This window comes from Psittacula echo (assembly GCF_963264785.1).
Source record: "Psittacula echo genome assembly, chromosome: Z".
Lineage (NCBI taxonomy): Eukaryota > Metazoa > Chordata > Aves > Psittaciformes > Psittacidae > Psittacula > Psittacula echo.
The window spans coordinates 78,665,550-78,809,728 of NC_137742.1; the positions used below are offsets into that span (position 1 = coordinate 78,665,550).

General features: G+C 37.2%; 1 protein-coding gene across 2 annotated transcripts; it reads right to left on the reverse strand.

Moving 5' to 3' along the window:
- Positions 1–13,528: 13,528 nt before the first annotated feature.
- MEF2C (myocyte enhancer factor 2C) lies at positions 13,529–88,281 on the reverse strand. Of its 2 annotated transcripts, XM_080637378.1 has the most exons (10): positions 88,154–88,281; positions 75,896–76,099; positions 46,135–46,194; positions 45,852–45,989; positions 39,113–39,299; positions 37,888–37,935; positions 24,354–24,526; positions 22,072–22,201; positions 21,060–21,195; positions 13,529–14,406 (listed from the first exon to the last, which is right to left on the reverse strand). In XM_080637378.1, the coding sequence occupies exons 1-10, from the start codon at positions 88,205–88,207 to the stop codon at positions 14,085–14,087; spliced, it is 1,452 nt and encodes a 483-aa protein (XP_080493504.1). In that variant the 5' UTR covers positions 88,208–88,281; the 3' UTR covers positions 13,529–14,084. The 2 variants fall into 2 exon arrangements, with proteins under 2 accessions (XP_080493504.1, XP_080493503.1); XM_080637377.1 differs by lacking the exon at positions 45,852–45,989 and having other exon boundaries at positions 46,051–46,194.
- Positions 88,282–144,179: the final 55,898 nt, after the last annotated feature.

Consider the following 144,179-nt stretch of genomic DNA (forward strand, 5'->3'; position numbering starts at 1 on the left):
CAGAATAAGCTTGCTGGTTTTTTATTTATTTTTTTTTTTTTAAGGAATGGGGGTAACTGCCTGGGGCCACTGGCTGCCAAAGAGCAAGATCAGAGGAAATCCAAATGCCTGAGAGATGGAAAGGAAGGGTCTTCCTTAGCATCTCTAAGTCTAATATTCTGTGGCTCCAAAAATAAAAAACACAAAAACTGTATGGGAGAGACTGGTACTTCTCTCTACAGGCAAAATTAGCTTCCTTATAATCTAGTAGGCTAGAGAAATCTGTTACCATTCAGAAGGTGGGAAGAGCAAAGGTCTGGCTAATGCTGCCTCTTTGGCAGCTATTCATAGACCGTTTGAAGGAGACTAATATTAACATTTGCAGAAAAGCTACCCAGGCTTAGCTATGTGGCCTGACTGCAGCTGGCAGCATAACTACAGAAGTGTCTCAGAAACAGCAGTCAGTCTGTTTAGCTTTGTCAGAGGAAATCAGTGTGAGTGGGCACCTCACACTCTCACAGCTATAAAAACTTTCATGATAAGAGACTATACTGGATAAAAAAGATCTAGAGGTCTATGCTGTCTACTGAAAAATCAGCCCTAGCTGATTTTTAGGAAGTTTTACAGTCTTTTATATAGCATTATCTTGGCAAACAGGCAAGAATTATGATGCAAACTGTCTCTCCATAGGATAAATATATCATTGTGATCTTTCTTCCAGCTACTGACTAAGAAAAAGTAATTTTTCAGTTTTACAGCCTAACAGAGAACAAACCTTTTGCCATAGCCTAATGGATGGTTGTTTGTGAAGCCACAGTAACCTAGAAGCTGAGTCCTGAAACCCTCAAAGAAGTGTGAGCTGAGCCTGTTATTGAGGATGTGAGCATCCTCACTAGTGTTACATCTCAAGCAATGTTTTCTTAAAATATTAATTCTTAAACATAAGAAAACTCAAAATAGCGGAATATCAGGTCTGAAAGAGGAGACACAAAATAAGAGCAGGGGAATTAGCTCCCTTCTCTCTTTGTACGTTGTAGTCATTGTAGTCTTCATTACTGGTCTTGTGCTTCATTCCATTAGCCTTTGATGGCCTCTTGCACTGTATAATCTTCAGACAATTCCCCTCAGCCTCCTAGTAAATACTTTTTCTCTCTCTTTCCAGTATTTTCTGCAGGTGTAAATGTCTTGCCATGATCAGAACGCTGCTCAGCCTGGGGTTATTCATCACTCTGGAAACTTCCTTCTCAGGTTCTCCTAGGTAAGGCTCTGTTTCTCTGTTTTCCCAGAGGGCTTTGCCTGCCCAAAATAGTAAGCGCCACGAAAAAACAAACTGGTTGGCATTCCAGACACAGCCTTCCAAACGAAACATTCTGCATGTGTACAGTAAACTGCACACAAGTAAAACACCCCCTTCACAAGGTGTTGCCACCTGTTGGGTGTAAAACGCAGCAGCAGAAGAGAGAGCTCAGTCAAAGAAATCATCTTATTAAATAAAAGTACTTCATTATATTAAAACCTTCAAAGTCTCAGTTGATATGACCTGCTTGAGTGAGTCCAGAGGAGGCCATGGAGATGCTGCGAAGGCTGGAGCAGCTCTGCTCTGGAGACAGGCTGAGAGAGCTGGGCTTGTTCAGCCTGGAGAAGAGAAGGCTCCAAGAGACCTTAGAGCAGCTGCCAGTGTCTGAAGGGGCTACAAGAAACCTGGACAGGGGCTTTGGACAAGGGCCTGTGGGGAGAGGCCAAGGGAATGGCTTTAACCTGACAGAGGGGAGAGATGAACTCTTAGGCAGAAGTTCTTCCCTGTGAGGGTGGTGAGGCCCTGGCACAGGACGCCCAGAGAAGCTGTGGCTGCCCCATCCCTGGCAGTGTTCACAGGAAGGTTGGACGGGGCTTGGAGCAACCTGGTCTAGTGGAAGGTGTCCCTGCCCATGGCAGAGGGTTGTAACTGGATGAGCGTTAAGGTCCCTTCCAACCCAAACCAGTCTGGGATTCTGGGATTCTATGATATTTACATATGCAAGCACTTTTTTTCATGGTAGGAGCAGTCCCAGTGTGTTAACTGGGACTTTGCAGACAACTACATGAGCAAAATTCTGGTGCATTGTTGAGCAGCAGGTTTGTGAAATTACAGGTGCAGATCTGTATTTGTGTCACCTCTCTGTTTCCATGTTTCTTCCTTCAAGACCCTATTCAGCTGTTATTCAGCCTTTGGTTTCCAACTAGGGTCTTAAACAGAGTGTAACTAAAGTCAGACACATCATTAGCACTCGAGGTGAATACCTCATTACCTTGGCTCAAAGTGGGAGCCTTGTTCTGATTCATGGAGGGGAGACTACACTGGCCTGACTGTTATTACCCAGCTTGAACAAACGGATGGGAAAGGGATGGAGGGGATTAGTGATTCTAACTATTATTAATCATTCAAGAATGGACAAGCCAAAAGTGCTGAACCCAAAGCAAAAGGTGTGATTCAAGTGCTGCTGAACAGCTACATAGAAGCTCATAGAAACTCACTTATGCAAAGATGTCCTCAAACTAGTGTGTATTTTCACACACCATTTCTTCATGAAGTCTTCTTGCATGTCTGGACACATATTTGAACAGCCACGTGTAGACTAACCACTTCTTGTCAGCTTCAGTTTTCTGATTAAAATGGTTTATCTCACTAGAAACCTATCACTGACTCTTTCTGATGTGATAGCATTCTGCCTTAAATTCTAAGTTACATAGAAATATCTCCAGAAATATTAAAAAGGAACAAATTAGCACCTTGTATACATGGCATATTAAAATAAATAAAAAAAAAGAGATATCATAAAAAATCAGGAAAAGTTTGGAAAAACACTTTGCATAAGGAAATCTGCTGAAAAATAAATCCATACAGATATGCTATTACATTAAACCATCTCTCTCTTCTGTTCCCTTTCTTAAAATGTGTCAGAAGGAGATAAGCAACCTCTAAGGTCCAGAGTAAAAGAAATGTGCTTCAGAGTCTTCCTTCCAGTCACAAAACATCTAAGGCAGTACAGCAGAAGTGGGCTGGGGGAAGAAAAGAGGTTTTTCTCCTTTTCCTGTTGTCCATCATCAAGGGGAGAGAGGGACAGCTGCATATTTGTTATGGCGTTGCCTTCACCGACTATGCAAGTTGTTGGATCAGCCATTTTCCTGTGGTTTTCCTGTGATTGCCTTCCCATAAAACAACAGTTCAGATGGCACTGTGTCTCAAAGCTGCTGTTTGTCCCACACTTTTCAGAAGCAGAACAAATTTAGCTTTCTCTGAGCCACGCCAACGCAATGATGGGGTTTTGTGTGTGTCTTCACAGCATCCTGAAAGCAACTTGGAGTAATAAGAAAATAAGAACTAAAGAGAGGAAATAATAGATATTTAATATGTTAACTCTGGAATTTAATTGCAATATGTAGGTGAGAGGCTCAAAAAGGCCAGCAGTGGAAGGAAATTTCAATGAAAAACTCAGGACATGATTGCTAGGTACCTGTTGCATGCTGGAAGAAGAAAAGATCCCAGATTTTACCAAACCATAATGGACTTCATGTATATCCACATTTCATCCTGAAGAAATAGAGTGACTCAGCCACAAACACTTGGTTGGAAAAGCCTCTCCAATGCTTTCAGGAGGCAGGGTGTGCGCTGCTTCTGCTAAATTCGAAAGGTAAGAAAACAGGCTATTGCCTCAGAATTTCCTGCATGTATCACAGTCCTGTGTTTGTTGACATATCTGTCCGTCTGGAAACCTGGACTAAAGCCATGCTGTTCGTCCTCTTTTCAAAGTCCTTTACCTTTAAAAGGGGATTAGAAGTCACTGCACTGGTGACTTCCACTGCTTGACCTGCAGGTTGATTCTAGTTCTGCAAGTCCCAAGAAATTCGTATTTACACCTGTGAGCGACGCTGACACAGCTATATGAAAAACTAAATCAGGATTAGCTTTACAGTTATTTAAATGTAATTTCTTTTTTTTAGCCATTCCAATTTAGAACAGCTGAGATGTCAGATGGATTTCAGAAAGATGGCACTGAGATGATATTTGCAGAGTGTTTAATCTTGTGAGCTTTTAAATTTGTCCAGTTGTTGTCTTCTATCTGTCTTCTTTTCTGGGACAAAGTTGTCTGTTTTTCTTCAGGAATCAAGTGACTTGATACACTGAATTGTTCAGCTAATACTCAAAGGGTATAAATAGAGGAAAAGGCATGGCAAGGGACTGTGTTTGACAAAGCAGCAGCCTCTGCCTCTACATGCTAAGGTAATTCAAGATAGAGTTTTTAAAATGATTGTTATATTTCTGCTGCACCTGTCATGAGCATTTCTCATGAGTTGCTAAATTACTAAATGATTTCACTGTTAGGTTATTAATAAACTTGACTAGTTCATAGACTCAGGGATACAAAAACATTTTTGGAAACTCCTACAGCACCTCAGTCTACACTCAAAGATATTAGAAGCATCTAATAGAAAGCATCATCTGACAGCTCCCGAGTTTGATCTGTGTAACATACCTGTGGAATTTTGCTCAGTAGTTTCTGCACTTGCCCTGTAGTTTTGATTAAACTACAGCCTTTGTTATTCTTTGTTAAGTCAGTCAGTATAGACATGGAAAACAAGTTCTGTGCCTGGGTGGCTGATCCAATATATCTATTTGTGTGCTGGAATGATTGGCTGCAGGCAAAAACAATCTTCACCCCTGCCATGAGCATGTGGCATGTATTTCCCTATAATGCTGTTCAATGGAATATCCTGTGTAGCTGGGTATGGCATGAGATTTCATTATTTATTCTGTGTTGCATACGTGTTCTATTAATTAAAGTTTGATGCGTAATACTGGCGCATTTGTGAGGCATTGTGTAGGCATATCACCTACAAGAAACCTCGAGAGGGGCTTTGGACAAGGGCCTGTGGGGACAGGACAAGGGGGAATAGCTTTAACCTGACAGAGGGGAGACTGAGATGAGATCTTAGGCAGAAGTTCTTCCCTGTGAGGGTGGTGAGGCCCTGGCACAGGACGCCCAGAGAAGCTGTGGCTGCCCCATCCCTGGCAGTGTTCAAGGCCAGGTTGAACAGGGCTTGGAGCAACCTGGTCTAGTGGGAGGTGTCCCTGCCCATGGCAGAGGGTTGTAACTGGATGAGCGTTAAGGTCCCTTCCAACCCAAACCAGTCTGGGATTCTGGGATTCTATGATATTTACATATGCAAGCACTTTTTTTCATGGTGGGAGCAATCCCAGTGTGTTAACTGGGACTTTGCAGACAACTACATGAGCAAAATTCTGGTGCATTGTTGAGCAGCAGGTTTGTGAAATTACAGGTGCAGATCTGTATTTGTGTCACCTCTGCTTTCATCTCCCACCCCCATACTTACACATCAACATCCTCACTCGTGTATGTCTGCATTATTTCTATCCATTGCATCATTAACTGTCCTGTGTATCTGTAATTTATGCAGTTATTAATTTTTCTTGGCTGTTGTGAAGCAAATAAGCAGGTGCATGTTTACACTTAAGTCAACTGGCTGTTCCTTACAATATTAAGAAATCAGTGTCACACTAAATGGGAAAGCCTGACAGTTTTAGCTCTCGGCTTTTATTCAGGCTGACTGCTTCATTTGTACTGTGTTAATTTCTAACACTGTAAAATCAATATGAATAGTCTGAAAAAAGGGGCTAGCAGGTAAAAGAAGGGTGGTTATATTAAGTGGTAACACTAGTCACAAGATCTGCCATGTGAGGTTAGATCAAAACTCTGTTTAAATCTTCTCCCTGACAGTGGTCTGTCAGGGACTGACATTAAAAAAATAATAGCATATATGAATTCTCCCCTAGAATGCCTCTCATTTTCCAGAATAAGCTGTGGAAAATCTTCTTTTACTGTAGGTGGGAACTCTGTATCATCATGCTCAACAGGACAAACAGAGCTATGCCCTGTTAACTTACCTAACCCTTATGAACTGACTCAGGCTTTTGGCTTCCATGATATTTTATGGCTCCAAGTCCCACTACTTAATTACATGTAATGTGGTCATCATATATTCTTGTGAACCTGCTGTCTGATTATTTCTTTGGATATCCCTTGATTCCACTGCTTTTGACAAAGAACACGTAGTTTTCCTGCAGATATGCTGTCTCCATACCATTCACATGAGGATACACATTCACATTTATTTATTTATTTATTTATTTACCAGTTTGAAAACTCATATTTAATGTAATTTTTCCTTCAAGCAGATTTCCTCCCAGTTCATCTTATTCTGTATTCTTTTTGAGGTTGAGTAATGTGTATTAGATCAGGTTTTCCTGCTGTAAGAACAGATCTGCAAAGGATGTCATAATGATATTTTCTAGTTCCCAGTTACTTAAAAGAAAATAGTTCTAACATGGTGCAAAAAAGTTGTAAAAAAAGTGACTTGGGCCTCTGCCAAGGAGAAATAAATTTACTTCAGATGACTAAGTGCTGCATGTATTATTTTTTCACAAGCTTAACTTTGACAGTGCAGAGTGTTGGTGTAAGGCAATGTAATCGCCTCCAAGTTTATGTCTTAGACTTTGCTGAGTGCAAGTTCTGTGTTCATAGTCTGAGAGCACCACTGTAGATCAGGCTACTTCTCCATGGCTATGACTATCAACTAAACACACTCAGACCAGAAGACTTCTTTCCACTTTTCCAAGTTAACTAATGTGTAATACAGCAAACTATAATTAAAGCAGGTGATGTATTCCCTGATAAATGTCAGAAGGAAACAAAACGGTTGCATTTCAAGCACCATTCTTTGACATATATTCAGATGTTTAGGCACAGAACGGCAGAAATGTATGTGCTTTTTTAATGTTTCTTTTTAATATATTTCTTTGTATTTCTTCCTTTGGGATGATTTTTTCAGTGGTTCAGAATGCAACCTAGTAAATGCAACCAATTACATTTCTACTGGCCATTTTGTGTTGTCTGAGCATTGCACCTTGGCTTGTCAACGTTCCGTAGTCAGATTCCAGATGCTTTTTCCTTGTCTCCTTTTGAGTTTTGGTGATACAGCACACTTTTGTTGCATACTTGTCATAGGATGCTGTGTTTTCACTGAGAGACTGCACTACCTATTCTGAACAACTCTCCTGAGTACAGAAAATAATTAGCTGTGCAATGCAGTGTCACAACAAAATTGTGGTTTACACCAGTTATATTTATGATGCAAATACACTGCATTTAAGTTTTGTTACCTTTAAGTGTTTCCCCACACACTGACATGTTCTGTTATACCACTTCTTGTCTCCAGTCAAAGAAGTGAAATCTTCATTGGTAACAGCGATCAACCTCTGCCCCTCAGAATGAGGCAATAAGTTTTGTAGCCCAAAAGAGCTTACAGGCCATTGTCCAGACAAACACAAACGGATACTTGAAAGAGACAGCTCTGGATGGGTTATGAATGAATCACATTCAGAAGCACAAAGACAGAAGACGGTAGAAAGGACAGTTAGAACAGTGTGTTTTGCAGCTTTTTGAACCAATATACTAATTTCAAATTCATTTCTGCAAGCATCCTTGTGTTAGCTTTGAATAACCTCTAGCAATTAAGGCGACGCAGAAGGGAACCAAAGCATATGCTGAAATCTGCTGGAAGAGGAGGAAGAAATGGCTTAATCAGTAGAAATACTACTGTTGGTCATGATAGTTGCTAACAACAGTTAAGGTTATCTCAGATGTGTTAATGTGAACTGCAGTGTATGCAGTATATATCTGCCTTCTGTAGATGCTCTGCATATTCTGTGTAAATTGTCAAGTGCAGCACACAAATACAGAATAAATGTAGCCTGTGTTTGCGATGGCTAAGCAGTCTGTGTTCCCCAAATCAGATCTGGAGTTCCAGTTCCATATGCGTGAGGGACCATTCATGGAGCAGGTAAAGCCTTGCTGCATTGCTCTGCATCAGTGAATTTCCATTGAATTAATAAGGAATAGGCTATGTATGTCAATAGAGGCGTGAACCAAGTATTTTCTTTCTGTTTTCAGACTAAATGATCTGATTGTTTTAAAATAATTTCTCCTTGCTGCTCCTTGGCCCCTCTAAGCCCCAGTGTTTTACCTGTGGAAATGTAGACATTGCATCTGAGTAAGGGTTAGGTATGAGTGTGTCACACTGACAATAAGCAAAGGTATAAACACAATTTACACTCTGTGTTCTTTTTCATGGGACACATGCTGCTCTCAGCATAAGTCTTCTAGTTCTAAAAAGATACTACGTTGATTTTTGCTAAAGAAAAGGAGAAAAATCTTTGAGGGAAAGCAAACACTTTGTATGGAGAAGGTGTGCGGCTTAGTTATCTCAGACCATGCTCTTTACAATTGCTATTTAGAACGACATTTATAAGCCTAAAGTGAGAAAGCTTATTTAAAGAACTGGTGACCTCCCCGCTTCTATTGCAACATACAATTTTTAAAGCAGAAATATAGTTCACAGAATATAAAACAAAGTAATCAGTATGGGTATGGTTATTTTTCCAGAGTAATAAATAACAAGACAGGGTTTATAACAGACTCTATTTGCTACGTAATTCCTTTTTCAATGTGGGCATACCATTATCAGTATTAATCACACAGATGACTGATTGCAGGCGCAAGGACTCCCAGATACGAATTTTCTAAGATTTCAGACAGTATTATACATCGACTGCATTTCCAGAAGTATTTTGCTTATTCCTGCCAACAATGACAAAATGTGATTTATTTGAGAAAAATACATTATGCAGTAAACCCAATGACATTTAATCTTAATTTTAGCATCTAATTATTATGCTGTGTCCAACATTGCAATACCAGAAACTTATTTCTTTAAAGAAAAAAAATTGTCATTAAAAGCAACAGGTAAATAACAGTGGAGCTGATTTCTTTTATGAACACATTTAGAAACTAAGCCCTGTACTTTTATTTTTGAAATTGCCATGCTCACCAAACACCTTAAGTTATTAACAGCTTGAAAAAACACCTCATTGAAGTAAAGGGATCCTTGTAGTCTTAGGCTCCAGAACTATAAATGCTAGCAAGGGAAAAAAAATTAAACAACAACAAAAGTACACAGAAGGGAATAGATTAATCTGATGCAGTCCCTATGAAGCTGTCATGTCAGAAAAAATATATAAAGCATAGATCCAAGGGATACAAGGTTTTGTCACAGAATATGTTTTTTTTTTTTTTTTTTTTTTTTTTTTTTTTTTTTTTTTTTTTTTTTTTTTGGGTAGGGTTTTTAAACAGTTCTCCCCATGGGTAGAATTTACAGCACATGCACCTATGGGGGTCTGATTAAGTACCCAAATGCCAGGCATTATCTCACCTAGCTCCTCTGCTATCTCAGACATCAGGGCCAGATTCAGACAGCCTTGTTCAAAACTGCACTAACTTCCAGAGCAGTAATGGAGCTTCTCTAACCTGGTGGGATGATGTGTGGTGGGGCATTAACATTTGTGAAGACCCACAATGCTCAGGGTGCCACAAAAAGGTGCTTAACTTTTTAAGCAAGCACAAGTGACAGGCAGAGGGACCTTGAGGCAACTGCCAGTTGTTAAAGTGCTGATTCTTTCACGTGTTACTGTGCAAAACAGTGAAAATGGAACATCAAATTAATAAAAAAAGGCACCACACACACCGTATCACTAAGAAAGCCAGTAACTTTACTGATTTGTCTGCAAAATACAAATTATACCTTATTTCCAGCAGGAGAATTTTTTGAAATTTTCCCATTTTTGTTCACTACAGACAGCTGAATTAAGTCCCTTGAGATACACAGATGTGGTTTAACTTAGTTATAACATCTTGTCATCTAGTGGCGACAAAGTCCAGCTTATGCCGCTGTGAGCCTCTACTTTTATATTTGTTGCAAATGCTTGTATGCTCCCATTTACAAGCTATTTTGTTATCACCATTGTTTTATGGAAGCAAATCCCCATGAAAGAGAAGAAAAAAAGAAAAAAAAGGATACAACAAACCATCTGAAGCAATCCAAGTGTAATGCCTGTGGTAACCCAGGTCTGATATTAGTCACTCCATGAAAGACTCTGATACTGCATATTTCTTTCCACTTTTTTAATTTTAAATGAGTTTCTTAACTGACCTTTTTTTGAATCAAACTGAGGTAAGGATCAGTCTGAGGTATGAGAAGGGAAGATAGAAATGCAACACCTGATTATGAAAATAATTAAACGGATACTTTTGATACAGAAGGTCTGTGGCTCAAAGCTTGGATTGCTCCACATCTTTGGTTAAAATATATTAACAAATCTACAGTCTGAAGCATTCTAACAGACACCAATGTTCCATCAGTCCTTCAAGAGACCTGTAGTGGCAGGAAATTAATGCCATATAACTGACGACATCACAGCAGATGGCACAAACAGGAACAGATGAAGTATGCCATGTTTAGGCAACAGCCTTTATTGAGGTTTCAAGTGGCTTTTAAAAAATTACAAAGCATTTACCTTCAAGGCGAAGGAAGAAGGAAAACAAAACAGCTGTTAGGACTATAGATAAAAGAGGGTATATAGGATAACACATACAATACAAAAGGGTTGACATCCTTGAAAACAGTCTATAGGTTCTTTTATTCTTACGCTAGTTTTACCTGAAAAAGATCTGAGGACAACAGATATTTTTATATTATTCATTAAAAACTGCTAAATTCCTCTTCTGGGAAAAATATAAGCCATTTTGTTATAAAACACAACTTTTGAAAAACACTGAAATGACAAAAGCTTTACTGCGAATGGCTCAATGCATACAATATACAGGTTGTGCAGATAGGGTATATCATATAATTGTCACCAGCAATTAAACACTAACTGACAACACCTTGTAATAGAGGTTAGCTTAGCTATAACAATACTTGCAGATGTCTAGAATGCCACTTCAGGTGTTTGAACTTACAATTAAGAATGTTGCCTAAAACATTATATAGCATGGGTTAAGGTAAAGTAAATGTTAATACTCTTTCAGGGCTCTGCCCCAAACTCCTTAAATACAAAGGAATCACACAATAAACCCAAATTAGCTTCCCAAATACAATAAATGGTAAGGTACAGATAAAGGAACAAGAAAGGTAGACAGTTATAGTTTACAGAAAGTGACTTCACAATCAAAGTTGTGCTTCTTATCATTAGATCAGTTTGCAAATATGCATTATCCCCCAAAATTTTGCCAGTATAAGTTAGTTGCCCTCCAAAGCAGGAACAAGAGGGATGACTGGCATTTATTTTCACGTGATTCTGTTTACTTGTGTTTGTACAAAAATCATTGTCAGAGTTAATATAAATTGCCCAGGCAATACTTTTCAGGCTACTTTCTGCTTAGTTACTTGCAGTAATATATTACACTGCATCTTTTTTAAATATGGTATCTTTCCTTTTTTCATGCGTTGCTGAGGCAAATCGCAAGGTAAACTATTAATATGGCTATTCTTCATATATCAATAGACCAAATCCCCTTCCCCACTGACAAGTTTTTACTACAATACTGATAAAGTTGTTTTTCTTTGTTCTTGAAATTACAAGGTACATTTGTGATATATTTGCATATTTTTGACACACCAAAGTTCAAAATTCTCAGAAGGGAATATGAATGTAAGTTAATCAGAAGGTGAAGAAAGTGGTTTCAAAAACAGTTTTTTTGTGTTTTAAAATTAATTGTGGGCCCCATTTTACCCTCTTTTGTTTTGTTTTGTTTTGCTTTTGTTACTTTTTGTGATTTTTTTTTTTTTGGTGTTTTTATTTTTTTTTTCAAACATGCGTATCTTTATGTTTACCCTGCGGATTGCTACACGAGCTAAGATGGATGCAGTAGTAGCACAGTATTCTGCTTAAAGAGTTTCCAGATCATGCACTAGCCCCTGCACGGCTGAGAGTGCCTGTAAGGCAGGCGTTTTTAAAGTCATGATAAGTGAAAAGCGTATGTCCTGATGCAAACTGTAGTCTGTTCATCATTCTCTACTACAGAGAGGTACACTCTTATCATAGAGCAGTGCACAGCAACTGCATGTATAGGTGGGAAACAGAGTGTGAATTTCCCTTAACAAAGTATTTGGTGTTTATATTTAGCTGTCGCAGCTATATTCTTCACCATAGTGTCAATGTAGATATGTGACAGTTGGAAGGACTCTTGGAAAAAAGAGAAATATTACAGTTTACTATGGCACTAACATTTGCTTAAACACCTCTTCCTCCAACAGCAAGATTAGATTGAAACATTTGAAAATACCATTTTCTTCTGATAAACAAGAGGAACAAAGAGGGACTTAACAGAAATTATACACTCCCTCTGGTCAAGCTGTTTTAGTCAAAGAAACCACATGAGGCAGAAGTTGTGGATGCCATATGCTGAAGCAAAGCTTGCTTGGTTGCAGATAAACAGGGAGCATTGCTCAACAATGTCCTCACTGTGAGACGACGTGACCACAAAGGTCCATGAGAACCAGGAACCTGATGGCCAGTGTTGGCTGTGAGATCAATCGACGTTTGAATGGTCCTTTAATTCATGATCTCTCTAAGAGTTTTAAATCTGTGAGAGAGGGGAGTAATCCTTACAATAGCCATGTTCATGGCAACCACTCCCTTTAACTCTCTCTACTGCTTCTGCTAAATATTCACCTGCACTCATGCAACTGACAGCCGTTAGAGCTGTACACCCAATTCTGACAGGCAGAATACCAGCTTTATTAATGAGAAATGGCCAAGTTATGCCACTTTGTCATTTAACCCATGGAAAACTACAAGATACGCAGGACGTTAAGTAATAGAAGGGCCCTTGTTACAATGCACAAAACAGCATGAAAGAACTAATCAGTATATACAATGGATCGCAGTTCACCCAACTGATTGTAAAATGCTGTATTAAAATGACTTAAGTTGTTACACCATGGGTAAATTCTAACTTTTTACAGATCAGTCTTTCAACAGCTGACTTTGATCTGTAAAATGTATACCCAGCCAAAGAAAACTGAAAGAAAATATTTAAATGTGCAACTGCACAAATATAATTCCCCACTATTAAGATAACAAAAACTTTTGCTATTACCATAATTATTATATATATTAGAAAGCTATACACAAGCATGTTAATTTCACAGATTTTTTTAAAAGATTCTTAATATTTTATATAATTAGAAATACACATTTCAAAAACAAACTTCTGCAAAGAGAAAACAGTCATCTTGGTTAGCAAAGCATGGAGTTCTTGATGGCTTAGGGTAGTGCTTTCTATACAAAAAGTCCTTTTTGTTTGTTTCTTCAGGACTGTTTAAAAGATCAGCGAAGCTATCACGGGAAAAAGAACACATTTTGGCTTGAGGAAACTACAAAAGCCACAAATGCTTTGCAAACTCTGTCTTACTTTTTAATATGAAAATAAGCAAAATGTAATGTACATATTTTTTATATTTTTTTTCATTTAATAAGTGATGCAGACCCAGATTTTTTAAAATTAAATATGTTAGCCCTCGAACTCAACTTTTTTACAAGTATGGTCCTCTTTAAACGTTTGATCCTTTCTAACTGAGTGCCATACTCTAACCATATGCCTGCATGTTTGTGAACGTTTTCGGTATGTCAGGTGACCCACTCTTTTTCTAGCATCAATTCATGGCCACCCAACTGCTGGGTCTGTCAAAACGTCTGTACACTTTTCTATATGTCTCATAACAGCTGCTTTCTCTCTCAGTAAAGATCTGCCATTTCTGGCAAATGTTTTCCTTTTGTCTATTTACATGTAAATAACGTTGAACCTGCAACATGACACTATCTATTGTAACATACATTTTGCAAGGGAGCACAACAGTGAAAAGAAGTTAGCCTTAAATCTATTTTGTACAAGTGTTCTGTTGTACAACTCAAGTGCTAAGCTTATCTCAGCATTTCTGTTTATCCTTATACTGTATCACTGAGGCAATTTAAAAGTACTTTTACAAAACAGAGTACCTGACTTTTTTTTTGGGTTTTTTTTTTTTGTTTGTTTGTTTTCCACACACGGCACATATAATGCATATCGACCCCCCCCTCCCCCATTAAGGTATAGCACACACACACTGCAAGGAAAAGAAAAAAAACAACCTAATAGGTAATAATGTTATCATGTCGCCCATCCTTCAGAGAGCCGCATGCGCTTGACAGAGGGGCTTTCCCTTTCGTCCGGCGAAGGTCTGGTGAGTCCAATGGGGGAGTGGAATTCATTCCGGTGATCTTCTCGGTCACTTCCATCATAGGAACTGCTACAGCTGCTCAAACTGTCAACGGGAGATCTCCCCGCCTCATGGCGCGTATGCTGTGGGTATCTCGAGGGTGTGGTGGTACGGTCTCTAGGAGGAGAAACAGGTTCTGACTTGATGTTGAGGCTTTGAGTAGAAGGCAGGGAGAGATTTGTACTCTGAGATAAATGAGTGCTAGTGCAAGCTCTGTAGGAGGAAAGGAAACCCAGTTACAGACGGAGGAGGCATGGAGCCCCCAGATATGCACAAACACTCACACAAAACACCAGTGTAAAGGCTCGTGAGGGGTCAGCACCTGCAGAAAGCACGGGGACTGTGTTCTGGGCAGAATTCACCAATTCAAAGCGATGAAAAGCATCACAACAGATGCGGATGTGCCCTTGGTTTGAAAGGAGATCTCAGTTTCAATCTCTCCTTTTTTTGCCTCAAGTGTCTCAACAAATTTTGGAAGGCGAGCCTTTGCACTGTTGGAACCACCTTTAAAACTAATGCTTGTGTGTGTGTATGCACCAGCTGAGACAGGGGAGGCATGGTCTTTCTGCTGGGATTAATCCAATTAGTTTGAGTGTGCTCAACTATTTTGATTGCTGATTATTTTGACACACGACTTCAGATGCAAAGCAGAAATGAAAATTTGGGCCAGGTACAATTTATACCATTCAGAATAGAGTTGAAATTACTGGTCCTAGTAATTTCTGGTCTTAGACATGAATAAAATACCACAGGGAGGCAAGATATGATTTTATGGTTCAATTCTATGAATTCATAACTCAATCCAGAATGCTTTTCAATAAACAATCAAAGAGAAGCTGAAGAGTACTGGAAGATGTCAGAGGATTGTGCTATTTGCCTGTAGATGAGCTCAGCTCAGAGGATGCTCCTAGCATCAAGAGAAACTGTTACACTAAAACTTCTTCAAAGTCAAGCTGTATAACTATTCTAAGTTAATTTTCTTTCTATGCATTTTTGTGGGCAGAGGGAAGCTGAAACAGGCAGGGAGGAGAGTGAATACTGAGAATGTGCTTTATCTCTGCAGGAGAAACCCGCAGCAGCAGGATGTTTTGTGCAAAAGCACCACCTCCTGGTAAAACCTGACTTTTCGTTATTAACACAGAGTTTTCAACATGTGGTTCCCATTATGTTCTACTTCAGGGACCATTTGCTAGGCTGAAGTTGGTGTCTAACCCCTGAGACACAGTTTCAAGTTTTCTATTGAGTATTTATACAGGGGGAGACTGAAGGCAGCAGGGGCAATAGGCCACTTGGCCTCGTAAGGTTTTAAATGCAAAGGGATGTGCAAGCATTTTACTGGAAGTAGAAGAAATACTGGGATTTGGAAATATTTTTTAATCACTTAGAAGACACAAGTAAGTTTATATGTCATCTTTTAATTTATTGAAATATCTCACTTTTCTTGATATCAACTGGGAGTTGAGCTTTACTGAAGCAACATTTACTATAACCTTCATGAAAGACAAAACGTTTTCTTCTGACAGATCTAAAATGGAACTATATGGATTCAATATTGAATGATATCAGCTGCTTTTATCAGGAATTATTGCATCTCTAATAATGGATGGATCTTGTTAGAAAACAGAAAAACCAGCATATTCTGCCTCCAATTGCTTTTATCTATCCTTCACTCCTATACGGATGAATGTGCCAAATTTGCAGTCAACTCTTTCATAAATCACAGAGTTTGTGAGTACTAGCCATTACAGTAGCAAATGTAGCCTTTTTTTTTTTTTTTTTTCCCCAGAAGGGCATTTTCTTTGCGTTTGTTAAATTAACACATTTAAGAAACTGTAAAGCTAAGATTGTGTCATTCCAATTCAGTGAAATACTCTACTCTTTTCTGAAATATTGTTGAAAGGAATCCTACAAGAATAAAAATTACATTCCTAGAGTTTTATTTGTTTGTTTGTTTTGCTTTTCATTTCCAGTGACTTTATTTTTCAGGTGTTTAGGAAATGCTAGTACTTCACCCGGTAAAACAGGCTAACAGTTTAGTCTATATGATAAGATTACATATGTTTTTTGATGCCAAGCTTATAGGTAAACCTGAAAGTCCCATAATAAAGGATGCTGGAGCCTGGGGGTTTGATTTAGAAGCGTTTGATAAGAGCAGATGACATGTCACATTGAAAAGCTGGGGACAGGTGAAAAACTGGTGCAAGTAAAAAACAACCAGATTCAGCCAAATTTGTTCACACTGAACATACTTGCATTCTATTGTGTGACAACTCCCAAAGGACCAAATCTAAAGGGATAAACTGCATTTCTAATTAAACAGAGCTAGTATTGCTATACTGCTATATTGCTTTTTAAATAGCTTTTTAAAACTGAGTGTGAGAATGCATATCTGCACTTTTCTTTAGATTCCTGTGACTTATCAGCAGGCTTATGTAAATACCTGGCATACTAACATGTGGCAGTTTAAAAAATGCTACAGGTTGATCTGCATTTTGAACAGTTTTTTGAAATTGCAAAAGATTAAGAAGTTATTTTGGCATATCAGGAGTAAATTTTTTAGGTTTAACTCAATATGAATAAAGCAATTATTTTGAGTCAGCATTCAACTTAAAAGAAATAAATATGGTCTTTTTCTGCTATTGTGAATTTTAATACATGTTTTCTGGTGCTTACAATTTACATGATTTCATTAAAATTTTCTGAAACATTTTTATGATAATGCCATGTTAGCTAAAATGGTCAGTTACAAGGAAAACCTACTGTAACACATTGATGAAAATAGTGAAATAGCACATAGGTGCAGTCTTCAGACATGTATCCTAAAGAGCTCTAGAATAGAAGCTGTATTATAAAACCAGGAATTCTGCCTGCTACAAAACGATTTCTTTTCATCTATGTGTATTTGTGACTGAAGAAACTGCTGTTTCTATCTACAGAAAGGGACACCTTCTACTCGACCGGGTTGTTCAAAAGCTCCATGCAACCTGGCCTTGAATGCTGGCTTCTATGCTTCTATTTGGGTTCAACACTGAATAACTACACAGGTCTGCTGTGTAAGAGGTAGGAAGCAAGTCAGGGTGAAATGAGCTTGTAGGCGGGTTTGGTGCTTGTGATGCCAGTGAGACCAGTTCTGTGTGTGTCTCCATCTGTTCAAGTCCCCAGCTGGTATGGAAGCTTAGCATGCACGGAGAGATGTGCAGGTCTGAGTAGGTGATGAGTGAGGACACGAAATGCACCAGTTAGGTTTTCACAGAGGGAGGAAGCAGTCCATAGAAGGAAGAAAGAGCCTCACACCTTTCCTTTTGTGGTCATACTTGCTTCTCTGAATTAGTTTGCTTCCTCACTTCATGTAAGTTTTCCCCATAAATGTACTTAAGGAACCACTGAAAATTCATGGAAAAATTTTGTTATGTAACTTTAGCTATGTGTTAGTTGGTAACTAGGAGAATAGAAGATATTTTTTGACTTGCTAGCAATGCAACCTCCCTCCCCTCTGTTTTTCTTTTAGGTAAGTAGGTTTTTTTTCATATGCTTTGATCAATGCAAAAGCAGAAAAAGAATTTCTGTGTCAGGATATTCTGACTAGCTCTCACATATTCAGGTCTACACTTTAAAAAGAAAATTCTAAAAGAAGAATAATATTAACCTAAATCACTGGAACATTTACAATGGTGGCAGGAGAAAAAAGGCTCAATCCTAAATATACAAGGGTTTTATTCAAAGCAGGAACTTATATAAAATTCACAAAATATGATTTCTAAAACTTTCAGTAAAAATGTTTCGGTAGAGAATATTTGCTGATATCTAGCTATTCTTATTACCTAACCAAAATTAATCGTTGCCAAGTAATAAGCTTGCTATGTAAGAGTCACAGAACAAGTCAACTGTATGTTTGAATGTGAACAATCTCTTATTCTGGTGTGTAGAAGTACGGAGAAACTTCTATAGATAATCTATACATATACAATTATCTATACTGAAGATTTTTCAGATGAAATGCTGTTTCTGTGTTTGCACTTATATTTCAGGAAAGCCAAAATTTCACCTGTGGATGATACTTAAGGAAGAAAAGATTATCTCTTCAACTGGGAATTATGGATGTAAGAGAACATTCTCCATATAATGGCCTGATGCCTACAAAAATTAGGTCATTTATTTCAAAACTTGGCATGGACTTCCCTCTTGGTTAGGAGCAATTAAATTCAGGTAGACTCTTTGGTTGATGCTAAATAAGCAGTAACCTTCTCTATAAGAGACATTGAACCAATATTGACCCAAAATCCCAAAATTTTGGGAAAGACTGATTTTCAATAGAATTTGTGTGTATTTTTTTCCAGGTGTAGACCTAGTTAAAAGACTGTGAAAGTACTATTTCACTTTTTAACCTGAAAAGTTAAGACTAGTTTTGATGTCCCAATCATATCAAAACAGACGCTACATTATTTTCCTGTTCACAGGGCTCATCAAAAACCTGAAGGCTGCCCAGGCAGAGAAAATGAACTACTTCCAAGTCCTCAGGTATTTGCCCTCAGGCCTACTGGCACCAGTACAGTTGTTAATTGGAGAGTCAACATGAAGACTTAAGAATTAGGTTGTAGACATTTTCTCCAATTATCTTAAAGATGGTTCTGACAGTGCTGCTGAAATTGTTGGGGACTTATCTGGAGAAAACTAATATATCTAACCACATCCTATTCTATTACTAACCATGTTCTGCACTGCATTGAGGAAGCAGGGCTGGTTTTCACTTCCAGGTTTTGGCGAAAAACAAAACCTGATGAGGACTTAGGGTCTCTTCCAGTAACTGTTTTCTCATGGGTCTTCACAGCCTATTGTTACCAAAAAAGATCTTTCAGTTACCAAATCTTTCCAGTATATGACCTCACTCAGCACAGGGATTTGGGTTGTCAAAACCCTTGTAGATATATTTTCTCAAATACCTGGGGATGTCTATAATTTTGTGTGATTTAATCTTCCTGAAAATTCTAGCTCAGGTTGACATGGACTGAATAAGTTCTGTATAGTTTCAAGTTTTTCAGACCATACAAGAGTTAATGGAGGTACTTTTGCATGTAGAACTCAGTGACTAAAATAAAATAAAAAAAAGCTTATGATTTTCTGCAGAGATAGAAGACTTCTCCGGAACTGTCAATGAAGCAGCTTTCATAGCTGAATTCATTTACAAATAACTGAAGTAATAATAATAATAATAATAATAAAATAATAAGTAGCAACTCAGAATGTATTCCACCAGCCATAGGTATTACACTTCAACATTCTGTGATATGAATTAGAAAAAGATGATGATGTGTGACATATCTGAAAAGGCATGTAGTTAGTTTACGTTTTAATTTATACATTTTTGGTTAACCAAATAGCCTTATTACATTCCTTGGTACACCACTGAAAACAATCAGCTTATTGTACGGGCATACATTGATATCTAACATGTGAGTTTTCAATGTATTTGAGTCTTTATGCCTTTAGTTGTAAAGTTAGCCTGAATTTTGCTCCAGAAACTGTGCAAACTCAAAAAGAAAATAAAAGAAGCATAAGAGAAGAGTTTTAAGAGTATTTTTTCTTCTAGCACAGCAACTGTCAGTTGTATATTTTTATGTAGTTAGTGTCTATATATGATTATTTATATAGAAATGAGGTTTAAACCACTTGTTTCCTCTGAAATACTTGCATAGCTGTCCTTTAAAAACCCAGACCGTTTGTACATGGTAAAGAAATTACAGTAAGCTACAAAAAGTGGTCAGATAGATAAATCAGAAGAAAAGTTTTGAAGTTTAAACCACATTTATACTATTAAATAGTTTCACATTATGGCAAACATCTTGCAAAAAAAATAAGTGCATATCTGCAACACCTCTTTCCGGGGGAAAAAAAATGTTTGCTTTTCAAATGCATGTGAATTAAATTTCTTTTCATAAATACACTTCAGCTGTTTTAAGCTTCTATTTTTATAACGAAAACTTTTGCAATTCAAACGTGGCTAGCCTTACCTTAGGCTATGTGTGATGTGCTGGTGAATGCCTATAGCCTTAGTCAGTAGAAACTGCAGATAACAGGATTTTCGAAGATCACACTCTTAGAGCTCACCTCAATGAGCCAATAGGCTTTGCTTTTTCAAGAATGCTTTAGGTGAGCTCTCTGTGTGAATTTTCACACTTTTAAAAATCCTGAAATGATTCAGCTTTGAGCTTCACCAACCTTGAGTGAATGTCTTGAAATTAGCCACTAGAGGGCACGAATACCTATCGCCTTCACACAGGCAAATAAATCACAATGAGCTTTGTGGGCTTACAGTTCTTAGGCCTAGCTATGCTATTTGCTTGTAGAAAACACTTCCAAAGAAATTAAACTTGAATGTCAGAGTTAAGAAGAAGAGAGCATGTGTTTATTCTATAAAGTTAAGGCTTAATATCAGGTCAAATCATTACACTGCTCTTACTTGATTAAAAATATTTAGAAAATTTTCAAGTTTACCGTAAATGTTTGTGCTATAGTAACTGGAAATAAAAAGCTTAAATGGCAAAAATGGCAAAATACAGCAATAGCATAGTGTAAGGGTTTAGTCTGGTCTTCAGTAGTGACATAAAATGCTATTTAAAGAAATAAAGAGTAAACCACAAATAGTAGTCTTTACTACACTACTGAGAAAGCTTCATGATCACAGAATATTTAATTGTAGCTACCTGGCAAATTCTTAATGAAACAAATAGTTCCAGTTTTGTGAACTGGAGCTCTTACATATAGTAAGTGTGTGCTGATAAAAAGTCATCTTAATGTATTTCAGATTTGGGATTACTGGGAAGACTGGAGTCATTGTAGAAAATTAAAATAAAGAAAACAGTGCTTACCCCAATTGACTGAGGGCAGATGGTGGCATGTTATGTAGGTGTTGTTGTTGCCAGCCAGTCACAGAGCCAAGATGAAGAGCACTGGCTGTATTAAACCCAGAGAGAGATGATATATCTGCACTGCTCAGAGAATATTCTAGATTTGAAAACAGAAAAGACAATAATTAGAGAATTAAAGAGGAAGCAATTAAATAATAACTAGCATCGTAATTTTCATATGTCACTTTATAAGCCTTTTAATTTTAATTATACCAATCACATTAAGTTGCAGCAGAAAAGTAGACCTTCCTCTTCCCTCAACTCATTAACTTGGGAACAAATAATGCACTAATAATTACTCTGTAATTTAGCAGGGCTTTTCTGGATCTGGAATATCCAAAGCATTCTCAGCTTGTATATCCACTGTAAGTAAATATGTGTTCTCGGAGAGTCAAAGACTTGAAAAACAATAATGTTTTGGTTACAGTCTTCCTTGCAGAAACCAGCATGCAGCCTGTGTCTGAACAACGCACATCTTCTCTAAGAGCATCATCTCTGTGCGCCAGCTTGCTTTATTCAGCAGCAATGTGCAATGGGAACTGGAAAAGATCTCGAGGCTTCATTTCTAGTCTCTTTCAGATAGCTATGGGATAGCCCACAAAGTTACTGAACTCTGTTTGGAAGCCAGTGAAGCTGCTTGCTCTTGCTACCCTTCTGACTTTAAGGAGATACACTCAAGTACATGAAATTACCCATGGTATTAAGAAATGTCTTTTAAGTTGCATTTTTTATTAAAGCCAAAGAAATAAAGCTATCAAAGAAGTTTTCCATTCAAACAAAATAGCTAACTTTAAAATAGATATGTCTCAAGTTAATGACAGATACAGGGTAAGTGAATGCTGTATGGAAGCATATCAACTATGATTTTTTCAGTTTCTCCCAACGAATGTTAGGTAGTTCATTAGTCCTGAGATAGATATTTCTCATCACCTTTCTTCCTCCCCCAGCCCTTACATCTTGCTCCCATACTTACCAGTACCATATGTTGTTGAGATGGCTGATGGGTATCCTCCCATCCCTTGCCCTGGTAGAGTAGGAGTTGCTACGGAAACCACTGGAGTAGCCAACGACTGAGCAGACTGGGAGTTATTTATCCTCTGATTCTTTTAAAGTAAGTAAAATAAACATATTATTGACTAGTTTTAAGTCAGTTAGTATATTAGCTGTCTGGGTATGTTTTGTGTTTTGAGACATACAGTCTGATAGGAATTTCTAGAAATTAATCATTTAACATGTGGCTTTTATGAACTCTGCCAAACCTATCATTTACAAGCCTTCAAAAGACCAGTTGTCACCATAGTAACCCATTACATCAGTATCTCCTAGGTAACTGAACTAGTAACAAGTAAGATTGCTTTTATTGTTGGTAGGAGATCATGTGAAAAATTAACGGAATATGTAAACTCTATTCCAATTGTTTTCCTTCTCACTCAAATGAAGGGGAAAAATAATAAAAAATAGAGAAATGATAGAAAAAACCCTAACCAGCCCTACTGGATTATATGCTTTGAAAGTGAGGGCACCCCGGGATTGCTGAACACAGATGTCTTTCCAGCAGATGGTGCTCTGACTACTTAGTTTTTGTGCAATAAAACAAACTTCAAGCATGTTAAGACAACTCAGCACTTACACACTTATCTTTTGCACCAGGGCACTAGATGTTCCACTGTAAAAATTGTGCTAGAGAACTTTAATCTTGGGACTGGCAGGATAAAATGACCAGAGAGGCACCAAAAAATATGTCATGAGGCTGCACCATCTTCAGCAGCACAAGTTTACACACTCTCAAGGCACCACCAACAAGCAAGCTTTATCCTAGCATATATTTAGCTTGAGTATGTGCAAGAGCTGCACCTGGCCTTCCATACTGCTGCATTTCAAAAACTATGATGGCCTTGTTGTTCAGAGTAGTTACGGTAAAGTTTCCCAACACTTCACCTACACAAGTATCAATCATACAAAAAAACGGATTTTCTTTTCCTTGTTATTAAGATGAACATCGCTACCACTTACCAGGAGCAGATCAACATCCTCAGACTGAGTGCATAGGAAAGGAGCATTAAAAATTAGTGAATATAAATATTTACCAGGATGCAGATTTCTAGCTTAGGGAATAGCTTCATATGATGATAGGGCAGCAAATTAAACACTTTCTGAGTATAGTCTGGAAAAATAACACCTCACAGATCTCTTTGTTGTCCTTCTGATGGGGTGTTTGTCTCAACTGCAAGGACAATCCACTCAGTTTGCAGCACAAGACTTTCTCCAAGACTGTGTTGCTATACCTGGTTTCAGGAGACCTGACTATTGACCTGACCCTTGGAAAATATCAGTTTCAAGGACCTTGGAATAAATCATTTGATGCAGACAGCTTGTCACCGCTTTGCTTGACTTTGAACATTTTCCTGTAGGAGACCATTTGTTACCTCTCCTCTCAGAAGGCAGCACCATATTTAAGGGGAGGGGGTTAGTTTGATATTCAAAGTTAATTTATTACGTGTCAAGCTGAAGCAGCCAACTTGGAAGTTGTTTTAATAGTCTGTTGCATGACGGAAAAAACATACTTATCGTGTCACTTAAATTTACCATCAAGATCCTTTTTAAATTAAACTCACTTTTAATGTTAAATCACTCACAAAATATTTGCTTGCAACCACTAACTGACTTTGGGAAGAGAACTACAAGACATGCACATGACACCTTCATGAGTCAGTCTTCTAGCCTGCCTAAATTTCATTAATTCTGGCAGGAGATGCAGCAGCTTCATGCTCCTTTTTATTCTACTCCATCTCTTTACTATGTCTTATCTTTACAAAATGGAGATCAGAGTGATAGAGTTCAGGTTAATTTATGTGTAGTTAAACTGCCATCTGATGAGAGTCTGTGTGGTTAAACATTTAAGAAAAACACAGGAGTTTAGGAATAGTCAGGGTTAAGTCCAGCCTTTATAACAAACCCAGGAAAGGCTCTTCCAGCTACTAGGAAAGAGGGTGCAGAAGTTTAGATTGTACAGGACACAGTTCCTATTTTGCAACTCGGTAGAAAAAAGGGAGGAAGTAAATACGACTTCATAAAAGCAATCAAACAGGCTCTGCCTACATCCTCAGCTCAATGTTGAGCCTTAAGGTTAGAGAGAAAGACCAAAAAAGAAAGAATGTGGAATGTTGTTCTGATTGTAGTTGCTTGAGCAGGCCTTGAAATTCCTGAGTATCTCTTATGAGAGGGAGAGAAAAAAAACCTTTGAAAATGCATTACCACTGATGGCATTGTATTCTTGCTGCCAGGTGGAATGAGCACACGGAGATCTGGTTTACGGTTGTTCATTCCCAAATTCATTGGAGGCGGAGATTTTGCTTGCATATTCTTATTCAAGTTGCCAGGTGAGACCAGCAGACCTGGTGAGTTGCGGGGGTTGCCATATCCATTCCCTGTTTAGGTAAAATAAAAATAAAAAAGAGAAGAAGAAAAGAGAGAGAAGGTTTATAAACTCCAAGATATTTCTTAAGACTGAACACTAAATATGTCTAAAAATAAAAAAGATAATCAAGGTAAATACCTCTGTCATGCAATGTATCTTTATGGGAAAATACAACACGTCATATTTTCCTATCCTATTCCATGTATAGGGCATATAGTGATAGGACAAGGGGGGATGGCTTTAACCTGATAAAGGGGAGATTGAGGTGAGATCTTAGGCAGAAGTTCTTCCCAGTGAGGGTGGTGAGGCCCTGGCACAGAGTGCCCAGAGAAGCTGAGGCTGCCCCATCCCTGGCAGTGTTCAAGGCCAGGTTGGACGGGGCTTGGATCAATCTGCTGTAGTGGAAGGTGTCCCTGCCCCTGGCAGGGGTTTGGAACTGGATGAGCTTTAAGGTCCCTTCCAACCCAAACCAGCCTGGGATTCTGTGATCATTAGCACAACCGGTGTTAAAATGTTTTCACTCAGGGCAGCTGACATCTCAGCAATGTGCTGAAAATAACTTCATTATGTGACTCTTGTTTACTGCACTATGGTACGTAGCACAATACACTGCACTCAAAGTAGCCAAGACCTGTTTTCCTTACAAGACAATCAGGATAATCAGACATTCTTATAGCTTTAAAGAATGTCAAAGCTATGTTGTGTTTTCTTGACAGCTACAGAGGATTCTGCCTTGCCTGACTCAGCCCTTTCCAGGTCATGATTTTGTTTTATTTTTAAACAAAGGATTTGTGTAGCAAGGATATAATTTCCAGAAGAGGCACAGAGAGGACTAGGAAGATTCTTGAGTGTTTCTGGCTCTCTTTCACCACACTTTTTGGACCTGATTCTGTCAACACTAAAGTCAGTGGTAGCAAGAGCATAACCTTATTTGGAAAATACCACCCTATCTTTCATCCTCATCTCCCTGCTGCTTTCTGCATGGCCCAGGAACAATTCTGACAGGCAAACGCTTCATTGGCCTTTTTCAGAAAAGGGTTCTCTTCTCTCACCATGCAGTACTGACAACTGCGTATCTGTAAGGTTACTGACCTACCATTCTACTGAAAATGAGACCTTCATATTTCATGTGCCTAATTTCACCTCCTAGTCACACAAAGTGTGAGGAAAGAGATGACTTCCTAGTGTAGCCTTGGACTTCTGTCTGCACAGGCTCAAGAGAGAAACACAAACTGCTTGGTCATAGAGAGGGAATAGCATAAAAACTAGTACAGAAAGAGGGAACTTTCACAGATAAATACCAAGAAAGCAAATGCTAGGGGAGGCTTTCTGTTCTGTGCTCGTCTTCTGTTCACAGCTCGCAAGCTGAGACACACAACCTAGAAACAATGTGGGAAGAAGAGCTAGTGAGTGTGGCTGAGTTCTGTGAGTCAGAAGCCCTGGACCTTCAAACTCCCTCTGTAGCCCCAAAGTCAGTGAAAAACTCAGTATCTCACTGGTTTTCATACACGAAATCGGGTATACAGCCCTAGAAGACATAAATGGATCATGAAACTAAATTTCATCAAGTCTATGACATGGACATAAAAATGACAGTACACGAGAGTGAATCTGTCTCAAATTCATTAGGATAACTAAGTGTGCCCAAGCATGACTAACATTAAATCATGTTACTAATCTGCAAGCACATCAGCTAATTGTATTTATCAAATCAGCAAAATCCATGAAAAGTAACTGTCAAAGGCTCTTAAATACAAAAATAACACTTCAGGGTCTGAAAGACCCTGAACTGTGAACAGTAGACTTAGGACAAAGGAAAGATATCACGAAATGCCTGACTTCTATATTTGTGAGTTACCTGCAGCCACAGGTCTGACCTGGCTTGTTTATTTTCATGCTTTTTAGCATCATGTTGTCCTCAGCCTTTGTAAATAGGAATTAACATGAAAATTTAGAAGTACTCAGATATTTCAGAGATTCTGTGTTAAAATATTTTTCATAGTCAATCTTGTTATTTCCTCAATAACAGTTAGTGAGATGAAATGAGTTAATGAAACAAAGGGTATTTTACACTTATCAAGCTAAAATAGCAGAACACTGCCAAGAATTTTCCATTTTGTGTCAGTAGGCTGGGTTTTTAAATGAATATTTGCTCTCAACCTGGATTTGCTACATATTGTGCTGGAATTGATGCTATGTGTTACCAGAGGTGGCAAAATTATAAGGGGCATTTTGAATACGCAACAATATTTTCTCCTAGAAAATTCAGTGCCTTTTTAAAGGTGATCTGTTAGAAATGGAATACCGAAAAACTAATGACGTGGGGAAGTGATCAACAGAAGAAACTGAAGCAAAGTAGAGTTTCTCTAGTGCTGGTTTCTTACAGGATCTGTTTTACCAACAGGAAGTAAAATTGTCTTGTGAAATCTGTTGTATGACAAGCATTTGCTCAGAGAGCGAAAATGAAGCTTTTTGAAGAAGCAATGTATTTTTTTTTAGTTCTACAATATACAACCTAAGATGTTTAACTTAACAGCATGCACTATAATCTGTATGTTTCTATGTGATTTGCAGAGAATAGAAACCCTTACAGGAAAAAACTCCCATTTTCTATATAAAATTTACTTAACATAATTCACTTTAAAGTATTACGAGAAAAAATGCATCCACATATAACTCTACTCTTCAGAAACTTTCGCCTGATGTTTATATTACTTACCTACTGATGTACAATATTTTGGACTGTGAAAACGCTTCTTACATTTATATTTTTAGAACACCAAATTATTTTTAAGAACTACTGCAATCTTCTCTTTACCAGTAGATTTCTGCTGTTCATGGCACATTATGCCAGCTAGCATTTTGGAGCCATATAATAACCATTCCTCTTTCCAGACACCAAATTGTTATTCTTTTGGTATAATGTGGACTCAGGAATGTAAGACTGTGGACCTTAAACCAATGATACAGAAACCCATCATTTGAAAATCAATGATGAATGCATGCATGTGGTTTACAGTTAAGAAGAGTCTGCATTTAAACCAGCTTTTTAAACTGTATCCTCTTTACTCAGAAAGCTGTGGCCTGCTCTGAGGCAGCTGTCCCACCTTCAGATAAATCCACTGAAGAGAATGGCCTCATTTACATTCAGAGGCAAAAAAACTGTATAAGACTTCAAATATACAAATTAAATCTTCCTTCATCCTATACTTTAAAATTACACTCTGCCTGGACAATTATCAATTTAGATGTGACTGTATGCAGAACACTGCATTTCACTATCCACTTGAAAGCGCAAAAATTATAGGTCATGTATGAATGGATTTCCTGATTATAGATTATAAGAAAATGAAAAACAGATGGATTTTAGAGCAAGTTGGCTTTATATTTTTATTTGGTTAAAAGCCATATTTTTGCTGGAATAGAACAGTTTTAAACATTACTGATATAACTTGCAATGCATAATGAAAATAAAAACAGTAGATACACAAGTTTTAAAGGGCATATGTCAGAATTTGCAAATTTACAGTTTTCAATTCAAGAAGTTTTCAGAGAAAATTATTTTTTGTCGTGTTGCTTGTTATACTGACTTGAAAGAGTAAAAATATTTTACACAGAAAAGAGCTTGTTTCTAGACAGAACTAGTGGAGCAGCACGTGTCATGAAATGCAGTGCCAGACTTTGTATTTGGACTAATGGCACAATATAAAGACAAATGCTTTCTGAGTATAGAATGCTCTTCTTGGGTGTGTTCCCACATTCTGCATTTAGGCACAAGTGCCATTGACTTTAGAAGGAATTATGTCCAACTACAGACTGCATGATTAATCCCTGCAATGCCACTTTATGAAAACATCCAGAAAAGTTATTTTTGTGCACAAGTAGGTAGTCAGTCAAGAAGAATTATTAAAAAAAAAAAATAAATCATTTACTCATGGAAAACCATGATTTTAACAAACATTACAAATTCATTTACTACTCTCTTAAATGGTCACTTTCATGTTTTAATAATGTAAAGATATGAGTAGGGCACAAGTTTATTCAGAACAGGACAGAGAGCAAAGTTTACTTCTCCTTTTTTATCCTCTGTTGGTAACATCTGTACCTTATATGTAGTTTTGGTCATTGCTGTTATAATGGTTGCAATTATTGACATTTTGAGTTAGGGCAATAATTCCATGCTGAGCATTTAAACCAGGAAACTTCTCACGTGTTAAGATAACACGAGTGAGGGAAGAATAATTTATTTCCATGTCTCTCAACATTCTTGAACAGCACTGTCATGATTCTTTAAGTCAAGAAAATTTAGAAATTTTTTTTATATTTTTGCTTTCTTGAAATTTTGGACCTGTCATGTCCCTACTTGTTTCTTTTTGATTCATGATTTCAAAGATAAAATAAACTGAATGAATAAAACCCTATGGTAGTCCTAGAAAAATAAAGAACAAGACATACAATTTACATTCCAAGGGAGTTTCAAAACAAAAAAAAACCAAGTTTTTTACAACAAGGGAGTTTCAAAAAATATTAATGGTCATTTCAAGTTTCCAGCAAGTATATGCTCTTGCTTGTGGAAATTATAATAATTCTTCCAAGAAGAGTAAGTGCATACTATTTCATGGAGGATTCCTGCTTCTTACAGGGTTATATTAAATGCACATGCCATATATATGTCATTATGACTGACTGCTAAGCCTATCAAAAAGAATGTTAAATTTAAAATGAATCTATATAAACATGAGAGCCAACTATACAACAATTTACCTCCACTTCAAAATACATGTATATATAAAAGAATCAATGCAGGAATAGAAATTTAGCTAAATTCACACCCAGTTTTGTTCCAGATTTTTTATTTTTTTTTTTAATAATGGGAAGAGAATGAAAAGTATCTCAACAACTTTTTTTACAGTTTTAGACACCATATAGAAATCATATTAATAAAAAAGTAAAGATTCCTATAACAGTATAAGACTAAGCTGGTATGCAGGTCTTCCTGTAACTCACCCATTCCTTCTATGCAGGTTATAAAACTGTCAGTGGGAATTTCTTGCTCTTTAAGTCTAAAGCTATGTAAAGGTCTCTAATGGCAATACATTTGTCAAAATTATTTCTAACCCTTGGGCTAGTGCCCTAAAAAATCTGGAACATCCTTACAATCTACTTTATGTGGGTCATTTGCAGGTGCACACTACTGTTGCTGCTAAAAGGTACATGTATCCCATACTGCAGTAACTGGGGTCAGATTTCATAGAATCACAGAATCAGATTGGTTTGGGTTGGAAGATACCTTAAAGCTCATCCAGTTTCAAACCCCTGCCGTGGGCAGGGACACCTTCCACTAGACCAAGTTGATCCAAGCCCCGTTCAGCCTGGCCTTGAGCACTGTCGGGGATGGGACAGCCACAGCTTCTCTGGGCAACCTGAGCCAGGGCCTCACCACCCTCATAGGGAAGAACTTCTGCCTAAGATCTAATCTAAAACTGTATTATCTGTTTCTTTTAGGACAGAGATGATGCTTCTTAAGCAGAAGCTGAAAGCAAAGAAGTGGCTCTTTGGCCACTTAACGCAGAGCACTCTGCAAAACACACTTCTATAAATCTAAGGACATGCTGTGAGCCTAAGAGGGTAGAAATATGAGATACTTTTTCAGTCAAATGGAGAAATAGGTGAGTTCACATAGATGTAGTATGAAAGACCATGAGAACAGAAACCTGACCTGTTTATCACAGGCCATTAAACTTCATGCAAATACTTTACTGCTGAGTCAAGTGCATAACTAAGTACATGGCACTCACCAATACTGTGGTTATGTTTTGTGGCTATAATAAGATCTGTATTTAAATGTTTCTGAAGTAGTTCGTGCACCAAGTATACTTCCACTTTAGCATAGCAGTTCACAGTTTAGTAAAATAAATGTAAATGTGGCACCTGACTGCCTACAGAATTTGCCTGTGGCTACCCACATAAGGAACTGCGAGCAACCTTTCAAAACATTTCTTATTGCAGTTAGGTTTCCCAAACTGCAGGTAGGTATTTCAGCACATCTCTTGACTCCCTCCTTGCAACCTTTGGAAGAGGGCTACGTCTCATAGGGTCTGTTGCAAGTCTTACACTGAGTGAAGGGAGAGTGCTCCTCCTTGTTCAAGGATGATCATCCTTAATCCTCCCTAAATTGCAATTTTTGTGAAAAATCACTTAAGAAAATTACACAGTGGTTCTCAGTTTTGTACTTTATAAATATGACATGTCTGTAGTTCAAACACATGGGCACTGCACGGTGAGCATCAGAATTATATTCCTATATGTTACAAGTTCTTAAGGTTCAAACAAAATGTCAGAGATCACAGAACCATTTAAAAGGGCTGTTTACCATGGCAAAACCCCTACCCTGCCCCTGTCCCATGCGTGGTAGCTAGTACCATGAGGATCAGGGACGGGGTGATGTCCCTGACCTTGTGTAGTGCTCCCCACTCACTGTTCATGTCTGCAAATGTTAGTCCATGCTCTACACTAAGGTTTAGTCTAGTAGGAGAGGTCAACACCAAAACCCATGCCCATCTGAAATATAGCTTGTGCAACAGCTTTCCCAAAAATCTTGCAGTAACTGACATGGGCCTATCTGTTAATATGTGCAGCATGCACAAATCCTATCTGGTCGTCACCCATCTGAGATAAGCCTCTCTCAAACACATGTTTTCAGGACTTAGCTGGCCTCTTACAATTGTAAATTAATTCTTATTCCAGTAAACCAATTAATTAATGCGTATCTTCCTCCATTTTGTATGCTAGCTGAAATTATGCTCCATTCTAGTCCTATCTATGCAAAAAACAAGCTGTACATTTCTTTTTTTTTTTTTTTTTTTATTTAATATGAGCTGTTCTAGAGTCAGAAGAAAGGAAAAAAACCCACCTGCCAAGTCATAAAAAACCCTATATTACTGAAAAGGATAACCTTTTCTAAAGATATACAAGGGAAAGACTTCCTAGAACAAGTAGAAGACTTATCTATCTCGCCTCCTGACTGCCTGAGTGAGAGTCTTTGACAAATCATCTGCTTTTAACAAATTGTTTGCTGACGACAAATAATTTCCCTATTTTTTTTTTTTTGGGTGCTTGAAATCAACTATTGTTTTGGGGAAATTGCTTTTTAATGGAAAATATTTCAAGACAAGAAGCAATTCCAAGTATAAACTGAACACATTATTTGAAAATAATGAACTTTCTTGCTTCCACAAAGAAACTGTAGAAATAAGGTTTTGTTTTTGATTTTGGTTTTTTTAAACGTATAGCTAAACTGTTGGTTTTTGTTAAATGCACAATTACTGAAAATTAAAGAGTGGACAATATAAGCCTGTGTCACGAAAAAGTTTCAGGACTAACTATACTAAAGGCAAATGATATATACTTATATTTTAAACTTACCAATGTCATTAGAACAGATATGCACATAAAAGGGAAGTGTTTTGCACATAGATAATACTACTTAGATTTGTTTTGAAAAGAAAAAATCAGTAACTAACCTATCCTTATCTCCTCTGGCTTTTGTTTCTGGGAGACTGCTCCAACTGCTACCAGAGGAAAAATCACCTTGCAAGAGGTTTGGAAAACAAATAGAATTTATGGACTTAATATCTTACTCGGGGAATCATGTTAAAAGTTAAAGAGCAGGGGTCATGTTAACTTAAGCCAGGAGCTTCCACGTGTGGCTGCAGTCCCAGCTTCCAGAGGTTAAAAGCATTTCTTGCTTTCATTCTCAGAGCAAAGTCATTGGTGCATTCCAGATCCAGGAGCCATCAGCTGTCTCCTTCAGCACAGGCAGGAAATGCAGATGTTTGCTAGTTTGCAGTGCCGTTTTCTATATTCTGAATTTGAACAAGAATATAGATTCCAGTGTGCAAAACAAGACAGTGTGGTGTCTTAATGAGCAAGAATGCACAGACAAAAATCTCGGTGAAATCTCTGTCTCACTGAAGTGAAGCATAAAATTTCCCCAGACTTCATGAGAGAAAGGATTTTATCTAAAGAATCCAAATTATTCTTGAGAAACATTTGAAACTGCTTGTCATAAAGGAAAAGAAGTCAATCATGCCTGCCTTACAATCCCACTTACAAAGAACCACATCTTATATGACTCACTTAATTGTTCATTACATGTGAACTTGGGGCTTTTTTTTTTTCAAGCTGTCTCTTTATAAATACAAATATTGAGACTGTTGATTAAAGAGATGATGAGACAGAGAATAACTAAATAAATTACTAAGTCAATACTTACACAGCTGATGGAAACCTAATAAAGGCCAAATTTTCACAGATTTTCACTGAGGTCTACTGAGTTTATGTGGATGTCTGCCTTGGTAAGAGGCAGACATATGAGTTGGGCAAAAATACGTGCATTCAGCCTTTGTATATGACACCCATTGCCGAGATATTTTTAACTTTTACATGGACAGCAGCATCCATCCTTTCAAACTTAACCTCAAAGTTTGACTGATGTGGTTTTTACCTGTCTGAAAAGAGTCTGAATAAAGTGTGTAAAACCGATCAGTTGCTTAGGGCAGAAATAGGACTTAATTTTGGAAAGGCCTGTGTTGCTGCCTACACAGATATGAAATTGAGGTACTGTTACATAGACAATTTCCTTCATACTGTGTATTAGAGCTGTTAGACAAGTTCTAGTGTTCTTTCCACTTTATCACAAATCTCCTGTCTATAGGTACTTCCCTTAAAACACTGAGGAAAAAAAAAGGTATATATTTTCCTTATATGGAGGAAAGCTTGGAAAATAAACACTTAATGGCATAATGTGAGTGGCAAAAGAGAAAAGGAGAGCTGTTATGTTTTCCATTTCTTATCCTCCTTTATGGTTTTAAGCCAACCTGCCAATTTATGAATTCTTATTGTTTGGATTTGGCACTATTGCATCACAAGCTCTGTTATGAATGACTGTGTGTTCTTTCTTTTGGACTGTAAATTTCCTTGGACAGGAACTATTGTTTACTATACTTTTGTACTGCATCTTGCCCAATCTTTGGATCAGAGGTCTGTGGGTGACTGCACTCATCAAATAATAAGGGAAGGGCAATGACTTATCATGCTTTAGCTGGCAAACCCAGTCCTAACAGGTTGCCCATAAACTGTGGTTTGGGAATCATTGTTCCAAGCTCACTTGTTTATTTAACATATTCCACACTTGTAGAGTAAGAATTATTTTCTCTTGACTATGCCAAGCATTTCAGGGCACAGTGGAGAATATTTATATAATCTTTTAATTCTTTTTCTTTTTTTAATTTTTTATTTTTAGCATTAGTTCGCTTATTTACAGTTTCAAAAGACTAATGCAACTAGGTGCCTTCAAAATCCTTGCTTATTTTTGGTACTGCTTGTAGGCTTATTTGGGTAGATGGCTTCTCTTTTAGTCAATCACTCTTTTTGAGAAGATACAATCCAGATTGTATCTACCCGATACAGTAGCCTCTACCTGACAGCTTTTAAATTAAAAGACCCTACTATTACATATATTCCCATGTGGCTTGAAATATTAGTAGAATATATAACATATTCATCCACTGTCACTACAACACCAAGAAAGGAAAAATGAGCAGGGAAGCGCTAGCAAATTATGATATTGGCTGGCAGATCCAGGACCTCAACCCTCAGAAGATAATAATGCAACTGTTAGCTTGTGGTTAATTTCCAGAGGAAAAGACTAGCTGCTGATTTATATATAAATACGGGATGTTATTAAAAAGACATGGGATGAATTAAAAAGACATGGGATGCACTACTGATCTTTTCAGTTTCTAATGATTTTAAAGAACAGGTTTGAGGATGCTTGATTTAAAAAGAAAAAGCACTTAGTCCCACAGACAGCAGTTGCAGAAACAGTCTGCACTTTGCTCCTTTAGTTTAATTTAATGTCAAGATGGAGACAGTACATAAATCAAATAGTGAAACAAACAAGTTACAGAAAGTAAATAAACAATGAAAGCAAGGATTTTTTTTTTTTTTTTCCCATTATACCCATCCTGGCTTTAAAACTGGAGATTTAATTTTTCCTTTTTACTATTTATAGCAGTTTCAAAACTAAAGAAATTCTTTTGATTTAGGTGGGCTTTTTCCATTCAAAAGAAAACTTAATTATATAATACAAAATATCATCATTCAAAAACCATAAAAAATGAAAAATGTGACTCAATCTAAAAATATAGTTCAGTTTGAAAACCAAAAGTTTAAAGTCAGGTGCTAAGATGTCCCCAAATACTGTTGTATTTTGGTTTTAAAACTCTTGAAATATTTTTGATATTTTAATCTTTTATCAGGCTTTTAACATAAATATTGAGCAACTGCATAAAACTTGAGTTCAAATAATTTACAGTAGTAAAACTTCGTAGGCATCAATTTATTTCTGGTTAAGTTACTGTTATGTGGTTTTGTTAAAGACTACACTTCCTATAAAGGAGCTTCACATAGTACCCAAGGTACATGTCACTTTGTCTTCATATTAGCTATGATATAATCTAGATTGGGTTTGGAGCATACAGATTTGGGATCAGAAAGTTCTTGTTCTCTCTCTCTCAGTCAAAAGCCTCTGGTTTGAGACAATAGTGCCAAAGACATTGCTGTATTTATAATTTAGCAACTATCCTAAATGTGAAGTTCACCCCAACTTTGCTGGCAGTTGCTACTGTGACACAATAGAAACTATTTGGTGTTTGGCTAGGAACAAATTTACTTTAACAAACCTGAGATAACCTTGGTTTAGCTTCAAAATATCACTTATGGTAGTTAGTTATGTAGTATAATAAAGAAGTAGACAGCTTTTATAAGTTCTATTTATGTCTTGGGTTAAACCCCAAGGTAGAGTGTAGATGATTCCAGGATTATTGCATGAAATAGTCCAAGCTAACAAAATAATATACTTCTAAAACACAGGCTTAACTAATCTTCTTCCATTTTGATATTGCAGCTATAATGCAATTTGTTATAATGTAATTTGTTAAAGCAATGCAGAAACCGAGGCCTGGTGTTAGTAATCAAAAGTAGTTTAATTTTGTAATGGCAGAAATGAAATTCTTCAGACTTTTCTTCTTGGAGCATGTTATTTTGAATATATGCTATTTTTGGACACTGCAGAAAATGCGAATTCATAATGTTCTAATTTGGCTAGAAATATGAACCCCAACAGATTAAACCACACGATCATGCTACCAGCTTCTAAGATGCCAAACAGAAGAAAACACAGAGGTCTCTGTTTTTTGTGAAGAATGATGAACAAAGAGAACTTTTGATGTTTATTCTTCTGCCCCCTAAAGAAAAAGAACTGCCCAAAATAGTGCCATTGTGAAATGGTGCAACTCAGACAGAGGATTTAACCTTACAGGGACCTTTTCATTTTCCTTCAGCCCTTTTATCAAATTCTCCTACTGCTCTGCATTGAAGAGATTTAGAAAACACTTCTTTAATGGTGTTTAAAGCTCTTATTGCCAGATAAAGAACAAGGACTATTCATACGATTAAATATTTATGATGCATTCCTAGCAATGCCCCTCATATACATGCCCCACAAATCAATTACCTGCTCCAAAGTTATATTGCTTGAGAGCTTAATGCACAACACTGAGCGCAGGAAACACAAAATTTTAATTTGTGAGTAAATAATCAAGCTATCGCTCTTCCTATGCTTATATATATTTTTAATATATTTCCAAAAAAGAAAAAATATACTTAGAAAAAACATAAATTTTTGACTGGCCTATTGATATACAGATTTTATTAAGCACCAGGATTATTAAGCCAAACACACGTGTTGACGAACTTTAATCATTTGCCCCGTTTAAAAGACAACACTGTGTTCTTTACTAATCGCTTTCCAAAGTCTTTTTAAAGGAACAGGGAAATCAGCAGCAAGGAGATGATATTTCTTAGTAAGTCAGTAGAGGGAGCCACTCAATAGCGCAATCAATTTCCTATCCTAGCCCCTCTGTTGCTCCTTCCTGAAGTTACACACGAGGTTAAAATGAGATGAAACGCGAACATCGCCAGAATTAATCCTTCTTTAGCGGTGTTTTGGAGGCTAACAAAAGATAATTAACAAAATTATAATTTTCTATAGTGCTTTATTTTTTTTGAGAACAAAGGAGACAATAGATAAGTTCCCGTGGCCTGCCTTCCCTACTCCTAAATTAATACAGAATGACCCCTCAAAGCTTCCGCATGAGTTTAAAGTGCCTTTCTGATACAATGCAGTGCCGCTTCAATTTTACTACAAACGCATCACACAAATATCTGTGACTTATCTATGTGTGAAGATAAAATGTGTGGGGTTTCCTAATGTGGGATAAGAAGAGCCAAGAAAGAAAAGCATTTCTTTATAAGTAATTATATAAGACAACGTCAGAATCGGCATATATATCAGCTCTGGTTTATAGTGCACAAAATGGATCTTCCAGCTATTTTTCCATACAGTTCTTTCTGAGAGCAATTAACACAGTAAAATTGGATGTGCTCCATGTTTTACCACTCAGTTTATTTTCTTCTAACATATGTGTTTACTTCTCAAACTGAAAAAAGTAATCTTGCCATTGTCTTTTGTAATCCATATTTGGAATAATGCAAGATTGCTGACATTGCTAACAAACCACTGAGTTTACTGAGCAAAGGGGACTACTCTGACAACATTGCGTTGATAACACAGACCTTAGCAAGTACAGTTCTCATTAGTTCCATGGGAGCAGGACTAAAGGGGATAATCTTTTTCTCTGCATGGGTATTTTGAAAATCCTTTCCCTGTTGTGTACCAAAGCACTTAAGCAAATACGTAAAACTAAGCTTAAGTTAATTACTGATTATTTAAGTAAATGCTAACAGATTTTGCTGACTAGCAATGGTCTTAGAGAAGGGGCTTGAAATCAGATCTGTGCTCAGTAGATTGAAGTCTAATGAGCGACTCAATGTTGAAAACTTTACTCAAGCATAAATTAATAAAACAAAACCCCAATTCCACTATCAATGGAATAACTCCTTCTGACTTAAAAAAAGTCAGGGTTTCTGACACTGGCTTCAGCAGGAGTTTTGCCTGAACAGGGCAAGGGACCCAGAAGTTTTTACAGAAGGGCTAATGTAAAAGAAAGCAGACATTTGTGTCTGTGGAATTTGTTGAGGTGCAAGATTTCTGACATTATTGAAAACAAGCCTTTTCCAACTAATAAGGGAAGCACAAATATCAACTCACACCCATCTGGGGGAAATAAACCAATGCTGACAACTTTCTAATATTCCACCTCCAATACAGAGCTATTTTAGGACTCAGCCTTTGAAGGAAGTCCTTTGTTCACTCAGAAAAATAAATATAAATGATTTTCTCTTTACCTGCACTGGTGCCTGCACCGGTTGTGAGGTCCCCACCCATCAGGCCACCTAGGGGGTTGAAATGACATACTACAAATGAGCATGATAAATTATGAAAGGCAAATATTCAAAACATTTTCTCTAACTTCAAACAGCCAGCTCCACTACTCACTACTGTTTTCCTCTTACTTCAGCAGGCATCAGATCAGACCCATAATCATAAAATTGTAATGCTTTAAAGTTACTCATACGAGAGGTTTGCCTTTCAAGGACAAACAAAATATGTAGCACACAACATTTCATTATTTTATTTTCATATTTCTACAGCATGAGAAAAAAATCAATTAGTATTTGAAAGGCATGTATAGTAGTCCTTCATTTGAAAACTCTTTAGCTCAGCATTACTCAGAAAAGCAAAGGTTTCCGCATAGAATTGGAAGGAAGAGACTTGAAGGTTTCTGGAAGGGAACATAACTGAGAATCTGTAATATGTGTTTACATAGCTTTTAATTTTAATTTCCTCAGCCTTTCATAGACATTCACTCTAAGGATTTTTAAAACTTCTCTTTGCACTTGGGGACCTCAAATGATTTTTTGAACCCAGTATACTTAAGGATCTTGATGTTGCTTCAGCCAGACAGACTGAATGAACTTAATCCCCATCTATCCTATTCAGAGATGAGCTCTCATCATCACCAGAGAAAAGCACAGCCTTTTGCTATACAAGGCACTTCAGTACAGAGCTCAACTAACATTAACCCATCAAGGAACCTGTGAATGCTCGAATAGTAATAAATTCTGCTTTTAGCCTCTAGACTGCCGATTTAAGGAACAAGTGTCCCATTTTACTTGCTTCAACTTGTTTGCATTGGCTACACTTTCTCCCTGTTAAGTTTTATGGTATAGTGAGTTAGTGCATGAATTAAGTAGACACACTGCCATTTTATAAAACAGCAAATTGTCTGCCCTTTTATCCTTTATTGATTTCCTTTAATCTTAGTCAATATTCAGCTTTCTCTAGATTTTTTATTATTTTTTTATTTTTTTTTTAATTTTCTAAATTGGGAATAGAAACCCCTTGAGCTCTTTTGATTTTTTTCAACACAGCAATTTTGGACAAACTGTTATGACTGGTAAAAACAGAGTTCTTGTTTCTCAGGGCACAGTTGTACAGTTTAAAATGACCTAAAGCAGACAAGCAGCTGATTAAAGCTCATTTAAAGGGATGGGATTAAACACAGCCTACCTGTGTTACCTGCACTCGGAGGCCGATGTGTCACACCTGGAGACATGCTATTTCTTTGCAAAGAAGGATGAGCCAGTGGCAAGAGGTTGGGGTTTCCCAGGGAGCTGACTGGGTTACTGTATACCAGACTGTTGTGGTTGGACACTGGGATAGAAACTGGCATCTCAAAGTTTGGTGGTGGAACAGCCTGTATGAGCAAAAAAGGAAACAAAGACGAGAATAGTACAGAAGCACAACAGCATTCAAGTACAGTTTCTCTATATTTAGTGCAAATATTTTGTAGTTGGTGGTTAAAATACTTACGCTTGCCCACCCACCCCCCTGCCCTGAAAAGTCAAGAGAAGATTTTCAGAAGAGTTACCAAAGCTTTTAAATATGATTCTTTCAAATCATGATTCCATCTTTGCTTGATGCAGCTTCCACATTCACTTTGTAAGAACTGGAAATTTTTATTCTTTTTTTTTTTTTTTCCTTTAGTTTAAAACAAAATCTTGTTTTATGAAGCTTAATTTTCTTTTTCTTTAATTCTGTAAAGTTGTAATTGTTCACTTGTGATATCTTAATCTAGCGTAACACATGACTGCAAGATCAAAGGTACATGACTATGCTGACTTCATCGCATGGAGAAAAATTAGAAGGGGTGGAATGCAAAAAGGAAAGCTTTAATTTCAGCTTATGTTGCTTTAGCAACCAGAATGATCCCAGATCACATTAAAGGCACGAACATGGTAAATTACTTTTTTTAAAAGTTTCTTTCTTAGCTTGGATGGGCTTAAAAGAAAGAAAGTTCTACTCAGGAACATGTAGCAAATGCAAGAATTTTAGATAGACAACAGTCTTGGGTTCTTTGTTGGGTCTTTTTGGTGTTTTGTTTTGTTTATAATTTAATCTATTTTTTGTTTGCTTAGATTTTTTTTGTTTGGTTGGTTGTTTTTTTGAGGGCGGTGGTGGTGTTCAGTTACACCTATCCAACATACTGCTTTCATACTTTAAGGCAGGATCCTTTCCTGAGCCACTTTCCTTTGCAAGAATCTCTTTCAAAAAAGAACCATTCTGACAGAGGGTGTGAGAAGATGCAGTACCTGATTCTCATTACAGTCTTAGAAATCCCAACTCAGGTTTTCTTGGTCGCTTGGAGTTTTCTTGGGCAGCAGTTGTCTGAATTTCTTTAAAATATATGACTCTGGTGGCATTGAAATAAATTAGACTCCATATTTAATCTCTTGTTATAAAAATATTTTTTAAATTAAATTTTTTAAATTTATTTTTTTTTAAATAATTGATTTATTGTTTTTGTGAATGGAAAGAAAATTTTTTCAGAATTACCTGACAGCATTTTGTGGTTGGACTAGACCTCTGACGGCTCCTTCTAACCCAAACTATTCTATGATATGGTTCCATGATTTCAGATATCCAAATGCCTCACTGCAAAGTACCCCTTAATTTGACCTTAAAAAATCTTGAACCCATCAGAAAACTCTTGAAACCAGCCATGTAACATCTTCAGAGGGGGGAAATCACAGGTTTTAATTTTGCTGTTGGCAGCGATAGCACTGGTGAGTCTTCCAGGACCTAGAGGGAGGATGTTGAGAGCCGGATACATAATTTGCTGTGTCAGGCATCAGAGTCACCCTGATCTTGTGCCACACACGTCTATTCTCTGGCTGGCTAGAGCTGTTGGCTGTGCCCTGTGTATTTCAGCTCTGACCATTCAAACACAGTTATCCTTTAAGGTTATTTTTCCCTGTCCTCTCCCCTTTCTAGGGGCAGACATAATTTTGCTTTAAATATAGAGGAATCATTTTGCTTAACCACTGAAACATACAGTAAGACTTTGGTTCAGGGCATGATATGAAGGATATATTACACAAATGCCTTGGGACTTATTTGGAGGTGTTAATTTAGCTCTGAAAACTTTCACGTAGCCTGTGGCCTGGTTTTGTGAGAGGCGGCCATAGCATAATGGATGAGATCAGGCATGGCACTGGAGATGATAGACCTGCTGGGTTTTCTATGGATCTGAAACATACTAATGTTTGTGCCTCAGAAATAGAAAAAAAGAGAATAAATTATTTTGTGATGAAAAATATAATTGCTGAAGTGTGTTATTTATTTCTCTCAGGAGCAACCATGTTTTTTTCTTGTAGCTGTTCTTACAGTTCAAGTCCAGCTTGGTAGCTGCATGCGTGACTTCTCTTTATGGGAAAATTTACAAAGTGCATAGCACAAGGAGTAATAGTGTATGTCAAAACTGAGGTCTAAACTCCTTGGAAATAGGTTCACATATGAAACATTTGATCAGTCTGAAGGTATCTTTTAAGCAAGACATTCTGTTCATTGTCCACAGAAGGACTCAAAAGGTTCCCAAATCCCTGGTAAGTCGGAGGTTCATGGCTGGTCCTGGAGCCCAAAGTCAGCAACCGCCTTTTCAAAAGGTTTTAGCCAGTGAATTCTCATGAGGATAGATGTCTTAGCTCCACCTCCAGCCTGGTGTGAGATATGCATAAGCCAACATGGAGCCTCTTGTTGCAGTGTTCACGGCTGTGGTGGAGATCTCTGTGCCTGGTGGATTTCAGCACATGATTCTGCCTGCTTGAGTGACAGCCCATGTCAGATTGAGTGTCACCCACTGGGGAGCATGTTGCACAATATCTTCTTCACCTCTGTCATGCGATCTGTCAAATTAGTCCTCTGAGCTTGGGTAGACACCAATACTGCCTGAATTTTCTTAATTTACTTTCCTAATCCCAATCTCTGTGGAGTTACCTAAACTAAAACACAAATGCCAACCCTCACAGGCTTGTCTGCTTTCATCATTATGCTCTTTCTTACACGTACAAACCAAACCCTTGAAGGGCTGGAAACTTCTTTTTCTATGTTAGTACAGTACGAAAGAGCTCCAGCCTCAGTTGCTGTTGCTGCTCCCAGTCTCTCTGGTCATCACTGAAACATACAAACATTGCTGAAACAGTTTCTCAGCTTTCATTTTAGAGGTTTAAAAATATATTTTTTAAAGGAGTTAAATTATTTTCTTAATTTCTGTAGTAATTGTTTCATTTTCACAATTTTCCCTACTGTTCAGATATACTTACATCTACTTACAGGGTACTTCATAGGCAATTTTATGAGGGTAAAGTCAGTTTATTCTCTGGCTTTGCAGCACAATGCATGCTTATCTGGAATATAGTAGTTTTTATTTTTTCTCTTCAGTAGTGGAAGGTCAGAGATAGAAGTAAGTGTCTAGCTACAGTGCTGCTCTGCCCAAATTTTGTGACAGACTTGCATGACCTTCACCAAGAACTGCAACCTCCTGCAGATTCCCTAGTCATTCCTGGTGGAAAGTCACAGGGCATATCTATTCCAGCTAGGCCTGACGGACATTAAAGCTTATGATGCACTTGCGTAATATCTGTATTAGCAAATTAAACTTGCCTAGGAACTGAGGCCATCTGAGGCAACAAAGCAGTCCACATCCATACTATTAAGCTTTCTCAAACTCAAAACCATCATGGCTACATATAATCTGACAATTGGGAATTGTTCCTGGTCTGGGCTAACAACCAAACAGAGCTAAGACTGTTTGGGTTGTTTGGGAAAGCGTTACTTGGCCAGTGCCAAAAGCGTACCAGGGACTGTTCAAACAATTCAGGGCAGGGATAAGTACCTCCCGCTGCCTTGGTACATTCTTTGCCATTTGCTAATTTACTAACACAGATGAAGCCTTATCTTAACATGCATGCAGTTTGCCACATTTTACTTCTTTTTCTCTCTTTTCTCATTTGGACACAATTGCCAAAGAGGGCAGATGGCTCACCTGAGAGGATACTGTCAGTGTACAACACACACTGTGTTAGATGTGTGCTCCACAAGCTGTGGTATGTTGTGCAAAGCAAAGTGCTGGGGGCTCGAACCCCTTGGAAATCAATTGACCAAACATTCTGTGTTAAATATTGTTTTTATCCCTCCCATGTTCAACCAGGCCTTCATTTATTTAGAGACAGAGATACTTATAGATCCCTTCTAGTCGACTATTTCTGTCTCCTCTGCTTTCATCACTCTTATAAAATTACAAATGAATGTCTAATTATTATCAGATGTTTTAGAACAATATAAATACTTATCCCTAGAAAATTATCTGAGGAAACATTATTGGCCTTAGCTGTTAGGAGCAAAAGCCAATTTTGTTTTTATTTGGCAGCAGCTTTATTATGTTACAAGACCAGGCACAGGCATTGCATTGTTTTATATATTTTGTAAGTAGTGATTTAATGACTTGACTTGGTGACTTTTTGTTCAGTTTTGCTCCCCTTTCCCCCCACAACTTTCTTGGGAGCCTTTGATGATCACAAGTAAATGAATACAACTTCTCTGACTTCCCTGGAGTTATACTGATTTGTACAGTTATGGATGTTATGGTACGCAATATAATATATAATATATAATATATAATATATAATATGTAATATATAATATGTAATATATATGTAAAATTTCCATTATATTCTAGCTTTGAGCTCCATATCGGCCATTACATCTTGGCTTATGCCAAGGAAAGCAGCCTCTGTTGCATTAGAGGAGAACATCTACTGATTCCTCCTTTTGTGGGAAGCTGCTTAATGGAGCATATGGACCTTGAGCTCTGTGTGAAGTATTCAGAGAAGGGATATCCTATCTTACATGAAATAACGTTTTGCAGTTCTGCATCTCTGAAGCGTCTCTGAAGTAATTTCACAAAAAGATAATACACTGTACCTCGTAACATCCCTGCAAGGTTGGAAGTCACTTTATACCCTAAATACAGCTCAGAAAACCAAGTTCATCACTATGTTAATAGCAGAAGTAGGACTACCTTTGAGGTCAAAAGATTAAATTTAATAAAAGCTATCAGAGGGAAACTCCATTAATTTTTGGGAGGACAAAAGTGATGTCCCATGTTTATATTAACTGTGTTGTTTCTAATTCATAGAACTTTCCTAGTTTTATAGAAAAGATGATTTTCCCAAATTCTCATGGAGGTAAAGAAAGTGATAGAATTCACTATCACAGGAATGAGTTGTATTACAAGGTGGTTTTTTTTTTCCTTTTTTCATGTCTTAAGATTTCAAATGGTTATGACATCCACTGCTTTGTTGGATCAAGAACAGGTAGCATGAGAAAAAACAGAGGATCTGAAGGACCACCTCAAACACAGTTTTTAAGATGAAAAAATGGCTTTGGTTAAATACTATCTGATTGAAACAGTCTCTTTTCAATCAGACGAGACTATTTCAATCAAAAGAGATTAAATCCATCTCTTTTGAACAAGCCAAAGGTTATCCTTGAAAAAAAAAGGAATAGTAATTGGTAAGATTTTGATGTGACAACGGGTTAAGCATTCCATCTTATAAGAGTCACCCTAAATGTTGCAGTCATCATTTGTCAAACTGAATTCCATTCTGAGAAAAACAGCTATGCAAAATAAGCAGATAAAAAAGGAGGCAAGAAAGATGGAATATATATGTGCTCCTCCCTGATATTTGGTCATTTTTAACCAGTCATTCCAAATACTGATTTATCAAGTTTGGTACCATTCTGGTCTCACATAAAATCTTTATTATTATAGTAATTTTTTCAAAAGTACATTTGCCATGATGTGAGAACTTCTTCAAGTTTTAATTAACTTGAGTGAAAATCTTTCTGCTCAGAATGAATGGAAAGAACATTTACAGTGCATGAGACAGAATCTGAACATCCTTAAAAGGCATCCTCAACTTAGGTATCAGATTTTGTATGCACAATTGACTAGAACTATAGAAGAAATTTTGCTCATTCTGGGTATACAGAATCATTTTTGGCAGCTAGCAATACAACCAACAGGTGGGAACAAGGAATGAACACAGATCTCTTAGAAGCAAGCAGTTACCTCTGCAAATTATATAACCTCCAAATCTCCACACTTTTTTTGTTGGCTTTATAAATGTAGCATTCAACATAACGACAAAGTATTCTTCCCTTATATGTCTTGTGCAAACAGAATAGCACATGCAGAGTTATTTCTCTCAGATATCTGGCAAGGCATATGACTGATGGTTAGAAAATTTGAATTGGTTAAAACAAAATTTAGCTCATGTTAAAGCATTAAAGAAATGCTGATGAGGTCAAAGCAAATTCTCTGATAAAGCTGTAAAATCACCCCAACACACAAACATGTCTGAATCCTACCACTAGGCTCTCATGCAGTGTTTCTCTGCAGCGAGCAAGTAGTTGTAACCCTTCAGTGCTGCAACTGAGTTTAGCAAGGACACTTGAGAACTGAAGTGACACGCACAGAACTCACTAATTACTGTTTATAAAGGAATTTCAGTTTTACATTGTTTTTTCTATATTACCACAGAAAGTATTCTGTGGGTTTGTGTGTTAGCCTGTCCACAAGGGAAGATTTCCATTGTTATTTTTTAAGTATAATTTGGGCGAGCGGTGTGGTAAAACAGTTCTGTAAATCAAGTGAATATAATGTATATATGTATATTTCACTTCCTACCACAGATTTCACCTATAATTTCTCTGTGTGTCAGAGGTAGATACTTGGAAGTAAAATAATGTTGTGTGAAATTTTCTGACCACATTGTTTAATTATATATTGGGCTATTAAAGCCTGTTTCCAGCTGAAATGTTTTCCTTAAGAAGCCAGAACTGAAAGGGTTATGGTTTGTTACTGCAGCAGTTATCAGCAGACAGCCATCTAACCTTTGGTACTTACAGGTATTTTATGGCTCTTGATCATATTATCAAATTCTTCATTAATTTTTTTGTATTTTTCTTCAGTGCGTGGGGTGAGAGCGTAAGAGGAGTCAGGATCGGGGCTTTCACAACCTTTGTTTTCTTTCTTGTTCAATGCCTGCCAGGTTCAGAGAAATATCAGAAAGTAAAAAAAATGAAAGGGAGCTTAGAGTACTTACACATAATCTCTGTCTGCTGATCATTAGATCAATATCTTCATTAATTTTTCTGTACTTGTCTTCAGACTCAGGGCTGTGACCTACTGAATCATCTGCATCAGGGTCTGGGCTGTCACAGCCATTAAGTCCTTTCTTTCTCAAGGTCTGAAATACATAATTTGGAGAGTTCAATCCTTGACACAGGCTGCAAGAAAGACTCAGCAGTGTTAATACAAACTCCCCAGCACTGGAAGGTTTTACATTACGCTTTAAGGAAAGGAAAGTGATTAGAGATCCACCATGCTGACGCTGTAGGTCTCCAGTGCTGGTGGCAAGAGGAGACCATACAGACTTCCTTCTGAAATGAATCAGTCAATAAAGAATGAAGCTGGCAATCTGGCAAAGCACCTGTGCTAATAGCCTCCCTGCTTCCCCACTTCTTATAGCATTAAAAGGTTAACATACCCACCCTAAATGCAATTTATTTTAACACATTTATAGATTTGAAATGAATGAACATTAAAAGCAAAGGATGCATACTGTTCAAAGTGTAATATCCCGGTGTTTTACTTTAAGGAAAGATGCAGGAGGAAAAAATGAAAAAAAAAAAAACCACCTTCAACAACTTTAGGAATTCATGTTCTTCACAGAAGAAGGAGGAGTACCTAAACTGAATTAAAGGAATGACATTAGCAATGCCCTGCCATTCCTAAGTGTATACTTTTAATAGGACAAGGGGGAGGACAGAGCTGCTAATGTGGCTGTGAAATAGCGATTAAGAGCTTCTAGATATGGTGTTTACTTTTTATTGCCTCCAGTTACAGTGCTACAAATACACAGTGCTGAAGCTTAATGTACACAAAAGAGCACTGCTAAAACAGATGCTCAGTGAAAAGTCAAACCAGATGAATGTCAGGTTCAGCAGCTCAAATCAACCCTCAGATCCATGATCATCATCACCAAGATAAGTAACGGAGATAAAAAAGCTTAAAATGAGAATGAAATCAGTAGCTAACAATTGAGAATAGCTGCCTGGCCTCAAATAGGTTTTAACTGATCTATTTTGACAGATGACTGAAGAACAGTCATGGTCTGCATTAAGAAGAAGAATATGAGAAGCAAGTCTTTCTGGACTCCCCAAGCACAAGCAAGAGCTCACAAAGTCAGTAAAGAGATTTCTCAAATCTAGCTCCAAGAATGTCTCAGTCAAACCTCTTCAAAGAGTTCACTGGTCTGTCTACAACCTTCCTTAGACAACTTGCAGTTAATTCCAAGTTAAAACCTGGCCAAGCAACCTCAGTTACAACATTCAGATCACATAGCACTCTTGTGTTAGTAAGATGCAATGCTTGTGCTGTGTAGTAATGTGGGATGCTTCAACTGGTTTCTTTCTGCGTCTCATCTGGGCTCTTTGTTCCTTTTTGAAAACTGTGTTTCCTAATTAGTTCCTTTCTGGCAATGCCCAATTTACCACCATTAAAGCCAGCAGGTATTATAATGTCATACCTCCTTTCTGTACTATTGTTTGTTAAAAATTATACTTCGTCTTCTGTATTTTACCTGCGAATTAAAAGCAGAGCCCTCTTATTCCTGTAAAAGCTGTAAGCCTGCTCTCCCTGCAGAGACATCCCCCTGAACCTCGCATTTTCACCAAGTCAGCAAAGTGATGGTGAGCTGTCCTGTGAGATCCGAGCCTTCCAAACTCATGCTGTGGACCTCTGAAGCAGATTTAGGCAACTGTGGAAGGCTGACTCAACATAGTCTTGTCAGATTTCATATCTATACAGACTTCATGAGCTACTACTGACACCATGACAAAATCGCAAATCCACCATAAGCAAACTTTAAGAAGCTAAAAACCTGAATGACTCTCTACTGTTCTTCTCCACTCTCCCTTACCCCCCTTTTATCTTTCAAATGTTAACTAGCAGAACAGACATAGTCATGTATGATTTCTGCTACTAGCTTGAAACAAACCAGTTACAGAGGACTTTTGCAGCCTGTTGTTGCTTGATACATATAATAGATATAATATATTAAAAGTGAAATTTTTCTTTTATATCTGAATAACTAGTCTAAGCTAATATCCTTCCCTTCATGTAAGTACAGAACAGTTGTCCTCTGAATACGTAAAATACTCTATTTAAAGATACATTGGATCAAACTGTCCAGACTGAAACCCAGATCAGCACTCCTGAGACCTTTTCTTGAGCTCATCTGAGTCACTGATGGAGTCCTGTTGAGTCACGTAGAGTGTGGAATGATGCTGATGTGAGCAGGATTGGATGGCATCCTCAACTCCAAGCTTGGAGATGACAGCCCAGCCTCTCTATTTACAAATGGCAACAACCTGTTTTTCTTCCCAGAGGTCAACACAGCTGCATAGGTGTATGAGCATAGGTGAGGGAAGGGAGCTGCACAATTATAATGCTACCAGACAAAAAGCAATATGAAAAGGTAAGAAGGGGGATGTTTTGCAGCCTCTTTGAATCTTTTCTTCTACCATCATCACCAAATCCTTGTTTGCTGCATCTACAGGGCCATGCTTGGGTGAAAGAAGATGCACCTTATCCTTAGCACTCTCACTGTGCCTAAAGCCCTGCAACTCTCTATTTAGCACTCATGTGAAAGAGTCGCTTTTGTGGTTTGCAGAGCTTAAGAAATGCACTGCCTTCTTTCAGATATCCAGAGGAGGAAAGGCAATGTAATCCGCTGAATGTCTTACAGCAGTGTCCAAAATGAGACCAGATTCCCTCCCAACGTAACAATGTTTTTACTTTCATACATATGTATTTTCATGTCCTTAGAAAGCAGGTTGCTGCCACACCAGGCAGAGTAGAAGCAATCTCTATTTTCTCCAGAAAATCCAAAGACCATATTTAGTGAAATCATGTTAGAGTTCTATCAAGAATTAACTGTAGGCCTGAAAAGTAGGGGCAAACCTTTCCCTTGCAAAACCCATCAGTCCAGTGTGTTTGGCTAGTGCCTTGGCTGACATGGCTAATCAAGCTTACTAATGCAGTGCTCCCCCCCTTCCTCCAAACTAACCAATCAACGAACCAACCAAAAGAATGTGCTTCAGGGGGTTGTGGTAAGGTTAAGCAACAGAAATTTCCCCACATGTGCTGCAGTCAGAGGCTCAGCTCTTAGCTTTGTGAGTGCTGCAACTAATGCCTGGTTCCCCGTGAATTACATTTTGGGTTAAAGTGCAATATTCAGAGAAGCTTTCCTGAGGATGGGTCTCTCGGGGTTTCTCTTGCCCCCTCACCCATCCTTCTGCTGATTCTTTGTTGCTTCTGTGTGTTAAGGGCTCATGTTGCTACACTGCCTTCATCTGGGAGTCTTCCTTGGAGTAATTTCTGCTTCTATTTTTCTGCATGAGGACATGTAACTTTCATGAAACTTGTCCTTTATTGTTGTGCTGCAACACAACACAAGTTGAGACAGCACAACTGAGAGTGGTACTGACCAACATCCAATTGATCCATTCTTATTCAAAACCTCCCTGGACTCCATGTCTGTTTTTCCTCTTCTCCTTTACACTGTGTCACCACTTGAAAGCAGAAGCTAGTTCTGCAAACTGGAGAAGACTGGAATCATTAAGAAGACCAACTGGGTTTCTGCAGCCCGGAGTCTTTGACCCGGTCTTGCAGTGGTTTAGAAATAATTTTCCTTACCATGTTAAGCTGTCATAGCCTCTTGCAAAGCCTGGAAATTAGCCAGGCTTATCCCATCTTCCTGGAGATTAGTTAGTTTCCAAAGATTTAACGACTATTCAGGGAATTTTTGAAAGAATAAAAATACACATTTGTATAGTGCACTGCATTCTAGAGAACTCCAAGCCAGATTTCAGTTATTTTAAAAGAAAATAAGCCATTTTTGAACTACGGAAGCTTCACTTCTTCCGAGCAATTAAACAAGTAATTATATTGGACTCTAGTAACCTAAAATCAGCCAAGGCATTTGAAAAACAAAATGGTTAAATGAAAACAATCTTTGGCTGAAATCTCATATGCCAGCAATTTAGTCTAAATCTTGCTCTATAAATCTCAGAGGAGAAATGCTGACTTAGTGACATACTGGCTTGCAGTAAAATGAAGTATAAACAACTATTTACTTTCATTTCATGCAAAATTTTTCATCACTACAAAAGCACAAGAGAAAATATGATAAAATCAGCTAGGTCTGATTTTATCAAGACAGTGGAATCATTGCAATTTGAAGGATTTGGAGGAGGAAAGCCTTTCATTTTCCTGAATGAAAGTCTCTGTCTCTGTCTCTGCAGTGTTATCCTCTTCTTTTATCATTTCTTTAACAGGAAGTGTGGCGACATTTAGAAATTATTACTATTTTTTCCATCCTGTCATTTTAGTTTGCTCATCTTTGTAGAGAGGTATGTCCTTTTCTCCTTCCATCTTCTGTGGAACTGCTCCCCACAACACTCCAGGGCTTGAGAAGCCACACATATTTGGGCTTGAAAATATTCACAGTATGGCCACCAAATAAAAAAGACCAGGTTGGTCAATAAGGTCTCCTAAAGGTTCATACCAGTCCACTCTGCTCCATCTTGATATCCTCTGCAACAAGGACCTAACTATTTCAATCATTTGCATTCATCAAATGTTCATTTGTGCAATGAAAAGTATGATCTCACTGGCTCCTCATTTGTAATCAAAATTTACAGTATGGAAACATTCAGAATTACAGGTCTACTTCTACAGATTCCCGTATCTGTTATGTTGTCTAGAAGCCACTGCAATTATCTCTAACTGATAACCCCACTAGTGACCATGACAATCCACAGAGTTGTAATTTGGTAAATTATATTCCACTGTCAGAAGAGAGAAACCACAAGTGCCCTCCATTTTCCACTATCACTTTCTTTCCTGTATCTGGATGGGATAAATCTTTCAGCCACAAATGAAAAATGCTTTGGTCTCTTCTTTGCTCACTGGAGCCACATATCTACGTGGCAAGGCAGACAACAGCCAATTACGAAGGAATGATACGCTGTTGTGTTCGACTGCTTTGTTATTTATAGCCATTCCAAAGAACCCAGCTAAATTTATGGAGGCACTCCCCCAAAAAGCAGAAAATATTTAGATAATGGGCCTGATACATTTAAGCATCAGTTATACTCTTTGTGCAACAGGGACATTAGAGTTAGGAGATGTTGAGTGAAGACAACCTTCTCTCTCTTCTTCTCTTGCACAGTTATATAATGATGAAATTTTATGATGAAATTGCACTATACAATGTATAGTGCAATCAAGTAATGAAAGGCTGTAGCGAAATGAAAAACACAAAGAGGAAGAGATAGGTTGCTATGGGAACCATCCATCTGAATTCCCCTACCTCTGTGTAACTAAAATCTCAAATTTTATGTTCCATTAATGCAGAGTTCTCAGATTTTTACATTTAATAATGAATATAAACTAGTATGCTGGTACTAATGTACTTTAATTGCATGTTTAGGAGAATCAGATAAAACATTATTATACTTACTGTTATTTAACAAGCTCCATACAAAAAAAAAGTGTATACCAGTAACACAGAAAATGGAACATTTCTTACCTCTTTTGTATAAATCTTAAAATGCTTTTGTGGTTTATTCTCCTTTTGAAATCAGCTACAAGGCTTATATAGTGGCTGAACTTCTATAACCACGTTAACCTTTCTGTTACTATTTTATTTTCACCGAAGTTTCAAAGAAAAGAAAAAAAAAAAGTTCCATTCTCTGGTCCTGTGCGTCTGTCTTCTTCAAATGAATGCACATCAACAGTGCTTTTCACAATACACCAAATCCTCCGCTTGGATTTGCCTCTCATTTTTGCATGCCAAGTGATTATTCTCTCCTTCTTCAAGTACCTTCTCTAATCACACTCGTGTGAAACCAAACAATGCTGACACCCTTTGCCAGTAACATCTGCTTCTCTTTGCTTAGGAGTGATTGACCAGTGTGTTATGAATGTTTACACATGTGTGCTGCAAGCTCATCAGGACATGAAGTTTCTACCGGTTTACAGAGTCTGGTCTATTCTCTCTCTCATGCTCCTGCCATGTGCCAAGGCTTATCAGCAAAATTTCGTAATGCCTGTGTAACACCAAATGAATCTGTGTTTTTTTCTAAAGGGCAACGGGACATTGGGTTTTTGTTTCTTTGTTCCCCATAGCTGTGGTGTAAGACTAGGGCATGGGGGAGCTTTGCAAGGCTTCTCAGCCTGTTTGCTCTGATCATGCATCTGTGGCAGCCTGCCAGCTTCACCACATCCTCTGCTGCCTTTCTGCTGCACATTCATGACAGGCAGCACACCTTGCCATCTGGGTTACAATTCTGGAGAGATGGGGAGGCTGGAGATGGCAGAGGTTTGCTCCCTAAAAGGGACCAAGCGCAACCCCTTCCTTTAATGTTCAATCTTACCCACTTGCCAGTGTTTTCCTGTTTAGCTTGACTTGAATTACACAGGGAAACTTTGGCTTTATAAATATAAATAGAAGGATATGTCAGATTCTCACAGCAGCTAATCTAAACCATGTATCTTTCTGGACTATCTCAGAAAGAAACAGAAGCAAATCACATTAAAATTTTGTATTAAAGTTCCTGGTAATGCACGCAACTAAGCTTACACCCTCCTATGTTCACAGTTATTGTGTGGGTCATGCAAAGGACTTCTGTCAGGCATTGCACTTGTAAACTGTTTTTTCTAAAAGAATTTAGAATCATGGAATCCCAGAGTAGTTTGGGTTGGAAGGGACCTTAAAGCTCATCCAGTTCCAAACCCCTGCCACAGGCAGGGACACCTTCCACCGGCAGGGACACCTTTCACTAGACCAGGTTGCTCCAAGCCCCATGCACCCTGGCCTTGAACACTGCCAGGGATGGGGCAGCTGCAGCTTCTCTGGACAACCTGCGCCAGAGCCTCAGCACCTTCACAGGGAAGAACTTCTGCTTAAGATCTCATCTCAATCTCTCTTTTGATTAGGACCATTTTAAGTTTTTAAATATGAGTATTTCCCAAATTTCTAAATAATAATTCCCAATGTTTTAAAATAATTATATAATGGTTTAAAACTGTTCTAAGTCTTCAGATCTGAACAACTCCCAGCGTTCTAAGTAAGGCTATTTCCTTACCCTTCAGTCTTACTCCCATCCATCATCGTGGTGCAGAAGGTCTGTAAAACCTCCACAAATGCCCCCCTTGGGGGGCAGCTGACGTAGCATTCCTACGCCAGCCCTCACTGGAAGGGATCACATTTCTCTGGCCTTGAAAGAGGAGACGGGAATCTGTGGGGGGGAGCAGAGCGGGTGTCGGTGCAATGCCATGCATCCCGGCCATCTGCAGCTGTCAGTGCCGGCGCCTGCTGCCCTATGGCCATAGATGGCTGTCCCTGCGGCCGTGGCACTGACTGGGGACATGCCGCTCCCAGCCTTGCCGCGCGACACCTCTGGGGTTGGGGTTTGGTTTCTTTGGGTTTTCTTCACCTCTGCTGCTGTTTGCACTTCTCAGCTCTGATGTGGCTGCAGCAGACAGGAACACTGCATTTGCGCTTTGCAGATATATATGCACACATAAATGCATGTGTGTATATATATCTATACATATATTTTTATGTACGCATACATGCCCTCCAATAGACACTTGTCAGCGCCTTTTTGTGCAAATCTAGATGGTTTTTTTTAGAAGTCTTCACAGCGTGAACCTGTTACAGTGAGTTCAGAAGAGGCCATGGAGATGCTGCGAGAGCTGGACAGCTTTGCTCTTGAGACAGGCTGAGAGAGCTGAGCTTGTTCAGCCTGGAGAAGAGAAGGCTCAGGGAGACTTAGAGCAGCTCCAGTGCCTAAAAGAGCTACAAGAAAGCTGGAGAGGGGCTTTGGACAAGGGCCTGCAGGGACAGGACAAGGAGGAATGGCTTTAACCTGACAGAGGGGAGATTGAGATGAGCTCTTAGGCAGAAGTTCTTCCCTGTGAGGGTGGTGAGGCTCTGGAACAGGTTGCCCAGAGAAGCTGTGGCTGCCCCATCCCTGGCAGTGCTCAAGGCCAGGTTGGACGGGGCTTGGAGCAACCTGGCCTAGGAGAAGGTGTCCCTGCCCATGGCAGCGGATTGGAACTGGATGAACTTTAATGTCCCTTCCAATCCAAACCAGTCTGGGATTCTATGATTCTATGATAAGCATGACCAGCCTTCGTTTGCTATGATGCAGTATAATACCAGCTTAATATTGCTGTTGTGGTGGATAAGCACATACAGAAAAGAGTATGTGTTTTTCCAAACAATACTGGCAGTTTCTAAATAATGAATTTCCATGCAAGATTAATTGGGGGTGTTAATATTACTGACATAAATGAAATGCTGACCTAACTGTGATTACACATTGATAAAATCACTGCCACAGATACATAAGATTTAAAAAGGAAAAAAAAAAAAAAAAAACAACCAGCATTGGACAAAATTCCTTTTAAACATTAGCCAAAATTTACTGCCATATGCACCCTTTATACCCAAAGACTCTGTTGAAAAGAAACTTCTGTGCAGCTGGTTTTCAAACCTGTACTTTGAAAAGACAGTCAAATTCTGCTCTGTTGTGTTAAAAACCTGAGAGTGTACCAAAGACTGGTTGTCAGTGCTTCATGCACAGCATTAGCAGATTTTTTACTTCAGTCACAGGTATTCTCAGGACACTTGAGGATGGAATAGTTATCATCACTCCTTTGAGCACCCCAGTAATTATAACCCCTTACTGAGGGTTCAAAGGTCTGTAACAGGCACTGTTTTTGAGTAATGAGAATACCGAAGATGTAGGTAAGGGCAGAAAACTTCATCTTGTTCTCCTGTTTTTGCTGACACTCTTTATACATGCTGCCCCGCCCATAAATGAGTGCCTTCTCCTGCAGAACAACGGCTAGCTACCACAGCCTAGATAGAGGCAAACACCTTGTTTTCCATTCTTTGTCTTGGAAAATAGATTTACGGAAAATAGACTTCCACTATTTTTCAAGGCCCAGTGCTTGTGGAAAGACTCCATGAAGACAAAAATTCTACGCTCCGGCTACTTTCACTACCTCGCTGGCAGGAGCACCACCAGTATGCAAGCAGATCCAGTCTGCCAAGGCATGCATGGATGGCCTAAAGCCTCAGATGCATCACTGACTCACCTCATGCCCCTTGGCAATAGCATAGTATCATACCTTATACCCTTTATTGATTCTTCAAAGCTGTGCAAGTGTATAAAGTATTTAAATGGCCAGGTTTTCCTAAGATTTATCAAGGATATTTAAAACAGAAGATACTGGTGAGACACAGTGTATTTGATTTGTACTAGGTTTTGCAGCCAGACACAGAAAGTGTATGAATGGAAAAATAAACTTTACAGTAGTTCAGCAGAATCATCACAGCTTCTTTGGGGAATGTGAGGACACTTAAAAATAAACACTGTAATCATCAACAGGTTGTTATTTGCCTCCTTCTTTTTATGTTCATCTCTCTTTCATCCTTCTCCACTGACTCCAGCCCTTCCAGATGGAGCACTGCCCTCAACATTTTCATTTGTGCCTAATTTAGTCAGACATACACACCAGTACAAGTCTGAAGTCAGATCTCACTTACACTAGTGTAAATCTGTAGCTGGATTTGGAACAGCTGTAAAGACAACAGTTGAGTTATTCTGGATGTACAGTGGTGTTGCCACGTCTGTTACATCAGTGTTACTATCTCTTGAAACATACAGTATTCTAAATATGCAGGGCTTAATATAAATGCTTGCAGAAACAATTAACTATTTCAAAGGCAGCTGGTGTTTTTCCATGATATAAATGGGAACCTTTAATACTAAATGCCATATTCAAAATACTTGAGAAATATGACGTACAGAGGAACACGTATATTTTACAGACTCTTTTGTCACAAAATCTTATTATGGAAAGAATGGCAGCTGATAGGAATTATACTTTGCATACATTTTAGAGCATTATCTGTGTTCCAAAAGATCCCAAAGAGATTCTGAAGTTATATGTTTAAGGACTGCTTCACACATTGTTGAAATGCAGCTATCCTGGGATGAATGTACCATCAGTGCTAGCCAATGAAGTTTTCAGGAGCAGAAATGACACGCACCTCAAACAACGCGATATAAGTTACTTGTAATAGAATTCTTCCTAGACTGTGGGGCAAACACCTTCACCCTTAACCATGGGCCAGGGAGTCTTTATTGACCACAATATTTTGCTGTTCCATTCCATCTGAAACAGAGCCCCTACAGCAGCACTGAACTGGTGTAGTAATGACTCAGCAGTGAAAATGCCACCCACCAAGGCAAGAACACCACTTCCTTCAGCACCTGGGTTTTCTTTGGAGGTTTCCCATAAAAGTCTCGAGTCTATCAATGTTCTGAACAGATTTTTTGTTTTTGTATTTTTCCCAGAATTTAAACATTTATTTTACGTCAGATCAAATTACACGGAATTACAAAAAAAAAAAAAAAAAAAAAAGGTACCAATACATCAATAAGCGAATGTTGCTGAACAGCAATTCCCTTAAAAGGAAGAACATTCGCTTTTATTTTTATAGTACCATAATGGTTTTATCCATTGATAAAAATGCTCAAATCAATATATATTTCAAAAATGGTGAATTATAATACAGGTTAGATCTCTGAAAATTTAGCCTCCTGTTTCATTGCAGATGAAGGCCTTAAATAGCACAAAGCAATAACCATCAACTCACTGTTCTGCTGATAGAGTCAAGGAAAGAGAATGAAGTCTCTCTCCACCAAGTTTGGAGTGAGCAAGCAGTATTTAAGAAGAAAAACTGGCCCATGATTTTAAATACAAAACAGATGACTGAAACAATGCAGACTTAAAAACATGATTTAAGATTTATATTTTTTCTGTTAGACCAAGAATTTCTATAAATTCTGCTGTTCACCAGCAACATTTGTGCAAATTGCATCTATCTTTAAACAGCTGGTAAAATCTCTAGAGTATGGTATACATTTGTCTGCTTACCAAAGTGTCATCTGCTAAAAGCAAAGAACTGGGTTTTGTTTTTCCATGGAAAATCCTATAGGAATGAAAAGATTCAGACACAAACTTTGCAAGTGGAAACTTGAAGGTAACCCTACACTAGCCAAAAAATAAGTGAGAGAGTACAGTCAGGAGTTGTATGGAGGAGCTGGATGGAACTCCAGAACTGCATGATTATCCTAGAAAGCTGGTCTGCTTTCCTGAAGCAAAACTTCAGAAGCCCATGTCATTCTGCTCTTTTTTCCTTGAGAGGAGTAAGTGCTTCTCCCAATGGCAAGAATCAGAAATAACAGAATTAGCAAAAAAGTGGTCAGATCTTGAAAAGATTTTTGAGAATTTAGGAAGCTTTCTATTCAAGGAAATTCTCAATTTCCATTACTGCAAACTGTGCCATCAAGAAACCAAAGATTAGCCCCTTTACATAAGGTTCTCCAAGGGTTAAGCTGCTACAGTATACCCCAAGAAGCTGCAGTTTAACTTCCATTTCTGTTAGCATCTTCATAGAATCATAGAGCCATAGAATGGTTTGGGTTGGAAGTGACCTTAAAGGTCGTCTAGTTCCAACCCCCTGCCACAGGCAGGGACACCTTCCACTAGACCACGTTGCTCCAAGCCCCGTCCAACCTGGCCTTGAGCACTGCCAGGGATGGGGCAGCCACAGGTTCTCTGGGCAACCTGTGCCAGGGCCTCACCACCTTCACAGGGAAGAACTTCTGCCTAAGAATTCATCTCAGTCTCTCCTCTGTCAGGTTAAAGCCGTTTCCCTTGTCCTGTCCCTACAAGTCCTTGTCCAAAGCCCCTCTCCAGCTTTCTTTTCAGACACTTTAGGTATTGGAAGACTGCTGCAAGGTCTACCCTGCATTGGATTTTGCATCTTCCTGCCTGGGTTTTGTTAATTCAGTTTTCTATAATTCTTCCTTTATAAAAAGTTGAATGACAGTGAGTCCAGTGTAATTGGGGTGCTATAAGAAGGAAACACCAAAACAAACTGTAATATACTCAGTAAGGAGTCTGAATTTAATACGGATAGACTTCACATGCACCTGGAAAACCTGGCTTATATGCTGCTCTCTGTAGCTTGGTGAATAGATGCTAAGTTAAATCAACAACATAATGGTCAGTTTCAGTGCTCTGTCTGGGAATGAAGACAACTTGATAAACGGAGCAATTTCTAGTTCTTATCACTGCTGGAGAAAGCAAGAGCTGCAGAGGTGGACTCAAGGTCTAGTCAGAAGTTCTGACCAGAACTGAGGATAGAGTTTACAGAGATACTAGAAGAATCATGTCTGAGAAGGTAAAATAGAAAAGACAAATCTTCATTCAGAAACTAAGCATCGTCTTTGAAAATTTCAGCTTCTTTCAGAAGCTGCTAAAACGTATTTTAAATGTTATGGTTTTTCATTGTAAAACTGGATTTCTTTTTTTGGAAAAAATTACAGGTTTGTAAAGAAGAATTGGTATATTGGCCTGCCAAAGCCCTCCTTGTCTCAGATCTTCAAACCTTTAATCATATGGTATTCCCACACAGAGAATTCTGTGGGCTACAGAAGATGTTTCTATTTGGGTCTCCTAACTCTACAGGAGAGCTGGACAAATGGAGGAAGATTTTGGCCTATTTAATTTCTTCCATGGCTTGGTAGAGGTGTGTGTGAAGGCTGCTGTGAATGTGTGTATGACTGGTACCATCTCACTTGGTGAAGACTTAGCTATGGGCCCTGACCAGCTTTGGTGGCTCTCAGTACTGCAGGGTAAATCACCATGCAGGGCTGCCCACTCTGCCCTGCGATTTGGGATTACTCACCTCCTACCAGAGCTGTGGCGGTGAAGTGGCCAGGGGGTGGGCATGTGTTCCCGTCCTCTGACTCTGCTGTGAATGTGGTAACCTTCAGTGTAGGAAAGGCAATAAACAGTTTGGGGGTACTCACATCTCCAGATATACCACAGCTCTTTGCTCAGCCAGAGCCTCACAGAGACATGGTACATACAAGAAAGGGATTTTTTCTCATTGTGAATCCCAAATCCAGAGAAGCCTGAAGGACTGTGTTTGTTTTAAATAACTGATGTCCTTGGTGATTTCACAGTGTTTGGCAACATGGACACAAGGCAGTGTATCTGGGACTGTGCTCCCGAGAAACAGATAGATCTTTATTGACTTCTGGCTACCTGGGAAAAATGTTCGGAAGTCAGTAACACTAAGTTTGTGTACAAGGAAGAATCATACTGGTTCCTTACCTAATGAGGAGCTGAAATCCACCGATGCACAAGCATTGCTCCCAGCCCCAAAATCCTACCATGCTGGAGGCTTGGAGCAACTACAAACCAAACCTGAAACCATTATGCTGAGATGGAACAGCAGGATTTCCTATTGACATTATTGTGGCAAGAATACTTAGCTCATTTACTTATTCCATTATCTTGGGTATCTTCTAAGCCATTTGCATCCACAAGCCTGCTGCCACAGTAGCAAAAGCTCTTTCCTAAGCTCTGCAGATCAGTTACAACACAAAAACACAATCTAGAGGAAAGGTAAAAACTATTACATGGAATGATAAAGGAATACTTCATGTTCCTTAACATTTATTTTATGTTTGAATATAAAAATTCAATCAGAAGATGACCGTGACAAAGAAATCAGAAGCTGTGATAAGACTGAAAATGTGACTACCTCAAAATACATGTGGCTTTACCTTTTACTATTGATATATTAAAATCAAAGATCTGGCAAAGAGATTCTGTCTGATTTCAATGGGCCCAGACTTTCATACAGCACTTAAGAGTGGCAAAAGCGACCAGAGATGTCTTAAGTAACCAAAATTTCAGTGAAAATGAGTAATGCTACAAGATCCTTTCCATGAGAGGCCAATGAACACAGAAGTAATGAGCATATAAGAATTCCTCCAGTTCAGAAGTGTAAACCTTGCTCCTAGTGTCTGCCGAGAGGTTCACAGTCCTGAGGTTTGCCTGGAATTTTTCAGCAATGGGAAACTTTCAAATAAATGGCAGCAAAGCTTATTTACATTGATTTCAAAGTTTGGCAAGATTCCTGTTTCTGCCTGGGGTATGCTAGATCACAAGACCCCAGAATAAAATAGAGGTAGCAGGAATGGATGAGTGCTTCTTTTATTCCTGCCACTGAATCGCTCATAGAGATCAGTAGGAAGCAGACTTAACTTCAGAATGTTTAGTCAGCTCTTTTGCTCCATCACTCCGTGAACGGAGGAGGTGGAATTAAGAACATTTCTCCCATGAAAAAGACTGTATAGAGGGAGTGGGAGGATTTCTCAGACTCCTTAACGGGAAGCGAATGAAAAATCTAGTCTGTGGGAGAGACAAGAGAGGTTTCTATAACCCCTGGGAATTCAGTATTTCACCTCAAGTCCAAGCCCAGAAGCATCTCGCTTCTGTTCAGGCTACAGTTGTGAATCCCTGGTGGGCACTAGTATTAGGTCAGTTTAGCCCTACTGAGTGAACTCCTTACTATTGATACAAGTCAGAATTGTCCAATATAGTTATCTCTGGGTGTCCTAACAGTTCAAGGGTTCTGCTAATGAAGCCAATTAGGCAGAACCCCCTATACCTGCCAGCATTTGAAAGCTATAAATGAAGACGTCTGTGGGACAGAGAAACAAAAGCACACCTTTCCAAGCATCCTTTGGATGCGTTTTTTTAAAGTGTAAGGGTAGGAAAATGATCAACAAGGAGTGTTCTCTCTTAGGCACATTGCCTTGAGCTCTACACTGAAACCCTAAAGAGCAGTTCACGCCCTGCAGCAATTCCCTTGCTGCTAGGAAGGGCCTTGTGACAGGAAAGGGCTATGGAATAGGTCCAAAAAAGGATTTAGGGATATAGAAAGCTCAATTTGGCAATACTTACTATTTAGGCACCTGACCTCCAGAGAAGAATTCACAGTGTGTGTCAGGATCTGAGGCTTCTCATGCTGGGCACGGGAAGAATTTGGTGCTACAGAGTAAGATTCAAACCTAGCAGCATGGGATGAAGTTATGAGTGACACAGACCAAGAAAATGGGGTTTTGGAATTAATATCCCTCATCAGCCATTACACTGCTTACCCAGTGCTGAAGAGAGATCGTGGGTGACGCTCTGCTGGTCATTCAGGCTTACAGTCCCCTCCTACAGCTAATTTTTCAAAGACTTGAAGAAGAGTCACTTTTGTCTTTTAAAAAAAAGGCTGTTGTTGCAGATTTTCTGTATAAATAGTGGTTAGAAACTTGCTATAAAACTGGAAACACAGGTTCTGTTTCTTCTTTGGTCTGAATGGGCTCAAACCTATTGTATCTCATATCTGTATAAAGGATAGGATTTACCCACCTTCCCAGCTCTACACAGTTCTAGGCAGGTTAAACTTCTGCACTTCCCCACAATATTTTGCTTTTGTCTTGTAACAAGTACAACATTTGTTGGGTCAGAGAAACAGAAATCAATGGGAGACAGAGTTTTGTAGCGCGTTACAGCATTTTTGTTTGAGGGAAAAGTCCATTGAAATCTGATTGCTGCAGCAGAGCTGGCGCTTGCATTTTATGTTTAACAGACTTTCAATAAAATGCAGATAGAATCTTTTAAGAAAGGAATTAAACTGAAGCTTCTGCCTCTTTGGTGGCACACAAACACCAGCAATATTTTCTGATTCTGCTTGTGAAAAGCTTGACAGTATTAGAAATTCATTACCAGGGTTATTTTGTTCATGGAGGGCCGAGAGTTCCTAGATCTTTAGGGCTTAAACTGGGAAAAGACTCTCCATTTCCCCAGCACTAATCCAGGCCCAGACTGGGTTAATGTGTAGTAAGCACAGCACAGGCCCCTAGGAGTCTTCAAGATCAAATAACAAGATCTCTCACAAAGTTCATAAGCCTCCAGATTAGGCTTTTGGATAAAAGATCTTAACTGCCATATTTTAAAGTTTGTGTTTAGTTACTTCTGTGAAACACTTTCAGATATAGGTTGGAAAGTACTAGGCATAATTATGAATTTTTATTCATGAGTTAAACAATATATGTGGGTTGTGTGAAAATTTACATCTGAGAAGGCAAGCTTCTTTTCACACAGGTTGCAAAAACCAGATTAAATGCTAACGTGTGTACCGGTAAGTGCTGGAGACAAAGGTGTAAAGTTACCATTTTACTGATATATGTTTGAACATGCTAAAAGTATACAATAAACAAGCCTTGGAATACAAAGATGAAAAGAAAAATTATGTGGTTTTATGTTTTTCATGTGATAGCCATGATTCTATTGCAGTAAGCTAAATATACATTAAACACCATACACTCCATTAGAAACTGCTTCTTTGTCAAGAGTTTGATCTCTTTTCAATCAATCTATAGCAGCTGTGTGTTGTTTAAAGTACTTTTATTGACTCTTCTGTAATTTGCTTTCTTTGAACAGCCTGTGTGCTGTAACATTTGATCAAAGAAATAAGCGTATACTTTAACAACCTAAAGTAAAGTGCATGCACATTTTTATACTCTGCACAATAGAATGTAATTATAGTTGTCTACAGATCACACAGGATGATATAAATAAATGGGTTTGAGATTTTTGTTTTAATGCAAGCCTATCCAATACGGATTTTTCCTTTTAACACCACTGTCTATAATGCAAAAAACATTAACGAACTGTTTAGAACACAGACAATGTAACTTCCTTTAACAGATGTTTTTACTCCTCCATCAACTGCTAACCATATATAAAAACACACAGCAAAATTAAGTAAGGAAAACACAGCAATCTAAAGTTGTGGATTTATAAATTACTTCATAAAACAAAAGCACTGATGGAAACTCTGTTTTAAAGTCTCATTTTTAATTCAAAGAACAATGGCTATTTAACTGCATTCAGCAGTTCTGGACTATGGACATTAATTCACAGCTGACTGCTATACTTGTGATTATTAAAAATGTAGAACAATAAAACACATGTGTTTGAGGTTTCATAGCCCTGCAAATTTGGAAATTTACAGTTATTTCAATTGTCTTTTACATAAACAAACACACGGAGGCCTCCCTGAATTCAGGGCAAATGGATCCAAATCAATATGAACTACATAATACATAAAGGATGGATGCAAATTTTAGAGTACAGAAATAAATAATTAATTTATACCTTCTAACTGTAACAAGGAAGAAAAGTCAGTATATTTTGAAGTTTAACAGAACTGCCAGAACTATAAAAACTGTAGAAAGGAATCTCAAGAACAGACAACTGCTATCTGCATGCAGCCCAGGGGAGAAGTGTGGAGATGTTTTGCTTCAGGAATAACAGAAGAGTGAGGTGTTTTAAGCAAAGCATTTAAACGCCAGCTCCCTAGCAGGTGAAGTAGGCAAAAAAACAGGAAGAGGCTGACTTTTTGTACCGCCATCCTCTCTGCCAATGTAGCTCCTCCTGCACAGTGGCCTTGTTACTCAGGGAAAGGGGTTCACTTACTAACAACTCCCTGTGGCATGGAAGGGAAGTGAAGGCTTTTACTTCTCAGTATAGATAATAAATGCTGCCCATAGTATGAACTGTTTAGGTTCCCATTCTGCCACTGTTACTGACAATGGAACAGCTTCAAAAATAAAGCCATGATTCTGCAGATATTTACAGGAGCATTTAACTTTCTTTTTGTGAATAGTTTCATTGTCTGAAACAGGATTCCTATGAATCTTTGTAGAAATAAGACCTATTCTAGTATTAGAATCCATAGAAATCGGTGTCTTTGCTAGGAACCATAACCAGAGATTTCTGAAGTTAGTCAGAAGGCTCCCATTGACCACCCTAGTCTTTAAATCAGGGCTCAAGTCTACCTCAATAGAGCACTTACTTACTTTACATATCAGTTTTTTTGACTTTTGATAGTGTATGGCTCTTTTTACCTAATACAACTATAAGTAGGTGGCTAAGGGCCCATATCTGGAAACACACTAAAAAAACCCTGACTTTGCTAACGTGGAAGCATATGAAGAACTACCCATCACTTGCTGATTTTGCTAGAAATTCAGTGCTGCATCATCTTCAACACTGGTTTGAAAAAGAACAGTTGACAGCTTATGCAAGCCCAATAAAAATGTCTTGGGGGAAAAAAAGGCAAGGTCAATAGTTTGCAGTAAAGATAGTTGTAAGAGAAGATGTGGCATTTCTACACTTGTGATTATTACTACTGTGTAATAATCCAGGTAAATAACCACACTTTGTATTTACCTTATGGAGCAGGGATGTCTCAATAATGAAAATGAAAAATGGGTTTGCTCACAAAAGCCTTTGTGTCTGGAATGTAGCTATAAGTAGCTCACTATCTAGGTTGAAAATGGTAATGCAGGCTAGTGTGTCCTATTTTTCCACGCTTGCAGTGAAGATACAATATGGGAATTCAGCCTTGGTAATTACTAATACACCACACAGACACAATTACCCTGTGTACTGCATAAAGGAATCACTTGTGGTCTGCTCCATTACAAAGAGCAGTAGGGGGCCAACATGCAAGAAGACAAAATGCTTTACAAGGAGGAAGGAGACCAGAAGAGTTGATGTATCCAAATACAAGGACCTTGATTCTTTTTTCAGTGACTTAAGTCCCTTTCCATCAATTATTGTCCTTTGTCTCCAGAGTCTTATCACAAGCAGCATTACAGGAACTGAACAAAACAATACTCAGGCTCAAATAACCCTGTGAACTGTGCTGACATTTCCACACCCTGTTGCTGTGTTTGACCAGGTTACTCAGACCTAGAAATATACAAAAATAAACTCAACTAAAACAAAAAAATCCATCCAGAACAACAAACATTCCTGTTTTAAATAACATGCTCAACCCTTCCTGGTGTCTTTTCTCCTGTTCAGTATTATGGATACCTCTTACTTCAATACCACAATGGTGATGTGCTATAAAAACCTCTGTAGCACAAAATGAGACTGGCTATCTCGCGTATGATAGCTTTTCAAATTAAAAGTTCCTGTTTTGCAGGATCCTCAACAAGTTTATTTTAAAGTTAATTAGAATCAGCCCCTTGCCATTCCCATCTCCTCTATACTCTTGTTGAAATGTGAGTTTTAGATAAATGAAGAATTACAAATGAAATACTTCAGTTATGTATATGCAGAAGTGCTCTGCAGCTGAAGTTTGATTTCTTAATGAAATACAACCAAGCCAACTCATTCACTTACTGCTCAGAATCAGAGTAATACATTTTTCTTTCTTACTGGCATGTGAACTTTTGAGGGCACATTTTAAATATGAAATAAATTGAAAGCATCTATTTTTTTCATTCATTCACACTAGATATGTGACATTTCATGGTAATTCTTGACAGAACATTGCAGTCATCATCTGGAAACAAAAAATGTGGAAAGTCAAAAAAAACCCCACGGACCTTCGGAAAGTCAGCTATTTCTGACAGTAAGTTAGCTTCTGTGAAACAAAGCCTTGTCTTTCAGAAAGTGTTTACGATCTATGAGAAAAAAAAATACATCCTTGGGCTAAAATGTTTATTGGCACCTAGAAGTCTGAAGAGAGCAAGTCAGGCCTGTGGTTTTTTGAGGGCACTTTATCATTGCCTACATTCTCAAAGGGATCTGTGAATGAATAGAGCTGGATTACTCAGCCTATTCCTCTCCATTTTCCTTGGCAAGACTGAGAGCCAAGCTATTTTTAGCTAAGCAGTTTTCTATTTTTAGACAAATATCAATTAAAAGACATTGTTAGAAAACTTAAAAAAAGAAAAACACAAAAGGGGGATGGGATGAGGCTTCCCATCTCATATTGTGAAGCGAGCCCTTCAACCTGTAACTCCAGGCATTTCAGCTGCTTCCAATCTTGGAAAAATAAAGAAAATTCAGAGTTCAGGGATTTAAAAATAAACCTACCCTCTGGCAAACAGACCAAAATACAACAAGCTGTTACTATGTGAAACAGTGACTACAAAAACAAAGAACATTCTCCAGTGACTAGATTGGGATAAAACTTTGGAGCTATTAAGTTATAAGAATGTTACACAGACATGTAAGATTTTTCCAGCCTCTCAGCCAGATATATGATGTTTTGGAGAAAGAAACAGTGATCTGTGAAATAGACCTTGCTCTAAGAAATAGAAATTTAAGTTCCCAGTTTGAAAAACTATGAACAAGAGTTTGGAATACATTTATATTTTGCAAATATTTTTCACCTTTGTCATCATAGCATTTTTGTAACAGTTTGTCCAAAACATTTCCTAAGTTATTAAAATATTTAAAAATAACTACTAATTTACTAATAACAAAAATATAAAAGAAAAATAGCAGAGGGATATGACCAATAACAAGAACTGATCCGCAGTAAGTAAAAATCACAAGCTCCAGAGCCCCCTCAAAATATATGCAAAAGCATATATGATCTTGCTTTACCATGTGTTTCAGAGAAACTAACTTTGCATCCTTTTTAGTTTTTGCTGTCCCTATCCTCTTTTTCTAGGAATGAAAAAACAAGCTATCAGGACAGCTACTTCAGTTTCATTTGAGATACATTAGGATAACAAACTATGTTTCACATCAACCAAATCCTTACTGCAAATAAACCATAGTGGAAAACTTTCAGAGTTTTTTTGGTGGTGGTTTTTTTTTTTTTTTTTTTTTTTTTTTTTTGAGAGAAAGCCAAACAAAACAACTAATTATGCAACTTTCCCTTAGCTGCATTTTTCAAGTACTGGATTAATTTGAAACATATTAGTAAAAAAACCCTCAAACAGTAGTGTCAACATTTGACACTCTACCTTTCTTCTAAGCTGCAAAGCATCAAGAATCTACCACTTATTAGATGCACAGCAACAGGATGCTGCAGAATTATCAAGGAGAGCTCAAACAATAACCTGAAAAGATAAAGAGTAAAAAATCTTATGTGGATAAGTGGGAGGAAGGTAATAAATTGCTATCTATTGGGTGTAGCAGAGGGACTGACTGGGACAGTTCCACTTACTGGAACAGCAGACCCATTAAGGGACTACTTTGAACAGAAGAGAATTGCCTTCCATGCTTTTCCAAAAGCTTTGCTTGTGGTCTTGTAATAGCTAATATTTACATAAAGCCCAAATTGATGGAATAATAAGATTAGGTAAGAATATCAGGTTTTGTTTAAAAAATATGTATTTTAAATTCATTGTTCGGGAAAATGAAATTAAGATTGACAAAGTGGAGGGTTTTTTTAGTATTTTTGAAAATGGGATATTTTCCTCTCCAAAATCTTTCTGTACTAATCATGGTTAGGAAAAAAACAGAAAAAACTCACATGAGAATATTAGGTTACAAACACATTTTCAAAGGCTCAAAAACTCAGAAGGCAAACAAAGAAATATTACAAAAATGCTGAAGATCTTGAAGTCAATCCCATGATTTTGTCATACATGAGGTTAGCAATAATGGTTTGGCTCATATTTACTAAAAATGAAACAAGAAATAAGCTTTTAAAAAGCCTAAATCATCATCCAAAGGAAATTCTTTGGCTAGTTGACCCTGTCCAATCATTCCCTGACCTGTGGAAACTGGTAATGGTAGCTAGTTTTTTAACAAGCTGGTCTTCAATCAATTTACAAAGGAAATCAATAATGCTACCCTCATTTTATAGGTAGGGAAACTGAAGCATTAGGAGGAAATCTGACTTGTCCAAGGTCACACAACAGTATTTGACAAAGCTATTAATAAAATCTGAGTCTCATGAGTCCTAGTCCAGGGCAGTATCCAATAGACTGTACTGTCTTTAGATCACCCTGAATAACCTTTCTTACATACAGGGTTACTTTCTATACTGTCCCAGATCTCCAGCCCATTGTAGCTGACACAATTCCCCTGATTTCAACAGCTGAAGAGCTGACTTGATGTGTACTTTATGTCTTGTTTATATGCAGTAGTATGTTATGTTGATAAGAGAATACACTTATTACATTAAACAACCTACAACAGTTGCCTTATTTTTCCTAAAAAGAGCACATTTATAGTTATATGGGCTTATTTACTACAAATATACAGATAAGAGACTTAATTGATATGAAGAGGCTTTCAGAATCTAATTAACCTCCCAGCTAGTCATTAGCTCTGTGACCTTTAGAAATAATTGACAGAAGGATTTTTTTTCCTTCTTCATTTCATTCAGAGAGAATGCACTCTAAGTGACTAATACTACATGTGCTATAGGACCCACAGTACACCTGTAAGAATTGATGGGATAATGTGCAGTAAGTCCATTAGCAAAACAGGACTGTGTCATTCCTCTCAGGCACAATACACTGACCATGTAGCACACCATATGTATGCACCGTTTGCTGTCTGAGTGCTATCCTCATTAACTCCCAACCTTTAAATGTGCTAGAGCTGGGCCAAGTGTAAAGCATGAAGTCCTTCAAGGCTGTGTAGTCATATTTTATGCCTGTGTTGCTGGTCATACTAAAAGTGATAGGATTCTTAATTCAAGCTAGTACTGCTACAAACTTGTGGAAGTATTCATTGTTATATATCATGAATTTCATGTTGTTATTATATGTATTATTTTAGAACAAAATGCTTTTCAAACAAGCAATGACACACACATAAAAGCAAAATTCTGAATTCCACCCCCCTGCAGGGGTATTTGTTCCCTACCATCTTAACATTAAGGTCTGTAAAGGTGTCTCTATGTGTTGTAAAACAGAAAGGATGTGCAGTCTGCAGGACGAATTTCACATGCCCATCAGCTCACCTTTTCCACTTTGGGGAAAATGCTGTTGCAAATGGCACTCATTTCTCTTGCTGAACCTCTCTTGCTGAACCTCTCTTGCTAATTTCCCTCATCAAATACAGGAATCTACTGGGGAAGGCAAAATACCCTGCAAAAGGTCAGCAGTCACTACAGCAATGAAGATGCATGACCCCATGCAAAAAAATGCTAGATGCTGAATATCCATGAAGAAGAATCCACAATTAGTAATTATTGAAATCTGATATTAGAACTACTTTTTCTCCCCATGGCCCATCCAGCAACCCCATTACAATGGCCCTAGAATAATTAAAGTCTCCTAGAGTAGCTCAGGCTAATTTTTTATGAAGTCTTCCATATCACTGATACAGTATCTCCAAAATTACCCAACTTCTGTGAGAAAAGAGATGGAAAAGATGATGGAGGGGCTTCAAGTGTAATGGAAAAAATGATTCCTAACAGCCAGACTGAAGCAGCATTATCTGAAGATGAGGAGTCCCTCAGAAATGGTCAACAGATGGTCCTTGGTACGAGAGGTATAAACACTGATGGAAACAGGATTCATATTGTCGTACATGGAGAATCATGTTACTGTATCATCATCACCTTACTTTGCTATCCATTCTTGCTGTGCTATGTCTGAAGTGGGGCTGTAAATACTTTGAGGTAGGACCTGTTGGTGTGCATTAGAATACAGCAAAGTTGTAAGAGTGGGTAGGTGAAAGGGCATAGGATGCTTGATATGATATCGGTGACATGGACAGTGGGATTAAGTGCACCCTCAGCAAGTTTGCCGATGACACCAAGCTGTGTGGTTCGGTTGATACTCTGGAGGGAAGGGATGCCATCCAGAGGGACCTCGACACGCTTGTGAGGTGGGCTGATGCCAACCTTATGAAGTTTAACCATGCCAAGTGCAAGGTCCTACACCTGGGTCGGAGCAATCGCGGGCACAGCTACAGGTTGGGCAGAGAAGAGATTCAGAGCAGCCCTGCAGAGAAGGACTTGGGGGTGTTGGTCGATGAGAAAATGAACATGAGCCAGCTTCAGTGTGCGCTCACAGCCCAGAAAGCCAACCGTATCCTGGGCTGCATCAAAAGGAGTGTGACCAGCAGGTCGAAGGAGGTGATCCTGCCCCTCTACTCTGCTCTCATGAGACCTCACTTGGAGTATTGTGTGCAGTTCTGGTGTCCTCAACATAAAAAGGACATGGAACTGTTGGAACAAGTCCAGAGGAGGGCCACGAGGATGATCAGGGGACTGGAGCACCTCCCGTATGAAGACAGGCTGAGAAAGTTGGGGCTGTTCAGCCTGGAGAAGACCGCATGGAGACCTCATGGCAGCCTTCCAGTATCTGAAGGGGGCCTACAAGGATGCTGGGGAGGGACTATTCATTAGGGACTGTAGTGACAGGACAAGGGGTAACAGGTTCAAACTTAAACAGGGGAAGTTTAGATTGGATATAAGGAAGAAATTCTTTACTGTTAGGGTGGTGAGGCACTGGAATGGGTTGCCCAGGGAGGTTGTGAATGCTCCATCCTTGGCGATGTTCAAGGCCAGGTTGGACAGAGCCTTGGGTGGCATGGTTTAGTGTGAGGTGTTCCTGCCCATGGCAGGGGGGTTGGAACTAGATGATCTTAAGGTCCTTTCCAACCCTAACTATTCTATGATTCTATGATGTGTATTCAGGTGAAAAAAATCAACCCATAGAGTAAAACAATGTATAGCTGAGAAGCCAAACGAGGATAAGGTTTTACTGAAGAAGGATATGACAGTGTATTGCAGGAGCTGACATCCTCCTATATGTAAAAGTCCTATATGTTAAGGACCCTGAAAAAAAAGAAACGAGAAAAAAATGAAATTGAAGCCAGATGCCAGTAAAAGACAGAGCCAAAAGCAGATAGCAAAAGAGATATTTTGGAAAAGACCATAGTCGAGGTTATCAAAGAGTTTCCTCAAAGGTAAAAGACAGCTGCAAATACCATGCAGATGTGTGTGCGTGCATGCAAATTAGCAGTTTTAACTAGTGAACTTTACAAAATTTAAAGAAGATTTGATGGGGGATCAGCATTGATAACATTGAGAACCTCAGCAAAGAGAAAAATGGACGAAGTTTGTGTTGTTCCTCTTTTTTCTCTACCAGTAATTAGTGGTATTGCAGAGAGGAACTGATGAGGTGGATGTATGTTGGACAGAAAATGGATGATCTTTAATGGGATGAATTTGAAAGGGTTGATCTAGTAGGAGAACTTGAATTAAAGGTAGTGACCACTACATCAGCAAAGGAATAGAAGCCAGCTGGAGAAAGAGGGACAATAAGAGCAGCAGGGCCAAAGAAAATTCTGGATGTGGGGCTTAAGAAGAGCTGAAAGATGAAGTGGTTAGTGATCTGTGGAGGAATGACTTATGTGGACGCAAACAGAGGATCAGTGTATTAGATCCGATATCTAAGAAATAGAATCAAAACCAAGACTTAGTGAAAACTCACTAGAGGTCTGCTAAGGCTGAGACAGTATCCGATGCTTTGACATGAAAAAAGTGACAAGAAAGAAGGGACAATGACAGAAGAAACAGGCAGGATGTTTCACCTTAAATCAACAAATGCTTGATGGCTCAGGGTTGTCATTAACATTTGCAGCCAAGATAGAAATCACTTCATGTATCCCTTCTCTGAAATATGCCCTCTACAATCCAAGGGCGACATCCTTTCTGAGCTCCTAAACAGTGGGCTTATAGTGCTTTGGCACTGGATTCTTGTTACTCACAGTAGCCTGGCAGTGAAATATCACTGAAATACATTGTGTTACATCCACTTCTGCTTTACAGAAACAAGGAGAGGATCTGGCCTTGTCTTAAATAAATGCAAAAAAATGCATAATGCACATGGCTTGTTTGTTGTAAAACTCTTGGATTTACTCTTACCCATTTCCTCTCTGCTTTAAGAAAATATTGTCTAGTCCTACACAACAGTGCTGATAAACAACAAACACATAAGGTAAGTTTTTTCTGATAGAGCAGATAGGAATTGGATGTATTGACAAACTCCTAAGGACAGACTGGAACTATAGTTGTGAAAACACTACTTCTGTACCAAAGACTGTGTGCTAAATGCCACAGGATTTTGTAATGAGAGGAAAATGTAATCCCATTTTAAAGTAAAGATTTATAAACCTTCTAGTAATTATATTACAGGATTTTAAATGACAGCTGCTAAATATTTTGTTGTAAAAATGGTTTTTTTTGCTCAGTGTCGAAGAAGCCCTGCATGTTAAGATAAGTCACTATATCCAGCAACCGACATGTACTTTTCAACTGAAGCAAAACTGAAGAATGGCTGCGGTGTGAGTGGTTTGGTTGGTGAGGACATAAAGGCTTCAGTTTGAAGAATCCAGTTAACTCTAAACAGAAGTCTCCGAATGAACTTTTCTTTTTAAGAACTAATACTTTTCATGCCCCTCCACCCCCCCGACTTTCCTAAGACTGACAATAATTGTCACTGGTGCTTAAAATGAATAAACTTTAGTGTTGAACGTAAATATTTTCACCTTCAGGAGTACACATTGATATTTAGTTACCTGTGGATGTTGTAAGCATATTTACTGCATAATAACTGAAACACATTCAGTTGGTAAATAATTTTGTGGTCTAAACAGCTCAGATATACCAAACAGCATGTTAATGAACTCAGTTTTGAATGAGGCAACTGGAAAAGACCATCTCAATTATATTACATGTACATAATTATATATATATAATTATACATGTACTCAATTATATACATGCACATAAAATTACTACATGTTTAAAGAAAGTATAACCTTTTTGCTTGAATCATTAAACCAAAAGACCTCAAAGAGTAAAAACTGAACTTTACAATTTTCTTCATGTTAGCCACTCCATTTTACATCATGACAGATGCAATCAGATCATACACCTAATAGGTTAGGTATGACCAAATTGCTTCATTTGCAGTAACAGAAGTATTGAAATGAACGTCAATGAGGTTTTGCCTTGAAAAAGAGTGCAATATTTGTTACATGTGTGACACCTGGTGTCTTCCAATACTTCAAATAACAAATAATGACTTGAAGACTCATCCCCTCAGAAATGCTAAATATAATTAAACCCAGTAATTAAACTGGAAACATTTGCTTAATAAAATTAACAGCTTTTGCCAGACCTACATGAAAATTAATGTAATTTTTCAATTTGAATAGCAGTGGTTTAACTTAAAAGTAATTAACTACATATTGGACCTACTTTTTTGATTTTCTTTGAATATGTATTGCTCAAGGAAGTTATATGACATTCTAATGACTGATAACATAGTTCTACCACAACCAAAAAGTAACTAAATAGTTAATATTATGCTGAATGTGAACAGAAATTGGATTTTAAATTAAAGACACTTACATGGTTGACAGTTATATTTCAAATTTTCATAAGTCTACCTAAAAAAGTTTTCTTTCTCTAATACTGTGCACAAATCTGTGAGCACAGCTATGCCCTTTTCTCCCATTGAAATATAGCTATTGAACAGTCATTTAGCTGAAAATGATCAGATTTAATAATACTGTCTGAATCTCAGCTACTGTTGATTGCTCTGGAAGAACAAGATTGAAAACTTGTAAGTGTGAAATCTAGCTGTCTGAAAGTGGAAAAAAAATGGACTTCTTGCAAGAAAAAGATGTGTAATGTAGTCAGTTTAACTGATCAATTTAAATATTTAAATGTGTGGCAGATTTATATCCTGTATCTAAAAATATATCCAAACTACAAGCCATTTCTCAGATTGCGTACTTTTCATGGTCTCTCTTCCTCTATTGTACTCGTAACTGTGACTTTAGTTATCAAGTAAAGGCACGATAATACAAAACCCTTGTCAAAACCTACACCCTGCACAAGTACTCCTTTGATCAGTATTGGCATCGCTGTGGCTTAAGTATTAGGTGTTACAGGCAGAATATTGCGAAACATAACAGCAAAACGATCAAATGACTAAATTCAGAGCTGACAGAACATACAGAAAAATTACAAATATGCACTTCATTTGGCCTTTTCTGCCTATTGTTAGATTATTGAATTTAAATAGTGTTTACTTCAATTACCTACTTTTATTTGGCTCCTTTTAGAGCAGTGAAAAGGGATGCCCATCAGATGTTTGGTATAGGCAGAAAATTACATATGTGCATGCATAATTGCCTACTAGCCTACCCAAACTGGGCCACTATTTTTGCCGGAAAGGGACTCTGCTGGTGCAGAGTGCTCTTTCTGAAACTCTGAAAGTCACAACAAAATAGACATTAATATAAATTTTATATTTTCACTCAAGTTTCTTGAAAAACCACAACACTCATGATCAAAAGTATTCATTCATTGTGAAACAAGTAATAAATCTGTAACTACTGGCTTACTCACCTATTCCTACACAAAAGCCAGCAGGAAGAAGTAAAGAAATCAGTAAAGATATCACAGAAAACTTTTCCTGCTAAGAATATTCTGGCTTTTTGCCACTGAGAGAGGACAGGTCATTTATTCTGGGGACAGAATTTGAATTCTGCTGGGTAGGACATGGGCTTACAAGAGCTAGATGACAGGAAAGGCCTCATGTGCATACTGGAGATTTGAAGTAAGAGAGGAAAGGAGAAGATGGAGAGGAGGAAGAAATTATGCACTTTCCTCTTAGTCTTAACTCACATAAATTCTTATCTCCTGTCAGAACCTCATCCTCTCCTAATGGGGGAGAAAATCTACTGGGAGATCAAGAAGGAAGCAAAACAGTATGATCCTATATGTTGACATAAGGATAGACAGAAAAGTGATATGTATTCCTGGGTTGCAGTCTTTGCCAATCTATGGTGGTGGGACTGTGACATCTTGTAACAAGTGTGAAGATGTCTATTACAGAGTATTTTTCATCTGTCAAAACCACTTTACATATAATACACACACTTTCTTCCATTGCTGGTCTCAAACACATAACTAACGCAGGTGAAGATTCAAAAAGCACCAAAGTCTCATTTTAGACAACATCCAGATTATTTAAAAATCTGAAACCAACACCTTTAATAAGATCTGAAGTAACCTAAGTGTATACACCAAGGTTTTCAGTAGCATTTATCAATGAATTTTCACTGATTGTTAAGACAGGACCTCACTCTTCCAGTGCTTTTTAAAATTATACTATTAGAACCCTATTCACTTAGGTGCTATGAAAACAGTAGTTGCATGAAGTGACATAACCAGTTTTTTAGATATCACTCTGAGCGTTTTGCTATGACAACAAGATCATTAAAAGATTCATTTATTTTGCATGGCTTGAATCTTAATATGGTGATAAAGTAAAGTCACTTTTCTGCAATTATATGAAGCTTAAAATTTAAAACCTTAAAATTTTAATTAATAATTTTCTCTAATTGTAAATAAAACTTTCCCTATGTAATTAAAAAAAAATAATTACCAGGTGTGTCTAGATTTCTGATAGTACTGCTTTGATGTTGTTATTATTATGTTATGGTAACAGCATTCTGTGTGAGGTAGCTAAAACATTTGGGTTTGTGCAGTTCATAAGCAAAGTTTTCTTGCATTTAATCCAACCTCCTTCCTCTGTAAATAACCAGGAATCTAAACAAGTCAGTTGAATGCCTAAAAGCATTGATTTTAAATCCTTTTCCTCCACATCTTTTACAACATATTTTTTGGTTCCTCCTGGACAAAGTGCATTACAACTTTTGGAGTGAGAAGATAAAGCACATCAGTATTCTGGAAACATGTCACCAGGAGCAACTAGGAGGCAAGGGGGAGATTCAGCTGGGAGGTAGTGGTCAAGGCATGGAGAGGGCTCATGGCAGATAGCAGCACAACAGGCTGGATGACAGGGAGCCAGAGAACCCATCCCTGGAGTTTCTGCTGAGCCTGCGAGACTCAGCAGGATAGAATTTACAGCTCACATAAGACATGGATTCCCTCCAGTCTCTGCTGCACCACCTCCAACCCCCAAGCCAATCCTCTCTTATCCCTGTTCTGCTCTCCTGCTGTTATGTCACCTTCAGGGTACATTCTACAGCCCTTGAGAAAGATGATCAGGCCTCTTGCTTTGAGTACCTCCACCTCAGAGTAGAATAAAGAATCCTCACAGAACACAGAATCTTACCTCAACTATATCCGAATTCGTTCGACTCTCATGAGGCTCATTGTACTCAGTATATTTCAGCAACACTTTGTCCATGTCAGTGCTGGCATACTGGAACAGTTTGTTGGTGCTGTTGAAGATGATCAGAGCAATCTCACAGTCACACAGAACACTCAGCTCATAAGCCTTCTTCATTAACCCAAATTTCCTCTTAGTAAATGTCACCTGGAAAAAAAACAAAGGTCCATTAGAAATCCCTGAGCTGGCTTTTGTGGTCCTTTTTTGGAAATATAATCTGTGACTGTGAACTGAACATGTCCAAAGGCAAATCCATAAATATAAATATAGTTCCAAAATAGAATACAAGTATACATGCGTGTTACCGAAGTAAGGAAATACACCAAATTCTCACAGCACAAAATTAGAAGTTCAGATAAAGAGCATGGGGCATTTTCATTTTCATTAAGTAGTGCTATGAAGCGTCTTTGTAACTGCATGCCTCTTTCCCATCAACATTTTAGAACTGCATTTCAGTTTGAAAAAGTGCAGTAAATTATTATCGTTGATAGTGATTGACTTTGATTCCATGTCCCCTAAATCCTGCTAGATTTTTAGTGAAGAAATTATTTCATACAGTTTTTCAGTTGTGTAAAATAGATAAACTGTTCATATAAACACACATGATAATTTTGAAGAAATATGATGTTTTAAAAATTCAAACACTCGTGAGAAATGAGCACAAAGAAGAAACAATAGCTGGCCAGCAACAAATGCCTTAAAACAAGGTCTTTTCTAAACACAGACATAGCATAATTTATTTCATTTCAAATTAGATGCTTAGAAATATGAACTGTCATTTTTTAGTACAAATTCTTAGGGTCGTGTTATGAAGGAAAAAATAGGTACATGCTTATAAGTTTCCATTAGCCCAGCTAATGCCCTGACATCATGCAAAACCTAGGCAGTACGAAAAATATCATTACTCTGTATAAAACCATAATTTTCCACAGGGACTGTTTTGACAATGAAAGACTTGCATATCATTTTTTTTCCCTCTTCTTATCTGCACTAGCTTACAAGTTCCAGTAAGACATGTGACTCAGAATAAGAAACTACCATAAGCTATTTAAGCTAATTGTATGGTTGAGTTTTTCTCCTTCTTCCGCTTCTTCATATACGCAATTTCCATTATGCATATACAATGACTACAGTTTTTTTACATCAATTTTTTTCTCTTATAATTCTCAGTGACTAGAATTTTTAAGATGAAAATATGGCTTTGGTAAACTTCTTATTAATCAAATTTAACATGTGGCCAAAGATATTTGATAGCTCAAGGACAGACACATGACCAAGTTTATGGTTCTGCCTAATCCTGTGCTTCTTGATACCATAAGCAATAGCACCTCTGCACTTTAATGCTGAAGCAAGAAGTTTAATCTGTACATGGTTTGTACGGCTGCTGTTTTATCTTGTCACATCTTAAAGCAAGTTAATGCTAACTGCGACCCCAGACTACCTTAAAATCCCAGCACATCGGGCCATGGAAAACATGATCTTTAAGTATTGCTAATCCCTATTTGCTAGTCCACATCAGAAAGATGAGGTTCCGTGCCAACACTATGAACACCTATTCTCCCAAATGTATACTGAACGTTACTTCTCTTATTGTTGTTTCAATCTCCTTAGCCTCTGTCAACATATTGTTAAGTAAAGATGAATTGCCATTAAACACAATTCCTCAAGCATTTTAAAAACACACTTTCCACAGCACTGGTCTCAAGGATGATTAATTGATAGTAAGCTCTTTCTAAATTTGTCTGTCTCAATGGTTTTTGATATTTGGAATGAATAATGAGGTAGGTAACAAAACTCCATTCAAATTCTGGAAAAAAAACCCTCCCATCTTTCAAATACTCTTTCAGTGTTTTCCTTGATGACAGAAAATTGCAATGCATTTGTTGAAACATATGTATCTATAAAAGCATGTTAGAAAAAGGTAAACACACAGAAATTAACATGTACTAACTCAACATATTTTTCTGCATCTAAAATGCTTTTTCAATCAACTTTTTGACCACAGTGCTGTAGCTGCAGTGTCTCTGTACAGTGTGGTTTCTGTTGCACAGAAACCTCAGAATTTAGCATGTTATAGCTTCCTACTATCAAAGCACAATCCAGTACAGAAATATCTTTAAAGCCACTGTTTGTGTTTACTATTAGGTCCTCCTGGACATTTAGAATAACCACACAGCTGTGCAGCGTAGCACATACTTATTTCATAATACTTATCACCAGACTGATAGTGGTTAGAGTTCCTTCTTTTTTTTTTTTTTTGTGGAAAGTGGATAAAAGAGCAACAAATCAGCTGGATTTTTCCCCCCCAATATAATCTTAATTCCTTTAAATTTGATTTGCTTTTAAACCCTTGATCTTTCTCACATTTTCTCAGTCTATCTGATAATGCTTTCTGCCACTGCTGATAAAGACGTTAAAAACAATTCTATCTACTACTGTTTCTGTAGTAATCTGGAATATTACTTTTAATTTTAAATATGCCATTCATTGTGGCTTATATTTGCATATATATACATAAAATATATATGTAAATTTATTATGCTTTTACAGCAGTTTATAGTAAGGGTGAACAAATGTATAGGGAAACATCATTAACTTCAGAAAAGACTAAGAATACTCTTCAAGTCATTAAAAAGAAATCAACTTTTTACACACTTTCTTCTATGTGGCTACATAAGAAAGATGAATATACCTATCTTTCATATGTTAAAATATTTTTGTGAAAAATATGAGTAGACAGTGTCTAATTACTTAACTTTTTTTGGGGTCTCAATTTGTTAACCTTTTATTATGTTAATTGCACTCCCAGCCTGAAAGTATCTAATATAGTCTAAGGTAAGAGATAATATTCTAGTACTGCAGAAATTTCACTAAAATGAAATGGTAAAAATAAGCATAAATATTTTAAAATATTTGGTCTCCTTTGTCTAGGTGAAAGGCAATGTGCAACCTTACATGTAAGAAGCTCTGACTATGCTTGAACTGAGTTAGTGCTGGGAATGAACAGGCCACACACAGTTCACATGAACAGAAGCTTCCATGTAGCTATAGCTACAGTACCAAAATATCCAGGTGGTCACACAGTCATGTTATCATACACTGTGTTCACAGTTCTCAGTCATGATAGCATCATATAACAACTGACAATGTCAGTACTTTGTCATTTGACATAAAGAATACTAGTGAGACTGAAAGAAAATACACACAGTGGGACAATTCTTCGACATATTTAAAAAGGGACATCAAAAAAAGTGCATGCATTTCAATATTTGTTTAATATTTGACTTTTTTTTCAGCAGCAGGAATCAAATAACTAAATGGCTTTACTGACACTATTAGTCAAGATGTGATTAATTATCCCTGCTGTCTAAACCACTACTGATTTGTAGGTGTTTTTCAGTTCACAAATCTCCTCCTTAGGAAAATGACAGGCAACTTAGCAAGTTCTCTCTTTTGGGGGTACACAATATTCTATAATGACAGTGTGAGAACTGGGGAGAATGAAAGTGGGTTGAACGGAGGAAGTGGAACTGATCAGAGGCCAGCATTCAACTGTTTCTAAAACCTCTTAAAGCATGTGTATATTAAACACACGGTTTGAAACACCGACACTATGTCTAAATACTGTTATCAGGTGCTTTTATGCATCATTTTACATGTATGAAAAGAAAAGCTCAGTGTGGGGAGAGTATTACATTTACCTCTGAAACATACCAAAAAATAACCTAATTCCATCCCTTCGTACTAACTGAAAACCCACTAGTCTGTTACATTTGTCTTAGGTGATTTTGCGCATTTAAAAGTTATGTTTAGAAATTTAAGAGCCAAACTGCCCTCATAACAGGAATGGTAGTACTGAGAAGGCAGGTTACTAAATGCTGCAGTATTTTTCTATATGAAGAAGCATAAATGCTGATGAGTTTAGATGCTGTGAGCAAATCAGATGCTGCTTACAAATACGGGAAAAGTAAAAGAAAAAAAAATCAAACAAAAAAACCTCAGTGAAGTAGCCAGCTTCCAGCTTCCTAGATTTAAATCAAGGCAAGATTTTTATGCATTTCTGATGAAATTCTAACTAAAGATGAAAACCACCGCATGTACTAAAGGAAAGGCATGAAAGCCCAGGATTGTTAAGAGGATGTTTTTCTACTTCAACTCTGACTCTTCAATGCCATGGAAACATCTCCCAACTAGCTCTTCATGCATAAAGCTGCAAGAGTCTTGTGAGAGATGGTTCATGAACTAGCCATTGTAGTGCCTGTAAATGGGGCTGTAGATAGCCCAAATTGAAGCGTGCACATCACACACTGTGATACGTTCCACTTAGAGGGTAATTTGGCTCAGAGTAGACTTTGTTTCATGGCTAGTAAGTAAAACCTACTTGAAACAAACTAGAAGACAATGTCGCTTGGTTGCAAGTATGAATGTTTTCACGTGCTGAAATTTAATTTAAATATGTGTGTGTATAAATGGTGATACTGGTGTTGCTAATAGTTTTTATTTAGCTAAATTGGTAACAACAATTACATGTTTCTTATAGATGTTAACACATCAGTAGAGGAACAGAAGCAGACATAAATATTCCTATTTAATGAACACGGCCTTCATGATGCAGGATTTTCTTTTTTTTTTTTTTTTTTTAATGTAGGCTTTGTTTCTTTTTATATTTTTGGTGGGAGTTGATTTGGGATTATTTTATTTTATTCTTGTTTTTAATTCAGGTCTTTTAGTACTTTTTCTGAAATCTCACACACTCCAAAAGGCTGAGACATAACAGCACTCTGTATTTGTCAGTAACAGTTACAGCATATGTGCTAACATTTTATGTTTTTGAAGTAGGAGTCCTGTGATCTTTCAAGCAATTGAGCCCAGCCAGTGGCAAAATATCAGCATTCCCATTACATCTTCCTATCCTGATTATAAAGATATATAGCTGCTGACATAGGAAAATGAGAGAAACACTGAATTTGTACATAATCCTTCCCATATACATTTCCTGACATTAAACATGTGTGTGAAAATTAGAGAAAATTTCCCCCCAGTCTCCCAACTGAGAAACCACAGAAGTATCTGATAAAGACACAGCCTGGTCAAGAAGTAATACTGCTCTCTTTGTCTTTATTTCATCTGGAACATTAAAATTTCTGCCAGAGGGACTGAAGCAAGCATGGTAGGTATGATGTATGTGACAAAGAGGAGGTATTGCATGAGCAATATAACTTCAAACACAGTAAAGCCAAGTTGGCCATGTATAAACCAAGACACTCTTGACTAAAATGTCCCTGCAGGCACCCAATCCTATCATATGTTCAAACCCCAAATAACTACTGAGGAGGCTACAGATATTGGCATATTCTCTCTTCCCCTTCCTCCTATTTGATTCTTGCTTAGACCTGCTCGTCATATGAAGAGGCCTGGCTGCAATAATCTTTACAGTGATCCTCAGTGCGACGGGAAGCAGCACCAGACAAGGATTCACTTTAGACAAGCCTCTCTTTATGCCGTAGCTGGGCATGCCATATAAAAAGAAAGACCCTTTAAAGAGCAGTGAAGGACCTTCAGCAGCCTATTTCCATGTTCTTATAACCCTCCAGCATAATTTACAGGGATAAGACAGCAGTGATTTTATGCTGCTGAAAGAGCTATTGTCCCAGAAAGCCTCAAGCATATTGAGCTACGACTTGCTGAACAGTCCAGATAAAGAGGATTTCTAAGCAGGATGCTCTAAAATTATAGCTATAACAAATAAAATGTTCATGATTAATCTGTATAAAAAAGGTTTTGTACTTTTATGTTACACCCCATTTTTAGTATATAAGTACATAAAAATACTTAAAATACTGATATTATTCAGTCTGCCTAAATCCAACACATGATGGTGTGTCTCTCATACAAATTTTTTCTTTGTAAGTGAAAACAGGAGGGATAATTGGAAGATGTGTTAATTAACAGATGATATAGGAACTCAGAAATTAGCAGGTTAGGCAGTATCAATATGCTTCTCACTTTAACTTACAAATTAAGATCTAAAAGTAGACAGGGATGCAAGAGTAATAATGGTTAATCTCTGGTACTTCACTTCCTTTTGTTAAACAGAGATAAGATTAGGTCCACTACAGATAGATGTACAGATACGTATGTATTTTAGGCAGACAACATCATCTGTATCACAACCACAGTAGCCAATACAACGCACAAAAAAGAAGACATCCTTTTTTTTTTTTTTTTTTTGTATGCTATCACCAGTTCTGGCAGGTACAAATAGATGTTTAGGTAAAAAACATGTTTACTAGTTCTGTGCAGCTAAAATGTTCATAAGGTAAAGGTCAAAGAATATTTCATTCCCTGCTGAGCAAATGGTCAGGAAGCACATTTGTCTGCATTTCCTGTCATAACAGGAAGACTGTAACTTCTTCCTCTCCACAATGGCTTCAGTTCTGCTTCCCACCTCCAGCTCTTTCCCCCCCAGGGCTTTCCAAACTATTCCTTGCAAGACAGCCTTCTCGCCTGTGTCTGCACTGGTTTTCAGCTCTGCCGTGCTGGCAGATGCCTCATTCACTACTGCACTCTCTTAGGCCTCTTGCTCACACTTCAAATTAAAAGTAATTTGACCTAAATATTTACCGTATGCTAATTCACTCTAAATTATGCTCAGAACATACATTTGTAACACAAGCACACTTAACCTTAAACATAATTTGTTCTAGAAATTCATGGTTCAGTTCAGCAGCTCTACTAAAACCTCTCAGGTACTCTGGCATGATGTGAAAAGTGCTGCCAGAATTGTTCAGATCATAACAATTTAGGTGCCATGAAAACTTGGGATGTGTTACCTGTTTACAGAATACCTAACTTTAGATCTGAAATAAAACGAAAAAGAGCAGGACCCAGGCCTAATTGTAGTGCTATATTCCAAGTGTATGTCTTACTATATGCAATTTAATGTAAGCAAGAGAAGGAATTCAGATATGTAAAAGATAAAAAGTATGTGATGTTTAAGACAAACATTCATTGAACAGAATGATGCCTAATTGCATAGTTAAGCAGTTATGTTTTCTTATGAAAACATTTCCCTGGGGGTAAAAAAAATCACATAATCTCAGATCTTGGATAAAATTAAGGCACCTCACAAGGGAAGACTGAGAATATAAAAAGATGAGTGGAAAAAAATTTATTATCTAACTTGTGTCCGTGTTAGCACTAATATGCAAGTCTCTTCTCTCTTTCTACAGAGGAGTTTCTGATTCAGCTGAGAGTCTTTTACTCTTTCCTTTTAGACAGAGCTGAAACACAGATGAAAATAGATACACGAGGCTGAAACTAGTTTTGAAATTAGCAACATAAGGTATTGAAGTCAGTAGAACAAATCTAGGTCTTCCTGCAAGCAGTCATTTCCCTCCAGGATACTCTTCCCCTGCTCCATAACCTCACTTTACTTATCTGCTTTCATTTGTTCTCTGTTGAGCTGATAGCTGCAGTAAGTGTTGGTTTACAACTTTACAGGTTTGTTGGAATCAAAGAATGATAAAAGGTCTGTGCAAGAAAAGTTAAACAGCAAGTATTTGTTACTGTTGTCCCTCATAGAATCACAAAGACATAGTTTAAAAAGGGTGTCTTACTATTTAAGCACCTTAATACTGAAGTGTATACTTCCCATGGTATTCAATAACACCTAAGCTCCCAGCAGCTTGCATACATTGAAAGAGAAGTTTTAAACAGTATATAGAAGCATTAGCTAAGCTCAACTCGGTTTTAATTGTGGACCTGTCAACAGCATGCTTCAGAAGCAGAAAAAATAATGCAGAACTAATGAGCAGGATGATCAGAGGGATAAAAAATCGTGGATCACCATGTAAGACCCTGATATTTCTTAACAGTAACTAGAAAAACCAGCAGATTAAAAGCAAGAGCGTGTTCCAGACCCAATACCAGAATGTCATTGGGTCAATATGCCTTCTTTCCTGGGTCAATGTACCTCTGGATTTAGCTCACAGACCATGGATTTAGTGAGATATTTTGTAAGTGACCTAGTATAAAAGTACTACAATATCATTTATGTCATTACACCTATTTGTTTTAGGCCTGGGCAGCCCTGTCCAGACTTGCAGAGTTTCAGATGATCCCAGTCTACAGCAGACCACAAAAGATCTTCATTAAAACTAACAAAATGTTTTAAACTGATGAAAAACAAATAGAAGAGAATACAAGGACTTTTCTGAGGCAGATGAATGTAATTTTTCCTTCGTGTGTTGACCATAATAGAGCTAGTTGAATTACTTCTGTCAATTAAGAAAACATATGAAAATAAAGTTCACCCACGTTTTTGCAAATACCCTTCTTCTTTTTTTTTTTTTTTTTTTAAATTTTTTCTTTTAACCAACCCAGAATTCTTTACAGCAGCCTTCTCCAATTTGCCCTATTGAAATTTCTGCACAAAGACCTTGTAGCTGTCAGGAGCTTCCAATATCAGATGTCAGTGCTAATATTTTTGGCTGCTGGTTCTATTTGTGGCGCAAATAATATCATGTATGCATTCTATTTGAATGGGCTGTTGACAAGGCTACCATGATCTCATGAGCCTGAGCAACAGTACCAGAGATTCAATCTACATTTACGAAGACTATATTATCCAGTGTCGCAATAAACAAGAGAAAATCTTTGGCTGCTTATAATAGGATTCTCTTAAGAGTTTTCATTTCCATTTAATATCATGATGGCAACTAAACTACATGAATAAATACACATTTACTCTAGCTCTGGCAGTTGTTCATACTCTTGTGGCTAAAAGCAGAGTGAAAGGGAAGTTTTCAGATGGGATTTTTTTAAACTTTCATAGGCGAAGAGAATTTCTGATCACTCACAGAAGATTTGAACATCCTTGCCATCTTTGTCTACAAGGGCCAGAAAAATACAGCCAACTTGCAGCCCACATGAAACAACGGTAAATTTATGGCTCCTCTACTATTAGTTAGCACTACAATTAGTTAAAAGCCTGAATTCTGCACTCGCTGAAGTCAATGACAGAGCTCTTATGCAGTCCAGGGTAAAAGGATTAGACCTCTAATGTCTACATTGCAGTAGTTTAATTTAACTCAAAATGTCAAAGTTTGAAATAGTTTTTGGAAAAGGGCAGGTCATACCCCATACTACACATTTCTATGAGATTTGCAGCCAGACATCTGACTCCAGACAGTTTCAACTTACATTTATTACCAGAATGGTCACTAAAGTACACAAATCAACCAACTAGACCTGACCAAATGAAATCCTCTTGAAGGGAGGTCAGCACTATTTTTGCCCTTCACAATCCACTCACGCAAGCACTTTGAGCAGTAGGGGCATACCTTAGCACCACAGCAGACAGTAGTGTGGAAGAAAATGACTGTTATACTGACAGACCAAGTACTCCATTCAATGGTTAACATAAATAGCTAGTCGGGACACTGGGCAAATGAGTGGAAAAGCAAGGACAGAAATCACCTTCCGCAGGTCTTGTAACTGCTTAAACCCTTTAGCAAAATCTCTAGCAGATTCACCTTTTGCGTTGGGAGAGGGCAGAAGAATTAAACTATTGCTGTATCCTCTCATTTGATATGTGTTCCACTTATTTTTCCCTGCATGTGCTGTCCTGCAGAAAATTTATATGCTTGAAAACAGCTGAGGATGCACTATCCATGTATATCATATTCCCATCTAACATGCCTTGTATTGTGAAACCACACTGCGTTTGAATATAGCAACAGTAAGGCAGTTTCAAATCAACAGATTTGCTGCTGTTCTTGCAAACATGTTTTGGTGAAGTAGTAAGAAAGAAAAGGAAAAAATCTCCAGCCATATCATGTTAAATGGAGCTACAAATAAACTGTGGAACTGTGCTTCAGCTGGTATCTTAACATTATCAATAAAAAACTTTTAACTTTTTTTTTTTTCCTGTGCAACCTTTTAATATTTTCTGTGCTTTCAAATGTGTTTACATCATAAAATAAAAATAATAATGGAATATAAACTATTTTAAGATTAGTGGAAGTGTGTAAGTTAGAAAACAAGTATTACCCGGTGCATCTTCACTGAAACAACAACAGCTCATGCAATACATTGAATTTTAAGAAACAGTAAGGCTTGTGAAAGGGTACATCTCATATGAATGGTTAAAAGATCAATCAGCTATTAGTGAAAATCCAGTTGTATTTAATCACACATATGTTGCTACAACTAAAAAGTCTGATTGCACAGTCCAAACAAATCAATGGAAATATTTTCATTGCCTTCACTGAGCTTTAAATCAAGGCACTAAGTACAAAGAGAACAAAACCAGTAGAAACATTTTGTAAAGTATGTTCCATTAAATTAATAGAAATGAGAAGCAGTATCAAGCCAATTACAGCATGTAGAGGGTAAAGTAATGTAAATCTATACCTTCAGCCTCGCTGTGACTATTCAACATGATTGATACTACCAAATGCTAGCAAGATAAACACTTTCTGTATGAATAGTATAGTTCTCAGTATTTTAGCATTATAGTTTTAGTTATAACTTTTTAGCTCTGAACACTGGTGCTAAGTCTCAAAAGTCTACTGTGAATGACTTGAAAGACTAGCTGTCTTCATTTCTGAAATAAATTTAGCCTCTTGAAAGACATCTCTTTGACAAAACCGGGGATTAAGTTCTCCATAAATTCAGTATTTGAGTAAGCAAGTTGACACTGAAGCGATTGTATGAACTAAGTTACTAATGGCGAATTCCTGTAGTATCATTTACAAAATAATTCAGGTTTACTTCAAAACGAAACCATGGTAGTATGGGGAAGTTCCAAACAACTAGCTTCTAATTAACTAATGTTTAATGAAAAATTCAAACCCAATTTAAATTCCAATCTATAACCCAATTAAAACAAATATGTTGATGGTTTTATATTGATCGATTTATTGCTTTTTGGCTTGGCCCATAGCAATAGCCAATCTCTAGGGAAAACACAAAGTGTATCCATCATAAATGTAATTTTGCTTTTATACATGATTTTCTGCTATGGAAAACCCTAGTGACTACTAACACTAAAAAATCAAAAAATTCATAGAAAACATAGCTAAAGATTATAATTTGTTGTTATTCCTAGGCTGAGTTTTTTATGGTTTTATAAAATCCTTGAAGACTAACAACATCTTAAAAAACAACCTGAATATACGAAGAAATTTATGGATCAAAGGAATATAATTAATACATTAATAGTAACTCAGTATCAAGTTCTTCAAAAATACCTACTGAATATTGCTCTTAAATTTCAGCCACGGATATGAAGAACACCAGTCGTAGAGTTATATAATTTTACCGAGAATTTCTCACACTTGTGAATCTCCACTTTCAATGAAACATTTGCCTACATCGCATATAAACAGCAGCAGCTTTTCACTGATTTTAAGATGCCAATTGTTGAATTTTATTTTTCTGAAAACAGGAAAGCAGTATCTCTAATTTATGATCATATTTTAACTAGCTGAGACAGTGTTGATAACATGTGACAGCTACTCAGCCGTTTTATTGAGAGCAGTGATAATAGCTAATTAACCAGTCCTGCTGGACCTATTTAGCCACAGCATCAGTTACAGAGACTATAACATGTCAGTATTATTGTACATGGGTTTTAGAATGTGTTCAAATTGTTTTTAAAATACTGACAGGAAAAGATGATTTTTTTTTTTTTTTTTTTAATGAAGTAGTGCCATTTTTAGATGGAGGTAAAAATACAGTGCAAACATGTAGAGACATAAATAATTTGGATCTATGAATTTAAATGCAAGTCCTCCTGCAAATAAACTCATATTATAATAGTTCACAAAATACAGTACCAAAAGCCTGTATCCTGTTAACAATTTGCAGATTTGCTTAACCATGCATATTACACATTGAAGTCAAAGTGAATGTAGAGAGAGTCCACAGTAGAGCATGTGCATCATTCTTTGTAGAATCAAGACCTCAAGAAATAAATTCCTAACTCTGCATGTTACTAAACTTGAAAAAACTGTGTGTGAGGTTTCTGGTTGTTTCCAAAAGTACTTTTTCTTTCATAGCATTCCACACATTGTGTGTATGTATACATGTACGTATGTATACGTACACAAACTTATCAACATTTTAATCACTTATGAGAATAAGTTAACTTAGAAATACAGTATGATGTTCAAATACAGCATTTTTGCTACTCACCTGTCTGTTACGTTCATCCATAATCCTTGTAATCTGAATCTTTTTTCTCCCCATAGTCCCCGTTTTTTTTTCTCTCCTTCTTCCTTACAATTACGTATTTTCCCCTTCTCTTTTCTTCCTCTTTCCCGTTTCCTCAAAACAAACCTTCTTCTTCAGCACTTGCACTACTCAGTTCACAGTCCCCTGCATCTGTTCCTGCTAAACACAGAAAAGAAATCAAATGTTATTACAAAATTGATAACCAGATGAAAGTTATATGAAGCTGACCATGCATCCTCATTATAATTTAGCATAAGAGTAAATTATAATAAAAATTTCCTGCATCTGTAAAACAAGTAATGCATGAAGAAATAATAATTTAATTCAAAAACCTCTTTTTTTGAACAAACACACCAAGTGAAGAAAAGGAATGAAATGCATATTGACAAAACTTTAATGGAATTAAATGTCTCTAGTTTTAAGTACCACTCACTGCTCTAATATGAAAAATTACCTAAATCAGAGAGTTAATGAACCTTTCTTTACCTATGTATGCAAAGTAGGCCAGCTAATTCATTCCTGAAGGGAAAACAATCTTGTGTTTTGACAGCAGAGGTGACAATGCCCCTCATTATGCAAATAGCATGGACCTTTATTAAAGTGTTACTTGATATATAAGAGATATCAGCTACTCTAAATCCAAAACTTTTAACCTTATTCTTTAAGAATATAGATTAGTGCAAGTATTACTCAAAATACCTGAAGAAAGCAGTAGTGCATTTTTGTTCATTTAATTCCAATGTAAATTCTAAAATGTTCTGGCAAGTGATTTATACCTAGCAAACACTATATATCTTTCCTTATAAATTTTTTTTGCACCAAAAGGCAAGCTATGTAGCACAGAATAATAGGGAAAGATGGCAATTCAAGAACGTTATGGAAAATACTTTCACAGTTTCAGTAATGCACTAATACTAGCTTCCTGAGCTTTACAGTACTGGTTCTATCACAAAACTAAGGACAACTATATGCAGTATATAAAAATACATAACACAGTACGTTTCATGTTTCAAAAAATGTCATAAATCACAAAATTAGTTTCTATCATAGGCAAAGTATTTTTAACAACAAAATACTTAGCAGAGATAGAAGAGAATACAGAAATGATGTTCAGTCTGGTACAAAACTAAAAGATTAATTTTTCCTCTTTTAACCTTCATTTACTGTGTTTTTATATTTACATATTTCTAGCAGAAATTAACATAGTTGTTTTAAATATGGAAAAGAGGAAAAAAATCCGAAGATTAATTTAGAATGTTTTCTTAGAGTTTTTATGTCAGATCCACAGTATATTAAAAATATTGCCTTAAAAGTAAAACTAGTAATTTTAAAACTGAGGCTACTGTTTCCTTATTTATTTTAAGATGCAGTCTCGCAGCCAACCTGATAAATTCTCACAATATGTTAAGGGACACTAAGCTGATGTCCTGGCCACTTAATCCATTATTTGGCTTTGATTCAAAGCTACTGAGGTAGAAAAGCTAGATCTCACTCATTCTGATCTTCAATTGTCTCTTGATCTTCTTTGATACATTAAACTCTAAGCTACTCAAGTGTTTTATCACTCTTAAGAAAAAGCAAGTTAACAAATAAGTAGTCAGTCTGAGCTTTTTAACTAGCCAATATGGTATAGTTATTCTGCTGGGCAAACCAAGTTTTCAAGTGTAATACTTACTACCTTTCTGTACATGATTAACTTTTTATATGATTTGGTAGTCATATTTATATATGCCTAAATCTTTACCGTAATGCAGAACATGGAACAACTCATACTGCCAATACAAAAGAGTGTAAAGGCTGCAATTACTATTTTTTTAATGCTTTTTACTTCTTTCGCTGCTTAAAAATACACAAAGGCTCTTGATTGTAGTTACAACAAAAAAGAGAAGTCCAAACCTTTGAATTAAATTGAGTTGATTAGATGTATGTGGAAAACTTCTTTTCCCAAACAAAGCTAGGAGACAGTTTTATCTGATATTCAGTGTTGACAAACAAGCCCAGTCTATTTTTAGAAATGGTTTTAGATTTCCTCAGACTGGGTTTCTTTCCTGTTTTTCCTATAGTCTTACCTCTGATACAAAGAGCAAGCTAAGAATGGCGTTTCCCATGCACACGCAGGACCCAGAGGAGTCAACAGGCTTTCTCTGTAACAGTAAGCCAATACACTAATCCACAGCAAATGCATATGGAACGACTTCCTTTCCTTTCATTCAGCTGCAGCCAGTGTCACTATCAGCTTACAGCACTACCCTTGCCTAAGCTCTTATTCACTTCAAGGTGGAAGGTCAGGGTGGACAGATTAGAGCAGTGGTGAGAGGTTAGCCAGGACGAGAGCTGCTCTGCGATCAGAATGCTGATGCTGATGCTGAATGAATTCAGAAAAATTACTTAATGTTGAGAAAATCTACCAGGAAGGACAAAAGTCTTAGTGGAGAAGCAATATGTTGAGTCCCTCCCACAGACTTACCAGTTCCACATTTAAGACCAGCCTGCAAACAGCAAAAGATCTTATAGACAGTATAAAGCTAGAACACTTAAAATTCTTATGATCTACACAGAATTATCTTGAAGTAATGCATGCAACACTTGATGAGCAGAATTTTGTTCTTCATTACCTGTATTAATCCACTAACTACACTAGTTTTATTTTAAAGTGGAAAAATAGATGTGCAGGAACATAAAGCTGAAAGGAAACAAGAATGATTTGGTTCTTAAATATTATCATACAACCTGAGAGAACATGAAGGAGAAGAGCGAATATGTTAGGCCATATGCATTGAACACACAATTTTCAAAAAACATAAATTTTCTTCAATAGACAGTTAATTTTTCTTGTGGGGATGGAAAAATTTTTCCCCTTTGTCTTTCTTTCTTACTAGTCTAACTTCAAATAAAAGCTTTTTAGTTTTTCTAGCAAAATTATTTCTTTTTTAAAAAATAATGTGAACTGCTTTTACTGCTTCTAGAAAAAAATTGAGAATATTGTGGTATTCTCTATATCTGTCTAACTTTTACACATATACATGTTCCAATACATACTGTTTCACAAGCTACTTGTAGAATGTGTTTGGTTACGGTTCTATCCATTTTGTTAGTACATGTATAAAGATAGCTATATTGATTCCTAATCAATTAGATTCAGGTGAGTAAATCAAGATGTCTGATTTAAGGACTATAGCCTTCAAAAGCTGGTGACTTCTGAGTCAAACAGAGTATAAGAGAGACCAACAAATCCCAGTGGCTGCTTTAGGACTTTACTGCTGTACGCAATACATTTTGAAAGTTCTTGCAGGATTAAGAATTAAGTATTTAAAGTTCCCATTAACTGACTAATTGTATTTCCCTAACACTAATAAAGCAAGCTAGCTGGAAACGTTGAAGGTACTACAAAACTCAAAGAGTACTGCAGGCTTTCATTACCCAAGAGAATCTAAAAAGGAACTTAAAATAATACCAGAAGCTCTGTTGAAGTAACTCTCCACATAAAAGAAACCTTCCAACCTAATGACATGGTCACATGCAAACAAATTGCACTTAAAGAAACACATAGTTATGTGCTATGGTGCCACAGGTTTCAGCATTTTTTCTTTTGCTAACCCAAACACACACACACACAAAAGAATCAGACTGCTTACAAAAAGAGGAACTTCAGTTTTTGGCGGGCTTCTGTTCACTATATGATTTGGCAGAGGCAGTGGTTGCTGACAGAAGATTGATTGAAGCCTTGAGAAGGGACAAGAGCTAATGGACAGATGCAGCTCCTGTCTCTCTGTTGTGCATCCAGGCACAGACATACACACGGGTGCACATGCACCCACACACACATGCGCACCCACTATCCCTTCTCTGCAACACAGAAGAATCTTGATAGAATGGCAGGAAACACGCACAGAGCAGCCAGGGAAGGATATGATGTCAGCAACCACGAACAATAAAAGGTGTAAAGGTGCTTCCTTCCCTAAACTGTTCCAGAAGTGCAAAATGGGAACCAAAACTCTCCACTTCCTTCTCCGAGCAGAACTGTCTGAATGTGCTCTGCTGCAACACCCCAGACAGAGAGTTCTTTGAACAGTCACACCAGGGGCAATAGGCAGTATCAAAACAGGAGAGTCAAAACATTTAATTTCTAAACAAGAAGGCAGCCAGTGAAAAACTAACCCCAAATGTGCTATGGTTTAGCATTTTCATGGTTACTTTAAAAAAGAAACAATCTTGCCATAAAGATGTCCCTGTTCCATTAAGCAGTTTGCAGTCTGAGTAGTTTAATTAGAATAAAAGTAAAGAACTAAACCACATTTTTTATTATCCTGATTTAAGGAAGCAAACAAAAACCCACTGTCCCCATTCACTTACCATTCTTCATAAATATCTTGATAAATAAACGTAACTTCAAAGATTTATGAAATCTTTTCACGCAAGACTTTCTGTTTACTCAAACGAGTTTTGAATGAGATTCTAAACAAAAATCTAAATGTACTGAGTAAGAACACATTGGTTACTTTTCTGATGAAAAACTAACTGCAAAACTGCAACATAACCACGAAAATCCGCAGTGGGAAACACATATTCAAATAACATGGTCGTTCAAGTGTTTTCTGTAAAAGCCTATATGAATATGTTCCCTGTGCGGGCAAAGACAGCTACATAGTGAAGAAACAGCTGGGCAAGCCACAACAAACAGGCATCAATCATTTTGGGTATGTCACCTTGAGCTGGATAAAGTTGAAAGAAATAAAGAAAAGGGTGAAAGTAATGATCATATCTCATGTTATCCAACTGAGATCAGCTGACATTAAAGATAGAAGTAGTCCTTCACATTCAATGTGGTTTGGCTACATGGTCATTACAGAAGACACAGTTTGGGCCATTAACAGAAAGGTTATGCTGGAATTATATATGTCATCACCAAAGCAATACAGCAGTAAAGCAAAAATGGCATGATCTACGTATGGTATGGTTATCCAGGCAGAAAGCCAGGCAGCAAATGAATCTGAGTTATCTTAAGCTTTTAAACATCTGTCCACAGCACTCTGATTTAGAAATCAAACATAACCTACACTTTTGTGTTTTGATCTCATGGGCAGGCTGCCACATGAAAAGATTGGAAGTGAGTTCATTTTAATCTACTAAATTTAACTCTTAAGAGATCATGCATTTTGCTACAGGAAGTATAAACCAAACATTTAGGCCACAATGGATATAAAATAACAGATGAAATACTACAGACTAGTAGATAGACAATATATCAAAATGAAGAAATCTGTACATATAGAAAATATTTGTAATCTTTAACTAGCAAAGTATATTAATCTTTTCTTGTATAGAGCCTGATTCCTGATTTATGGCATGAATTTAATTTATAAAGGAGAACAATTCAAGGGCAATGAAGTTCTGCAACAAGACAGGAGTAAAATGTTCATAAACTTGCAAACTGCAAAATCATATCCTATATGTAAGTTGTTGATTAAAAGTTTTAGAGAAAATTTGAGTAATTTGATCTGAATTCACTTTTTCACTATTGTTTACTACAGTATTTCACTATTTTCATTACTGATTTTGAAAGCATCTGCTGAATTTAATGAAGATTATTCTAAATGATACTCCATCTATTTATTTATTTGTTTGCAGATAGACACCAACACTATGTGTTTATTTCTAAATTTGAACTTCAGGACATACACCTTCCTTGCTTTTCACATTTATATTCGAACATACTTCCATTTCACTGGCTGCAGAAAATTCCTCTCTTTCAGACAACTTAAGTCTTGTAATCAAAGCCATTGCATATATACCTAGGACGAAGAAGCATGACAGTAACTATCAATGTGAATTTTTTTGAATTTGGAGTTAAATGCTTCTGAAGACTAGTTGTAAGAATACTTCATCTCCCTCAAATCAGACAACTGTGGTCACTGTAGCTTGCAAATCAAACACAGTACCACGTTATCTCAGAGAGCAAGAACCTATGCAGAGTGGGTGGAAGAGTTTCACTTGCTATTGTTTTGCAAAGTTCCTCTGAAAAGTGTCTTCGGGCAAATGAAGCATCATTGCCAAAACAGTGGAAAGGATGATACTTACTACTTCATTATGTCACAGACCCTGCTTTTCAAAAGTTTGAGTTACCCAGAGGCTGAATATCCACGCCTGGAAATTTTCCTTGGAAAGGAAAGGACGACTTCAGCTTATCTTCCAGAGGATGTGCAAAGAGTCATCCACCAGACACAGTGAAGGAGGGTTTTCTGAGTCATACATAGATGCTATACCCAACCTGGACATGCTGATAAAAGTCCATGATAGGAGGCCAAAGGCCTTCCAAGCGATTGTGGAATTTGCCACAGATGGTGTGTCATTCCTTCAAGCAGTGCACCAAAGAGAAAGCAGCCACCAGCAACCTAGATGAAATCTGATTGCCTCCAGCCCAGTAAGAAGAGGTATGTGCCTGCTACGCTTCATGAAGAAAGGAAGACTTGGCTAATTTACAACATTTTTGAAGAATAGATGAAGTATTTGATTTGTTAAGCAGAGAATGCAGACACTAATGCATGTTTTAAGGAAAGCAATTATGTGGAATGCTAGCATACTAAAAAACATACTTATGAACAGTTGATCTTAAGTCTACAGTGATTAGCAGGGGATATTTCAGTGTCTACTCATCACTCAGATGAAGAAAATGGAAAGCCAATAGTCTGAAGAAAAGGTTTACAGGTTTATGATTAGGTGCATGTCGTACCTTGGCAGCTAGACAGACATAATGGGAGTCTGACCAGTAAATATGGAATAAGATCCTTAAAGTGCTTGGGAGATTGGCTCAAGTATAACAGTTTATTGAATCAGGCAAACTAATAATGCAAGGAAAAAATAAAGGACTTAAAACTGCATCACCTAATTGGACTGAACTGGAGACAGTGACTAGGAATCGGAACCTGTCTGAAAATGGAGAAGGGAAATTGGACTGCTGCAGTTTCAGCTGTAAGTCTCAATAGTTTTGAGCTAATGATATGAATGGATCACATTATAGTTAATAGATGTGCAATAAGTATCAGGAAAGGTGTTTTACAAATTCACAAATTCAGTCTGTCATTTACTGACCTGGAGCAGAACATGAAGCATTTCAGTGGTCAACAGAATATGCTTTAGCACCTCGTGTTTTGCAAAGGGATCTATCTTTGAACTACTCAGATCAAGGTCTACCTTTATTTAAAGGCACTTTTCATGCCAGGTAAGATACTAGTGCAGTAAGACACAGCTGGGAGCAGTCTTATACACAAATACAAAGGACTTTGGAGAGTGTTAGCTGATTACAGGAAAAATCTGAGATCGATAGATTTAAGTCATTGCATCACCTGCAAGCAGTCTCTGGCTGTGGTTAGACCTAGATTTACAGACTTGTTACAAGTGCTTGTATGTGAGGAAATCTGTGGTGAGGAACATAAATCCCCATAATGGCTTTTAAGAATCACGGGAAAATTTTGGGTGTTACTGGAAAAAGCTACATACTGCAGTATCAAATCACAGTCTGAACTTGAGCACAAGTGCTTGGTAATGCCATGCCAATACCAGTAGCAGGCAATTTTAGATTTGCCTCTGTTGAAGCAAGTAAGAATTGATTTTCAAAAGGATTCTTTGTTGACAGAAAAGATTTTTCATTACTTTCTGATTATAATTTGCTGAACTGCAGAAATGCAAGGAAGCTTGGTACACACACTTAGAAAAGAGAGCTGGAGAGAGAAGTGTCTGAACTATGGTCAATGGTCTTGAAGAAATAGGCAGAATAGATAGAGAAAAAATGTTGGGTAAAGCAGGTGGACTTGTTCAGATCTACACAGACCTGTCTACTTCATCCACCTTCATCCAACAAGCTCCAAAGGAATTTTATGCGCTCTTACCCAGGATCCTCCTTTTTCTCACTCAAAGAGCCTATCTTTAATAACACAAGATGAGTTCTGCCTTTCTAGGATTGTGCTGCACCACCGCTTCATCCTTCTGAGAAGGAACAAAGATTTGGACTGTGGAAATCTAATAATTATATTTTGAAAAGGGATATCTCATGCATTTGCAAATGAAATTTTCAGAAATTTTTTAGAGAAAAGAGAAAGCTTTTAGAAACAGGAATTTTGTGGCATGAATAAACAGGGCAAAATATATTAGGAACCCAAAGTCTCTTTAAATTACAGAGCAAAGAAATGACTGAGCAGTATTGAAAGATTAAACTGAATATCAGGAAGGATCATCTAAAGAGGCAGAACAGGGGCATAATTGAGGATTAAATTACCTCAAAACTGGGAACATAAGTGTGGAAATTAGGACAAGAAGATATGTAAGTTCCTCATAAAAGAAAATATAGGCCTCTGCTAGGCAACAGACTATATAGAAACGTCGTGAAGGGGGTTAATAAAAGAAATTCTTTCCAACATGACCAAAGTTGAGTAACAAAAATTATCAAGGTGAAGCTGAGTGAATGTAAAACTGGTTTGGGTTAATGATGAGAAATATTTGACATAAAACCATATAGATGTGTTAAGGAGGTACAAATTTTTTTCTGGCTGGGAAGTGTTCCTCACTGTATTGCCATTTTAAGAGTAATTTGATTAGTAGCTGGAAGACAAGGGAATGCTGCCAATTTCTATATAGCTACTCTATACTAATCCAAACATGAGAACAGGTCTGTTTAGTACTGAAAAAGAAATTAGGTAAGCTTTGTAAACAGAGCTGGTATCTAATGCATATTAACTGAGTTGTCTTTGTGGTGTACAAGCCCTTCTTTGGAGCCTTTTGACCCAAAACTCATCCTTTTTTTTCCAGTTATAAAAACTTGTCTAATGAAATACATTGCCTCTGCTTAGAAACAGTCACAGCTACAACTACACTACACAGAAACAGAAAATTGCTTTTCCTACAATATAGACCTAAACACATAACATTCCTGGTTAAAAACATTTATTAGTTTTCTGAAGCAACCTCATATCAGCCCATCTTTCATCTGACAATTCATTTATCAGAGAGGAATGATTAGGTCTGGCCATGTTCTGCTTCTCTCTTTTGTATCCCAACTTATAGAAACACATACTTTTGCTTAATCCCTGACCTTCCAGGAAATGTCAAGAATTAAATATAGTTCTTCTGAAATGTAAAGTAAACTGCACAACATGGAGGAGAGCTGCTGAGCTGCTAACTGTTCATTCATTCTGTACAAATGTTAATATGATAAATATGAGTATGAAAACTATGACACTCCTGAACTCAGCTGCTTGCCCAGAGACAGCTGCAGGCTCAAAATGAAGAGGAAGAAGGTAAAAAAAAAACAACCCACCAAAACCCGCCAAGGAAATACATCAATCTTCTCAATGACCATGACAGCTGAAAAGTCTACATTAATGCTTCCAATCCTACTTACGGTGGTTTTTTTTTTTTTTTTTTTTTTTTGTTTCCCAAGGACAAAAGGAGATGAAATGTATGTCAGGTACATAATAAGGCTAGTAAAAAAAATGAAAACACCTGCATTTCACTGGTTAGAGGTGAGGAACTGCCTCTGTCTGAGAAATATATGTATTTTTCTAATGGCAAAGCTCATAAATTGGGACAAGTTGCTGCTTTTAAGTATACAAAATACACACAAATAAGTAGAAACACATGAACTCAGAACACATCTGTTCTTAAAAAAAGAAAAAAATACAGTGGCAATATAGCAAAAAAGTACTTATATTGGGATTACAAACATCTGATACCTCTTATAAGCCCCATCATAGGAAATAAACCTTCACATACATTGTCTGGTGCCTCATGTCTGGAATGTTTTGCATGTTCAGTATAAGGCATCTGTTAAAAAAATTGAAGGTTCTGACTATAGAGAAATAAAGTACATGGCCATATCTGCTAGTACTAGCACACCATCACTCATTTGCTGAAGCTACTTGCTTTCTGCCTTGTGGCTGTATCTTGATGAGAGGCATTTCTTTACGCTGGAAGATCCAAATTGGATTCACACTAGTTTGAAACTAAGCAAAAATGCATAAACAGACACAGCTCTAAAAAAGATAACATGGACTTTGCTATTAGGGAGAAAATAGAAAAAGATGCCTTGTGAATGAAGAAATGGGAAGGGTACCTAAAACAACTTACTTAGGCTGTCTGCTGAGGAAAGAATTTTCTGTCGTTCTGAATTTTGGGATATTCTACAGATTTTTTTTTTTTTTTTTGCTTTGTTGTTGGATGAAGGGACAAGCAATAAATATATTTCTATTAACAATATTCACATAAAAAGAGAGAAAGAGGTTGAATGGAGAAACATAAGATACACAGCACACTGAGAAATTATGCTCTGATATGATAAAGAGCTGAAAGAGCCTCAGTTTTATACCTTTACCACTTACAGAGACATATATAGCCCCATCTAATTTAGCAAGCTGTTCAGCCACATCATAGTTCACAGTTTTTGAAAACTGTATTAGGTAACTAATTCATATTTCTCACATGAGGATTTGTTCTTCTGTTTTTCACAGAATCAGAGCCTAACAGCTCTCACCTCAAGCCCCATAAAAGCAAATTTTCTACTGAAAGGAAAGGGTTTTTCCACAGAGGTACACCTACCACTGTCTACAACTACAAAAGCCACAAGTGAGCATCACAGCCTGCCTACTGAACCTCAGCTGTAACCACTCCATTAGCACAAGCAGCTGGATTTATTTTATTCCTTACACATACAAAACACATTGCATTTGGCAGTAGCCAATGCAAAAAGACAAATTCCTTGACAAATATCAGAAGAAAATGTACATATAAAATATGCTTAATTTGCAGGGTGAAATGCAATGCAATTTGCTTGATAGTCTCTGTTTTATCTTGAATGAGCATTTTTTTTTTTAAAGCGGATCATTGCCAGCCTTGCTCATTTTATTATTGTCCTAGAAGCATGCTGAAAAAAACCTACAACATAATCAATACAAAGATACATTAGCTAAATCTTCTTGTGGCCTTGAATGTACATTATGTTTTCTCAGAAATGGCACTTTTTGATCTCTATTGATATGCAAGGTGAGTTTTGACAAAAGTTATTCTTAGAAACAGACAGCAAAAGTAGCAGGCAGCTGACTGTGGAGAATTGAATCGAAGATTAGATGCAAACATGGCTGAGATCTGCTCTCTTTTTTGCCAAAAATATTTCATACCACCTTAATTTTGTTTCTCTGTTGGAAACCTGAGGATAATAAACCTGGGGATTTGTTCATGCAAATGTTCTGTAAAGTGAGTATTTTTTACACAATTGAGAAATTATGAGGGATTTCAGTAAATATGCCATAATTTTCATTTGGCATAGTCAGTGAATACGTAAACAAATACAGAAGATAATTTATCAGATTTAAAAATGCATGAAAGCAATGTTAACGGCAAACTTCTGATCATAAAAATATTAAAATCTGTGTTTAAAATTACTGATTTCAGAAAGTTATAATTATTTCATATATCTAAAACACTTACAAACACGTTGTTGTAGCACTATAGCCTTTTATGCTAATGTATATCTTCTTGAAATAAAGGTATTTGACAGTACTGTCATATAAGGTCCAACATGGTACACAGCAGATTCATCAATTTCCTGTTTCTCACTCTCTCTCTCTTACAGCATCCTAATCAACCTAATTAAAGCTTTGTTCATTTGAAACCTCAGATGACAATTTGTTTAACTCTATCCCACTGTGGTCTTTTTATAAAGAGAATTAAATTTGATCTTCTGACAGCAATTATTGAATGATCCCAACTGGCCCCAATTAAGACACATGGCTCACAGGCCTCAAAATCCAATAAAGTGCCGAGCCCTATCTTTCACTTGTACATCTTTCTTTACCTTGCTTTATTTTCTTAAAGCCAATTAAGCTCATCTTATCAAGTGGAATTGAATGTCATTGTGTAGACTAATTCAAGGCACAGAGCATCAATTTACTTTTACAGGCATACTGAGGTAGGGACAACATGCTCAAAGTCATCCTTTTGAAACCCCTCCCTGATTCAATTCATCTAGCTTTAATGTCTTTCACTGTGCTGCACATGACCTACATATGCTTACTTTTAAAACACTGACTACCACGAGCAGTGATTTGAGAAATATATTAAATATCCACTGTGTGAGTTTTGCACTACTTACATTCTCCTCATGGTAATGCATTGCTTCTCTAAGCACTTCCACTTGGTTAGCATTTCTTCATTTCAGAAATGCAAAGAAATGTGATGCTTGTGTAGCTTCTGAGGTTAACCTTTTTTTTTTTACCTTTAATTTCTGCTCTAATTTTTCCACACATGTTCAGTAGTATGCTGTGAAGAAATGTTCCCATGATTTCATGTAAAGGCAGGTAGCCCCAGGATTTGGAACTCATTGATTGTGTGGTACTCCAGGGAAACGGCTGAATTAAAACCAGCCTCATGAGACTGAAGTAGCTTCCATGCACATCTGGCTCTTCTTATTCTAAACTCTAACACCTGCCTGGAAATTTAACCCCCATCTTCTCTCTGAAGAACAAATGGGACAGATTTATCTACTGCCATTTGGTTTAGGTCAAAGCTGAGCTGTGTGGTGTTCTGCTAAATTAATTGCAATGTAATTGATATTGTTTGACACAGTTTTTGAAAAGATGATGCTCCATCCATTTTGTGACCATATTGCTCTCTCTGTGTTAAAATACATAATATTTTGTATGTCTGCACATTCAACCTAAGTCTAGCTTTAAGTAAAAACACATTAAAATATAATAAACATTTTCTATCTTACTATTTCTAATGAATTGCTCTACAAAATAAAATTATGTGCACTATTATCATCAAGAGAGTAACAAGTGAAAAAAGCTCAAAGCAATACTACTTTCATTGTGGTGAATGTTTTCTGTATTTCTTTAATTTACATATTGAACAAAGGTAAGCACAAGATTCCTTACACACAAAAAAGATAGAAAACCACTAAATTTCAGTGCAACATTTTCTTTACTAGCAGGAAAATGTGCAAGTTTATGTAAAACATAATTAGACACCTTTTCTGGCCAGCTAGGAAACATAATTTTCTTTTAAAAGAAATAAAGTGATGCCAACCACTTCTCAAAAAATAAAATAAATTTCTTCTTAAAGAACTTGCAAATGTTACACTTTGGAATTAAAAAAATATTTCCTTCAAAAGCAGGCAACAGTTTTACTCCCAGAAATGCTGTATGACTCCAGTAAATTTGAACTGTAAAATGCAATAACAATTGACAGAGAATTTCTAGTAGCCCATTGAAATTTCTGGAGATTAAAAAGATTTCAGTACACTGTGTGCTGCAAATTATTTCTTGTTGTATTTTAATAATGCCATACAAGATATTAATTTTAGATCATTCTTTTGCTAAAAACAGCAAACCCTGTAACGGATTTAGTGCAAAGAGCTGAAAATATCCGGTGGAAAAAAAATCTGTACAGAAATCAGATCAACCCAAATCCTATCATTACTCAGCATTGCAGTGGCATGCAGATGTTTGTAGTGGTTTAAGGAGCCAGTGGGGGATGGAAACTTTACATACTCAACTCCAGCATGATTGCAATTGAACCTCATCAAAGTAAGAGCTCATAATTTGTCACAGAAAACAGCCAATTAACATACGCTAGAAAAAGGCTCCCATAAAGATAATATATGATTAACGATCCAATGCAGCTGTCACAAATCAAAATTCTGCATTTTAAAAAGAAATATCAGTCTGGGTTTCTGAATGTTTATATTGATAATGGGTACTATATTTTAAAAAACTACAGAAGAAAAAGCCCCTAATTATAGTATTTCCTCCAGGTTTGGAGTTACAGCTCAGGGAGTTCTGGCTGTAAATAGTTAAGACCCTTGCGAAAACACAACTGTTATTTTGTTTTAGTGCTATTTTAAAGACAGACCATCATTATGAGTGGGGTGGCCTTCACGGTTGCACTTTGTTGTCAAGACATTCCTCTGAAAACACAGCATGTCCTTATTGCTACAAAAAATACAGTACTGTAAAACCTATCACCATTGCCTCAGGGCCAGTGCTGTGATGCTGGCTATTCAAACGCACGGCCATGAATAAAACTGCTACATGGCCTGTTCCCTTATTGCACATATTTGTTGGTGAAAATGAGACCTGAATGCAGGCTGCAACCACCCTTTGAATAAGTACATGGATTAAAAATAGCTTTCACATATATATGTGTGTGTGGAAAATGAAGCCTGTTGCTCTATTAACACAACCCTGACTGTGATCCCTATTCCGAACAATAATCCTTATTCCTTGTATTCTGCACAGCAATATTTTAATTACTGAAACATCGCATAATTAAGCTGCTATTTTTTACAAGCATTATGCATTTTTATCCCTGCTCTCATTTAGGATCCTGTGTGCCAGTCAGTAAGCTCTGAGGCGATTTGAATAGTACCTTGTTTGTATATGTGTGTGCATCTGTGAGTGTGTGTGACCTTGTCTTGACATCATGTTGTAAAAGGAAGCGTTTCCTCTTTTCTATTTGAAAGAGACCCAAGAAAAACAATGTTTTGAAACTCAGTAGTCTGACTGGACATCAGTCAATGTATTTTTAAAAATGCTTTAACTCCTGTTCAGTCAAATACAACCTCATGTGAATGGGTAAAAGCAGGGAATAACAGAGACTGTTACGGAGATAGTATTCTCTGGAAGTGGAATGTGATGATTTTTAAGGATCATTTCTCCCTTTTAAAGTCCTTCAATGACTCAGAAATCTTATTTCCATTAATGTGAGAGGATGTAGTTTGTGTCATCAGCACAATGCTAATTCTCCTAAAACAGCACTTACTTTTACTGAAGTGTTTGTTGACTTTAAAGCTATGGTTTCAAAAACCCTGAACAGGCACAGACTTCAGAATGTGCTAAAACTCTATATGTCAGGAGGTCAAAAGGAAAATTAAAGTGTTTAAAGCTACCCATGTGTGTACGACTGTCTCAAAAAAAGATCAAAAGCATTGAACATTTCTGACCTGTTTACATGGAGCAAGATTTCCTACTACTCTTTGATATTCTTCACTATGTTATATTAAGATAAAAAAAAAAAAAAATTATGAGTTGTGAATAATGTTAAGGTTATGCTGCCTTTTTTTTTCCTCAGGAGTGTGTTCATTGATTCCCAAGCAATCAGTAATATTTTTGATTAAGATCTCAGAAATAGCTGAAAATCCCAAGGCTTCTCTACTATTGAAACTTCACATGTCTTTGACTGTCCCCAACTAACGACAGTAAACTATGCAGCTTCAAGCTAAAGAGATTAATTTTACTTTGCAATGAACAACAAAAAGACTGGACAAAATCCATTCAATATCAATTACATATTTATGTCTATAAGAAAATACACTTTTGGCACTAGAGGGAGTTTGAGATAGGAATAATAAAATTCAAGGTTCAAAACAAGTAGTACTTAAAAAAAAATGATACCATAAAGAAGAATTTTATTCTAGAATAAAACTACATGTTTTGGATAAGACATCTTCAAATGTAGCATTTATTCCTGATTATAAATCTCCATTAAAAGCTTTCTAACACTAACAGCAGAATAATTAAAAGTGAGCTCATCATAAGTAAATACTGTGTCACTGATTTCCTATTCTGTAAACCTAAATTTCCTCCCTTCAAATGAAAAATCAGACAATTGTACAAGTAGATCATGCATAAATGACAAATAAGTATCAGTCCACTGCTATTAAGCACTGTACTTTCCAAGTATAATTATCAAACTGATCCGCTTTTTATTTATCACAATATCTCTAAGTGAAAAATCTCCAGCATTCCTTTTTTTTTTTTTTTACTTCAGATTTAACAAGTTTTGCGTGATGAAATACCTTAAAATGTTCATCCTCATATGTCGTGCTGCAAAACTGAAAACCATCTGAGTCAGTAATGGTTCTACTCAATAGAAATGTCGACGGCATGTCATAACCTAATTGAAGATGTTATAGGGTTTTTAAAAATGATTTTAAAAATCTGATTGTAGAGCTTGGAAACAGCTCACTGAAAACAGTATCTCACTTTCTGATTGCTTCTGTGCGTATGGGAGTTAGCAGCAATTTTTCTATTTACTTTAACAATAATAGCACTAAGACTTCAAAAAAAAGTTGAGAATATTGTATGAAATGTCCAAGACCACTTTATTATCAAGGCTGTAAGCTCTATATGGTCTTACCCACACATCCTAATGGCATTATCCTGCTTAAATAAAGGAAAAATATGCTGATGCTTCTCAGTCTCTCTGAAGAGTCCACTGGGTTCCTCTGGAGAGGAAAGATGAGTTACCACGATGTCGAAGGCTCTAAATCCTCATAGGCTACAGCAATGCTATACAGTAACAAAGGATCATAAAAATGAAGCATAAAAGTTTCAAAGTATATTGTTAATAGTAACAATAACAATAATAACCATAATAATATTAATAATAAAAAAGAAGACTCTATATCAGCCATGTTAACATGAAAGTGTTAGTCCTGTATATGAACTAGAGATGACTACTGAGGAATCAAAGCCTCCATTTTCCAAGCTTGCACGAAAGACTATAGAGTATGCAACTATAGGATATGTTGAATACATTGAAGTATAAATGAGGAACTTTAACAACAATTATAGCTTTCGCTGTTATAATTTTAAGTTACTGAAAACCTGAGGGGATACTTTCAAGTCATTTTAATCATCCAACATTTTCCCATACCAGCTCATGCATTTACTTTTCAACACCAGCAGCCTGAGACAAGAATGAACTGATTTATAGCCTATGCTAGAGTAGCTTGCGCTCATTTGTCATTTTTTTTTTTCTTGGCTCCAGTAGATGGAAGCAACTCTCTTGCTGGGTTTTAAGTTTAGTGTGGTTTTGGGTCTGTTTTTTAGGCCAAAATCTTTATTTTTATATTTATTTTGTTGCCTGATGGTCCTTTGATGTTAGATTCCCAGAAAATTTGTTTCAGTTCCCAAAGCAATTTCTTCAGATGAGAGCCATGCATTAGTTAAGTCTGTAGCTCCTGCTGAAACCTCTTGCAGGGATAAACAGAGCCTGCAGCAAATCTACATGGGCATGTTTCTGGAAACCTCACTGCTGCATGGTTCTATAGAAATCACCACTGACATGGAAGAAAATGTCTGTGGTATTGATTCAGGTGCATACAGACTGGCAGCTGTCAGTCTTACAGTATAAAACCTTGTCTGATTAAAAAAGCCAAACTAGAAACATGACATCCTGCCTTCTTTTACTATTTCATTTAAGCCGGTGCACCACTTGTTTCCCTTCATCAGTAAAAAAAGATGCTGACCGTGGCATTCAGTATCACAACCGTGAAAAGTAAGTGTTAGAAGGATTCCAAGTACAGTGTTTTAGGACTACAGGCCACTCTGCTCAACCTGGCTTCTCTGATGAAAAGCAGAAGAGCAGCAAGAGTAGAAAGCCTGAAACTACACGGAGCAGACTCTAAGGGTTCCTTCCACATTAAGCAGGTTTTGTATTTGCCGCAGACAACGCGTATTCCATAACAAGACATGCACAGAGTAATAGTATGTTTTCACAACCTGTAAATCAGTGTCATGCTCTCCTGCCATATAAGTGGGTGAGATTAGATGTTCATCTTTTTAAAGTCTTGTCACGCTCAATTAAAGACATGTCAACTACTCTTAACCTGTATGGCATATGGTCACCCTGGTTAACAAAAGAGGCACTCACTGAGTTGCTGCAGTCAAATCAGCATGTGCTGTGATCCTGTTGATTCTCACAAGTTAATCAGGGTCAAGCTGGGTCAGATTTACATACTGCAAATTCTTTAGGACAGAGTCAATCTCTTCCTATAAGCTTCTATGGTACGGAAATTAACAGGAAAATAATGGGCCTTTAGTCATAACTGTAATATAAAGACATTCCTGAACTGTTCTGCAGATTTAGCTATAGTTCACAAAGGACGTCCAAACATGTGCAGGTAATAGATGAAGTTAGAAAGATTTCAACTATGAGTGTTTTGGAGGCACTATGCTAATAGCAAAGAGTGTGTTACAAATTGCAAAACCAGTATCCAGATCACTGAGAACAAAAAAGACTTCATGACAATCTTTACAGACTTAATTCTGTCTAATGCCCTGGCCAAATTCTGTCTTGGATCATTACTCTGCTCATGTAAATTCTAATGTAGTTGAAGAAGGCACTTTTTTGCTTTTTGGTTTAGACAGATTTGGTGATGTTTTGTCTTGTTAGAAGTACTGGCATTTCACTGTGGTTCTGCTTTCAGAGTCAAGTGAACTAATCAAATTCCTTACTTACATTTTGCCTTCAATGGGTAGTATAGAGCCCTATGTCATACTATACAATCAGAAAGCTCTTTTATTAATAGGAATTTCGTCATGTCTGAAGTAAGTAGTTTTTCTCTCTTACCAGCTTTTCCAGGGAAGTAGCAAAGAAAGAAAAATATTCATAAGAAAATCTGTACAAATTAATGAAAACATGAACACTTTGCATTCAAAACCCCCCAATGAAATTAATATCTACATTCCCTCTTTTCAGATATAATTTATTGCAACATGGAGCTTTTGGAAATACCATTTTATGGCTAACAGTAACAATGCCATGAAAGAAAACAATGAACTAATCCTAAAGAAATTTTAATATTTAACTCTTCAGTGTTGTCTGAATAAACCTAACCTAACTGATAATCTTTTCTTCACTATCATATGGTTTATGTAGACACAACTAATATACCAAAGAACAGCTTCATATCACTCAAGGCAACTCTTCCTTTATCATCATCAGAAACATACATTCCTGCAAAAGTTAAAAAACCCTACATTTTCCCCTGCATTAGTTTCCATACAGATCAAGCTGGTGGATATAATTCAATCTTGACAAAAGGGCAAGAGGAATTATGACATAGTCCCTGGGGTGTGGACATCTTTCTTCATATGATTTTTAAAAATATTATTATTATTATTATTTTAAAATAAGGTTAACTTTTCAATTTTGGAAAACGGTTTTAGTACTCACTGTTTTCAATAACCCATTTCTAACTGTTTTACAGTTGTCACAGAAAAAAGTATCTTAAGAATGATCGTAATAGTGGTCGTATTTTCAACCAGATCTGTGAGAAATTCGACAGACTTTTTGTGCAGTATTCTGGTTTTGGTATTTTTTTAAATCTAATTTTTAGTAGGGTTATGGCAATGATTACATTTCATGGCAAACATACTGCTTGTTTCTTGACAAGTCAATGCCCCAGTTTCATATTAACATGGACACATCAAATATCAGTATTTTGTTGAAAATTAGTAGAATGGCCAACTTCCAGTGGCAGAAAGGAGCGTGTGTGTTGGGAGCGGCTTGACTATGTGACTAGTAAATCGGATCACTGAAATTTACCAAAAAATACAATTTTTGACTAGAATATCAGGCCTACTGCTCAGAAATAGGGAGTGACAGTCTTAATGAAAAAAATATTAGTAATATAAGAATGTGCTAACAAGAAGTACAAACAGAGGACATGAAAGTCCACTTTACACTGCTGACTTGGTATCATGCAAAAGACAGAAGACAAGGTTCTCCACACAAAAGATACTATGTAGAAAGAAAGGAACACGATTCCTTTTCCTCAAATATGTTCACAGTTTCACCCAAAGATAAGAGTTTTATGCATTGTATATAACTTTTTTAATACTAATCAGTTATTAAGTTTTATAGGTGAAATGCAAATTCTCTATACTCTTTTGAGATGGAGAGACCAAAAATGTCTGCTAAGTTAGAAAGTAATTTTACTTGCAATTCTTCCTACACAAACTACTTAGTACAGAAAATTTCATATTGTAATAAATCAGAAATCAGTGATTCACATAAATGTTGCTAACTAGCGATGGATATGCTGATAGATATAGAAGTTGGAGGCACTTTCATTACTGATAGCAATTGACAGTGTATCCTAACACTATCCTGCTACGTACAGTCTAGCTATTCTTGATGTAGGGACTCTATTCTCTTGCCAGTGATGGGGATGAGGTGTGTGGGGGTATTGTCTGTTTGATTAAATAGGATGTGAAATTCCTATTTCTGAAAACTTAATTGCCTACAAATTCTATCACTTGAAAATGATAGCAGGAATTTTCTTCTACGCCTGCATAGCTTCTTACCGAAGCTGAAATTTGCTTGCATGCTCTCCTGCAATAATGTATGGAATAATGGCTTTTAGTTTCGTTGATCTGAATACTAACATAAATTGAATACTAACATGAAATGAAAAAAACAAACCCACAAAATTATTATTTGTCCTTGCTATAATGGCAGCTTACACAAGGGAACACATTGACACAGGCATGGATAGAAAACATCAGAAACCAAGTTTCAATAAGGCAGAATGATAGCCATCAGCAACTCTGAACACGTCCTTAAATCCTGGATAGGCAATCTGTTAACCTAAACTTAGGGTTTAGAAGGCAGTATCTGCAATGTATCAAATAATTCTGAACAAATCTGACAAGATGTCAGACGCTTTGTGTTTAAATATCTGCCACAAAACCAGACACCACCATCAGCTTTTGATGTGATAAAATTCCACCTGGAATTGGACTAAAAGGGTAGAAGGTCCTCAAAAACTCCATAGGTTATAATTGTAACTCAGCAGTCCTGGGGCAGACACATCAGTCAGTAACTTTCAGTGATTACAGATGTTGAGATTAATTGAGACTAATCTGAGGAAAAATTATAGCATATGGACCAATTTAGTTTCTATTAAACCATATTAAAGAAAAAAGGAGAAACCTTCAATTTTTAATGCAGACCGTACTTTAGTGCGTTGCTTTTTTATGGCTGACTGAATCCAATTGTCTTTCAGACACATTTAAAAATAAGTAGTCAAACAAGATATAGGTGGAGCCACAGCACAAGCTTGGATTTCTTAGCCTTCTGTTTACAACAGTTCCAAGGGCAAATCCTCTTTCCAAGGCTGAATCTCAGTCCACTTTTGCCAAATTCCAGCACTGTCTTGGAGTAGGTTGTTTAGCTTTTGCTACTGTCAATCAGATACTTCTTAAGCCTGAAATTAGAGCCCATAATTAAATTAATCTTACATTTTCCAAGGTACAGATGGCAAGATTCACTCACATAAAATAATTTATAATTTAATTTAGGAAGCATATTTTAGATTCCAGCTTGCTGTTAAATGTGCATGGAAGAATATAGTGATATATTTACTTATATTTTTATGGGGTTTTCTTCCACCCAAATTTTAGCCATATTTCAACTGAAGTTTATGGAGCTTTTCACTCTAAAGGGTAAAAATCATTGTGAAATATAGTAAGACCTGAAATCAGGTGTAAACAGGGTACAATTTGGGCCTAGTATCACCGACAGAAAATCACCTTGTGAAAAATATGATACAAAATGCTCTGTACATTAAGAACATTATGAGTAATTATATATATTTTAATCAGTATCTGTTGTGAGATAGGTTTTTTTTTATAAGCTTTATAAACTGAATCCTTTGTGAACTACAGAACAAACATTAACATACACTGCCATGGTGTTTTTGCTTAACTGCATGACTTCTACATTTCACTGCAGAAAATGGGCCCACTGTCATGGCTGTGGGGTTTGTATCTGCATAGTAGGATTACATGTCATGCACATTATGAAACCAAGAAGGGTGAAGCATAAATATGTGCAGTGCATGGAAATGGAGGCTCATTTCAGAGTGCTCTTCACTTGCTGTGACTCCTTTTAAGTCTTTCCTGTTCATGGAATAATGATCAGTAATGGTAAGTAATTCAGTTCTACATTCGTCTCTTCTGCCAGCTAGACAATAATCAAAAAATTCTTAGTCTGCATTTTAGGAATGACTCTGTATTCCCTGTAACTGAACGTCTCATAGTACTGTAGTATAACATTTTGCCCTTGCTGTCTTCAGTAAATGTAAAATGATTTTTAAAGATTTGCCGTAGCACAGCCCTTCAGAAAACACATTCTGCAACTTCAGTTCATTTTTAATCTCTTGCTGCTTGGTGGTGGTTTCATCTGAGATTATGAAGCAGATTCCCTCAATCGTATTTTAGTCTGAAGTCTCTCTTCCTACTTTGTGCAACCATGCACATGTATCTTATTTTCATTTTGCCATCCAGAAAAGATCATAGAATCACAGAATCCTAGACTGGTTTGGGTTGGAAGAGACCTTAAAGCTCATCCAGTTCCAGCCCCCTGCCATGGGCAGGGGTTCCTTAAACCAGATCAGGTTGCTCCAAGGCCCCTAATGCATTGGTTACATAAAATGGAAAAGAAAACACCTAAAAAATGTAATAATAATGTTCCAACTTCTGAATATATGTTAAGGAAAACTGCAGTATAGGTGAGCATTATATGCAATATCCTGAAGAGATGGAGCTTCCATTAGAACCATACACACAGAAATTTAAGTAACAGAAGAGCTCTGATTTTTTCAGTCACCTGACTTTTATAGTGTCCTCCATCTTAGCAGATGAACTCATAATAATACCCATGGCATCAATCCTTTTGCTTCTACCCTGCCTGCTTGCAGTACTGCAACCACCTTTGATGCTGGGGAAAAGTTCATCATTTTAGTTCTTCTTATGCCAATAGACCAAAAATATGTCTCCGCTGCCAACTTCTTCATCCTAATATAATATTTCACCTTTAGGTCACTACGCAACAGCAATAAACTTGGCAAAATTAATGATAGACAAAGCCAAAAGAAACCTTCACTTCTGCACCCATCAAATCCCAGTGTACTACAAAAAGGACTGAGAACTGAAGGTCCTGGACAGCAGCTTGTTCAAAGATATTTGTTCAGGATAAGAAGAAAAAATGAATACACATTCCTTTGTAAAAAGGGAAAGATTTTTTGAGTCTAATACATTAGCGAAATTGTTCAAGAACAGTTCATCCTTGCAAATTACTTGTGCAAAGCTGCCAAGGTCAGGTTCAACCTGGGTTATCAGCCATGGACTTCTAAATTTCAGACAAGCAAGCTAAGCTGCCTTGATTCTCCTTTCTGCAATGCGTAGCAGCCAGATTCTAATCGCATGCTGAGAAGCAGGTAAGTGAATAACAGTTTCCTTCAATTTAGAGATACTTCTGACATACTTCTTATTTAGTTGCATAAATTCAGATATATGTAGGGCATAAATCCCCAAAGAACAGTGTCCTAAGCATCCAATCAAGAAGGAACAATCATGTGAAATACTTTCATTCTTTAAGGATAATTTTGAGCCAGCTCACTATGAGTATTTTTCTAGTATGAAGTTGCAACCTGCATTGAAGCACATTATCTATTATTTGATGTTGCAGTTTTATGCTTTTGATTTACAGTACTGTTTTGGGAAAATAGTTTGAAACAGAAGAATGGATTATTTAGCAATGATCTGTGAAATGTGATGCATATCTCTACCTGTAATTGATCAATATCCTTATTTTGAGCACCGGGTACAGCATGACTAAGAACAAATAGTATGCTTATACTGGTTATTCAATATCTGAACAGTAACTGAGCTATTTCTGTACGTCGAATAAAAATAGATTAACACATCTTTTTTACAGTTTTGTATCTAGGGAGAATAAATCATAAAGCAAAAGAATGCACGTTTATTCCATGATGACACAATAAAATTTCCTCATAGGAACCAATGCTATTAAAAACACCACATTCTACTGGGATTGTGGTTCAAGGCCTGATGAGTAAGTTATCCTGAAGACTATCCAGTAATGAAGATTTGTAAATTCCCAGCTTAATAATATGCAATAGTTTTGGATTGTTTCAAGAATTATTTGGGCTAAAAAGTTCTCTGGTATTCTCACTGACTGTAATCCATCAGAAGATTACTAAAAATAGTAAGAAAAAAAAATGTTAAAAAATCATCTATTTAGCTGACTTAGTGGAACAATCATCTACTAGCTGACCTTGCACTGAAGTTAAATTTAGAAAGATCTAAATATAATGAAGTTAGCTTCAGGTATGCATGTCAACTTCCTCCATTTCCTTCTTTTTTCCAGAAGTAACTAATTTGTAAAATTTGATTTACAAAAAAAAAACAAACAAAAACCACCAAACAAACAAAAAAAAAAACCCAATTTTTTTTTTTTTTAATCAAAACTAGCTTTCACTTTGCAATAATACATACAGTCTAGAAAATGTTCAGAATTCTTATAATTTTAATTAGACTATTTGAGTAACTTTCATCCATGGAATACTTTAAAATTTAAAGGATTTAAAACAATTTAAAAGCACATTACCACACCAATGAGTCAAGTGAAGGCTTAATGGGGCAGCATTTTACTTGACAAAAATAATTGTGCATCTATACAACATCAAAAAATAGTAAACTTGAACAAATGTGTAAGCCCTTGCAGTCCTATGGCGTGTAGCCCCAAACTCACTAGCGTGAATGTATATGTCTAATTTGAAACACTTGAAGAGTTCACTGAAGGCTGCAGAACTGCTCATGTACCTAAAATTAAGTACATATGTAATGGTTAAGATTAATGAAATCACAGACGTTGTTACTGCATCCCAATGAGTGAAGCAAGCCAATGAGAATCTAAAATCAATGAGTACATTAGAGATGTAAAAGCAAATCCTTGATGCTGTCCATAAACCTTTGCTGGATACAAGTTTTGTTCATCTAAATATGGGCACAGTATTAAAATGAAAGGTGGTACTATTAGTGCAGTATTTAGAGTCCCAGCTGATTCCACAAATTAATTCAGGCGTGCAAAATGCAATTAATTATTAGACTGGAAACGCAGACATGGCACTGAAGAAAAAATCCTTGTGTATTGCCGTACGTATTCTATGAATGCCCAGAAGTTTAGCATCCATCTGACCTCATTGAAGCTATCAACATTTGACATCTGGTCTAAGCTTCTTCAAACATAGGCGTACTTTATCATCAGTGGAGAAAACTAGCCACAATTTAAACATAGCTCTAGACATCTCACCATAATTACAAGGACTATAATACAAGTAGCAAGAAAAACAGACAGCAAGACAAGCAGACAAAGAGGATTCCTTGCTATCTGAACCTTTGTACAGCTGAGGTGTAATGACTTAGACTGCAAAATGGGAACAAGAAAGGTATAATTCCTTGTAAAGAAGAGTGATGAAGATTCAAACACATTTTTCCTAATATATTAAATGAAATAATAGTCCATGTGTCCTATTGTTAACATGGAAAAGCTTGTACCTGTATCATGCAACATGAAATTCATCATTAAGAAGTCACTATCAATAACCACAGCACTAACATGCTTAGGTCACTACAAAAAAAGAAACAAGAAAATATGAAGTAACAACTCCAAAAAGAATTATTGAGAGCAATCATAATACATATGCTTTTAATAGGAATTATGCTGAAAAATAATAGAGAAGAAGAAATAAGTAGCTAAAAATGTGAATTTAATTTTAATGTTTTCTGATAAAGATATATGGTTTGAGACAGATTTCCTGGGGGAGTTCCTTAATTGAAGGCCTATCACAGCAAAGGACATAACTTGTACCCTAAGATGTGATGCTGAGATTCCTAAAATGTGCTATGGGGGTGGTGATATCTGTCAAGATGATATTTGTGGGGGAGTTCTTGGAAATAGCCAGGATCTAAACCATTAAGGATTTTGAAACTAAGAGAGCAAACTTTCAAATCAAACAGCTACTTCATAGCAGACAAAGTAAACGAATTAAGGTACAAGGGGGATGATCATTTTTGCTCAAGACAGAACGGGAGTGTGTCACTGCATTCTGAACAGGCTGCAAGTGACAGAGCTGAGCTGCTGGAAGCCTTTCTAGAAGGAAATTACAATAATCCTTTCCATCAAGGGGGCATGTGCTGCTGCAATGATGTCATCACAGGATAAATAAGGGCACTGTCTTCATCAAGCACACCACTAAAAAGATATTTTTCAATCTCATTCAGTGTAGGAACCTCCACAGAGGAGAATGAACTGGACACTGGAATTTTTATTACAATTTCCTACTGCACTCAAATCCCCCAAATTAGTTTGTAGTGCCATGTAAAAAGAGAGAGCAGTCTTCTAAAGATAAAGAATACGCACTGGTAAGATCTGTGCTTTCGCTGAAGCAGAGGTAGCTGGCAATCCTGCCTGTGTGAGAACAGAGCTACACTTGTGGAATCCCTGGAGTGAGAGGCACACAGCTCCTTAGTGCTCAAACTGAGATGAAGTCTTTGATATTGAGCATTCCTGCAGTTAACTGCTGCAAGCACGCACTTCATATGTCTTGATGATACTGGTGTATGCCAAACTAACCTTGATCTTCTGCATTGAAGAACCATAAAACATTTTTATCATTAATCTGACAGTCTGCATGACAAAACAGTTGGCTAATGCAAGCATAAGGCTTAGCATTTTGAACAGAGAGTACTCTATTTCCCCACTCTTGTGCAAGCTAAGATTTCCTTGCATTCGTGCATGTTGAATTGGCCTATAAATTGAAAAATATATTATAAATAATAGCACACAAACCCTCCTTGTGTTCTTAAATCATGTAGATATTAAGTATGTACATAATTAAAATGTTGGGGGGTTTTGGTTCACCAAATTGAATTAAGGAAATAAAGCATCATTACATACATTTTCTAATACACCTATGTAACAATTACATCCTGAAAGTGTACCAAATTGTTCACTATATCTCTGAATTGAAGTATTCAAAATAAAGCACTTCTCAGCCCCCAATGAGCAATAAATTACTTTTTTAAAAAGAGAAAGCTTCTGTGATGTAAGAGATGTTCCTATACTTCAGTACAGAAAACTTCTAGTAGCATGATTATTAAAAGTAACAGCTTGTACCCCTGAATCCTGACCGAGTTCAAAAGAAAGTTCAGGATGAAGTGGTGGAATTAGCTGATGAACTTCTGTCAACTCTAGCAGTAGCCTTCATGAATAATTCAGTATATGCCCCATCCCCTCTATATCTCAACAGACTAACAGCTGCAGCTCTCAAATGACAAGTGTTATTTTTTTAGAAGCTTCTGAAAATAGTATACTGATTATAAAATAATGAATATAATAAAGTAAGATTTCCCCTCCCCGCTTTTCACTTCTGAGTTACAGGAACTCTTGAAGTTTTACGGCAAAAGGAGGAATGTTCAAACAGACTTTTTGTTTATGCAGCAGGTCTACAGAAGCAATTGTGAAAAGAATTTAGGTCCTACACTGAAGATTTGGTTCCGTACCCTAACACAGCCACAAAATTCACACAGATTACTGTGTCCACAAAACCTCATTCAGAGTAGCTCTGTACAAAGCTGCAAAACTACACTTTCATAACATGGGTCTTTATCGTGGCTTCATGAAAACAGGAAGAAGCTTTCTGGTCTGATGTTTTTGTACTGAACATTTTCTGAATTGTTCTTTACTTCATATACAGAAAAACTGGCACTTCAGGAAGTCAGGAAATTCACTGAACATGTTTGGTAAATATACTGATGTGGAACAGAGTTTCTCTTGTGCTAATGAGACTTCAGTAAAAGAGGACAGAAGCCTAAAGAGATGGTAACACAAGTTTCCTTGATGACAGTGCAACTGCCTGTACCATCACTCAAGTGCAGGAGGAGGAATGGCTTTCACAGAATGTCTTCACACAGTCCAACACAGAAGTTTATTTAAACAATTTGAGTATCTTTTTTCAGTTTTCTGAAACTCAAACAAAATTTTTTTCCTCCCCTGAAAAGATGTTTCAGTGGCATTATGTAGCAGTGGGTATTCAGGGAAGGAAAACATTAGCTTAATGTAATGCTGAAGTAACTACACAGGTAGCTGTTTTCTGATTTACTGAGAAGCTACTGTGTGCAGCACTTCTGACTGAAAGCAGTAGTGGACACAGACTGAAAGATCAATTTGCTGGTTTGCTTTTTTTTTTTTTTTTTTTTAAATACAAATATATGATTTTTTGTCTATGTGCCAGCCTCCGTCTGTAGGAAGTGTGTTCTGTGCACAACAGAAGAAAAACTCTTCACTTTGCATGCTCTACATGGATATAAAAATTAAGCAAATATTGAAGATTTGAAGGTGATGCTGCTCCCAAGAGATAAGCTGAAAAGTTTCTTAAACATCTCCTTTACCTTCTTGTAATGAATGGTTTCTCAGCTCCAGAAGCGCTCTGGCTCTTCTTGTTCAATGCAACGGCAAGGTTCTTCACTGCTTGAGTTGCCTACTGGGTCTGGTCTAGGCATGACTTTAATTAGCATGCAAATTATTTTACTGACCATTTGAGTAAGACCTTTGTTGTGCTTAAATTTTTTTCAGAATTGGAGTTTTATCTCCTAATGATGCTTTGTCATAGAAACACAAAGAAAGTAGATTTATATATGACTGACTGAAATTTATATTGATAATTTTAATACAAAATAATTTAGAGGGAGGTTTCATTTTATCCAACAAATGGACATTTTCTATACAATAGGAATCTGCACAACCAGAGCACTATAATACACATTGCATTTTCAGCATTTTTATATTTTATATTTCAGCATTTAATATTTTAACAGCTAAATTTTCAAACTAAACCAAAATTATAAGACTTTGGATACAACAAAGCTGTTTGTTCTTACTTTTACATTCTTTAGCTAACAGAAATAAAAAATTGGAACAGTTGTTGAGATAGTGTATTTGAAAGCTTAACAGCACTGCCAATTGATAAAAAAAAAAAAAAGTATTAAATAGCTTTGTCAGTTGAGCTGTTTTCAAGGTAACTTGTAAGTGCTACTACCTGCTTGAGGCTGGTAGTAGCTGCTTCATCCTCAATCATCTTAACACAGTTAACATTGTTAATTTTTCTGAATGCTGTGAAAAGTACATTCAAAAATACAGTAGTTTTCTTCAAAATAACACGTTCATAATTAATGTACTTTCTGTATTTTTGCCAGGGAAAAATTGTAGCAGAAATTGAAAACTATAATAGAATTGACTGGAGAATTGATTACTGACATTTTGTTTGTTGAATACAGTGATTGGATTCAAAATGAGTAATTTCTAAGGTATCTCCTGCACTGCATAAACACATGCAATTTCTACCTATTAGATTTATGCACGTGAAGCATGACTGCATATCACAGCCAAAACTGTGCATCATTTAAGTCAGCAGTCAGCCCTGGCTTCAACCAGACAGTCCCCTTCTCTCCTAGACCGTGGATAAGTATAATTTCTTCTTGAGTAACATGTTAGATCCACATCCTGGGGTAAACAGACAAAAAAGGATAAGTATATTTTTACAAAGAAAAATTCACCAAACAGCCCTTTCACTAGGGGCAATACTAGCTCAAAAAATCCTAGCTATCATTACTGGTGAAGAGCCCTGCTCCATGAATAATACATTTTTGGGGCCAGCTCAGAACACAAAAATAGGCTGTTTCTGCTCTTGAAAGGTCCACATCTAGGCTGATACAGGGAAAAAAATCTACTTCATACCACTACAGAGGGTGGTTCACCCATTGGAAACAGGCTACTGACAAGGCACTGGAAAGTATTTTCAAGTGAAAAGGCTCATACTGTTCCCCCTTGTGAACAATAAGAACATGTAATTTTTTAGTACTGATTTTACCTTAATTTTCCAGTATTTAACTATACATCAAACTTATCCCTTTCATGATATTTTCTACTTCTTTACATTACTGTTAACAGTGTTACAAGGCACAAATGCAAACATATACAGGACTTACTGACCTATTCTATATATTTGTTTAGCTGAAGATATGCAGGTATCTTCATACCATCACTTAAGTAACTATCAATAATTACTCCCGAAACATTTACTGGGAAGCTGAAAACACTAGTCCCTAATCAATGGAGATGAAAGTGAATGGAATAGAAAGCTAAGTGTTTTTTTGCTTATGGATTTTCTTTAGATGGAAGTTATCAGCTATGTCTAAAATGAAAAAAAAAACCCACTTCAAAACCAAAACCCAAACCATCTTGACTTTACATCTTCCCACTTGAAATATATCTGCAACTAAGATCAGCACTGATGACTGAAACAAACTCTGAAACTGGTTACCTTACAGAGTAGAATTTCTATATAATAAGTCTTCAGTTTTGGAATTTATCATCTGATTTGTTCAATCTGGATGTGTATAAATTCATCTTTTTTACCGTATCAGGTTCCAAGTAGGATTGTGAAGTACCAGGCAAACAGATTTGAAATTCCTGTGCTTAGCATTTGGATCTAACAGCAATATATTGCTATGCTGAACTGCAGTTCAGTTTCTAGGTTGGTTTGAGGTTTTTTTACAAAAAAGTATAATTCATTGAAGCATAATTCATATGCTTATGTTTAAAAGAAAGCGTATTAAAACCAAATCAAGATAAACACAGGTCGGCTTAACAAGAATGTGTTGTGTTCCGTAGTCTTTCATTTGGTTTTTGGCCTCTTCCTTGATTCCTTGAAGATGTATCAATTCTTGTGACATGTATGAGAATATAAAATCTACTCTTTTAGAAATGTATTAAATTATCTCATTCACGTCTTACTGCCCAGCTTACTAATAGGTGTGCTGGTGCTGTTGTAATATTGGTGTTAAAAGTGTGATAGCTAAGTGGTAACAATATTGCCGGGAGTTGAACTGAGCCTAACAATCATGGCACAGAGGAAACAAAAGAAATCATTTGAGGGTCTGATTTATTCTTAGCCTTCTTTTTACATTAGGTGTCATAACTGCTATACTGAAAATACTTGTCTCTGGCAGATACACATAATAACAATTCCCATTCAAATAGTAATTTTGGAACAAACCAAAAAAAGTATTATTTGCAGAAATCCTAGGAAGATCTAGCTCATATATTTAAAAAAAAAAAAAAAAAAGTAAAATATAGGGGTTACAGCCATCTTCTAATCCAACCTGTCTATAAAACCAAGAAAAAGTTATGTTTGGGATGTTTATATACATCATTCCCATACCTGCATACACAAATATAAAACTACATCAAAAACTAGTAAAAAATACCCTATTTCTAACCCATAATATAGAAGAAATGTAAGCCTGAAACAACAGGAGAAAGATTTTTACTTTATATAGTAACTGTATATATATATATATGAATAAAAAGCACCACATGTTTATGGACTGATTATTTTTATGAGGTCTAACTGTGAAGAGACATTTTGACAGTTTTATTTACAGTGTAAGTCATACCCAGAGGCATGCAAACATAGTTTGAAATCCATATATATTTGTACATAAAGCACACAGATATATATATGTACACATGTATAAATATATGTACATGATCACAGGAAGTGATTTTACAGAAAAAGCACAAGCCTAGCTAACATGGCAGTCTACCACTGTAGCATATTTCTAGATAGCCTTTTTGACATATACATCCTATCAATAATATAAAATCTGCAATTAGGTGAGGTACAAAAACATGAATTCAGAGTTTTAAGTATATAAAGTCACTCCTCAAAATGTGTTTAAAAATACGTCTTAAATATACACATCAAATTTCTTTAAATATTTAATGTATGTTAATGTCTACATGCACCTATTTCAAATGCAGCCAAGTCACTAAGCTCATTAAACTACTTCTTGATTTTGGGAATTAATGGAGATTTCCACCGTTGAAGATTCTTTTTTTTTTTAGCTGTAGATAAAAAAGAACCCGGAGACATCAACCTCTCTGAATGAAGTACAATTTGAAGAAAGAAGTTAGATCATTAAGGATGAAAATAACAGGATAACAGGCAACATCAGCTTGTAAAACAAATTCTGTTCTTAAATAAACATTTAGTGTGCCCATACATATTTAATGTTAACAGTATTTTAATGGCTTAATCTGAAACCTTAGTAGCCCAGTGTGGAATCTGCTATTGTCAGCCCTGCTCTCCTAGTGGTAGGAAGCTGCAAAGAAGTAACTCAAAGTTGTATTTACCAAATTTAAGCTGTTGATTAATTTTCCTCTGCCAAAGACATAATGGGAACACTCCATCACCGCATAAACAGTATTATGCTGGTTAGGCACCTTCAATAAGGTTAAATTAACACACCAACATTTTCTACTGAATACTGAGAAGAACTGCAAGACATTCTTAATAGTAAAACTACCTGAATTTCTTTTCCTTCTACCTTCCTCATTTACCGTTTGTTCATATTGTTAATGCCTTGAGGTAGAGGCTGTTAACACGTATTTGCACAGCACCATGCTGTACGGGCCCTCATCTCTGTCAGGACCTGTAGCTGTCACCACAACACAAGAACAAGTGGCATTCATTCAGGTTTCAAGTTTTTTGTCTTCTGTAGGCAGCAAAGTCTAAACCAGTCAATTTGCACTTTTCTGTATCTCCTCAGCTTTTTTCTGGACAAATACTTTGCAGTAGAATGAACACCCCTTTCCCTTACACAATATACTTCTGGATGTTCAGTATGTGTGCAGGATTCGCAAGACTAAATTTTTTGATGATTAGCAATATTTATATATCAGAATATAAAATTTTAAAGAAATAACGTAAAATTTTCAAAAAAATATTTGGGAAAATAAGGCTTATTCCAAAATGGGCAGGGTAACTGCCACCACTTGAAACCGATGTCTCTCAATGCATTGTGATGATTTCCTATATACAATTATTGGCAAATTATATTTCACAAACTAGGAATTAAAAACAAAGCTAAGATGTTACATAAATACCCTATTTGCAGTTAATATATACAGATACAGAATAGCCTGGATAAAACCCTATGGCTGAACAACACATATAAAAACTTGAAAAGAATGAATTTATTCTCAGTTACTTTTTAGAAAAGAGGATCCTTTATAAGTGACTACAGCAGCATGTTCTGTCATATTCTCTCCGTAAACTGAGCCCTGTCAATGACAGCAAAACAGATTGTGTGCATCTGCTGGGAATGAGCCAGATGACAGTGGAAGAAACACACATGGATACCTTGGCACAACAACTAAAGAAGTAGAAGAAAAATGGACAGAAAGAAGCAGAAAGTTCTAAACTTTAATTAAAATGGCTCTTTAACAAAAGTGAAGTTATCTAAAAGTCTGTTGCAGACTGTATGCTTTGCTTTAGACTGTAACTTTCCAAAAGCAACTACATATTTATAGTCTACATTGTCTTGTTTACTCCCTATGGTACTCATATGGCCACCATTCCCACAGTGTCTGGGTCCCGCAGAATTTGCCTCAGGGAAATACCATCCTCATTCTACAGACAGAGAATTGATGCACCAACAAAGCGAAATCATCACAGTCATCTGAAACATGTTCTGGAAGAAAGAGTTAAATGCTTGTCATGCTGTCCAAATCCAGGCTGCTATCCTAAACATTAGACTGTCCTTTCTGTGTTTAGCCCCGCTTTCAGACAAAAATCCTGTTATACCTAAAACTGACATTAAACAAATAACTTGCTAGTACTCCAGTGTTTCAGCACTAGGGAGCCTGGCAAATTAGCACTAATGGTGACTCAATCAGTTTTGTTACTGCTGCTTGTATTCTGTTAAGTTTTACTGTTGAATATGTGAACTGACAGACCAAGACGGCTCTAAAAGGGATCAGTGATTTACAGACTTCAGCACAGAACTGCTACCACAAATAGTGGTAGCTGTGTATTCTCGTAGAAAAGGAGAACCTGATATTCACTAATAGTTAAAAAGCACTCCCAGATACTGACTCATCATGGCAGCAGTACTGCATGCTGATGCTCAGGAATGAATCCAGGAATTTTGCTGAGTCTCTAAAATAAATCTTTTATATCAGGTGTAAAGTAACTTATATTGTTTCCCTTTTGGCTAATCACTTGAACAGACCAAATAGATATGAAAGCTCATTTTTTTTTTTTTTTTTTTTTTTTTTTTTAGAAAATAGTATTCTACAAGGACATATAAACTTTTCTATATTTTGCTCTGATTTTTTTTACACACTGTTTTGCCTTGTATATCATGAATAAGATGTGACTGCCAGCTGAGTAAAGATTAGTAAAGCACCTAAAGGTCCAAGTAGCTCAAGTAATCTATTTAAAGGATATGAAAGCCTCACGAGGCTAGCAATCTCAGCCTGTTATGTATTCCATGTGCAGTGAGTATCTAATAGTCTGATGATACTTCAGAATCACATTAGTAAAATTGAACGATTTGGGATTTATAAAACTCAAATATATCATTACATAGTACAATTAACATCCAGCATACAAAAGCTGACGTATACTCGCCTAGTCTGCCAGAAAAGCTCTAGAAGAGCATATAATGCACCTTCATGCTCCATCTCATTTCACGATGTGTGAATGGCAGCTGTACATGTACAGACTTTAACACACAAGAGGGACTTTGAAAACTGCTAAAAATATTCTTGATCAAAGAAGTGTTAGATCGCTACATAGTCTTCCTAGTATGGTCCAGAAGAGAAGATAAGGAGATCTTATTTTAAAACATTCTATTCAAATGGTACCTTTGTTTCTAATGAGTCTGGAAAAAGAGTTAGAGTGGAACGGAGAAAAAGAGGTGGATGTTAATTAACAGCATGAATGATAATTCTGTATATAAAGCAGTTTTTAGTAGGTCGTGATGATTCAGCAGTCGTGATAGAATATATGAGGAAAAGACAGTTTCATATACTCACATCTGAAATACTATTAAATAAACAAATTAGTATCTCTGTATACCTATTCTTTTTCTGTTTGTAAAATCAGTATTTCCCAAGAGTAAAAAAGAAAAAAAAAAAGGAAAAAAAGTACATTTTTACAACTCATAAACTGTTTCAAGCTCTTGGATAAATACTCATCAAGGCTGAATACTGGCACAACTTTTTAACCAGAGTTGTCATTCTTTTACATTAATTCAAGAATAATAATGTGGTCAGGAAGTCAGGTTTGGATTCACACCCACATATTCAACAGGCACATTAACTATACAAGAAATGGGCTGAAGAAGCATGCGTGCTAGGCCACAAGGTCTTTCCTAAAGGACCACCCAAGCTCTGCTGAAGATGACTGAGAACATGCACATAATGGTTATCTTTGAACTATTTATTCTCATAAAGGTTTATTAAACACTCCTAGGTAGTCTGAGCAATTTGTTGTACCCTGAAGCTGTGCTTCCTGTCTCAATCAACCTATAATCAATACATTACTTGTTTTACAGCACACTCATTGTCCACATATTCAAACACCTCTTCATGTTTCTTACTCCTACCCTAGATTTCAGAGCTTTGGTAGGCATGGTATGTTTCAGTTCAGGAAACAAACTCAAAGGAAAGACTGAGGCCACCAAAAACTATGAAAGACTGACACAGAGGTATTTATGAAAAATCTAACTTCACCTATTAATATGAACACGCTGATAAACGTAAAGATCAATGAAAAGGCACTTTCTTCTTATATTTTGCAATTTATAAAATTGCAAAAGTAAAATCAAACTTTTCAGACAATGCAACAGAAAAAATGGCATGGAATTTGTTGTTTAAACTACTTTTAAGCCATATTACAGACTAGAAACACAGAAAGACTTGTATTTTTTGAGTAAGAGAGATAAAAGAGCACAAGAGACCAACTCAATAGCTGAGAACTATGACATTCCAGTGAAACATGACTCAATTACAGCCCTTCATTTGATGAATATTTAATTATCTGTACAAAAATGGGATGGTCTCACATTTGGAAACTGACAGTAGCTTTCTCTCAGAATATTGAATAGCCAGCTGATTAAGAACCTTTCCAGAAAGAGAGAATTGTCTTTTCTGCGAGCTGCTCTAAATCAAGGGTAGGAACTATTTCAAATCAAGTTTCTCAAATCCTGAATTTCTGCTATAAAAGGTAAATCAGTGCTAATAATCTGTTGACTTAATCTGAGGATGCGGATTCCACCGGACAACAGGACACAGCAACGCAAAAGCTAAATTTCCCTTTCTCATGTTGCCCTAAGTAATTTCTAATTATGTGGATGCATCCTGGCACACTGAATAGATTTTAGATTTTACAGCTTCTCAGTAAAGCTGCCAATTTTCATCCGTGTTTTGCCCTTGGAGAACTGAGACGCTGCATAACAGACATGCACCAATAAAAAGGAAATAGTTTGCAGCTGCATTTAAAATTATACTTAGAGGTTCTGAGTCTCTTTCTTGTATTGTATGCATCAGACTGTTGTGCAGCTTCTGCACTTCATTTGCAGGTTTTTTTACCTTGCATCTGCTGCCACTAACAAAGTTCACGCATCTTCTCAGCGATGACTGGTGAATTGTATGCTAAAGACATATAATATAGTTTTAAAATTCCCCCCTTTTTTTAAAGTTTTGGAATTCATATTGAAGGATTCCGCTCCCTGGTCTTCTTGGAAATCATCAGTGATGGGTTGCCTGTGGCACTGGAGATTATTATATTCAAGAAACTTGTTTAAAATTTGGAACACATTTGGGAACTGCGTGCGCTGTAGGTTCACTCCCTCAACTGAAAACCTGTATTTTAACCTTAGATACCTATTTCAGATCAAAATGTGCTCTATCAACTCACATGATAGTGGGTGTTTATTTAACTGTTCTGCATTTAAAATCAGCATTTAGACCAACATATGAAAACAGAATGCTGATGATGCCTTTTTTTTGGAAGCATTAGCAATAGAATCTCATAAAACTATGCCTATAGATTCCTTGTGATTCTAAAGAGGCCTTTTGGATATATCTACATTGTATTTTGAACTTACAACTATCAAACATGGAAGCTGTGTTTTAGGATGATGTTTAAATTCACAGAGCAATCTTCTGATCCATTAGTGGAACAGCTTCCTCTTTCCGATCACATCTGGAAAACAGCAGAGTGAGAGAACAAATACTTTCTTCCTGACCATCCTCAAAATTACTTTTTATCAGAAATCTGTAGAGGTGTTATTCCATGTCCTGTTTGGGGAAGTCAAGTAGTGGTCTCACAACAGGTTTGCCTTTAATCTTATACAGAAATATGTGGTAGAACGTACTGCTACTGCTCTATGGACGACATTAGCGACTTTTAACAGAAAGCAGCACCAGAAAATTACCACTTGTCCAAATACATGACAAGTACTGGTCTTTAAAACAGACCAGAATATCTTTCTTTTGTATTATGCCTCTTTGCTGCATCAGATATTATTTAATATAATTATTGTCAATAAATAAATAAATAAATAAAAAGGTTAAATAAAGACACACCCTGCTGCCATTGAGAAATCCTTGTGCTCTTGTGCTCTCAAGTAAGGATTTTTCTACAGGATTAGAAGCAGGGAAAAAAATCCTAATAGCATTAAAACATCACAAAAAAAAAAAAGAAAAATTCACTTCTTCTATTGCTTTCTTTGTATCTGTCACAAGGATTTGCATTATGCCTATCAACACCGACCGTATCTTACCCCTGATGGATTTTTATAAAAACATTAAATTCCAGAAAAGATAGTAATCAGTAAGGATGCCTTCAGGATGACTGTTCTGCTGATCACCAGGAATGTTATACTGAGTTTGTGACAATATCTACTGGAAGCATAACTGAACTAAATGCAATGTTCTGGATGCAGATTTAAGTACTGGAACTTGTACTCATGATAGATTCTCATATTGCTTTGTCAATATAAAGTTCTGGAAAAAAACCCTCTAAAATATTAGTCCAATTTTAAACTTGTAGGCCAAGAATATTGTAGAAAATATAGAAGAATATTCTTCTATTTATGTCCTATGCATAGTATTTTTTATTGCAGCATCAACAATAAAAAACCAGAAATTCCAGATCCCACTGTTATCCCAGTGAAGATACGCAGATTTCTACCTACCAAGGATATAGGTAGGCATTCTCAATTTCTGTACATGTAATTACGGGCAGTTCTGCTTTAATTAGGTAGCTTGCCAATCATTCCATCATGTTCCTTTTAAGAAAAAAATGGAATATTATTTTCCAGTTAATACACATTTTAAAATGTAATTTTAAATTACTTCCACTTAACAACATGTCAAATAAATAACAGTACTTGTAATCCAACAAGCCTGGGTTGTATTTTCTTTTAATGTGTGTTCCAAAAAACATTAATGCAATTTTGCTTCATCCTATTTGGTTTTAAATGACCGTACCAGACAATAGGCTCTTACTAACATTTACGGTCAGATTTCTGATCTCTAAAATTTATGTCTGTGTGCTCTGGGAAAGTTGTACATTTTGAATGCCACTACAAGGATACATTCCCTGGCTCTGTGTTCTGACCTAAAAATTGTGTCGTGTAAGTTTGATAAGTAGGCAGTTTCACACTTCTTTCATATATTGCAAGAGGGTAATAAATTGGAATTTTTGTCTCATTCTGCTGCTGTATCAATTCCTTGTCTGCATCTTATACAGGTAAGCAAGATAAGGGCAAACCTCACCATTTACCCAGGATTCTGTGAGCAAAATTGGTTCTTATCAAATACTGCTTCAAATATCAGTTCCTTACAGGCACAGAGCCCAATTAAAAAATCACTGTTATTAATTTTTTTTAAGATCATTTCCCTACATCTGCAACAATTACAGACTATTCATAGCAAGGCTAATTCTATACACTTCAATAGGAAATGTGTTTGAAAAAACTCCGTAAGATGAAGGTTTCATGATGACGTCTTGTCCACTCTCCTCTATTTAAACATCATCTTATCGAAACAGTCTGTAGTCATGCTTTTCCTAACCCCCCCTAAAAGCCTTCCTCATTTTTGCTGTTTCTCTCACTTCTATTCAGTACAGGCAGAAGCAACAATCAGGACATAGATGGACAGAGACAGAGCAGGCCTGAGGACAAGAGTAGAGAACATACTGTCTCCTGCTGGTTTTGCAGAATATCCTCAAACTGCACTTTTTTTTTAAAGACTGACCCGGCATTCTCAAGGGTTTCTGCAGTTAGAGGGGAGCTCCTGTCAGTGCATGCCTGAAACTAAAATGCGAGGCTGAAGGAGAGGCATGGGTCAGTGCCACAGAATGGTCATAGAACCTTGGTGCCCTGCTATTTCTTCACAACACCCTCCGTATTTAGGTACAGCTTTTCCACCCAGCTCCAATGAAATGATTTAAAATGATTTCCACTGAGAAGTCTACGTGGAAATTTTAAATGAAGAGTGCTGTAGTCTAGCTTCTTACACTGGTGGATACGTTCAGGAACATTTTAATTTCTGTAATGATCTTACAATAATTAAATTATTTGGATTAAAATAATGCACCATTGTCTCGAATATAATGTCATATCACAATATATTGGTCAGTAGGGGGAAGAATTTACTTGAAATCAAATAAGTAGCACATGCTACTATGTTACCTGTTATTTATATTACTAAAAGTAATGTTTCAGGTGGACAATGTTCTGCATTATGTTTACTTTTGCAGATCTGTATCGTAAACAATTTTGCAATCCTCCCTCCTTGTCCTTTGTACATACTTTGCTAACAGCTATTGACTACTTAAAAGTAAACACTGAAATTTAACTGAGCATGGGTTTCACAAATGGCATGTGTCCTGTATCTATAAAAGCAAACATAAATAATGTTATTTCTACTTCAGTTTACTTAACTGTACATCTTTTAGGATTATAGGATCAGCAACAGAAATTATGTCTAAGGTGAATGCCTGCATCGGCATTTGGTTAATAATAATTTTCTTCATAAACTTCACTTAATTACACAGTCAAAGAAATAGGAGTTGGATTCTAAGTTTTGCATCAGCAGTGGTATATAACCTGGAAAAAGGAGGCAGAAGAACTTTATGTCATCTGTTCCACTCCATCTCTAATCTGTGGGCTGCCGTATGGTTAACTTAAAAGAAAGCAGCAGATACCGACTTTGCAGGACCTGCTGTACTGGCCAGGATCTCTGAAGCTCTCTCCGCTCCAGCTCCTGCCGCTCTTCCGTGTCAGGGAAGGTGGCAGAACGCAGAGATAAATACATGGACCCTGCTAAGGCAGGTGACAGCAAAGTCACTTGCTCAGGGAATTACAGCAGGGGCCTAGGCTATAGACCTCACTGGTGCGACTACTGAACCCGTCTCATGTAAGAGGTTATCCCATACAATGTAAAAATAATTATCAGATAATTTGTCTAGACCTGGGTTTAAATAAGTACTTCTGGAATTTCCTAGGACACATTTCTGCAATCTAATTGTATTCAGTTGGTAAAAAAAAGGGGGGGGGGGGGGGAATGCTCAGTGGAGTTGTTTAACTGTATCTCAGAGTAACAGTCCTACACATGAACTGCCGCAAAGATTATTTTTCTCCATGCTTCCCTCTATTTCTCTTGCAAATTTGCTTTCTCTTTGCGAGGGAAGAAGCAATGTAATATATGAGAAAATTCTATCACTTCTGCATGTTGTCTTTCCTGTCTGTATAAGGGGTGACATTTGCATACTTTGAAATACTTCCAAGATGCAAGGAAACTTAAAGGCTAGGCTATTACCCAATGGTTACTGGCTTAAATAAATGGAGTATCTCAGAAAAGTCTCTTTGCAGAGAGAAAAATGTGATACTAACAGGGTTGATGTCGGAACACAGTCCTAAAAATCGCATTTTTTATAGATCCTAAGACCAAACACTAATTCCCATGACTTGGATCTGCAAGTATAGATGCATCTCTCTCTGTTCTGTGGGAAACAATTATTTTATCTGTAAGCAGGCATCTACATTTACCATATGTGCAGTGAGAAGGAGACACCATTTTTATTATCCATATTAACTGGTAAAATTTTTAAGTGTGAAATCATTTAATTTCCCTTTAAAACTCCCTTAGTAGAACAGGTGTCTAGGAATTTTACGTTTTTTCTTAAAAGTCTTAGAATAACATGCTGTATTTCCAATGTCATCATTAAATTGATCTCATACTTTTCATAAAACTGTGTGACATTAAAATGTGCAAAAGTGCACTCAGCCTTGGCTGCTGCTTTATTATTGTAAGACTGTATTAGACAGTTCAAATATATAGCTGGAGCCCAGAAGGTGCATTTCACCACACCAGTGCTAGGTAACTTTCTGAAAATTACACTCTCCCATCAAAAGAAATAAAGTATTCTGCTCTTGCATGAAATAAGTCTAATATAACTGGATGTTTTTTCAGGTATCTAGAAGTTACATGGCCAGACTGAACCTGTAAGAAAAGGACACTATATTTCAGTTCTTACCACTCCAAGACCCATTTCAGTATTTTACATACAGGAGTGCCTTTTCAAAAGTACTTATCATCCAGAACTGCAATCAAATGTGCAAGGTGCATGTTTTCGAAGGACTGTCCTGGTACAGTTTTCTTGCTTGTGCAGCAGTAAAATAACCAGAACAACTACAAAATGTGGTAACTTCACAATTCTTTAAGGACTGTTAGTGAGCGAGCGTGTGTCAGACTAGTCTTTTCATCTTACTTGGCCATGAGTACTTCAGGATAGTTCAAACATTTCTATAATTGCATTTATTGCCTGTTTTCCAGGGCTTCCATTTGAAACATTATCCTACGAATATTTTTAAAATTCCCATTTGAACATCATAATACACTGTTGAGAGGCTAGTGCAATGCACATAGGAAACAAAAGGAGAAAATGTACTTTACAGATAACAAACTTTTCAAAATAACAGCGAGGCAAAGCTAGAATGAAAGAAAATCTAAATGTGTTTGCAGTCCATTAAGATGAAACATCTGAATTTACAGGAGTTTCCTGTCTGATTGTAATAACACACACAAAATTAAATACATAAATAGTAATTTTATGTATCACATAAGACGAAGACAATGAAAAAAAATGTTTACATTTATGGTCGACTCATTAGTGTTTTATTATGTGAAACACTAGGAGGCATCAGTTGGGTAAAAAAAGAGTTCATTTGAAAAATGGTAAGAAATTAGCATAGAAGTTATCAGCTTGCAAGTTTCATTACTTACAAATGTTAAAGGCTGCACATTTTAACTAAATTATGTGGATATCTTAAACTCTCTATTCTCACTGATAAATGGCATTTTTAATAATATAGGGACATTTAATTTCCTAACTCTTTTCAAACCAGACTAAGATGTACACATATGCAAGTATAGTTGTACATCATGTTGCATATTTAAAAATAACAGACTAGGGACAAACTCAGGTGACTTACCTGTTCTTCAATATTAAACTTTCTGATAAATCTGCAAAGCCCTGACATGTTTTATCCACTTTCCTCTACATGTAAGCTCTTAATAGGGTAAGTGCAGCGAACTTAATACAGTCCTAAGCACTTTAAAGAACTTTTAATTGCTATTACAGGGTATCACCTGGGCAATTTTTTTTTTTTTTTTTAAGTCCAGGACAACCGCCTACTACATTTTAAACACGTTTCTTCAAAATAGTGTATTAAGCAGCACTTAAAAAAATCTGTATAACAACACCACAAGTGGTTCTGCCTTTTACTATAAAGTCATACAAAACCAGTAATGTTAAAATTGAGTTTTCCTTCCTTCAAATTGTGACTAACAATGACTAAGCAACAGAGTTATAGTTGTCTTATAAAACAATCAATTGAAATTGAAGTGTGCCTAGCCATGCTGCAGCAATCAGCTTTTATCTCTGCCCAATCAAAATGACGTGAACTGCCTAATCCTTCTTTTGTAAGGCACATAAGACTTTGTTGTCACTGTTGGTTTTGTGAATCGCCTCTATAAGCTGGTCTGATTTCCTAAAGATGACAGATCCTAGTGAATAGACAAGCTCTACTGCACTGCAGTCAATGAGACAGTGAGATTAAAGTAGAGGACTGAAGACACTAGCTTTTAATCACCTGTCCACATGCAATGTTGATCACCAATTCTGAGAAAATTATCTTAAAGCTGGTCAGAAGACCCAAGTAATTCCTTTTAAAAACAGAAAATTAAGAAATTAGATTTTTCAGTTTCTCACTTGCACCATCAGTTTTGTTTGCTGACCAGTTCTTCTAAATCCATTTTGTTTCTGAAATAAGATGCAAACCTATATTGTCATCCTTTCCACACACCAGAATACTACCCCTATCTCTTAAGCTTGAAGTTTTCTAGCTGTTTGGAATTACATACATAATTTTTCTGTATATCATACCTAGGTCGCTATAGAGCCTTCATGAGGATGTAGCAAAATCTCTATGCTGGTATCATGCAGCAACATTTAAAATCTTAAAATATATCACAAATATAGCTGCTTCGGTTAGTCTTCAAAATCACGAAGAAGAGACTACAAACTCCCTGAAAATGTATAGCACCTTATTTGTGTTCTTCACAAACAGTGTTTTGAAAAGAATTCACTAGACTTCACTATGATTTTTAGGATAAATCATCACGTAATTTAAAGTGATGATGTCCAACAGGTAAAAAAAAAAAAGAGTCTACATACATCAAACCTCAAATGAGTATTCTTTCAAGCATCTAACAACAATTAATAGCTTTTTGCTCAATGTGATGTAGAAATATCCTTCACTGTCTCTGAAGATGAACTGAACTATTCTGGTGAACAATAAATTAACCTTTAAAATAAAAGATTAAAAGGAATTAAGTTGGCAAAAGCATTCTATTCACAAGTCCTGCTCAGTTCCTAAGTTTCCATGTAGTTATCTTTATCTACTAAATAGTGAGCTACGAAAATCTTTTAGATGTAAACTTTTGGTAAAAGGTTTGTTTCTCTTCATCTAGAATATTTTAGATGTTTAAAAAAACCAGAACAGTTTAATAAGAGAGGCATTGCTCTGTTTTCCAATATACATGTTGCAGGTACACAAGATTAAGAGTCTTTTATCAAAAAAGTAAGAAAAATTTTCTGATCCTATACTGGAAGAAAATTCACAGTAAGAAAGTATTTGTATGAATTTTCTTATGACGCTTCAAACTAGCTCAGAACTAACTCTGAAAGACTTTAATCTTACACACTGTTCATCACTCACTACCAATTTCTTCAAGGCTCTTAAGCCTAAATTTCCTTTTTCTTGGTCAAGTAATCTTAAAGAGAATAGAGACATGTTTTATTCCTGCATGCATTTACAGGATATTGAAAGTGACATTCTTTACATCTCTGTCCTAAGAGAGCTATGGGACAGGCAAGAGGTTTTAGGTTTCTATGAGGCCTGATCCTGCAAATTGTTATTCCTGTGACTTAATTTTCACACAAGAAGTCTCAGCCTTGTCGGTGGGACAGGCTGTATAAATACTGTTTGCATGAAAGAAGGGTTTTTTTGTTCACGTCCCAGAACTATCTCCTCATACTAGCTACGTAGGGCATATTAGTGAAAATACATATAAACAGCAAAGTTTAAAATAAAAAGATGTGTACTATGAAGAACATCGTCACCCTGAATTAGGGACCATTCTCTAAAGTTTTTCAAAGAATTTTTCCATTACTTCCAAAGGGACTTAAGTGTAAGCAGAGACTTTAGGGTTAGGCTCAATATGAATTATGTATTCACTAATATAGAAATAATAATATAACAAGTATTTAGAGATGGAGTAAGAAAGCCCTGTGGGTTTTTTTTTGACTTCATGATAGGTACCTAAAATCATGTAACAGAAACAGTTCACAAAATAACAAATCCCCGAAGTGGCCACTTGCCCAACTGTTTAAACTGGAAAGCAGTATGTATGAAATACAGAGGTTAGAAATGGTTCACAGGTGGTTATATTTCCATGCCCTGCCAAGCCTCTAGGGATTAGAGTTATTACACTCCATATAAACATCTCTACTCTTCAACCACAATACCCGGCAAAGTGTCAATAAAAGAAATCTAGTCATATTTGCATATAATAGGTTTATCATTCATCTCGTAGTTATTTTCAAGTAAAGGTATGGAACTAGGACATCTGCCACTAAGCTGATCATCAGGTATGTGCTAGGAAAATGCATTTTGTGTCAAGACAATTTTTTTCTGATCACCAGTAAAATACTGGCAAAATATGTTTCTCAGTTTAATTCTCTTAAATCTTAAGTTGTGTATTACATTATTACCTTATTTAATTTCAGGATACAGATATTTGCCAGTAATAATTACTGCATACAATACAGAAAATACAACTCTTCCATGAAAGACAATGCTTAGGTTCCCACAATGCTTTTTTTTATTATTATTATTATTATTGTGAAAAAGAGACTTACTAGCTTGTCTTTATACTTGGTTTTTCAGGCTGACAGGTCACACTAAGTTTTATGGTAAAGGCTAAGTATTACAGTTACATAATGTACCAATAGTCTTGTTAAGTCTGTCATTCACATTAAACTTTACCTTAGCCTGTAAGTAACTGCACTGCAACTAAACAGCCAGTTTTGTGAGGCTTGATTAGCTCTGCTCCCTTGTGTTAAAAAATTTAAAGATACCCACGTAAAGACCAAAGCATACTATTCCGAAAGAGGTTTGCAGCCCATGACTGAAGTTCCCACATCAGTGCAAGGGATCTTTCCCTCTCTAATGCAAGTATTCAGATGAAAGGTGCACAAAGTTAAACAGTTGCAAGCATGCATTACTTAGACTCAAGAGCTAAAAGAGACTATCACACAATGAAGTTTAAGAGCGTTTCACTCAAGGTGGATCGTTTTCTCAGCCTGATAAATCAGGGTGCAAGCACTACAAGGTCATAGCATTTGGTGAACTATTCAAATCAAATAAGCATGGAACACTTCACAATATCAAGCACACAATTTATGTAAACTAACTTCATCAAAGTTTAAACACTTAAGACATTGACAGAGACATGTCAGTAGATTTAACTATGTAACTTGTCTAAAAAGTTAAGGCAATTGCACAATCACACACTTTTAAAAGTCTGCAAGCCACCTAAATACCAGTCTACATACAACTGATAAATTCTTCAAATGCAATAGGAAATGTATACAGGGCTTTTGAATGATGCCCTCTATGTTTTATTCAATGCTGAATTTCACGTGTACTTACATTATAAACATTTAGCTGTTTGGATGATCAGACTAGTCCTTGAGATATTTTCCTTTCATAGGAAAAAGAAAAAATCCCTTTACTTCTTCCAGCCTTAAATATTCACCACCTGGTTCAACATGCAGCCTCCTTGAATCACACACACAACCGTCAAAGTCAATCCAATAAGCAGCCAGAAGACGTCTGGGGTGTGTGTGTGTGCGTGTGTGCAGCGTGGAGGAGGAGAAAGTGGCTGAGCTGTTGCTGGTCGGATTAAAAGTAACCGGACTCGTCCTGAAAGCGTCCAGGAAGGAAGTAACAGCAGGCGAATGGGAAAAGGCGAGCTGCTCACAGCCTTTGTAACATCGCGAAGGGGAGGGGGTAGGCGAGCTTTCAGACTATACGCCTGATGAGGTGTCCTTCTCTGCTTCGCTCCTTCTTCCTCCCTTTTCTTCTCCTTCTCCGCGTCTCTTATTTCATTCTCTCTCTCCCACAATCCCAAACGAATGACTCTCTCCTCCCGAGCTGGAGAAATAATCAGTTTCACTCTTGCAAAAAGGGGGCGGGATCAGATCCCGAGAGCGTTTTAATAAAACAAACAGAGCAGCAGCAGCGGCAGCAGCTCCCTTCCTTGCCCCTCTAGTCTAAAGTAGATTGATAAATTACTCCACTGCACTACTTTAATTATGTATATGGTATGCAGAATAAATCACTGAACATCAGCACCTCAATCAAGCACTTTTAAATGATAATTGCATCTCGGGTGAATCAATCTTTCCATTCCTGACATTTTGCTAATTTTAGTTTTACGGTGGGGGTAATGGCATATGCCACACGCAAACCTAATGACAATCCTTGCTCACATCGAGCCCAAGCGGGGCGCAGGACAGGCCGGCGGCGGGCAGGCGGGTCAGCGCTCCCTTGCGGCTCCTTTGCCGCGGGGTCTCTATCATGTCCCCCCGCGTTGCCACCCCCAAGGCACCTCCGCTCTGCTCCGACCGACACCCGGCAGTGGCACCTCGGGAGGGGTGGAGGCAGCAGAGCCGCCGCCATCGCCGTTTGTCACCGACCCCCCAGAGCGGAGCGGAGCTAAGCGGGGCACACTTATCCGGAGAGCCCCTGCTCCTCTCCTCGCACCTCTGCCGGGCTCCAGCGCTCCCTGCTGGGGTCCCGCTCGCGGTCCCACTTACTCACGGAAGTGCAGCGTTACTAGCACACCGTGCAAAAGGACAGGGCGCTTTTTAATATAAGTTCATTTGATTCTAAAACCGGACTGAAAGGGTAGTACTGTTAAGGGAGCTCGAATCCACATTAAGCACATGGAATAATTTGTGAGTAAAGCTGGACTTCTGCAGGTAGCTGTTTTAATTTCTGTGTAGATAAGCCAACTTTTATGATGCTTCGAGAGCAGCAGGGGAGTTTATAAAGGCACAGACCATTATTTTTATGATAGATTAAGGTACTGGAAATAGGAACCGCACGCATGATAAAACCAAATGACTGAATTCAACAGCAGTGATAAATGTGTATTTGGTTTATTTTAATGCAAGCCCTTGGTCTCACAGTCTTTTTCCCTATAAACATCTCATTGGGCCACTGACCTACTTCTGAAGTTCCATTTTTGACAGTGAATAAATGCCTTCTTGGTTCAACTGCACTTCTTAAAACATGGATGCTCAAAGAATGGTCGGAACAGAGCGAAGCCAAGGCAGTTCTAACAAGCACTCTGCAACTGCTCTCAAGGCAGATCCCTTGAGAATACCCTTTAGTGACTTCAGATCTCATCATGCCTCACTCTGTCCTGGTGAGATTTAGATACAGAGTGGGCAACTCTCACAGGACAGGCGATTACAGGCTATAAACGCACCCACAACAACAACAGTAACACTGACATGCCCTGAGCCACTAGGCAGCTAGGCACCAGCCCAGCACAGTGCATACATACGGTGGTGAGAGCCACATATGCTCAGCAGTGTCAGCAGCAGAATCCACGTAATGGTGGGGGATAAACAACTTTCTCAGCCTCAGGTTTGGCATGAAGCACAGCAGTAAGGGAATACAGAGCAGTAACATGGGTCATACCCTTGCTATGTCTCTTCTGCACACAATTCCCAGCACGACACTCAACTATCCGGCAACATTCCTATTTTCTTAGTGGTGAAAAATAGAAAGCTGTGTTAAGACTTCACACTTTTGTGCTCTAATTGAAAATGACTGACATCTGCTTTATTTTGTGCAGGACGTGTAAGTTGCCAGTTTTCTGGCTAGTTGGTAACAGAGCCCTTCAACTGGCCAGGCAGAACACGAGCATTGTCATATTTTGAAAGCAATTACTAGAGTGGGCAAGTATTTCAGAAAATAAAAGTACACAGCAGCTTAGCACATCTACTACATCTCCGTGTGGGCACTTGTGGCCTAATCTTTAAATAGTTGTGACCTTCAAATACTGAAGTACCTTAAAGCCATGCCAAGTTTTTGTCACGAGTACAATTCATCAAATCTATGTAAAGGACACCTCGATTTTTAAAAGACGGTACAGATGTTAGATGGACAAACATACAAGGGGAGGGATCAGGCTTTCTCAGTCCACTCAGGGTTAGATGAGGCACGAATTTATGCTGTACCTTTTGAAGTGTTCAGGACTCTTTTTTTTTTTTTTCCCTCTCTTTTGCTGCATTTAATTTTAAAATCTGGAATAATTTCAAACAGTGAAAAACCTTTGTTCTGCTGTCTGTACTTGTACTGATGCTCTACAAATGCACCCTTTTTAGATTTCTGGCATGAGACCCATATCTACTCTTTTTTGCTGTCCACGGGTCATGAGTAGGTCTGCTGACAAAATTACCTTTTGGGCTTTTCTCCTTAATCCGCCACCTGAGGCGCAATGTTTTAAACAATGAGGCAACAGTCAAAATGCAATAATTATAAAATCACATCTCCAAAGTTTTATCAAAGTGTATCCAAGTATCTCTTTCCCTTACAAGTGCGATTATCTCAAGGTAACATTTCCTTTGAAGATGATTATCAAAGTCCATTTTTGTTCTTATGTGGATGCAGAACATATCTTTCCTCTTAGGAGAAATGAGATTGCCAGCTTACATCTTCTAATGGCGTTTAAACTGAAAAGCAGTAAGGTTACTATGGAATGATCCACACCCTCTGCATCTTAACCCTGGGGTGGCTTGGTTTCTATTTTCTGTCTAAAGTTCTGCTCAACCCCACTCCACTCCACGCCTCGCTCTCCTCAACCACCTCCCTCTTTGTAAGAACAACACAGTATATAACACTTCTTCCCATGTCTGGCTGCTTTTAAACTTGGCCCACGCTGGGTGCAGCGCTTGAAGTGAGGTTAAAAAAATTATTTTAAAGTGAGCTGGGGTGGTTGCCACAGCAACCCACCCTGTGAGGAATCGAGGCTATAGATTAATCTACCCCACAAGATTATTCAACGGTACTGTATTTGTTCCTTGTTCATTCAGAATATTCCCTCAATCCATATGCTTTTATAATGAACAAAAGATGCAAACTTGGATAATTTCAAAGATAACAGGATATATGTTCCAGGAGCACAGTTTAAATGCTTCGTAAACCATCACAAAGAGCTGAAGTGAAGATGATACGTTGCAAAATCATTTAATTGCAAAAAAAAAAAACCCAACCAAAAAAACCTGCTAGGTAGGCACAGCTGACATATGAACTTTAAATAAAATGGCATGCTAATACTAGAATGCTGTTATACACATCAAGCAATGATTACAGAAAGCCTTTGTCACAGGTGTACCTCAAAGTACATGATACAGTAGAACTTGCTCTCCAGGCTTTCCTTTTAACATTAAATCTAAAAACAATAAATAGTACTTTGTAATATTAAATGCAATAAATATTAAACACTCACCACATACACCCTCTTTATTGTCAAAATCATCCGCCTCCAATGCTTTACTTAAGCCTTCCCATAGTAGTTACTTCACAGTTTACAATTCTTGTTCGGCACCTTAGATGTTTAAAAGCACAAAAGTAGTGTGTTATTAAAATGCAAACCTATAGTACTTAAATACATTTAAAGAAATTTATGAAACAACTTCTATAAAAAGGATACGCGTCTTTACTGATGTGCACTTAAGCCTAAAAGGAGTATCACTTGTCAGTAACTCGACATTTCCAGAAGCTATAATAAACTCCATCCGAGTCCTAACTTAGAGATGTTTCATTCTCATAAAAACACAAAACTATTGAACTGGGTTCATCCTCCGACTGGTACTTAGAAAATAAATCATTTATGCTTTTATGTGCATTTTGGAAAACGTGGCTGTCTCATCATTTAATAAATGCGAATTTCCATGACTGGGCCAAATGCTGAAGTGTCAAAGCTTGGTTTATTAATCTCTTCCTTCGAAGGCACCTGTATGCTTTACTAACACCTTTGGGTGTGCCTCGAGAAAGGCCGCACAAGACAACCCTGGAGGCCCTTTTTTACCCCAAATACCCGGATTTCAGTGCACCTGCAGCTGAGCTGAGAGGGTCCCTGCCACGGCCGGAAGCCACGGCGTGCTCTGGAGGGGTGACCCCTTTAACACACAACGTTACTTCGGGCTTTTCTGTTCATTTGTGATCAATACGAGCCCTGAGGGCTGCGCCTGCCGTTCCGTCCCCACCGGCCGCCATCTCCTCAGGCGGCGCGGCTCAGCGGCCGCCCCGCTCCCGCTCCGCCCTGGCGCGAGTACTGCCTCACACCCCGCTGTAGCGGCGAGGGCCCGGCTCTGCTGCTCCCTCCACCTCAGCCCGTGAGTGCGGAGCACGGGCTACGGCTTGCAGCTCTTCCCCTCTCCTCTTCGCCGCCTTTCCCTCTTCCAAGGGCAGGCGCTGAGGCGGGCGGGGGGTATTGTACGTTCGGGCGGGCTAACGCGAGAGCGGGTGGTCCCGGGCAGGGAGGCGGTCACCATCCCGCTCCGGTGGTAGCGGCGCAGCAAGAGCCCTGTGCAGACGGCAGCTGCTTAAAGCAAGGACGGGCACAGCGAAGGCGTAGCGAGTCCCGGTCAGGGGCTGGCTCTACAAGCGACCTCTGCTTTGCTTTCATCTCAGTGCTGTCCCCTCCAGAGCCTTCCACAGCCTCTTCCCACCCCTCCAGCCTCTGGAATAGGCGGGTGTTGATGGTTTGGGACGCTGAAGGGCACTATCGAAAGCCGTCAGGGTGCACAGTAGGGTGGCCAAAGGGCAGGGCTGGGTGACGCAAGGGTGGCGCAGCAGCCTCAGGAGCGTGGTGTAGAGCCGGGGTCTGGAAGCAGGGCAGGAATGGGACAGAGTGGTAAAATTAAACCTCACTTTGTTAATTAATGGCTGGGGAGTCCTGAGCGTCAGCCGTGACATGCATGTGCCGTGGCGCCAGCAGTGCCTGGGAAGACAGCGTAAACTGTGTTTCTGGTCTCGGTGGAGAGCTTGGACATAGTGTAGTCTAGGGCATTATCCGTTGCTTTCCAGGCTCTCAGAAAGCTGTTATTTCAACACCCTCTGTTTTTCAAAAGTGAAATTTTTTCGTGCTCCTTTGTTTATCTTTTCAAGGGCCTTTGCAGGGAAGAGGCTGACTGTAGAGGAGGAAAAGGCTGCCAAACACACTAGGTCAACAGTGAAAAGAGATTTGGTTGTTTTGCTAAATGGATCCAGTTCTGGTAATCTGAAGTGTTTCATTGTTACGAAAGGCAGTTTCTGAAACTGTAGTTTGCAAGTTGATACTATCCTTTAAATATGTCATGAACAGTTTTCTAGAGATTATTTTTATCAAAATTTTTCTTTTTATTGTAATGTTTGTTTTTTTTAAACAATTTTAATACTAGAGATGGGAGGTAACTTCTTTGTAGACAAGTATTTTTTTTTTTTTTTTTTCAGATACTGCTAAAATTGTGCTGAAAGTGTAAAAATAGTATTTATTACTTTGTGACTGACAGCACAGACTAATATTAGAATCAGATCTGGACCTGGTGATATCCACTGTTTGCCACACATGCTTTTGAGGGATAGGCTATTAGCCGAAGTTTGCTCATTTGTTTGAAAATGAGGCTGAATTTTTATATGAAGGAGTTAACAGCTATAGAAACATTGAATCTGTGCTCAGTGTGGAAGCTGTGGACCTCATGTGCCATGTCCAAAGTCCCCTCAAGCCTGCTGAAATACAGTTTACACTCACAGATTGAGATGGGACCCTAAATAGAGGCTGTGGTCACCCAGATCCTATTCCTGCCTCAGAACTAGCATTTGAATATGCAGCTACTCCAGTTCGTCTACCAGCCGCGGCCTGTCTGAAAGATATTCAAACATCCTCATAATCCCATGACAACGTTCCACCATGTGTATGTAGTCTATATATACATGTATGTATTTTAGGGGAATAACACATGTAGTCAGTGATTTTACTTAAGTGTAACTAAAGGAAGAATTTAACCTACCAACCTTTCCCCCACTGAGATTTAGGGACTCCAAAAATGTGTGTCTAGACTTGAATGGAAGAAATGTATGAAGGGCTTTGAAGCTCTTCAGTGGTAGTCAAAAATCAGCAAGCAAAGCTTTAGTCTCAGATAAACTCAACAGCTCAGAAACCAGTTTCAGTTCTGCCTCCTCCTCTCAATCTCTTCTAACATAAAGTTAGTTAGGTGAAATTTCAAGCTAAATGGGCTATTTTTTTTCCTATGCAAAAATATAAAAATAGATCAAATGTGAGCTTAGAGTGGAAATTTGGATTCAATTCCTCATCTTAATAGGGTTTGAGTACAGGATGTATTTGAAGAATATTTTTTGGGAGTGTTATTTTCATGAACTGATGCTCATCTGTCTGATTATTCTGCATCTTCGATGCCTCAGAAACATTAGATTTTTATTTTTTAAAGCAAGGCGTTTGGTTGAAGTGCAGTTTATCATATGGTTTAATACAACTGTGATTGAAGTTGTAGATCTTTAAGCAGCCTTCAACCAAGAAGTACAACATATTTACTGTTCAGCTCAGTCACTAAGACAGAAGAGCATGCTAGAGGGAGAAGTTCTGTGTTTTGGTGACTCTTTGTTCTCTGAAGGGCCTGTGTCCAAACAGAGACTAAGTCAGAGCAGCTGTAGGGAAACTTGAATTCACAGAAGGGATCAGGCAGGTTCCTGCCAACCACAAAGTACTGCACTGGCAGTCCCTATCTTTAAAATCTTTACATGTCTTCCAATATCTTGCACAACATCTAAAGTTGATGTCAGGGAAGATAGCTTTGTATTTCATTGTTAATTTATGCAGCTTTAGGAGGTTTAAACCTCTTTGCTGTTTGTGGGTAATTTCAAAAGAAGTTTCCCCATACTTCTCTCCAAGAGGAAAGGTTCCCAGAAATTAAGTTCCAGCATTAGTGTTTTGAGCAAGAGCCACTTTTCTCATTCTTGCCGCTACATTTACTTCTTTGTATGATTATCACAGAATCTCCTGCGACCCCTTTTCATTTAGGGAAAGGTTTGGAGAGGCTGATTTTTTTTTAGGCTATGCATTCCTTCTCTTTTCCTGAAATGGAATTGCCTGAGTAAGGTATTGTGATATTTTCAGACAACCCGAAACAAAAAATATGATTGCACCTCCTTGCTTAATGTGTGACACTCAAGCATTTGACTATCCTGCCCTGCATGATGATGTGGTACAGAAGCAGACAGCCATAGATGGCCAGAAAAGTCTTAATTAAGTATTCTGCAGCTGCTATAAATTTGATCAGCATCTGCATCTGTGTAGACAATGAAATCCACGGTAATTTTGAGAGCCAGGCAAAGCAGAGGTTTGTTTTGGATAGACCCTTAGCCACAATTCAAACAAAATTCAAATTAAAAGTGTTCTAAGGGTAGAAAAAGGTTGGTCAACCTCATCTCCTTTTTCTGAAGGCCACTATGGTTCACCATCCTGGTTGCAGGTAGGGATTCCAATGTACCACATTGAAGGCTAGTTTTATTTTTTTTTTTTTACTTAAACCCAATTCTCAGGAGTTTTCCAGACTAGACTTCGAGATACATTTTAGATAAGCACCCGGCTTTTTGGCTGTTTCTCTGACAATTTTCCTCTATTTCAGATTGCATACCACATTCTGGAACCAAATTTAGAGTGAATGATATGCAAATTTTAAAGGTCAATCGTCGTGCCTGTTGTAACAGAGTATGCTGTATGGTATTTGCAGCATATATTGAGTACAGAATGCGATAGCAATGGATCAGTACATCGAATGAGGGAATAAAGATATTGCTGGAAAACTTTGATAGAGATATGCTTGCATGCAAATATCAAGAAGTAATAGGTTATTCCCTGGACATTTCAAGAAAGTGCGCTGGTTTTGTGTTTATAAGGTCTTCAGCACTAAATTCATGTCTTTGTTTTGCATTTGAACAGCTCCGAGTACAAGCATTGATCCATAAATACGCCTTCTGAGTGCTGCTGTAATACTGATACTTCTATTATCAAACCAATAATTAATATAAAACTTTTATTAGATGTTTTAGAGAGGCCTTTTAAAGGTTGACAGCTCTTGTTGATGAGTGAAGACAACCTTGTAACCTCTGTGGTGATAAAATGTAATTGCATGATAGTTTGGTCAGCTTTTAGATGTGCTTGTGCCACTTATATTCGTCTATATTAGAACTTCCATGAGCCTCCAGCTGTGATGTCATTGTTTGTAACTCTTCCCATGGAAGCCCTTGAAAAAGTTGGCATTACTGAGGTTAAAAGGAAACTAACCCTCAGAGGTCATGTTTGGATACGTGCTTTGGTTTAGACATAGTTCATCTGAAGTTGCTGTTGCTATCATCTGATCTAGTTTGAGCATCTTTGCACACCTTTGGCCTGAGATGGTCAGATTTAAGTTGCCGTAACAGCCTGCACCAATGAGACCAGCGAGGTGTGTTTTCAGCAATGACTTTACAGATAGCTAAGCCTGACATGGTTAAAGGAGAAGAAACCTGGTTACTAAATCAAAGAAGTTTCCGAAATTGAGGGTTATTATTTTTGTTTGCCAAGTAAGGACCGTACAGAGACAACTTCAGTTCCTTTTTTATTAACCATTTAATCTCCAGTCAAATATGTATTGAAACCTCTGGAACTAACCCACTAACTATGTAGTTAACCTCTCAATTTTTAAACTCTCAGTAACTCTTGAATAAATTAAGTTATTGTGGCACACGCATTTGTCTTTACCTTTTGGATCTAGAAGTCTGAGGATCTCTGTAGTAAAGCCCCTTTCCACTAGTACCTGTGGACATGACTTGATTGTGCTTTAGCTGTGACTCAGCTACAGAAGCAAGGGCTGGAGAACGGGTGTATATTTGAAACAGAGTTCAGAGATTTTCTAGCTCTTAAACGAAACCAAACGGTCTTTTGGGGTCTAGATATTCACATGATGCAAAAGGTATATGGGTAGAAATAATTTGAGGAGAGCTATTGCTAATGAGGATAGGCAGGTTAAGAATTTCTGGATTAAAGTGAGATTCAGTGAGGAGTTCTCACATTTTTTGCAGATTGAACCCAGCAGTTCTGATTTCTCCCAGGAACAAAGGAACAAGTGCTTCTTTATCCTAGATGGGAGCCAATTCCCTCATATTTTGGAGAAAGATTACAATCCAAAATCTCATTTCTGTGAGATTGTATGTGCCTAGGATCTAAAGTGCTATTGAAAGCATAGTGGTTGAGGACTGAATGGTTAATGAAATCAGTTACTGCAAGGACACATAATTAAATGGACAGCAATATCTTTCCAAGGTTAGTAGCAATCTCCTGATACACAAGTAGATTATTTCACACTGTTCTGTTTTTCTCAACATCGGTTGACTGTTCACTCGTTTTTATAATTATTGCACATGATATTAATATGTTGCTACCAAGCATTCTTCTACAATAATTTAAAACTCAGGAGATGGATTGGTACTGGGTAAAGGACTATTTGTATATACTTACATTAGATAGAGAGTATTCTGCCACCAATTAAGAAAGCAAAGAAAGGAAAAGAGTGAATACTGCAGATATCTATAGCAAAAACAATAGGAATGACCGTTTTTATATACTTCTGTATCATTACTGGTAAATAAAAGAAAGCAGAGGGAGATGAAAGTTACGGGGGGTGAGCTTTTTTGTTATTAAGAGAACCCAAATGAAACCCCAGACAACCCAGGTGCAG

Excerpts from the sequence above, each read along its gene's own strand:
- MEF2C (XM_080637378.1), bottom strand. The coding sequence starts at position 88,207 with ATGGGGAGAAAAAAGATTCAGATTACAAGGATTATGGATGAACGTAAC. Across the intron at positions 45,990-46,134 it reads ACCCTGATGCAGATGATTCA|GCATTGAACAAGAAAGAAAA; the intron begins GTAGGTCACAGC and ends TGAACCTGGCAG. Across the intron at positions 39,300-45,851 it reads TCAAGAGCCATAAAATACCT|GCTGTTCCACCACCAAACTT; the intron begins GTAAGTACCAAA and ends TTGCTCATACAG.